Raw genomic sequence first — 144179 nt, 5'->3', positions numbered from 1 at the left:
CTTCTGAATTTGTGGGTCGAAGGGGCCACGGAGTGGGACTGTAATGGTGGTTACGGAGGGAAGTGGATCTCAGAGGTCTTTGAGCTCGCACATCTTTGAAGGTTATTGGAGCAGATGAGGAAGAAAAGGTGTCATCATCTGCAGAGCTTACAGATGGTGTGCTGCCTTTGCCTTTCTGTTTTTGTTTTGCTGAAAGCCTCCTTTTTAACGTACCCATTAAACTTTCACTTTTTGATCTATTTTTGCCTCCTTTTTCATCTTCACTATTGACTTCACAACTAGCCAAATCTTTGCCATAGCAGCTGCCAAACAAGGAGTCATCTTTTCCAAATTCACTTAACGATGGCTGCTGAACCACTACAAAGTCGCTTTCATCTTTACTTTTATTTAAGTTAAAGGACTTGCGAATTGTTTTGAGACTAATTTTCTTCATTATGACAAGTTACCAAGTCTGGCTGATGAGCAGTGCTTGCGGTGATATAGCCCTAACACATGCAGAGCAGCTTCTGCTTCATTTATGTGTTTTATCCAGCTTCATTTAACTTCAAGAGCCATTTTCTGGAAACAAATAAAAAACCAATTAATTTTACAAAATAAGTATTTTTTAAATTTCCCCCTCCCTAAAGAAAACAGAAGTTACAGTACTTAGGTAGTGGGCATCAAATAAAAGTAAATATAAAGAGATGATCTGGAAACCAATCAGGCACAAAAAATGAACTTCTCTGAAAGAAAAGTGATTTCCAGACTTTGTTTTAGGTATAGAGGAGGTCACACCACAGGCCCTCTTTACCTAATACTATCAAAGCTTTTCGTCCTCCACTACTTCTGCCTAGACTGAATGGACACATCTGCCCAATTCCTACACAACTCCCACTTGGCATCTTCCAGAGTCATGTACTCAGCCCCTCCATAAAATTTACTTCTATTTTGTTTAAGATTTGGTTTTTTGGGTTTGTTTTTGGTTTCTTTTATTGTTGTTGTTGCTGTGGATTTTAACGTCAGACCTTCCAAAGCAAACAGCTCTGCAGAAAGAGGAAGAACAAGAATGGAAAGATGAGAGGGAAATTGCTGCTGACACAGAAGTAGGTGCTACAGTCAGTAACACCCATTTTTCCATGTACCTCCAAAGGCATGTTATGTTAGCAGCACTAAACACAGCCACAAGCCTGGCTCCAGGCTTAGCATGGCAAGCTGGAGGAGTCTAAGAATCTTTCAAGGAATCTTCCAAGTTTACGGGACTGAGGGGAAAGTAATACAGCCCTTATGTATGCACTTCTCACTTTTCTTCCATGGCATCACAATACAAGCAACTGAGAAAAACAGTAAGATGAACTGAACTAAGTTTTATCAACTGAACAATAACATTTTCTTAAACAACAATTCAAAAAATGCATAAAAGCCTAGAAGGAGAGTGATTAACATAATGAAACAGCAATCCATTGACTATTACTCTTGTCCAGACCAACTTTTGTGGTTCTCAAGTACACAAAGGCTAAAGGATCTTACCCAAAGCAAACTAGAAGACAATGCAAGGCATCTAAGTATTTTGAACTTCAAAATACCTTGAATAATACCTTGTTGCTGGGGTTTGAACACCACTGTCATAATCAGGAGAAGCACTAAAGCTTGATTTACTTGGATTTGTACCCTAGTCGTATCTTCAAATTCTGTACACTATCTGCATTTTTAGCTCATATTTAATATGAGCTCCATATGTCTGCAATAGTTGAGAAATATGGAAGTACCGAAAACCAACCATGAGTAGAATATATTTAGTTGGTTTTATATGCCTGAAATCTGGCATATCAGAATAACTGACAAAGTACAGTAATTAAAAGCTAGATACAGATAGAGGAACTTGCATGTTAATTAAACGCAGATTCAAAATGCCGTGTTGACTTTCTATTCCTAAACTACTTGGATCTCGCCATCTTGACAATTTACATCTCTCTCTTCATTGTACCTGACCAAATGAACCTACAGCACAAGTGAAAAATACAGCTTCAGAATTCTACACTGCTCCTGAACTGACAGGGAGTGTTTGCTCATTTGATGCATTTAGCTGTGCCTTTGTGCATGTAGTGCCAAAAGCCTGGGAACCCTCACCTTAGACCGTCCCTCTTGTGAGATTTCCAATATTCTCCCAACTGCTTCTGACATCCACAAACTGACACTATTTCCACTTTACCTGATACATATCCCCATCCTTGTGGGAAGTACCTCATACTGTTTGCAATTCCTGACTCTAAAAAAGCAGGCATGAAATAAAACATGCCTTCTAAGCTAGGCAGAAATAACATTGCTGACTGAGGAGAGAATGCTGTATAGAGCCCCAAACTGTCTGGTTCACCAATTATTTTTTCCTTGGTGCATTTCAAAATAATTAGTTACCTAAAATTGGAATGAAGGAAGGAACTGTTTCTTCAGCTTCTTTCAAGTAACAAGCTTAGCCTTATGGAGCACAGGTTTTTATCACGTACTAGTCTTTCAGTATCAAATCTGGGGTTTCTTACAAATGAAAATGCAATATCTAAAAATAATCTCAGCAGCTAAATCTCTATGGCAGCATATAGAGAAGTCAAAATTTTGTGCTTTCAGAGCAATTACTAAGTCTGCTTGAGCAAAAAAAGTGGTTTGCATCTACCAGCCTACCGTAGACGACAATATCTTTATCAAGCTAAATGCATGACTGTCCAAATGCATGACTCATTACTTCTATCACTGCAACATTTCACTTAAAGAAAAAAGTGTGAAGTTCAAATATTAACCACATAAAGAATATGTACATATCCAGAAGCCCAGCTCATTCATCCAAAAGACGACAATAAAACCTAGTGAATGACAGTCCAGGTCAAAGCTCCCTGAATTAAACTGAACACACCTACAGATGAAAGCAAGCCTCTAAAAAAACACCCCATGACATCTCTTACACGTATTTCAAGCAAGACAGGAGAAAGCAAACGCACCTTGAAGCCAAATACCCTAATTGATCCAGATACTCATCCTTCTTTGCAAATACTTCAAAAATACCAGCAACTCTTAAACACATTAATGTGCAATGCAAAGCACTGTATAAATAGCCCTCAATATAAGATATACTCATACATTGGCAAGTGTAGAATTTTCCAGTGTCTATATCTAGGAGAGCTGAAACAGAAGAGCCCAGCATGCACGTCTTCTTGGAATACATTCAAATGAGCTACTCACAACCCTCAGCACTGCAACAGCTTCACTAGTATTTTGTACTAATTACGGCATCACCGAAGACTCCCACTGATGTGCTCTTCCAGTGCCATCTGCTGTACAGTGAATTTAGACAGCTTAACTAGAGACACCTCCAGAAATTCTGCTGGCAGGTATTTGCGACTATAAACAGGCTCTGAACTATGCCAGTGTACTCCCAAAGCCTGGTGGATATATATAGAGAAATACCTGGAACACACAGATCAAAAATGGGAAGTTATTCAGACCCAGAAAGAGAACAAGATGTTGACAGAATGAAGAATCAGAGTGAAATTCTGACTTAGGAATTTTCCTCACGAATTCTGTATCCTGGTATCTTTTCATGCAGGTTGACAAAACACAGGACTCCTGACAAAAATTACCTGGACTAGCAGATTACTACTAAGCGAACACTGTGGTCCCATTGGCATTTATATAAAAAAAATTAAATCAAAACTAAAGTTGCAGATCTCATTCTGAAAAACATGTGTTAATCTCACACAAATGTGAAATTATTAGTGAAAGGATTTAAAGCTAAAACACTGAAGGCTGCTTCTCAGAAATCTGAACAGCAGATCATGCAATCATGTATTATTTGTTATTACAGTGGGCAGCACTGACTCAAGAAAAACTACAAAAGCTTAAAAATGTTTGTGCAAATTCAGTTTGAATATTCAACACGTCAGAGTAGTTTCAGTTTGACTCAGCAAAACTGTTTGGGTTGACTGTAATCACCCAGCTATCTCCATGCAGGGTTCACAAAAGTACACCCGCAAGAAGTTTTATTGCATATGCGACCTTTACTTGTTTCTCTTTTTCACACCTTAGGTTAGGTGTAATCATTTCCAGAGACAATTTCTATAAACAATATTGCCAGAATACCTCACTCCAGAAATAAAACAGCATTAACTTCTGAGAGTGAAGCCAGAAACCATCAATACCGGAAACAGAGCAAAACATAACTCTTAGTCAAACGAAGACCTTTTTAAATTTTTTTATTTAAAATGTGATCATAAAAAGGGCTTGAAAATATTAATTAGTGCTGCTTCAAGTAACTTAGATTTTCCTAAAATATATGTTAACCTGTTCATTTATTTCTGTAAAGTTAAACCATGGAGAATTAAACTTTTTAACCCACAGCTGCATTATTCCTGAGAAGTCTGGTTATTATGAATTAGAATTATATCATCTTTTTTCTTACTGTGAATCATAGTAAGGTTTAAATCATGTCCTACTTCAAATTAAGCAGATATTCCTTCAGAACATTTGACACAACTGTGTATGGAACTAAACTGCAAAGTGTTGCCAGTTGAGGAACAATCATGAAAAATATGTTCTGGAGATTTAGAAGTTCCAATTTTGACAAAAGTTTTTTCACCATGAGGACAGCTGGGCAGAAGACAATGTTCCTCAAAAAAGTTGCAGAATCTCCAGGTTTGTAGGTTTCTAAGATCCAACTATGTAATACTTGGAGAAACCTTGTCTGATCTCAGGGCCAAAAGAAGGTTGGACTTGAGACAATTCTGAGGTCCTTTTCAAACTCAATTATTCTGTAACTCTAGGACTTTAAAATATTGAGCAGTCTTAAATTTAGTTAAGCTTCATATTTTAGATTTTTATTTCTAATAAAAATTCATGTCTGAATAATATCTAGGAATTTAATTTCCAACTTCAATGCAGGAAACTATTTATACTGTAGAGCAGAAGATCATTCAGTTTATAAACAAAATGTAAAAGCTAGAATTAGCTGCAAGTGTTGCACTAAAGAGTATTTTTCTTCCATGGAATCACAACACACATTTCAAATGTGTCATATTTTTAACATAATTCTTAATATAAAGAAAATAACTAAAAATACATTAAAATTAAAAAATGTTTCTGCATTCCCGGGGCACAGCAAGCACAGGTCAGATAATTAAGTCTAGCCTAATTACCTGCAGAAGTATGAAGTATTACTCCCCTGCTGCCCCCAAACTCTCACTGAAATATATATTCATGCATTACTTGGAAGAGTGCTTCAACAACAACATCTTAAGATACCAGAGCTTTCAAGTGTTGTATTTAGGAAATTCCAAAATATCTACATTTATTCCAGAATTCCTAAATCTAGATATAAATTAGTAAGAAGCTGTTCTTCATACTTGCTTCCATTAATTTTACTTTAATAATGAAGACTATCACTATAATCTATTTCTTCAGACCAGTAACAGCAAGTATCAACTCAAGATATTTCTTTCTATGTACTTACAGTTCCAGTCTACCTGAGCACTAAAAATGCACATAAAATTAAGCAAGGAGAGATTAAATGCCTATTTCAAAACCTATCAGTTTCTGATAGAACATACACACTACATGGAAACTTCCAGCTTTCTCACTACGGATGCCATTAGCATACTACAGGTACTGAGTTTTTTTCTATCACTGAACTTTAGGTAAATTCCTACATTGTATTATACTGTAATATGAAGAATCTTTAAATGACATAATCTGAATTCCTTTGCATACTCTTATTGAAAAGAACAAAAAACCAGATGACTTTACTAATGGCTTAATTGGTAATGGATGAACACTAATTTATATATATGACTGCAAATTTTCTAAAAGCCCATCCTTTCTGCATACCTGCTTGTTTAGTGAGTGCAGAGAAATTCGTATGCATGCCTTCATACAAAGTTGGGACAAGGTGGTAAAAAAAAATTAAAAATACTGTAGAGAAGCCTATCTGAAAGTACTTTCTACTCTTAACAGTTCAAGAGTAATTAAAGCCTCCTATTTTTAAGCAAGCTAATCAAAGACCTGGCCACCGATTAGATGTTATGCACCACAAATGTAAACTTCCACCCTCTAAGATTTGAGCAGCTGAGAAAAGTGCTGTCTAGAGACCAATATAATTTAATAGGTATTGCACAAACTACAATTTAAAACAAAAAATCCCAGCAGTACATCATGTAATGTCTCCTATATTTTTTCCCTCCTTTTACAAAGCTTGAAGGGAAAACAGTGAAGCGAGGACTCATGATCTAACACCATACAGAGTTATCCTAACCACTATTAGCAACCTTTAGCAAAGGTAGCCCTTTGGAAATAAGCGGAGAAGTAGGATAAGATAGTAATGAAAACTTGAGATGAAGGGGTTTTTCTTCACTATCATTAGTGGAATTAACTGTATGCAAAGCCAGGAAATAAACCATTGAAGAAGTCAGAATACCATGCCTGCTCATCCGTGCCCTGCTGCTGAAAAAGGATGTCCCTAAATGTCTGGATTTCCCTGACTTTTTTTTTTTTTCCCCTCCTTTAAATACTACTTAATCCATGGCAGCTTGCAAGTCCTGTTCTTCTTTCCCATATTTGGTTGCAGGACAGAATATTTCTATCTGATTGGTAGTTTTCCTCTGGAGAGTAACTGAAGAGTGTTAAATGGCATCTTTGTATTACAGTTCATCTGTGTATATACAGCCTGGTAACTACAATAATCTCACCACTGCAATAGCCAAACACAGCAACTAACAGTCCTCACCCCAGATCACATCTCCCTTACACAGGGATGGCTGGTTGGGATGCATGCCTGCTCCTGAGCTACCACAGACACACTAACCTGGTGCATTAAACTGAACCCAGCGCTAGTTGGTATTAGCTGGTATCAACTCAGGAACATGCACAGCATCACAAGACCAGGATTGCTGCTGGAACAGGAAGCTCTGGGGGAGCTGGGTAGATGATGGCCAGAACAGTAACCACTCGAGCCACTCCTGATACATCTCTCACCAACTGGGAATCAACACCCAAAAGGGGGGAACAAAGCAGACCATACTTTTGATACACTTACTAAAGGACTGGCACAAGTACCACCTCTCATCACTTCCTTTTAAGCAGACATCTGATAAAGTATACTACTAAAAATATTTTTCAAGCATGCTAAAAGCTATGGGGAAACAGAAAGCTACAACTTGGCTCTGAGACCCCAGTGAACTCACAGTGAAGGGAAAATGAGTTAGCAAAAACAACCCGGTAGATCAATGTATGCCAAATCACTGAAAAAGAGAAAAGTGAAACATTTTTGCTGAATAAAATGAGAGAAGTCACTAAAGTAGCCTGATGCCCATGTGCATGCATTTCACTGCAGGAAATCATACTGAGTGCAAAATTTTCTTTTTCTCATAGTTGTGCAGAGGCAGACTAAGATTTAGAATAATGGTCAGGCTCAGTTTTCATTTTTTACTATTTTACAAGACTGCAGCAGCCAGCCTTGCAGCAGGCTGTCAGCAAAAATTACGTTTAACTTCATAAGCCAAGGTTAGATTTCCTGGGAGATGATATATGAGAATTCCTTTCCAAGTAAGGGTTCACCATGCTTCTCCATCCTGACAAGAGGGTGGATACACCAAAGTGTTTCTCCTCCATTGTAAAGCACAGTAGTACCCTCAGCTTGATAACAAGGAGGACTTTATTATCTAACCTATTTATGCAATCTTCTTAAACCTTAATACAGTTATGTTAGGAGTCTAAACATTTGTAAGACTACAATTCTCTACAAACCAGCTTCTCATTTAGCAATAAAGATCAACATCACATTCTGTATAAAAGAATTTTTTAAGTTTTGCTACAAGCTTTTTGTAAAGTTACCTGTAGAAGCCAGTATACAATTTAAAATAATAAACTGCCTTTGGCAAGGAACTGATTCTGTGACTACTTATTTAAGAACATAAGCATTTGAATTTAATAAAATGAAAACAAAAGAAAGAAGTGTAGAGATAGTCGGGGGGATGATTGCATTTCTGTGCTTGTTTTTATGAAGAAGTATGCACAAATGCTTAAATCCTTGAACACATGTTGAAAAGAATAAGCCATCTAATTGTATGGATGGAGGCACCAAAGTCCAATTCTAGATGCACCTTGCTTCTGAATCCCGATGCATTCTGAAATGTAATTTAGAAGTGCTATCCATCCATTTATAGCATACAGCAGAAAAATGCAAATAAGCCAGACCATTCTCTCAAAGTGATTTTTGTGGTCAGCAATAATCTGACTGTACTTCTTATATTAGTGACTAAACAACTTAAATGTGAGAAACAGCTTTGCAGCCCTTCCAAAAAAGGGAAGAAAACATTTAGTAGACATGCTGCAGCTGAATATTACCACTTCATGCTGAATTGCACTGATGTTGGTTTCGCTTTCAAAGTTTATACCAGGCTACTCAAGCCTTGTATTTCTACAGCTAGCAGAGAAACACCAGCACTGCGTACAACTTCCAACACACAAATGAAGCCAGCAGAAGAGGGTCTCCTGCCAACAGGTATGTTGATGGGAAGACATAAAACAGGTACCGCAAGTGATCTTTCCTACAGCACTATCAAAACAGACACTAAGCTCCTGAGGCCAAACCTCTGCCCACAATGAACCCACCCCGCAGTACATGGGGGCATGTACCAATCAGCCAGTTCGGAAATAGACCACTCGCTTTGCATGCGTACGTGCTTGCCTGCATCCAGGAAAACAAGGCTAGAAGAGAAAGGAAGACAGTCTGAGGGGAAGGATGAAAATACTGGAAAACTAACAGAAAGAAAAACCTTGTACCATATTTCTGCTGAAAATTATAAAAAAATCTTACATGTGATCACCACCTATTTCACTACACCACTTGCTGGCATAAATACTTTTGGTTTTTTTAAATGTTGCCATTCTCCCTGAATCAGGAGCTTTTAATCTTTACCATCATCATGTTTGCTTCTGCCTGTCCAATTAACCTGTAGCAACAACCAAGTATGACTGATAATGATAATTATGCTTTTCTTAAGGTACAACACATGAAATTCTGTTCTTGAGGATAAGAAATGAAAAACCTAAGCAACACATCAGGAGAGCAATAAAGTCACATTCACAGGAGAAAAAGCAGCCAAAAAAAAACAACCCACCAAAAACGCAACCAAAACCAAACCAAAAAAACACCACAATGCTAGCCCTAACTTATCTGCAACACTTCACTAGCCAACAGGTAGCTTCACAGCACATATCTGTAAAACTGGTATATGACCAGCAAGTTGTAAACTGTTCACCTTCCCACTTCCATTTATGGTTATGTACAGACAGCCATAAACACGCAACTGTCCTTTGTTCCTACACGTAACGTTCACCTGGCATCAAAGACACACAAAACCAGAAAAAAGGTATGCACAAATTATTTCAGGGTAGTATAATTTTCAAAATATCCAGAAAAAAAAGTCTTTGTAAAAATACCCCCAAAGCCTAGTGATCAAATTAATGTTTTTCATTAAGTAATAATTCAAACTTATCTACTCTATTCCACTAGTAACGAAATACTGTTAAACTCTAAGAGACATTCATTCCACACAGATTTGTCTAACATGTAGATTAGATGGGGGGAAAAAAAGCAGCTGCAATAGGTTTTTTAATAGACTAGTCTGAAAATTCACTACACAGAAAGACAGGATTCTGCTTTTCCACCATATCAAGTACAGTCATGTTCTGCACGTGGAGGACCTGTGCTTGAAGCAAGATTCATTTTCCCATTTTTCAGCTCCTCTAGACAGTCTGAACGCTTGGCAATCCACTGCAGCCCTACACTGCTCTTGTGCCTACCACTGTGCCTCCGAACTCTCGACTAAGGATGGCTGCACAGCTGGGTGAGCTCCTGACTGAGGTACTCCTGACTTCAAACTCCTGTGAGCAGGTAGGGCATCCGGGTTCTTTGCAGCTATTGCCCCCACCACTTCTTACCATGCCATTTTCAATAACAATAAAGGCTTTCCTTCATTAGGAGATAACACTATTCCCTCAATTTAAGCTAAGATGCACTAATTATTTATAATGCCATTCACCCTCTACGCAGACGGAAGGATTATGTGGACCCGTTTATGGTCTGAAGGGAAAGAGAGCACAGTGCCTTGATTAAGGAGCAATAAAAGCAGAACGATGTTTCCCACAGCATCTGTACAGCATTCACACATGGAGAAAAATCTCCAAACACGCCAAGGAGGAAGAGGCAGTTAATAAGGAAACTCCTCAGAAGCACGAAGAAGGGACTGGACTCTGGTTTGGGACTTTATTCCCTAAATTATCAAAGGGATAGAAATATAATGTACTTGCTACATGAACACCACAAAGACCCCACCACTCTCCTCCAGACCATACAAAAAGGTTCAACGTCGATACTGCATAATAACTGCAATATATCAAGGCGTTTGATTGCCAAACAACTCAAAGATTTAGTATCAAACCTGCAGAGACTCCTACTTCCACAGCTTTGCTTTTTTATGCACATTAAAGCACTTCTAACAGTGGAAAATTCCAACAGAATACGAACAGAGACAACTGATACTATTCCCCAGGTGCACAACGTGAAAGAAATCTAATTTTTCTGAAATTCACATAGATTTCATTCTTTTAAGACAGTGATATTTTTCCAAAGTACTAACCAACTGCTTTAATACAAACGTACATCATATAACACGAAAGTATATTCTTTCATATAGCCCCCATGAAGTATAATACATTGAAAGAGAAATAGACATTCAAAGAAACCTGGAATGAAAAGGCACTGGCTGCATTTAAATAGCAACTGCTTTAAATCAATCAGGGACTTTCCCATCGTTGAAATAATTACAGCTGGATAAAATACAGTAACGTATTATCTCAGTACAGGCCACTGCTCCAGAAGCAGAGTTCTCTACTCCCTTCTTCTCTAAAGGGCAGTTAAACCCATATTGAGCTTATAGTTAGTTTCAGCATTACTTCCCACAGAAACAAAAATTGACCAAGCAAGGTTCCTTCTGTCTGTGCATCTTGCTGTCCCTTCAGGGCTGCCCAACAAAGTTTGGCAGATCTGTTTCAACTGAGGGAGCAGCCACAGCAGAAAAATCACACATTGTTACATATTATAAAAAAATAAATAAATAAAATCCAAGGCACAGACATTCCTAAATACAGAAAAATTTTATCTGGAGCTCAAAAATATCTCAAAAACCAAGGAGGAAAGTGGCATGAAATAAATGCATTCCTCACAGACACACCTTTCACAAAACTGTTTCATTGTAACAGGAAAAAAAATATTTTATCTCTAGTTGTCAAGATGTCACCTACGTTCATCAGAAGCAAAATTACTTTGTAACTGTGACTTTATTTTTTTTTAATTTCTGACCAGCAGGTATAAAAAGTATCACCTAAGCCTTTGTTTTTTTACCACTGTGGTAAAAAATCACTAGTGAAAAATTATATAAAATAATTTTCTATACATAGCAATTTAAAAATATGAGTTTTTATTCCCAAAGTGATCAGCAAGTTCCAGTAGCAATTTTACTTCCTTGAAAAATTAAATTATGATCATTAAAATACCATAACAAACATCATAGACAACTTCTATAGGTAAAACCTTTGGTTTCCCTCTTGAGCAGCAACATATGGAGAAAAATTATTTTTACATACTTTAGCTGAACTATTTACATAGGAAACATAGTAGATCATTTCATTAAGGTTCAAAGTTCAAGAACTCAAAAGTTTAAGAAAGCCAGAAGAGTTGCCCGAGGAGTGGTTTTCTCTTTCTTGCCTCACACACGGACAAAAACTCTACTCTCCACCACCCTTTAAAATGCATGGTCCCACATTTACTGAGGGCATACTAATTAAATTCCAAATTCTTGAGCTCACACACAGAATTACTGGCCTCCTTATGGTGTTGGGTTTGTTTTGCTGTCTCTACATCTGACACTTAAATGTTAAGGTACAGACATTCAATGCTGCATTCAACACAGAGATCAACTTCCCCTTTTTTAGGCAGATTTTTTAGGCAGATTAAATGACCTTTATTTGGCCATTAGGCCATTTAATTCTGACACCTGACTTCTCTACCCATTGTGATGGGTAGAGGTGGTAAGGGGGGTGTATTTGGTTGGGTTTTGTGTAAATACCAACTGAAATCTGAAATCTGTCCCATCTCTCCGTGCAAGTATAAGATGGCAACTGAACCAAATTAGTGTGACTCCAGCAGCAGACACACTACTGGACTCAACAGCAAGTTGTTGCCCACTGAAGGGGATCCATTAGAGCTGGTGGTCCCTTTCACCCACTTGCTGACAATGTTAAGAACGAGCAAAACACAAGACCTAGGGTTTAATCATCCTGTGGAGACACACCCAACCTTTCAGGATACCTTCTACCACCGTCCTCTATTTAGTCATGATTCAACTTCCTGACTTTCTTTACAACTTTACAATTCAGCAGATATTTTACAAAGTCTTTTCATCCCAACTGATTCGTTTATCAAAGCAGTAAGCAAGCAAATTACACAACTTACAGTACAAAGTAGGATGCTGGATGATAAGCAGAAAATCCATCAGTGGTATATACCTAATGGAGTATGCGGGGAGGGGGAAGGGGGGAAGAGAGGTAACCACACCAAAGAGAAACGTACTAAAGTACTAAAGACACAGAGGAGGTGAATAAAAAAAACCCACAACCCAAAAAAAACCTCAAACAAAACTAATATCCCTACAAAAAACCCCCACCTTTCAAGGTTAGTGTACAACCTGCAAAGAAAGTAAGTTCAGACTAACAAACAGACCAGGAATATTTAAGTCTAGAGTTTAATCTTTGTACAATACAAACTTGGAGTCTGCTAAACTGGTGTCTCCAGCGAGACAGAGTATTCTCACAAGCCCTACCACATTCTGCTTGCAACACAACAGATCTGAGGCTGATGGCCTGCTTTCCAAAAATACAATTCAAAGCAAAGTACATTTTGACAAACTGCAGAGGTCAGAACCACAACCAGTCTTACCTAAAATAGAGATAAAACATCTGATTTTTGTCCGAGATTTTTTTTTCCAGTACCTAAGCATAAGCAAGTCCTCCAAAAATGAACAGGAGTTCCAAGTACTCAGAACATACTAGGAGAATAAGGTTCCTTAAAATTACACAGATATGATGACCTTGTACCCAAAATCTTGTTCACCAAAACCCTTCTCCCCTTTACAAACAGAGAGCTGCTTAATCTAGGAAATGGAAATTTTCAGTGGTTTTGTTTTGTTGGTTTTTTTTAAATTAAAATAGTCCTTTGCCTCACTTCTGCATAAAAGAGAAGTACTTAGTGTTAACAGAACTCTATCAATGCTTACCTCATGGTTATGTTTTTACCTACCTCCTTAGGCATGTTCTAAAATTGTCCATCATTACCTCACAGAATCATGCTGAAAAATATACTGTGGCATTCACTTCATTTTCCAGACATCAAGAAAAGCGGATGACCACAGTATTCCCCTGCATCAGGCCAGGAACGTGCACTGAGGGAAATCAAACTACAAATTCTAGCAGCTTGGATAGTGGTCCTAGCCATTGTGGATGGGAAATTCTCACTTATTCTTGATTAAGATACCTTAATCAAGGCATCAGGCCCAGGTTTTCCCTCTCCAAGGCAGTTTTACTCCACTAGGATGAGAAAACCTACCCTCCTTTCTTTTTCAGCTCCATTAATCTTTTGTAGAACACCTTTAAAAGAAAGAACAGAAAGTGTTCTGCACTATAGAGCAGCCAAAAGGCTGGTGTTCAGGGTAGTCCTCATACAGAAAGCATAACACTGGAGAATTACCTTGGCTATCTTGCATTCTGAACAAGGTCTTAGCTACTGGGCTGTTTCATCCTGCATTTTATGTCACTGGGAATCACAGCCTGTGCTGCTTGCACTCTGTGAAGCCTGACAAGGGTATTTTCAGCTATATACTTCTGTATTTAATTACATATTTCATTGCAGGTAAATTTTGTCCATCATATGGGTGTTAGGCCCAATGTCCACCTATTATATGGTCCCAAATAAATCTCAGTGACAATATACTTCACTCATACATGCTATTTTAAATCGATTTTAAAGGCGAAACAGTATTTAATACAACCAAGTGTAAGGAACCTACCCTTAACACAGTTCTTTTTTGTATCTCGTTTCTATTCTGTAACGCCTATGCTATTTGAGAAGCTGAAACTCAACTGTGGATCATATTGGTTTGGTCTAGCTTCTGAGACTACTGAAAATGAAAAACTCGATCCAAAACAAAAAGTTTGCGTAGATAATGTTATCAGAAAAAAAAAACCCAACTTAACTTCTTTCCAAGTGAATATATACTTTTCTCTCTCTGTGACTGTCAGCAGAAACACTTTATCCATACATAATAATAATAAATCAGATTCCTAAGTCCCTGCTCATAATGCCTTTAAGCACCTGTAGTTTAGGTCTCAAAGAACCACCTCACCCAGAAATATAAATGCCTTCTGCACTGCTTAAATGAGGTTTGAATAACATTTATTGGGGGTCTTTTTTAAACCAAAGTCCAATATTGTTTGTGAAATAAAATGACTTAGTACCTCATGCTGATGAGGACAGCATAACAATTTCATTTTTAAAGAGAAAAAAGCAATAAACACTTCTTTCAAACAGTAGCAGTCAAAAGTTGGTACAACACAGAAGCAACTTGATCTCCAAAATTAAATAAAAAAATCATTTTAATCCAATTTTCTGAACAACTAATAGCACATAGCACATTAGGGTGGATTTATTCAGTATATTCGGAAGGGAGAAAAAAAATCAGTTCTGAAAGATGCAAGAAAGAATTTAAACTGCTTTTCAACAATTAATCTGAGAATAAATCCAAGTATCCCTTTAATCTGAAAAGTCTATTTCCCCAGTATCTGTACTTAAATAAAGTACTTATCAAATATCATCAGACTTATTATATACCTCTTAAGTACACAAGTTCTCTACCACCTGCATCTTGATTCTGTAAGTAGTATGATAATTATTTTAAGCTTCTCTAAATACAATCAAACTTGGAGGGGCTGGCAGGGGAAGGTACACACAGGTATAAGCCTTTTCCAAAATTGTAAGCACTGAAAGACAGGTTATTTTAACAGAGCTACTCACATGTTCACCTTGATGAACCGATACCCAAGACAGACAATAATACAATATTTAAAACTTCACTGAAATCATTTTCTTCAGAATCAGGAAATGTTTCGTACAAAATGGCTACAGAAGGGTCATGTACTATCAGGTTTCTGAGGAGCACAGCACACAAACAAGATTGAATTCTGAGCCTGCTTCAGTTCTCTTTTCCACTATTATGGCCCCAAATTATTTTTATTGCAATCCTTATTTCGACATACTCTATTTTCAGTATCTCCAGCATTTTATTTCCTCCCTGAGACTATATGATTCATAAGCTAGCCTGTCAACTGCTAAACAAATTTAAGACAGTTTTAAAACTTTCTGAGGGCATATAACCTTAAGAATGAGACATGTGAAAACTGCTTCTAAACTGTCTTGATGCTTTTAAGCGAACATTCTTCACTTAAAAAAAAAGTTGGTACCTGTATCAAACTACACAGAGGAAGATTAGTTAGGATCACTGTCAACCTCAAATCCAACCAATTGTATACATGGAATGTCAAACGCTGTTGGCTACTGAAGATCAGTCTTTCACAGCCAGTAAAGCAGATCCAAACAGTGCAACAGAAAGCAGGGTTTCCTAGACAAGCCAATGTAACACAACCAACCATAAGGGAAAAGAATATATATATTTAAAAACCAACAACAAACAAACAAACAAAAAAAGACTACTTCTTTCTGTTTAAAAATTCTGGGATCTTCAGTCAGGTGAGGGCCCAAGTGGTAAGTTTCTTTCTCACAGCGTACCTACCTTTTGCAATTAAGAGTTGACCCTGGAACACACTCGGGCAGCAAAAGAACCTGGATGAAGAGCAGGAGTCACACCGGGTGCCTACCTGCTGGCCCCTACGCCACATGGACAACCTAGCTACACCTCCAAGCTTTTAGGACCCATTGCAGCATAATCCAAGCTCTGCATTTGGGGAAGTGAGACCATAAAACACAACTTATTTATATTATTTCCCCTTCTACATTTAGTGGCAGGAAGCCACATAAGAAGAGAGTAAACTAATTATCTTCTTTATGCTTAGAGCATATCCATATATGGGAAACGTGCTTGAAGTAGTGTCAAATACTCCCTGTACAGGTGTGCTTACCTTGTGTATTATCTACATCCCATCCCAAAGTAGTACTTTAACATTCTGTTTCCCTTAAAACAGAAGGTGTAAAACTAAATAGATTTTCTAAATTGACAATTCTTTTACATCCAAGCAGTGCTTTTAAGATGGCACATACATTAAAGCCACACAGACAGTGCACTGACCAAAAAAGGAACAGACATCTTTTTTATGAAGTCCTAATTTGTCAGAATAAAACCCTTTTCCAGAACTATACTAGTTCTGACAAAGCTTACCCTACATGTAAATTTTCTAATTTTGGGTCAAAACTGGAGACTCTTAATTATTAATGATTAAGATCATGAAGTTCTTTTTTTCCTCCTACACCTACACCCTAATCACCTGCAGACAGAAACGTCCCACTACCCCAACCAGCAAATCCGATGGAAAATATTTTAATTAAAGTTTTTAGACACACACTATGTTGTCCTGATGCACACTGGAAGAGTTCTGGGTTTGTTGTTTTGGTTTTTTTTTAATTTTGGTGGTGGTGGTAGTTTTGGGGTTTTATTTCATTTTTTTAGATGTTCCACAGAAGCAGAAAATAGTTTTCCACACAGCCCTAAAAGATTCTTTTCAATCCCAATCCAGAAAAGATTAATTAACTGCAGGCACACATTCCAATCAACAGGACTGCACAATGTACATTATGTTTCGGTTGCACATTAAGAATTTGGGTCTTAGACTGAGCAGCTTCACGCTGAGGTATAAATTATTGTTTGCAGGATCAAAGACAACTTTTTCACTGTCTACATGAAGTAATATGCTCTATGAGGTTTACACAAACTCAAAAGCCATTAAGACAGCTATCTCTAGAGCAAGGTCAAATTTCTGCAGAGCCAGGAATATAGAAGCCTGTCTGCAAAAGCTAGCTAAGCTTGAAAGTTCAAGCATGGGAAAAAAATAAGAGTCACGTACATGCCCACATACTGTTTTTTAATTCTGTTCTGACATACATTTAAACTTACACTATAAATAAAAAGAAAAAAATGTATTAGCCCAACTAAAAACTCATGCTTTTCAATGCTGATAAACAGAATTTCTGTTCCTATTTCCATGTCAAACAACATTTAAAACACTACAGATTCCAAACCCACTTCTTTTTGTAATATGCAGGACATCGAAGTCAAATCTGATGTAACAAGTTCCCTTCACTTCCTTTGACCATCACTGGATTAGAGAGCAAATAAGACTAGTGTATCAGTCAGCACAGCCTCTTTTATGCCTTCAGTAAAGGCCTGCAAAATATTTATATTTACATGTAAGCATTTTCCCAAGTAACTTTTTTTTCCCTACAAAATCATGCCAAAGACCTGTGACTAATCCTTTATTACTTCTCAACATTACTCACTACTACCTAAAAGCTCTTTCTTTCAAAAGCCAAGAGGACAAAACTCGGTGTTTCAGAGACCAAAGGATCATGATTGGTTCTGCTTCTGTTTTTCACTGAAGAGATAAGGGAAATAAAGCCATCAGGCACCTAACTTACACAGACCCAGACCTACCATCTCACACATGACCTGGCAACTCATACCTCTAAATGCACAAGCCAACTATTCTGGAGTCAGTCTCCTTGGGCTGGCCAAAATTCCAGCCTGGAAAACTTGCCCAGTGTGGGTTTCACCCAAACCAGTATGCCTGTACAAACAGCTTCTGTTCAGTGAACCCTGCGAGAATTCCTCACTTGCCCAGTTCCCACCAGCTCCTGAAGAGACCTAACCTGAAAAGCAGTCTACCCTGTTTTTGGAGTACAGCTTCCACAAATCTTACCCTAGAGGGCACACCTTCTGTAATCCAAAAAAAAAAAAAAAAAGCAACCCACCTTTGCCCTGATGCCACTTGCCTTCATTTCTCTATTTCAACTATTAAACCTCCTAATCTGATACCCAATTACCAACCAAAAGGGGATTCCTGTTAAACCCCAACATTAACACCAAAACCACAGACAACATTACAGCTTGCAGCTGCATGGACTTTAGTGCTTAACAAGGCAAAGTCTGGGGAGGTGGGACTCCCCAAGTCAGAAGGAACAAAACAAGTGAGCTCGACCACAGTATGAGAGATATCTTGGGATCAAACAAACATGCTTCGGAAGCGTTTGGAGTAGCCTACTAATTTGTTCTCAGCCTATTTGAAGAATGCAGACTGCTTTGGAGAAGGAAAAACAATCACCTACTCAAGACTCCTACAAACTGCTGTTTTAGCACATTTACCAGAGAACGTCAAGATTAATTAAGAATAAAACTACTCAAGAAAAACAGAGATCACACGCTGTAAAACTGAGCCTTACTGGAATCTCATTACCAACAATTTTGTCATTAAGAGTAACACTATGTATTAAGTATTACAGAATATCCTTGAGGAACAATACCAAAGCTATTAAGTCTGCAATTTCAAAATCCTAAAATTAATCAATTTATCTGCTAGCTGCATTCACTGTATTAACTCGAGAACATCAAAACCTTACCCAAGACCTCTTACAGATCAGTATTATACACCACCCAAGTATAATACAAATACAGTTGCTGACTATACACTGCACTGGGAAATAAAAATACCATGTATCCATATGATTTACCTAACAACACACATAGGTTCGTTTTCATTGTTTAAATTTTTTACCTAGAGACTACTACTTAAACTCTGAAAAAAAACCCAAAAAACATCTACTATTTATACCTTCATTGCCAGAGAAAATGGCTCTCATCCAAAACTGTTTTAACAGCAGTTTACAGCAAAATTATTTTGTGTTTATAACAAAAAACCCACGTACTTCACAAACCAGAGATTTTTTTTTTTTAATCTGCCAACTTACTGCACTTGGCAGGCTACAAAAGAAAAGAATGTTTCAGGGAAGACAGGAAGCATCCCGTGCTCTATGAGCCCTATATATACACAATAGGAAACAATGTTTGGAGAGCAGCACCTGGAGAGAAATACACATTTATATATCTCCTTAGTTTGAGGTTACCTGCAAACAAGGAGATTTTTTTTTTTCATATTCCTTCAACACAGTTTTAAAGTTGGAGGCTGAACAAGTCAGCCAGTGTATCTTCATCCATGCTAAATAGAGTTGCATTTACCTTGCATCATAGTTCTTTCTCTTGGTAAGGTAGCACAACCAAAGAATTTTTTTTGAGGTAACAAGTAGCTTACCTTCTTGTCATAAACAAAGTCAACAGAGTTCCTCAGAGTCCAAAGTGTTAGGTGAATAGTTAAGGACACAGAAAAAGGACAATAATTTCCAGAGTATTTTATCTCAGTATTTTCCAGAAAGAAGTTTCATGACAGATAATAGTTTAAGTCTTTTTTTTTTATTTTTATAATAATAAAGATGGGTCCTTAAATCCACATTACAGACTCTAATGAACACCATTCAGATTTGCAAAGTCATACACCTCAAAACTTGTTGGAGTTTTGAGCATCTGGAGTTGCAGATGCTTATTGTTTGCATGCCTGTACATGACAAAACCAGGAGTCAGGAGACCATGAAAATTGGTAGTAGAAAAAGTTTAAAGCAACTTTTACTTAAGTGAACATGGAAGTTTGGCTCTCCAATTTCTTAACTTTGATATGAAAATTTAAATTCTCACAATAAATAGACTAAGGCAGATTCTGCATCATGTTGCCTTTTCAGCTTCAGTCTGTATAGACTCGAGCACTTTTTTTTACATACTTGATGTATTGGACAACACTTTATAGTCAGCTTTCCATTTTCATTCAAGGTCAGTTTTGGTTTTAACCACCAAGAGAGGCTGAAGTAGGTGACATGTTTTTGTTTCAATAGCTTAAGATCACCCTGCTACACTGGGGAAAAAAACCTACTGCAACAAAAAGATACAAAGTTATAAGTTTTTAAAACGTTTGTTTCAAAGCTGATGTTATTTTTAACACATAAATGTATCTAACTTACATAGTACAGAGCTTTAATTCAGAAATAAATTATTCCTAGACTAAAACCCAAAAATAACAATAAAAGGAGTTCACTGTGTGCCATGAATTTTTATCCTCTGCTGTATCAGAAGCATATTTGAGTGGTATGAAGCTGCTTTTTAAACATGGACAATATATATTCCGTTGCAAGCACCATCTTCACATTTTGGGAGAGAAAAAATGGGAAAAAAAAAAACCTCCACAGCATACTGCTGTGAGAAACTTGCTATCTGAAATTGTAAAAAAAAAAAAAAAAAAAAAAAAAAAAAAAAAAAAAAACCAAAACAAAACAAAGACCCCCAAACCCACAACCCAAAAACAAGCCACAAAAACACAAAACAGAGAAACTATTCTGAAAGTTTTGCCTGTAAAGGATGCTTTCTTGTCTACTACTACTACAAATTTATTGGGAGGCACTGGGACAGAAGCTGTAAGAACTTGTGAGCTTTTCATCAAGTACATCTATTGTCTTCTGAAGACTGATATGTATTTCCAGAAAATAAGCATACACTAAAATGGAGCAGAATTAGATTTTGGCACAAACATATGCATAAGGATTATTACTACATTTTGTTATTTCTCTTTTTTAAAAAGTTAAAATAAACCCAAGAGTTCTGTATTTCTCTTCAGCTTAATACTTTAGAAAATATACAGCTAAGTCCTATAGCAAATCTTTATTCTGCTTTTCAATCTAAATCCTATCTAATTCCTACTTGATACATTTCAGCATTTGCATTCCTAAATTAGATTACACTTACTTTTACACTACTTGTATCTTGTTTTCCTCCCTGGAGCATCACAACCACTAAAGCTACCCCCTCTAATTTGGTAACAGACACTACAGCACTCTCAACAAAATGCTGAGACACACATCAGCAGAGAAAAGCCTCCTTTCTATCTACCTTGTGTTGTAGGGAGGTGAGTGATAACATATTGTACTACCAAAATAGTGCTGTGTAGGCCCAGGAGGGCAGTAAAAAGCAATCGCAAATAAGGCACTTGAGTACGGGATTACCCTGGACTGTGGCCTCAGTTTTGCCAACAACAGCATAGCAAATACGTAGGGAACTCAAGGAAACGCTACTAGATTATGTCTTTCAAATGTTTATGTTTATGTTCAAATTACTGTTTGATTGCAGAATATTTCATTAGAACAGAAAAAATTAACTGGCTTCCAAATAAGTCCTAATTAGACTTCACTCTCTAACACTTCACTGCACTAAAGAGACTTGGGTTGTGTAAACTACTTGCAAAACAGTGAGAACCAGTTATCATGTCTTCAAACTATCCCACTCAGAGTAACCTAAGGTGTTTGACTGACCTACTTCAGTATCTAGGATCAAACAAGTTAACAGCACAGAATAAACTAATATACATTTTATTTAGATTTCGTATGTCAAGTTCTCAAAAAGTTTAGGATTATCCAATGTGTCTCCTGAATCCACAGAAACACTTCAATGATGCACATAACACAATGCAACAAAGTGACTCTCACAAAAGCTCTGGAAACAAGAGAGTGCTTCACTCCTAGAAGACCATATAGCCTTGCAACTTCCACTCATAGTTTTAAGGCCTCATGTAGTTGAGCTTTAACTTTAAAAAAAATCCACTTAAATTTTACAACTCAGAATACAGGGAGCATGTGCCCAATTTAGCATACAACAGGTGAACCTGTTTTAAGTAAAAATCTCAATTCCAAACACTGTGCAATGCCACAAAACCAAGAAATATGTAATAGGAAATCAAGACTCTGTTCAAGTATTGCTTAACACATCATGAAAATAAGCATTCTGAAAAAGGGGAAATTTGCCTTTCATTACATTACACATAAAACTGTGAGCTACAATTACTGCCTTACTGCAGAAGACTCCAAAAATACCTACGCATTCTCCAGTGGTTTAAAGTCTTCCAGCCAAGCTAAGTGATTTATTTCATAACTATAGAGAAGCTTCCATATTTTCTACAATCTAAGGATGTGTTTATTAACATGAAAAAATAGCACTGTTTTTTTCCACCCTGAGCAGAAACACAGACTGATTATTCCTCAAGCCCTTGCAGACTTAAGGGAACAGCTCTCTAAGACAGAAGGCCTGCAGCTGGTATTTCTGAAGTACAGGTGTATTCAGAGGCTGGACACAGCGTAAGGGTTCCTGGCACGTAGGAAAGAGGTGTTGGGCCCTATCGATGAAGTTCATAAATGAAAGAGAACCTCTTCCTGGCTGAAGTGTATTCTTCAACCAACTCTCTTTAACAGAATAACCCACCCCATGGGAAAAAAAAATAACAAAAACTTCACAAAAGCCCAAAAGAATAAAGAGACACTTCAAGCACCTCAAATCACAGAAGTATCTTCTGCACGTCCTAAAACCTCAAGTGTTTCAAAAGGTTTTTTGTTAAGCAAACAGGTAGGCACGGACCAGACAAAACCAGTTGTTTTCTGAGAGAAGTGGCACCATTATGGAAAAAGAATAAGAAGCAGCTTGAAGAACAATGGAAGCCAGTAAAGTTTGGGGGGGGGGGGGGGGGGGCGGAGGTTGGTGTTTTGTTAAAGTCAAGTTTCGAAGTGCTGCCTGTCACAGAAGGCAGCCTTTCCCTCGCTCGCCCCTTCGGGAGCCCTTGGCGAACCCTCGCCTCACAACAACGCGATACCCTCCGCCCCAGGGCTCCTCCGCCGCACCAGCCCTCGCAGCGGCTGCCCAGACCACCACCTCCAGACACTCGTCCAGCTGGGGACGCGGACACCCACTCCCCCTACCCACCTTCAGTTTGGGGGGGAGGGGGGGAGGACAACAGCTTAATTCAGTCGCCCTCGATAATGGTGCCGGTAGGAGCGGGGTGCGCTTGGGCAACGGCCCAGGTGAGGAGGAGGGAAAGCCGGCGGGCCCTACCACCGCGGTTGGCGGGTGCTAGAGGCCGGCCCCGGTCTTCTCCTGTCACAGCGGGGGCTGGGCAGCGCCTCGGCGGCCGGGGCCCAGCGCTGTTCCCCCCCTGCCCGCTCGCTTTGCAGGCCGCGCCGCGGCCCCGGTGCCTCCGCAGGGCCTGGCGCCGCCGCAGGCTCGGGGAGCCGAGCAAACAAAGGGAGAGGAGGCCAGGGCCGGGGCTGCGGCTCGGGAGGAGGGCGGTGGGCAAGCCGCGAACCGCGCCGTCCCCATCCCCCGGCTCTTCCTCCGCCCCACCAGCCCTCTGCGGCCGCCGGGGGAAGGGAGGTGGAGAGACGGGCCGCTGCGCGCCCGTTGCCCCGGGGACGCTCACCCAGCGGAGGCCGCGGTGTCCCGCTCCCGGTGCGGGCCTCTCTCTCCAGGCACCTCGGCGGCGCGGCCCGGCCTGCGCCGGCATCCGGGCTCGGCGGCGAGCAGCCTCCCGGGGCGGCGGAGCGGGACTCACCGAGGAGGAGGAGGAGCTGGCTCTGCTATTGCTCTTGCGGGGCCCGGCCCGGCTCCCTCCCTCGCCGCTCCGCCGCCTCCCTGTTCCTGGCGCCGCCGCCGCTTCCTCCGCCTCCCTCTGCCCCCACCCCTCCGTCCTCGGAGGGGCGCACGGGGGCGACGAGCCCACGATGGCCGCCGCCTGCTGCAGGCACAGCTCCGGCTGCGGCGCCCGCGCACAGCCCGGCGGGGGCAGCAGGGCCCGGGACACCCCCGCTCCGTCCCCTTCGTCTTCCTGCTTGCCCCCCGGCGTCCGCCACCAGCCCTCCTGCCCCGTAGTGCCCGGACCCCTTCACTTCCTCGGGTCTGGGCGCCTTTGCTCAAGCTCGTCTCCGGTTGGTGGCGACGGCGGGGGACGGCCGGGATCCGCGCTGCGAGGGTGAAACGGGCTAACAAAGCGGCCGCTCCGCTTTTTGTCCGTTCCCCTAGGCTAGGGAAGCTCTATTAAAAAGTTCACAGGAAGGTACTTCCCCCGCCCCCTCCGCCTTCTTTTGGTGAAGGGCATAGCCTTGCCGAGTCCCGTACCGCCGGAGTCACCCCCAGCCGCTCCCTGCCCCGAGCAGGGGGGGAGGGCGGATCAGGCCTGCCGCTACCCCGGCGGGAGGCGCCGGCGATGGGCGCTGCAGGCCCGCGCCGCGCTGGGGAGGGAGGTGGTCTGGACCTGACTCCCCTCCCCTCTCCTCCCCTTCATCTTCGCTTACGGTCTCCTGGCAGGAGCCCGGTGCGTGAGGGAAAGGCGTTATTCCTGCGTTCTACCTCGCTCCGCCGGGCGCCACGAGAAAAGTGCCGCCGAACTTCAGCCGCCTCAGCCGTGCTGCGGCAGCTTCAGCCGAGCACGGTGTGCGCTTGTTTGCCGCTCCATTCTTTTTAAAAATAAAATAAAATAAAGTGCTAAATCAAGAGCAACAAAACGATTCTTAATGTAGGACCTGTGGGGCTAACGGGAGTGACTAGCGGGGGGGGCGAAGAATTAAAATCTGTGGACAATATGGGTCTTGCAAGTTGTCACAAGTCATATTTGCTGACTGACGTGGAGCTAGTGAAATGCAGGCTTAGTTTCCTGCTTGTGGTGTGCAACTGATGCAAATCACGATACCTGATTTGCAAAGATACGCGTAATTTGCTTACCTATATAATCTCACGGGAGTCGCTGAGACTACTGGGATGAGTTGTTATGCAACTACTTAACTGATTTTAAGGTTAGAAAGGAATTGGCAAAGCTGGCAGGCTTTGGGGAATGTTCCTGTACATTGTGCCTGAATTATTCTGCTGAGATCAAAGGTATTTGAGTGTCGGAGTCAGTGAATTGTTTAATTCCTGAAGTTTTTTGAGGTCAGGGTGTGTCCTGATTGTGTTTACATTTTATATCTTGGGCATTTATTAAGAGTTAAGGGCTATTCTTGAGTCTCACGCAGAAACCATACACTTATTTATGTCTCAGATAGGCCTCAGTTGCTGGCAGGCCAGCACCATTTCAGAAGGCGATGACTCTAATAAAGAGTTGCAAAAGGAAATTATCTTTTTCAAATACAAAGTTTGGCTTTTTCCACGTCTAACATATCTAGAATGATGTATGTTTTTGTTACGTGTTTTGTATTAAAACTGTTTGTTCTACAATTATGATTACGTGTTATCAGTGGTATAACAAACAAAGCTAAGAATAGCTCCAAGTAGATCATTTCAGAAACCTTATGGAGTGTAGCTCTTGCTTGTAAAACCAATACTGCTGGTTTGAAAAAATCCAAGTGATTTTCCAGGTTGGGAATGGTGTTCAAAGAAAGAAAAAAGCAACAAACTTACTTTTTTTTCAACACAGTAGTTCCTCCTTTCCTAGTTAAACCCTTGGGAGGTTAGCAACCTAGTTTGAATGGTGACTGAAAGAGCCGTGGAAGAAAGGAAGGCCCTGACTGGGAAAGTTTCAGTTAAATTCTCTTACAGTTCTGTTAGTTTCTCAAATAAGTTTTGGGGCTTTTTTTGTGGTGTTTTTCTTAGGCCTCCTTTTCTTTTGGGTACAAGTACTTGAACACATGATTATTTTCAGGATCCAGCTAATACTCTTGCCGATACGTGTACATAGTAACAACTTAAGCATGTCTTCAGCAGCTGCAGGATAACAGCAGCCATATGTGATGAAATGAACTGGGCTAAAAATGGTTTTCTACCTTCAGCCAGTTTTCACCATAAAAGATAAAATAAAATAATTTTTTAAAAGGCCTTAGGAATCTTGTATTTTACAGCTTCCTACACTACAAAAAAAAACCCCTACTGTTTCTGGTTGATGTTTTCCAGCCTGTGTGTAAACCAAAGGTTTTCAGGTGTCTGAAACTGCCCCCTTGTCACTCTGTTATGAATCAAAATCTTTTTGCAGAGTTGGCAATGATAGACAACCCTACAGAGTTGAAAGAAAATAATCCAAAAAACTTGCAAGCTTTGCCCCTTCCTCAATTTGTGTTCCATACCTTACCTTTCTTCTCACTAGGACTGTCACTAACTAAATATGGCTTAAATTAGTATCACTACTAAAAGCAGTGACTTTAGTTGCTACTACAAGATGTACTCGTGTTGCCTCTGTGTCTCCTTCTCTCCTGCCTATAGACTCCTTTTATTTTCTTCTAGTGGTTCCAGTACTTACTGGACCTCTCTAAGACAGCTCGGGTAGCTAAATCTCAAAATTCATTTGCCTAACAATAAATTGTGACATAAAGTAAACTAAGCACTTAATTTCTCACTCCCATCATTTAGAAACTGCTGTCTGTTGCTGTAGGAGTTCACAAGAACAGCACTTTCAGACTGTGAGCATTAAGCAGTTTATGGAAGCTCAGGGCCTTTCAAGGCAGGCAGACAAACCAAATGAGCAAAATCAAACAATACTTTCCAGCTGGATTAGTATCTGATGTAGTTCAACCTGTTATCAGGTGAGTGTTGCAGATTGCACAAATAAAAGAGGTAGTTTGTACATTTGGAGTGGAGGTAGACAGAAAGGGGGAGGAAGACTGGGAACTGCAGTCATCTTTGTAGACCACAGGTGTGTCTCAGCCTTGACATACAGCTTCATGTTCTGGACAGGCTTTTTTTTCCATCCAAACGTGTCAGCAAACAGTTGTATCCCAGTAAAGGCAACAGTTTATCATCAAGGGTGAACTTGCCAAAGTGTGCTACTGTCATTGCAACTTGCATGGGAGGTGAGGAGGATGTTAGCAGGATCTCCCAGGTGAATTTGTTCTTGGCTTAAACCCATGCATCAAACTAAATAAGGCACTTCATACATTCAGACACCTTTAGTGTTCTCTGCATGTATCACCTATTAGACTTGTTTCACAGTTGCTATCTTTTGTTCAAACTTATGAGGGCTAGAAATTCTGTTTTAGTAATACAAAATTAAGATCTTTCATATCCATTGTCCTTATAGGTGTGAGCTACAATCAGAAGCTCCAGATCCAGTTCTAATTACTTTGACTGAGGCCTGCATGTTGATGAGTTCTGCATTTTGATATGCTTATGTCATTTTTTTTCCCTCCTTTTTTATACTCAGAAGCATGATTGTAAATTATTTCATAACTTTTAAAGTCTGATCTGTGTATATACAAATCTGAGATACAGGTCAGAAACCTCAGTTATGCAATAAAAGTGATGTTATACCCACCATATCAACTTCTTATCTTACCATTGCCTACCTCTCTGGTGTAGGTTGCCATGGTCTTTAACAAGTGTTCTCCTCTTGGGCCTTTGGCCTGAATTGTGGTGGAGGTTAATGCCTTCATCATCTCACTGCTCTTTGTAGGCATATAACTCCATGTGATTGTATTTTAAAGCCACAAATGCCTGGTTTTTCAATTCTGCTAAGTATAATTCAGTAAGTGTGTTTGTTGCCATTTTAGTGAAATTTTCAGGTTTTTTTCTGGAGCCTGAACTTTTAGATGGTAAATGTTCAGATGGCCTTGAAAAATCATAAACTCTTAAGGAAAGCAGTATACACAGAATCATTGTAGAAAGCTGGTTCTTTTTGATACCTGTAGCCAAATCTTCTCATCTTCTACTTCTTTTTGTCCTTTTAATTATATGCATTTTATTGATTTATGTATCTTTAGGTAGTATTGTATATTTACATTTCTATTTTATAATACATCACATTATATGTTATTTTATATATTATTATATATCATATTATATATATTATTTTATAATATATAGAGTGTTTGTATATCACATATAGTTTTTAGACACTGCAGAATGATTGTTCCTCTTTATTTTCTCATAGATCCCTGCATCACTAATATTTTCTGTCAGTAAATTGCATTTCCATTACAGCAATTAATTTATGGGGGGTTTATTTTATTTTGGGTTGTTTTTTTTTATTTTATTTTGGTTGGGTTTTTCAGTTGATTGGTTGGGTTTGGGTTTGGGTAGGGTGGTGGGGTTGGTTTGTTGTTGGTTTTTTTTTTTTTTTTTTTTTTTTTTTTTTAGGGCCTTCCTTCCACTCAGTTTAATAAAAAAACCCAGAGTAAAAAATAAAACAAAACCATCAAAACACTGTGAAGTATGCAGGAAGTTCTTTCACACCCACTTTTGTCTCAGATTGGTGTTAAATTTGCATTGTCTACTAGGACTGCTAAAACCAGACTAAGGTATAAATGGTGTTAAGGCCTCATAGCTACCAAGGATAAACTATGTAACACATACACATGAATCATGTGTCACTTTTTAATTGAGTAGTGCTAATGCTTCTGCATACTGTGTTTATATTGTGATATTCTGTATTCTGTTATGCCTAAAAAAAGCCCAGTTTACTCTTTTTTTCCCCCCCTAATTTACACCTGGATTTGTGCCACTCTCACCTGTTTAATTTCATTTCAAGAGGAAACATCCTTAAAAATGATTGATGAGTACTTCTAAAATTAAGATTTTAACCTCCATTACAAAGTTTTCTGTTGACAATGGGGGTGTTCATTTTTTAGCAAGAACACAGCTCAGTGTTCTCCTAGATCAAAGTTCTCTAACGATTATATTATGATAGACAACAGAGTATAGAGAAATGACATTTCTAATAACAGCACAAGAAGAGTAACTTCTAATCTGCTGAGTAATGGGGAAGGGGAGAAGTCATTTTAATTGTCTATGGTCCAAAAGCTGAATAAAGTCAGGGTAAATTGGGCCTCACGAATGGATTTCTGTTGAAGTCAGGGAAATAATATATCACTTTTCCTGTTGTCAAAGACACACAATAAATCATGGCAATAGTTGCTGTGAGTAGCTCTATGCTGTTAGGTTAGCTTATGCATCTTATTCATCGATTGTCCATATTGCCTGTACATTCACTTGTAAAGCAGCTCAGGTCTGAAGTGAGCCATGGAGATTTGGAGATGCAGAAAGGTAGGCAAGGTGGAGTACTCATTCCAGCTCAGATCTCATCTGTACTAGCACTGTTGACACAAGCAGTCTGAATTTCTCAACACAGTGGATTTTAACGCAAAGGTTACAGACACAATAACATATAAAGTCTGTACTCTCAAAGCCAATGCACTAGAGTACATATAGGATTCTTTCATCTGGTTCTCCACACTAGCTCATGAAAATATTATCTATATATAATAGAAGGTGATTGTCATGTGTTTTTCTGTAACAGAAAAGCAGAAACCTCAGACTCTTCCTTCTTAAATGTGTGAAGTGTATGCCCTTAGAAGATAGAAATACATGTCCAGTAAGAATTTTTATGGGTACCTGTGTCAAACCCTTTTAAAAAAAAACCCAAAACATATATATTTATTTGGAGCATTATATTCCTCACTGCAGCCAAATTAATTTTATTTAAATTCTTTGTTTTCTTTTACAGTGCAACTCATGGGTTTGGCTTTGTAGCCCTTCGGTGTTCACAACTGGCTCAAGGAGTATAGAGTTCATTGTGAGGCAATCATTTTGAAGAGCAAGTGCCAAAGATAAACTAAAACAACTCCAGATGACACTTTACAATATTTAAATATTATTAAAATTTAGTTAGGTCTTTGCAATAGGTCTGGAGGATCAAATGAGACTTGGGTGATTTGACTGAGACTGTGGCAAGGGCATGGGTTGCCCAGTGTTTGTTTCCTGGTTTCCCTGTCTGGAGGGTGAAACTGGTCAAGAAAAGATGAACTGTTTGTTCAGGGTAGAGTTCATGACAAAAGTAACCCCCAAACATTTCAAATATTAACTGAAAACAGTAGTAGCAGGTGTGCCTAGAAATGAATGTAGTTCTGCTTTCTGTGTAACGACTGACTTGGCTTTGTGTGTTGCAGCCATTTCCTTACTTATGAAAAAGAAGGTCAAGTGGATTCTTTTCAGTCGTTTTCTTAAGTATATGCTTTTAAGAACATGGATAAAAGCATTTTTAAAAGTACTCATTTACAGGCAGTTGTGTATTATAAACAAAACAAACAAAAAAAACCCCTGCCTCATAAAACGGGTGTCTGGTTGCAGGCAGCCAGAAGATTTCACAGCACCAGCTGAGCAGTTCTTGTCCAGCCTGGATTGTCCTTTCCTTCTAGTTCACAGAAAAGGCCCAATTTTACTTCCACATTGTACAGCTGTGCCTGTAATGCCACAAGCAATTTCTCCTAGTTCCATAGCTCCCACTGACTTCAGGTAGATCCAGGACTGCTTCAGCATTCTCATTTCTCAGGGGCTTGTTGTTACACAATGTACTTTGAGTTAGATCAAGTGTTGCCCCAATAGTCTTGTTTCTCAAGAGCTTATCATTACAGACTGAACCTGCAGCTGCTGGTTTTAATTGAACAGTATTTGTAAATAATTTAAAGTCCTATTTATTATACTTAGAAAGCTCAAATTAAAAGAAAAAAAAAAAAACAAACAAAACCACACCAAACCTTCAGGTTATATCAGTCAAGCAATACAGTTCACAGCCTTCTGGGATAAAATTCCCTATTGTTGAAGAAACAGTATTTAAGTCTGGATGGCTCATGGAGGTACATACGGAACTTTCTGCATTTAGGTCACCAGGTGAAACATGGCCTTCATTACCCGCACATTAAAACTATCAATAACTGACATCTGTTAAATAGCCAGTATAAAATGAGCTGCTTTCTAAAGTGGATAGCACAGAAGACATAATCAGTTAATTTGTTTCTAAATGTACTCTAAATATGCATGTTTAAGTGTGCTGCTTCTCAAAAATGAAAAGTCCATCAAAAAGAAGTCAACAGGACCAACTTCTACAATTTCGCAAAACACCCTTTTATTACTGTGATCCCAGCAAGCAGCACAATACTGACATTAAAAGCTCTGTTGTACCTGGAAGCTGCTTTCTCGTTGAAGTTGGAGCTTTCAAGTGGTTCTTTACATATGTGCTGATCTCTCAGAAGAAATGAAGTTGACTGGAAGGCAGGGTGGAAAAGCCCCTGTTGCCCACACCTACACATTTTCGGTAGACCTCAGTTGCAAGTCATGTCACTCGAAGATCCTGAAATGGCACTGCAGTCATTAGGAAGTAGCCTACATGTCATTTGCAAAAACATTCTGAAAACATTTATTAAGACATCTATGCAAGTGTAGAGCCATTGTGAAATACAGTCCACATTTAAATGTGAGGAAGCTTTACAATCAGTTCATTAAATTTGGGCTGTTCTTCAGAAATAAGCTTTCCAAATTCATCCCAGAATGTACCCTGAACATTTGAAAATACAATGTAAGAGGGAAAGACAGTGTTATACAGCTTCAGAAGTGAAAAAGGTGAGAAGTCTTCAGATTGTAGTTGGGCTTGTAGGTTGTTTTCGGTTTGCAAAACCGCCAGCAGCCAGCAAATATTCTGTCAGCTTCTCTCTCTCTGCTATTTGATGACCAAAGGCAGAGTTGTAGTAGTAAGTGAGTGATCTTTCATGTAAGCCGCCTTCTTCCGCAAAATGCTTTGCAGATCCCTTAGACATTGCTCTGCTTTTTATTTATGAAACAGTGAATTTTGTCGCCGTGATTATAACACAGCAAGACTCTTTTTTTAATCATTCTACTCTGCTCTGGATAGAAGTAGCTGCAGGTATCCTTTGAAAGAAAATTGACAGACTCGATGACTACAACCTGGACACACTGAAGGTCATTACAGCTCTCATTCAGTTCACCCAGGTTCTTATCAAAGTGAAGAGCAGTGCTGAACATGTAATTTATTATTCCAAACCTGGGAATTCTCACTGATGTGAAATGACTTTGCAGCATCTTCTTCCCACTGCAAATGCAGTGTTTTTCAACGCGCTCCCCAATATACCACTAAAATCTACAACTATAAAGTCAACGCTAAGAATGGTATGATTTTTAAACCCCAGAACTTTCAGGTCAAACTGATAAATAAGGCTATTCTTTTTGAAGAAGGAGGTTGGTGTGTTTCGAAATGTGCTCACATAGTGAACACATAGCCACAGTCTCTTTTGTGGGTAAAAAACAGTCTTTAGCTGCATTAAAAACTTTCCTCCAGAAAAGAAAATACTTCCTTTGATGGAAAGCGATGTCATTCTACTAAGTAGCACGCATTCAGGGCAGATTTTCAAAGACATGAAGGGCACTCAGATACATCAGTTAGGTGCCTCGTGGTGCTTTCTCTGTTAGGATTTTCTTAACAGAATTCTTTTATGACTCATTTTTATCACATCTTTGCTGTAAATAAAACATTCTCTTGGTTTTATAAATATGTTGATAGGCAGCATGGAAAATATTAATCAGTAAGGCTGAAGGATACTTAGCAAAAGTGAAGAGCATGAGTTGAGGAATGTGGATTTAAATAGTATTCAACAGCTACAAAAAAAACTATGCAATCTCATCATGAGCACACCAGAAAGGCTGTTTTATCATACATGAAAAAAATTGTCTATTTGTCTAATGCAGAAAAAAATCTAGTGAAAAAAGGTTATTAAAAACATATAATGTAACACTAATATTAAGTAGTTATAAAACACATTGACATTAATATAGAACATTACTTTTTTCTTCATAATGATAGCCATGTTTCATAATAAGAAGAAAATACTTTAAAAACTCAAGTATATACCCAGTGGAAGTAATTTCTATATGTGGACAAATAAAGGTAGATGTTTAATTATCAATGAACATTTAATTTTGTATAATGGGCAGTTCGAGTCAAAGTCTTTATTCCAACTGTGGGTTCCTCACTCTTGCTTAAATACTAACTAAAATGACTGGTATTATGTATACTTCTGAATATTAACCCCTTCCTGTAATAATCTAAAGATAAAACTAATGGAATATAAATTTAAAGCATTGCTGCTTCAGATTAAGAGGAAGTCATACTTTTTTTTTTAATTAAAAGCATAAGTTAGTTAAATGGGACATTGAAAGTAAATTAATGTAAACAGGAGCGGCTATTTTTTGTGCTAAAGAGGTAATGGGTCTTGTAAAAATGCTGTATTTAATTAATGCTCTTTTTTTTTTTAGAACTGTCTCACTATTATTGATCATTACATCAAATTATTGCTGGCTGTTGTCTATTCTTAGTTGAATTAACCTCAACAAATACTGATTCTTGTACAGGTCAGCTCCTTTGTGCAGCACATTCAGGTTTTTAAGAAACCTTGCATTCCTCTGTGTTCTTGTAAAACACATAAATGTGCTGAACTACACTGTAAGTGAAATACTGTCTTTAAATATGTCATTTCAACAAGATTTAATTTACTCACTATCACAACATTTTTATTTATCTGTATTAAATCTTAATTCAATACTAAGGTGTCAGCCTATTACATTAACACTATTTCACTTATCAGACAAGTTTTAGTCTCATAAGAAGTTTGGAATTTTGACCAGACCCATTTCTCATAAACTTATGATTGGAAATGAATTATATATCTCTCTTTTAAGTCTTCTCTATCAAAGACCATATCAGGCTAGGAATTTGCTCAAGGAGCAAACTTTGGACTTTAGTTGATGACGAAGGCAGCATTTTAGGACTGTCTGTTGCAGTAAACCCAAACATATCTTTTTATACTTAGCGAAGATTTTGCCTGGATGGTTTCTGTGATGTGGGGTCTGCAGCTCCTCACTGTCAGGCTGTGAGGAGGGCACCCCGCCCTTCAGAAGATGCGGTTAATTTGACTTCCTGCCAATTTGTACTTTCTGTAATACAAAACCAACACCCATCAGCAGGACTGTGATTTTGAAACCAGTTACAAAGCTATGTGTGATCTGATGTGTCATATTACATTTAAACTGGTCTAATCTGCAAACATCTCTTCACTACACTCTCCCCTCAAAGCGTCCCTGATGCTTCCGTGAACTGAGCCTGGAGATTGTGCTGCTGCAGGGAAGAATTCACTCAATCGACTCAACCTGTACCTAGGGTCTACCAGGGAAGGTGATGGGGTAGTTTCCTGACAGATAAAATGCTGATCCCACTCCCATCAGATGTGTGACTGCTAGATCTGATACAAGGTCAGGCAAGAAAGGCGAAGAGCGGGATCACCCTGTTATCAGCAACCCACAATCATGCCAGATGAGGTGTGAGGTAAAACCTCATCTTTAATCTGAGGTTTCTCAGTTGGCAGCCCTGCTGCTGCCCAGCTAAGCAGCCCCACACCTTCTCCTGGGCTTGCTCTCTCCCAGCCCTGCACAACCTCGCAGCTCTTCTGGCAGCTGCACAGGGAACAGGTCAAGGAAATAATCTAGGTGGAAAAATAAAACTAAGAAACACTTCATTTTTTTTCAGAAGTCCTGTCCTCTGCAGATCATTTTGTCAGCCTGTGCAGCTGTACTGCTCGAGGTGCAAGAGGTGACACGGGGTGCACATGAGCAGAGACAGCTGCTCCTCAAAGCACAACCCTAACATGTGCTACTGGTGGGCACACCTCTGCAAGTGTAAGAACTGGGGTGTTAGGACTTCCCAGCCTGCTAAGCCACAGCCTCTTACCACTTTCATTCTCACTTAGCAGCAGTGGGAAGACCAGTTATTCATCTTGGACTCAGGCTGCAATTTATCCCAATTCTGTGGGCAAATGTCTGCTCTGCCTGTTCTCTGCCAGACCCAGAAGGCCATATTGCAGTGGTAGAAGGTGGAAGAAGAGTAGGACAGAAACGGGCTAAGTCAAGATGGAACAGTCAGAGACTATTGCTGCTGTTAGGGGTGCTGCTGGTGCTGGGGAGAATGGGGAGAGGGAGCAGCACCTCCTGTTTGGGACAATGAAATTCAGCTTATGAGCTGCAAACTGCACAATGTCTCTTCAGATCATGGTTGTGGGATTTTTTTCACCATGAAAGCTAGAGCTGGTCAAACATCTTAAAATGGGATTTCAAAACTGACTATTTTATTTTGTTTTTAAAGAATTAATTGTAAACATTTTTTTTTTTAATCTATAGAATGTCACTTTATTCAAAAAAAAGAAGGGCAGCATTTCTAAATGCTGTCACTTTTTAATCACTTTGCAAATAATCTAATAAATCGCCTAATAAAGCATCACTTTATATGGTGGGGGAAAAAAACCCAGCTGTTCTGCAAGTCTGTAAAGGAGGTTTTCCTCTGCAAAAAGAAAGCCCATAAATATAAATGGGAAAAATATTTTTAATGAAGCACACTGATGAAAACTGAGCAAAGTAACTCTACCTATATTTTCCACAAAGCAGAGTGACATTTTTGACTGTGCCAGAAATTCTTCTAGATATTTGTGGAGAATTACATTGTTATGGTATGGGCAGTATAAATGAGTCACAAGTGCTTCATACCTGTGTGGGGTGACTCAGACGAGTGACGCCATCAGATCAGAGTATTTCTACCTTTGTACCTGTGCTCTGTCATTCCTGGTAAGGAGTGGACTCCCAGAAGCTCTACGTGAGACTAATATCTCGGCCTCTTGAGCCTTGAGTGCAAGAAATCTCTGATTTACAGGTATTACAATGTGGATGAGTGGAAGGCGTGTTTTGGCCAAGTGCAACTGCACTTCAGCAGCAGACACACAGCTTTTTGGAGTATTTTTTTCAGCTGACTACCACTGCTTTGATTCCTGAATTTATTTTCCCTACCAGGTGAAAGCTCTAAAGCATTTATAGGAAAAATCCTATCTAGGATTCTAGAAGTAACCTCATTTATAAACATCAAAATAACTTTAACTTCTCATTTTATGCCAGGGGAGGACTCTTCTGGAAACACTCAGTGATTTCAGATTTTCCAGTCTGCTTGTGGAGGTATGCTAAGTAGCTGATGTTTGCTGAAAATCAATCCATTTCAGTGAAATTACACTAATTGATGCAAGTGGAGGGTCTGTTTCTAGCCAATCAGTCACTGCTGCAATAGAAAGTGAATGTAAGTCTCACCATGAATACTCTGACATTGCTGGCACAGGAGCTAATCTTTATGGTGACTTTATTTCTCTGTCATAATTTATACTGATTTACTGATGACTACTCCGTTAGTCACTAGATTCCTCTGTACCATATTGTGACTATTTGTATTCAGGTAGTTCTCACCAGTTCTTGAAGACCCCCTTCATATCAAAGTTTAATTTGTATATGATAATTTAACTGTTACATTTCTTAGCAGTATTGCCCTAAGCAAACAGTCATCACATCTGAAGAGGGTCATTTTTCTCTAAGAGTGAAATTTAATAGAGCATTACTTAACACTTTAACATTCATCTAATAATCAAAACATATTTAATTCTTGTTATTTTTAACTATCATTAATTCATGGGGGAAACTTAGATGTTTCCCCAGTCTGTGCCTCTCTTATGCAGATTCAAAAGACAAAAGCTGTATTGTCTGCTTCTAAGGAAAAACTGCTGGAGGCACTTCTTTTGTTTCTCTAATGAACGCCATATGAAAACAGCATAGAACAACTATTTGCTTACATGCAGGGGTCTACTAGGGTCTCATACATGGGCTGCTTCCTTTGCCATGACACTGAACATATTACATTGGTCAGCCTGTTCGCAAGATGTTTCTCCTTTTCTCTGTTGGTTTTTTTCTCCTTTTTTGCAATGCAATATTTTTTATATTATCTTGGTCTGAATTTTTAATGGTGGTCCTCTGTGTAACTGTCCATACTGTTACGTATATTTTGCCAAACTTAAAGATCAAAGAGTAAAATATTTAGTAGTTTTAAACTTTATGAAGTCAGTCTTGCTCATTTCCTTATTTCAAAGTTCAGTTTCACTGTTCAATAATACCACAACTTTTATTGCTGCCGGTGCTGGCAGTTTCTCATTTGCCTGGTTAAGTATGATTTGACGAGCATGTTGGAAGAGGAATGGATGTTTTTATAGATCTTCCTGGGTTAAGCATCTATGCTTAGATGTGGTTTTGGTGATTGGGTACGTTGATTTACTGACTTGCTTTCCAGTTTAACATTTGCCACTGCACTGGATCCATACCAGGTAGTCTATATTTTCCCAAGTCCACTGGTATAATGGCTCTAGCCACATGTGAAACATGTCAGACCATAGCATCCACCTTTCTGCTGCAAAACAGAGTACTGCAGTGTACAGTTAAATGGGCTTTTATCCCTTTACATATCTATGCAGGTGCATGCAATGAGTTCAATACAGCACTATAAAGAACGGCAATTTTTTTTTTTGCAAAATAATACTGGTACATATATATATTCTTCCACATATACAAATTTCTTTTTACAAGTTATTTTCATCTTTCTGCATCACTGTTTTTTTTAATAGAAAATTATTCTACTTGTTTTTATAGGAATAACTTTTTTTATATGAGAGTAACTTCTAGAAAACTTTGAGCAGGTAAAATAGTTCACTGTAGTAAGCCTGATTTGAGAAATAAGAACACACAGTCCAGGAGGGACAGGCTGAACCAAAGCAAAAGTGTAGAAAATGACTTACCATTTTCCAGTTTTTTCTGGAAGTTTCAGAGCAACTAACCACCATCAGCTTGACATTAACAAGCTTGCTACTAAAGATATATAGTTTTCATTCAGTGAAGAATGACCTGTAGAAAACTTGCATCAAAAGCCAATGAAGTGAGGCAATGATTTATTTATGTGCATTCCAGTATGAGAAAGTGACTTTCAAAGGTAAGAGAGGTGTTTTGAAAAAATATTACCTCTGCTTGGAAAAAAAAGCCTCTATGCTTTCTATTGAGCACTATATATTAAAGTGAAATGGATAACAAATATGTCTGAAAGTGATTGCACAAATGTTCAGTTCAAAGAAATCATAGGTCACTGGTAGGATATGATGTGTTCAAAGGCTTTTTTTTTCCTAAGAAAAGCTTGATAATTAAAAACACAGTTTGTACAAGATAAATAGCTACAGTTAATTCCACCTAATTATAATGTGAGTTAAATATTTAGCTTCTGTTAGATAAAAATACTGAAATACACCTAATGCTATGAAATAAGAAATAGTGCTCACATTGTTAGAAGAGCATTGGCAGGGAAAACATTACATGAAGAGTTATTTTAAGTCTTGCTTCTCCCTACTTACACCTATTCTGTCTAAGATTGTAACTAATGGTGTGACATCTGGCAACCATACTACCTCAGGCTGTGACCTTGTCAGTTCTTGTAAAAGTGTGGGAAAAGTTTGACAGTGTAAGCATCAAGTTTGGATTTTTTTAAACTGTCTAGAAGCACAGAATCAAATATAGATACAAGCTACTCAGCTCTTTTGTCTCTAAATAGCTAAATCTGCTTTCCTCAGATTCTTTCAAGAGTTGAAGTTAGGTCTTATGCAAGCAAAGAGACTAAGTGGTTGGGGGCTTTTTGGTGGGGATCAGTTCTTAAAGCCTACAGGAAGTCTACTTCATGCTCCAAATTAATTTATATCATCCATCTTGAAGAAAAGTATAGCAAAAAAAAGCTGATTCTGCAAAATTGTGAAGTATATTACTGCAAAATATTGAAGCCAGGAAACTTTTTGCAAAATTGTGCATTTTTGCTATCCATTCGAAACGGTTATGTATTTAATTGCTAAAGTGTAAAGAATTGAGTGTGTTGCTCTCTGACCAGGTTCAAGATGGTATTTGTAGCTCTAATCATAAATATCCTTTCTTCCACCTCTGTCAAGACAGTAATAAAAGGAAGAGAAACCAATGTCCTCAGACTTGCTTTCTGACACTGTTAAATGATACTGTCTTCTAGAGCAAGTTGTTTTGTCTCAGGGGAGTTAGTTGGAGTATTTTATGATTGCATGGCAATGATCAACACAGAGCAGTCCTTTTTTTTTTTATTTCAGAGGTGATCATTTTGCATTGAGCATCATGTGGAGTGGTAGCTGGAGAAGGCACATCAGTGTCAAAGGAAAGTCAGGAGGAACTTTAGCCACAGCAATAGGCATGAGTATGAATGTGGCGGTATCACAGAACAGGAAAGAAATCTTGGCTGAGTTGCCAATCTCCAGTTACCCAGAGACCATCTGCATTCTTTTCTCATCAGCAGACCATTTCATAGCAGGTTTTTTTTTTTTTTTTTTTTTTTATAACAAAACTTCTCATGGCTTCTTCAAATTAGCAGAGAAAATTATTCTTCTACTGAAGAGACATATTTTCTGGCCATCCAGTATTAAAGAACTTAATAAATTTCTTTGGATATCAAAGCTTTTGTTAGATTTAGGAAATGTTTGCTCTTCTTCCATATTGGAGGGGAGGGAGGGGGTATGGGTGGAATAAGCATGAATTGTTGAGTAATTTTGCTTGCCATATCACCAATATCCAACCTTATCCAGATATTCACAAATAAAAGTACATAAAATTTTAATGGTAATGAGAATAACAACAGAAATAGCAGTCAGAATTGCAACTAAAATGCATAACAGTGTCCTGTGGTCAAGTGTCCCTGCCTGGGAAGATGTCACTGCACTGGTTAGATCCTCAGCTAGCCCTGCTCTAAAGTCAGCTGTTACAGAATTGCTTTACACACGCGCAGTTACTTTGTGACTTACGATCTGAAAGCAGCCCACAATGGAAGAAAATGATGGAATTTCTTACTTGTGTCACAAGATCAAGAAATATAACTTCAGCATGCTTTGCCAACAAGTTAAAAAATATTTGGAAATCCAAATGTTGATTAGATTTGTCCTGAGCTTTAAGTGACTCTCAGTCTACTTTGGTGTGAATGAGCTTAAAGTTAGCTATGTAAAACTTGTCATATTTGTCTTTTCCACAGTACAAATACAGTTTGATAGTTAGAGTTAACTCACTGACTGTCTGATGTCAAAATCCACAATTCTATAATCTGCTACTAATTGGCTAAAATTTCAGTTTCAGGATTCCAGTTAATTCAAACTAAAAAGTATTTTCACAAAGCCTGTCTATAGACACTGGACAATCCTGTGCAGATGTACTGTTAATGCATTTGTCAATTCTTAAACAAAAGGGCAATCTTATCTTTTCTCCAATAATGAAAACAATAAAAGTATACTCAAACAGTATTTAATAATCTTCAAAGAAAACAAAAATAACACATTAATACCTTTTGTAAAGCTTTAATGTTCGTTTTACATTAGAGCAATGAAATTTTGCATCCTTGACTACTTTTATCTTCTGAAAAAATAATTGGAATTTCCTATAACGATTTGGTCTTTTTATTTTTTTTTAATCTCAGCAGAAACAGAGCTTCCAAGTTGCAAGAGCAGATCTTGGTTTCAATTTGCACCAATGTAACCAAGTTTTGAGAAAACGGCTTACAGAATAAACAAAGAAATAAAGAATCAAGTGTTCCCCATGCAACAGCGGTTTAACAATAGTTTCACTTTATGTGTAGAGCTTTTGTTTCTCGATCTGGGAACAGCATATGGGCAATTCCTCTTACCCTCAAAGGTCAGATTCCATTATATCTGACCTCCACATTACAAATTAGCAAACAAAGCCATTTGTGAGCTTTCACTGCTTGTCATTGTTATTCATGCAAATCTGGTCCAATGTGCATTTAGGACCTCGTTGTTGTAACCCAACTACATGACAATGTATGCAAATAACCAATGGACTGGGATACAAAGAAAGAAACAAAACATCATCATCGATTTCCCCCAGGTGTCCACATCTCTTGACATTAATAGCATGAATATCTAAAGAAAAAAAAAAAAAAGAGCCAGTTGTCAGCGGAGGAATGAGGGGTTTGCACCCAAGAAACCATCCAGAGAAAGGTGCAGAGGAAAAGAAAGAACCCAGTTTGTCAGAGGGTTCAGAGCTGTTACAACCCCATGGGAAAAAAGAAAAAAAAAGTTAGTTTACATTGAGAAACAGATTTATTTCAAAACGTAAGTGTTCTTAGATGATTATTAACGTTTTATTTTCTCACAAGCAATATCTAAAGGGCATTAAATATGATTAAATTAACAGCATTGATTAATTTCAGTGTAGTGTATTCTGTAGAGAATTGTTAGTGCAGGCAGTTGCTGTCAAATGTCAGGATTCTGAGAAAGCGTATGTGTTATCCCCTGAAGATGCCCCTTCAAGCTATATTAAATTGGAGAAGCACGGAGGAGGACACCAATCACTTTGGAGTTGACATAAAATAGCAAAATATTTAGGCATGACAGTTAGATCCACTTACATGCAAAATCTGTAGTAGGGGGAATTCAGATTACATTAACTGCACTTTTTGATGATAATGAAATGGACTGTATTGGGGAGTGTAAAGAACAGTCCTATAGCAGCCAAGAGATGGGTTGTTTGATCTCATAAATTTGTTCTGTATAAAATTTGCATAATTTTTTGTGAGTCAGTTGTTTATAAAATAGGTTTGCATTATATAAAACTTAATGAACTCTGAGCCAAACATCTTTGTAGCATTTGTCCCCTGGAGTTTGACTTTCAATTACAGACATTTCCATGTAAAAGAAAAAAATTAATCTGTTTTATGTTGTTAATCATAAAGGAAAAAGCCCCAAAATTTTATGGAACATTGATGTATGTATGTGGGACATGCAGCGCTTTGGCATAACAAGTTACATGATCTGTAAGGTATTGAATGAAGATAACTTCCTCTGTATTCCTGGTTCTTCCAGTTCTCATGTTTTATTGCATTTTTACTACATGTGTATGGCAATTGTTGCATAGTTGAGGACAGGCAATAAGTCTCCACTAAAGGGCAAATAACCAGTTGGCTTACTACCACTGTTTCTATGTCCCCTTTTCTTTGGCTTGAAAAGTTTAATTTGAAAATCACCAGGAACCTTTTCCTATGTCAGTTATATAAATGTAGTTAAATATAGTCATTAGGATTTTCTATTTAGGGCCTTTCCATATGTTTAGGACTTCCTGCAGAGATTTTATAAACCATGAAATCACATGGAACGCCGTAGAGTGGAGTATTAATTTCTATTAAGGAAATAGAAAAAGGAACCACAAATACTGTGATGTTATGTTTGGGTCTTTTTGTTTGTTTCTTTGCCTTGTTTGGTTGGTTGGGTTTGGGATTTTTAATAATATATATCCAATAATATAAAGAAGTGTATCATTCTTAGAATGACTGACCATACTATTCATCACATTTTCCTGTTTCTTAGGTTTAATGGCCAGGCCAAGCCTGGCCTTCTGGTGTTTTCAGTCATAGTCCTATTGATTTCAGTACAGTATTGGGATAAATCCCTCACACAACTGTAAACCTGCCTCAGTGCTTTGGTAACATAAAAATCTATTAAAATGCTGTATTGTTTTGCTTTTGTTGATGGTCTCAACCCCAACCAAGAGTCAGACCATCTTTAAAGATATGACCTGCCTCTGTATGCAAATTTTAAGTGTACAAATTCCTGGGTATATAGAAATCTAAGCGTAGACTTTTTCTATCTATTTTAGTTGTGATTAGATAGCTTGCGATTCCTTAAGAGGGTATTTTATTTTTGCTTTCTTTGTCATAATGTTCTAGCCAAGGTAAAAGTCATAATCCATAAAGATCGCATATCTGGATATCCAGAGTACCTTATTTGTATCTTCTCACATTTTGCAAGAATTGTTTCCATGCCATTTACCAGGAATAAGCACTAAAGTGCACTTCAGCATCCCGAAGTGCTGCACTGTTCACTGCAGCTGTTGTGACACGCTGCTGCGCTGAATTAGCTCTAATATCAATACCTTTTCTTTCCAAAACTTGTCATATCCGGGCACTTAAGAGTGTTTACTTCAACTGGGCCAGAATCTCTTTTTGAAGTTATGAACAATTTTCTCAAACAAGGAAGTTCTATAAATATAAGTTTACAGGCAAGAAGCCCATGTCTATGTTCTTCTCTGACTCATCTGTTATCAAAAGAAGAGCGTCGTCGTTAGAAGACTCTATTCTACAACTGCAGCCTGAAACTTGAAAATTGTTTAGAGCCTTTCAAAGTAAAAAAATGGCAATGTTAACATCTCAGATTAAACAGAGAGTAATGGAGAGAGAAAAACACTAGCTTTATTTGTGTCACAGCAAGATACAGAGACGGGATTTGTCATACCTGGCCAACATCTGAGTTAATATCCCATCTAAACCCAGTAATCTATTTAAAGCTTCGTCCAGTGTGCAATGCTTCATTTAAAGAGGAAGTCTCACTACTCCCTCAAATGCCAAGATAATTGTGTAATGCTGTTGAGAGCTTAGGAGATGCAACTACTTCTTAAATTGTCCAAATATTAAGCTGAGCCCCTGGACTTCCTCAATGCGCCGGGCTCTGCGAGACCATAGCCAGCATGTGACCACCAGCTCCCTGGCATACCCTGCTGTATTTCCTCCCTGTCAAAAACATGCCTCTCTTGACAGCTGTATTTCACTCTTCTCAACCAACTTACAGCAATGAGAACTATGAAAATAATTCCTTAAAAAAGTGGAAACCAGAGACAGGCAGTTTGATGAAAAGCAAGACTTAAGGCTGCAAGAGAAATGCAGGGTTGCTACGAAAAAACGCCGGTGACTGTGTGTCCGTGTGCACCCTCATGCCTGCATGTTTTACTGAAGAATCCTTCGCATGTAAGGGCAGGATGTGTTCTAGAAAAGGGTGTTTTAGTGCTGCTGGATGAGATGGCTTGCTGTGCTAACTATGAAAACTGTCACATTAAGAACAAATAACTTGTGATGAAATATTTAAGTAACAGGATCTCCTTGGATTTCTAGTGGCATTCCTTCACGGAGCACTCACAACTTCACAGCTTATGAAGCCAGTGGAATTTCTTTAGTAGTGAATTACTGATCATTTTCTCAGAAAGAATTTTAAATGTAACTGTAAAATTTTACTGTAATATATAATTTTATCTTAGAAGCAGCAGAATTGTTGGGGTTATCTCAGTGTCACCGTATTAAGCTCTGTTTATTTGAAGCTGGCAATTGTCAAACAATTTCGGCATGAACATTTATCATGTAAGGCCTGAGATCTGGAAAACATTTTAAAAATTAGTCGTAAAACATTGCTTAAATCATCTCTGACTTGATCTGAACAAAATATAAACCAGAAATATTTTGGGACTGAGTAGTGTTGAGGCTTCTTAAAGGACATTTCCCTCTCTCTGTTCTGAGTCCTAATATTTTGATATTAGGATTTGCATGGTGATTGGGTTTTGTTGGGTTTTTGTTTTGTTTTGTTTTGGGGTTTTTTAGGTTTTTTGGGTGGTTTTTTTTTTTTTTTCCTGAATGGCCAGCAACATATATACCTCTTAGGCTGGTTATTTGCCAACAAATTAAAATGGCCCTTTGAATTGACTACATTCTAAGTCAGTTAAAAAACACCTATGACATAACCAGTCCATAGCTGCAAATTTTGTGTGCAATTTGTAATGGTGTCAATGGGTTTGCATTGTTGTGTACTACAGCTTGTGAATTCCACTGATTAATTCTGAATTACTTTAGAGAAGGAAAAGCTTGTGGAAACTGATTTATTAAGAAAATGAGAAAAAAATGAATATGTATAGAAATTGCATGGGGGAAGAAGGTTTGAGACAAACAACATGCTACTCGTGGATAAATATATAAAGGGTGTTAGAATCAGAGGGGTATAAATAGTCCGTTGTCTGTCAGGAATGAAAACGGAAGCATGCAAAACTGAATGTAGAAAAACAAGATTAATCTTTAGTCAAAGTATATAAAGTAATAAGAAGAGTTCAGAATAATGACATGAGTCAAAAGTAAGATATTGCCAGAAAAATTCAAAATAAGGTAAATGATAGGCTAAAGAGAGCATTCATAAATGTTAGATAGGACATTCTTCCCTGTAATGCAAAATTGAGCCAGAAGACTTTCTAGACTTCCTTTCATTTGTAATTTCTAGATGTGGATGTTGCAAACTGCCTAGCAACACTGAGTGCCCAGTTTCCTTATTGCTAACAGGAATGTTCTTCTAGCTGTTTATGAAAAGTCTGAGCCCTAACCCATCATTTCATGAGTAAAAAGGTATTTTATAAAAAAATCTACATCCTTTGAGGAGCTAAAGGATAGTTCTGTCACTTCTTTTGTTAGTGTTACAGGTCATGCACTGCTTTCTTTAGTACTTTGCCTTAAAACAGTGAAGTAATTTACTTCATTACATTTTCCCTTAATATTTCTCAAGGGGACATATAGGAAACCAGTTTCCCTTCTGACTGTGAGTAAATTTTACTCTGCTCTTTACCAGGTATTCCAGGCTTTGCTGCTTGTATCAGTGGTGACTAGGTGTAGAAAGAGAAGGAGGAATCCGTCAAGTTCCAGAGTATTCAGTGGGTATTTTTAAATGCTATTTTGAAAGGTTGCAGGATGAATTCATAAGTGCTTCTACGTATTTTCTGGTGTCAGAACTAAACCATGCTTCTATCTGTAGCTTATCTCAGAGAGTTTCCCATTTTCCCAGGTAGTGCTTCTGCTGCTCCTCAGTCCTTGAGGCAAAGAAAAGCATCCTTATCAGCATTACCAATCCTCTGCCCAGTGGCTAGGGTTGCTCAGAGGGGTGCTCTACATCTCCCCATTTTTAGAGTATTTCCTTTAATGAAAAAAACCCAAAACAAACCAAACAAAAAACCCCACCAAAAACCAACCAACCAACCAACCAAACAAAAGATTTAATTAAACCCTTTTCATTAGTTGTCATGCAGTGTAAGCAGTGTGTCAGGCAGTGGGTGTCTATAAACACAGAGCAGTGAGGCTGCAGCTGTCTTCAGACAGAAATACGCTGCAGCTGAAGCAGAGCAGGATCATGTCATTTTACAGAGCATAACCTATCGAGCAGTAATTTGGGGCTAGGCTGCAGTTCCAACTCCATGCTAGCAGTGAGGAAGATGAGCTGTACACTAATAACAGTTCCCAGCAATGCTCCCTGTTGTGCTGGGAGTGCACACACAGCAGCTGCTGCTGCCTGTGTAGTCCAGCTCTGATGACATCTGTGTACAAACAGCATCACTGCTTGAACAGTGTCAGGGCTACCGCCTACCACTAATAAGGTTTCTGTTACCACTTCTGACAGTTCCTGATGAAATATATGAGGTTCTGAGAAGATCAAAATAAGGAAACAGAAGAATATGGTATTCTTTATCCTCATTCCTATGCATACACTTATGGAGAAATGCTAGTCAACAGCTTGTCATTTCACTAAGAGATGTCTACATAGTGGTACAGCTTTCAGACAGTTAAATGGGTGGCTTGGAGCTAAAAGAGAAGCGTGGGGAGGCACAATCTGGGACCAAACCTCTCACTTAGAAGCATCACTAGCTAAATGCTCTTTAATCCATACATAGTGAGGTGATACGAACCCACAGTCATCTTCCTACTAAACTGTGAGCCAGTAATAGACCCCAGACTTGAGAGAATGTCAAGAGTGAGATCTAACAAAGTGATTCGTGCTTCGTATTGGACAAATGATTATCTAGCACTAGTGACACAGAATTGCCACGTTGCTTTCTGAAAGGGTCACACAGCTCAAACGGATTCTTAATGAAATGAGTTATTTCTAGTCATAGAGCTAATTAAATTGTAAAGATTGGCACCAGAAACAGCCTTCGCATTCTTCAGCTACAGCCTTCCTATCAAAAGAGCCGTTGAACTACTTTATGCTTGCTGGACCTCTGCTGTAGCTTTCTGATCCAGGTTTCTTTCAGTAGCTGTGAAGAAAATTTGCTTAGTGCAAGCAGAGACAATTTCAAGGAATGTTTTCATAATAAATGTCCTTTTTAGAGATAGGTATGGAACTGCTTCCTTCAGGCAGTGAACAAAGCAAGAGATACATAAGAGATCACTAATGTCCTCTGCCCTGACACATTAGCAACTGCAAGGTCTACCTGTCTAGGTGGCCCTTTTGCTAGGGCTTACATTCAATAGATAGAATTTTATTAACTTCAAAAAAAAAAGTAAAATACGGCAAAAATATCATTATGTTGGGAAACACAGATTTCTATCCTGAGAACTGCAGAATAGAAACATTGTCCAATGACACAGCCATAGCTCTCCTCATGGCCACTATTATATTAGTCATTAAAAAAAGACCTCAGTGAGTTTTCCTTCACTAAATACAGGGTTTAAAATGTTTAGATGCTGCCTGTAAACAGTGAGTCTTCTACAAAACAGTACAGGAATGGCTGAGGGAGCTGGGGCTGTTCAGCCTGGAGAAAAGAAGGCTGAAGGGAAACCTTATTACTCTCTACAGCTACCTGAAAGGAGGTTGTAGCCAGGTGGCTGTCAGTCACTACTCCCAAGTCACAAGCAATGGGACTAGAGGAATGGCCTCAAGTTGCCCCTGCGAAGGTTGAGATTGGATATTAGGAAAATGCCTTCATTAGAAGTGTTGTCAGGCATTGGAACAGGCTGCCCAAGGAAGTAGTGGAATCACCATCCCTGGAGGTATTTAAAAGATGTGTAGATGTGGCGCTTCAGGACATGGTTTCATGGTGGATTTGGCAGTGCTAGGTTAACAGTTGGAGTAGATCTTAAAGTTTTTTTTTTTCAACCAAAACAATTCTATGAGTCTACGAAATGAAAATCCAAACATGCGTACTTTGTACGAGATATGCTTCAAGTTGGATTAAGATGAATGTGAGAACCAAGATGGTAAAGAATTCAGTACTGAATAAAAGTATTTTTAGCCCAGAATGTGTCAGATATCTCCTATCTTTAGGATGCTATTTATAAAGCTTTCCTATATGAAACCAGAAAAAGGCATTACCAGGGATTGTAAAAATGTATTTTTTTGTCATTTACACTTTGATAACCAATTAAAACTGACTCACTGGTAAGAGCAGAAAGCTTTCAATATTGTAATGCTTACAAATACTGTGGATTATTAACATCCCTTTAAAGTGTCTGCACTTGAAAATAAATCCTCAGATAATGGATGCCATCATATTATTCAAGTAAATTATAGGCAGCCTTGGCAAAATCAGAGGCAAAAGAAGGTAGAAATCAGAGACAAGTGGAGACTTAGAAGTCTTCTCCTTGTATAACTTACACATACATTTATATAAATAAATAAACAAACATATAAATGTATATAAACCTTTTGTGTTGGCGAAACATTGGTGTTGGGTTCATTTTGCCTTTTTAAGCAGTGCTGGCACCTGAGCTTCCGTGTTTTAACATACGACCTCTCCTTCCCTGAGTGTGACTGAAACTTTTGTGCTTTATATTTAGCATGCTAACCAAATGATATTATGATCAGAAAAAAATGTAGAAAATGACAAGTTGGCAGCTCTGCTGTGTGTCTGTCAATGTCTCATTTATTCTCTGAGGCTGCACATGCCAGTCCACGAACAGCGCTGCATTCAGCTACCTGCAAATGACCCGTGTCCCCTCTCCTCTGCCTATCATTCACTGCCTGCTGCCACTGAAGGCTGGAGAGACTCAGTCTTGCTAATAATCAGCCCCATGGTTAATTCTGGAGACAGAATATGGTCCATCTCGATGGCTGCTTGGCAGCTACTCTGACTGTAGGGTGACATTAACTAAGACTTATTTTTGTCAGTTGACTAAGAAACTATGACTAGGTGAAGGCATACATATGGTTACATTTTCAAACCGACTGCCAAAAAATGCTCGCAGGGTATTTGGAAAAACTCCTGTTTTTAAAGACAGAACCTAAGTTTTGTACAGAAAATAGGTTTCCTGCATGCACTGAATCTCTTGCAAGTGATTCAGGTGAATTTGAGTATGATGCTTTTGAAAAAGTGCTTACGGGGTCCAAAAACAAAAAAAAGAGAAAAAGAAAATGTTAGAGTTGCCATTCAAAACATGCCAGCTGACAGACTGACTTCAATTTTTAGCACTTCAGAGGAAGATACAAGGCTGAGAAGGAAAACACAGTAAGGAATACAACTGAATGACAATTATACACAATATATCAATTTACAGATAAAACTATCAGAAACAAACACCTCGTCTTTCAGATCTGCAGTCATAAAAAAATATACGTATTATTCAAGACTGTTCAATAGTCTTAACAAGCTCGGAAAGCTTGCCAGAAATTGAGAGTCTTGCATTGTTCATGTTACTGTCCAAGAACATTCAGGCAATTACAGTTCTTGCAGATGTCATGATGTCAGATTTGCGGGCAATGACAAGCCACGTGACTTTCTGCTGCCTTCACAAACAGCAACTGAGAAATAGGCGGTACTAGAGTCTCTAAGAATTACTGTGCCCACAGAAAAGCATGCAGTACCAAGTGCAGTAGCAATATTGAGAGGACAAGGTATCTCAAGATACCAATATTCAGTTTCAAATTCTAGGAAAGTCACATGAGACATCAATAAATGAGATCTGTGTTAGGAAAAAATCCATATAAAAATTAAGTCTAAATCTGTAATTCACACATATACTGCTTTGAAATTGTGTTCAAGATAGAAATACTATTATAAGGATTTTGACAACAGAAAATTTCCCCAATATCTTACTTTAACTTGAACATGAGATGAAGCTTCCAGCTCCATTGTCAAGTATTTCAGTGTATTTTCAGCATTTGTCCAAATGATAGTTGAGAAACATGAAATACACGATTCAATTTTCATCTCAAGTCAAATCACTGCTGTAAGAGTATATCTTTATTTTTAGAAATTGTGCCCTACTCAATCCAGGATGCAATTTGCACAACGATACTTGCCTCAGTAATTTTCTCCCTCTTGTTCTTTCTGCCTGATGTGAATTCACAGTTTTTGGAGGATGCAAGCCCTGTGCATGAACAGCAGGTCACCTCATAGTCATGTGATGAAACCATAATTTTGAGGAACTTGGAGGATTCTTAAAAAGGCAGAATGGAAACAGAATTAATTTCCTCTTTCTTTGGCACCATTTTTTGTTATTTGCTAATAACCAAAAGGAAAGGTCACAGTGAGGAAAAGCATCAAATGGGAGATGCTCAACACTGGATTCGGTCACTTAGAGACTCCGAAGTAAGTGTGATGGTTAATTAATGGCCAAACTGGTGGGTATGTCTACGTGGCTGAGATGCATGGGGGCAATGGCACAAGTTTTGAACACTCGCTTTCTGCAACAAATAAAGAGCATGGCACAGCTCATAGATGCTATTATAACAAATCAACAGTAACAATATTAAAAATTATATTCAGCTCTATTAACGTCACCTGAAGTTTTTACAAGTTCATAAATGAATATGATACAAAAAGACTACTCCATTAGTATTTTAAGAATTATTTCCTCTTTTGGCCTAGACTTGGTAATTTAATTACAGTTACATCAGAATGAAAACAAAAAAGTCATAATGCTGGCTAAAACTGGAATATCTTCCAAATCGAAGAACTGATTACTTAAATGTTTTTATCTTTGCAATGATGTACAGCATTAGTACTAGCAGAAAAGAGTAACTCCTGTAAGAATATCACAGCTCTCAAGAATATAGTTTTCTAACGTCTTAGACCATCTAGAGATGCTTAACATCGTGTAAGCAATAAATTATAGAAGGTTCCTTTAGAATAAACTGCCTTAATGAAGTAAGCACACTAAATAATGCGCTAAACTATCTAAAAGAAGTAAGGAAGTGCCTTGATACAAACTAAAATGCTCAATATTGTAGTAACATCAAAGGTTTGATCAGAGTGGTTTATTAATTTTAAATTGTGCTACTAGAATTTGTATATAAAAGGGAAAATATATGTGGTAAATATATACATATATATATATGATATATGTGGTAAAATATATGATTTCTGAGCCAGAAATCACGTGTAATGCACTCTGCCCTTAAATAAAGAAAACTAGTTACTTACGTTAGGCGTTGCCTTGCCAGCTCTTTCTGTGAAGTGAATGCAGATACCATTTATGGCAGGTTAATCCAGCCTTTTCATTTTGGAAAAATAACCCTAAACTTGTCAACATTCAGTTTGATTTGGCTTTACATTTCTGAGGGAAGAAGATGCCTACTGCCTGTGAAAAGGTCATTAAAAATCTGTGGGCTGCATCTCTCTTTTGAAGGTTTTGGAATGTGAGAAATGCTAAAAGCAGGAGGTTTTCTTCAGAGTTGTAAAGGCTAATAATCTCACTCATCTGCATACCCCAAGTTGTACTCCCTTCCTGTTCCTGGCAGGGGATACCGGTGTAGATGTCCTCACATGATGACCCAGGACACTCCTGGGGTAGAGCTACCATCCCCTGTCTGTCTTCCCCATCCTCCCCAGAGCCCAGGACCGCTGCCTGGGGTGGTCCCTGGGCACATTGCTGCCCTTGCCTCTAGTGTCTACAGGCTCACACTCTGTTAATTTGCCTAATGGTTTTTTAGGGCTTACTACCTGCATTGACAACCTCCTGGGCCAACAAATTCCACTAGTTTGTTACCCGTGGTGTAAAAGTGTGCTTTTATATGTTTTAAAAAACATCACAAATAAGGATTTTCTCACTTAGGTTGGTATAAACCCTTTTGTTTTGCAGTTTCACGTTAGACATTGATACCGACTGACTCACCAAATACAATAATCTGTATGAAATTAAATTGTCTAACAATTATATTCAAGTGTTTTTTCTGCACCACCCTGTAAGACAGTTACATTATCGCATATTCGATTTAGTATAGAAGATAGATCCAGTTAAGTGGAAAATAAAAAAGGAAACCAGAGAAATTAGGAAGTCTCACTAGGGAAGAAAATATAAACAATAAATTCATAATATCATAATCGAGCTTCCAAGTTTGAGTCTGCATTGCTGCAAACACACACATTTGTATCATGTACTTAGCCTGGGTATTACATACCAGATTTAGAAATAGCAAAATGCAGGAATTTACCTTAAAACACCTCTTGAGATCTTGTCACAAGCTTTAAGATAATGCAGTAATAAAATTCTGTTCCTGGCTGCAAAAAGCACAAAGAAAAAGTTTTGGGTTTTTTTACATGCAGCTCCACTGATGTTTACAGAAAACCTTTACAAGTCTGCTATCATCCTACTGAGTTTGAATACTAATTTCAGGAACCTGGTAGTCAGAGCAGTAAACACACAGCCACTGCATCCTCCCAGGTTGACTTTACCATTCACATGCTGTAGGTCCTGTACAGACTGTGTATATAGGTAACTAACAGTTTTGGGTTTGTTTGGGTTCTTTGCTTTTTAATTTAGATACTGGTGTGCTTTTTTACCAATAGCAGCTAATGAACAGAGAAGGGTGAGAAAGCTGGGGGGTGACAGCAAGCAAGGAAGGCCTTTCAGGGCAGGAAAGGATATTTTAAAGCAGACTCTGAAATGAATCGAGATGCAGACTGAGAGCATGGCTAACACATAGAGATAATTTTTTCAGCTGGCCAATACCTTATCTAGACTCCCTTGGCCATTTCTGCTTCCTTCTGTTCCAACATTCTTATTCTCTTTGCTTCCTCTCCTCCCTTTTCCCAACCTTCTTTGAGCTGGCAAGGCATAAGGTCCATTTTAACTAGAGCAGTCAGTGTCGTTTGGACATCCCAGTCTTTATGTGGCATTCCCTTCAGAGAAGCATCTGGAATTCATGGGGGTTTTGCACTGGTATTTCTCTGTGAGGTTGCTCCTCTTGGACATATGTGAAGAGCCAGACAGCAGGAAATCCATGGAGAATTAGAAGTTGCAACAGTTAAGCTCAGAAGTACAGTAAGAGTAGTATCAAAAGTTGTATAAAGACCCTGTCAGACAAAGTCTTTAATATGCTGATCTTCAGAGAACTCTAGGAATGTAAAAGGACAGAACTCAAAAGTGGTAACAAAAGGAAAAAAATGTTGTGAGTAGACAGCTTTGAAAAAAAGAATATGAAGAGATAAGAAGACTTCATCCTGCGATGAATGAATCGCAGAAATGATAAATAAGCAGAGACCAAAACCTTTTTATAAAAAAGACTCGAACTCACCTCTCTCTGACATTTAACTGGAGGGAAATTTAAAAGTTATCTATCACCCTGTAGTAACAGTGCTCAAAGATGGCTTTAGTCAAAAAATCTTCAAACACATGGGCAGATTACATGGCCATCTTCCCTTGTGAGACTGCAGTTACATGCAAAAACTTCATGAGCATAGACACACAGCAACATTCACCACTTGTCCTCCAATCATCGACTTGTTGGGGTAGAACCCCATTGACGCAGAGATTTTTTTTTTTAAAGTTATTTGAGTTAAGAGAAACCAGGCCTGTGTGGAGACAGGAGCAGGCAGCTCTTTAAAGTTTGTACACACAGTGCAATACGGAAGCAGCAAGGGACAGTGGAAATGAGATTCAGTGACTTAATTTCCCCAGCAGTGGAACTCCCACATTCTTTGACTGCTGATCAGTTAAGGACATATATGGTTGAAATGACACTCTGGTTAAATAAAGCCAGGGGAGAGGAGAGTGAAACTGGCTTCTGAAGAAGTTAACCAGAATCTGCAAGCTAATGGGAACAAGCAGGTAGAAGACAAAGTGGAGGCACTAGTGGGACCCCAAAACAGGAGATGCAGGCACAGAGAGCATCAGCACTCCCAGCAGTGAGAGACTGATCTTCCATTTACACTGTCTCACAATGCCAACAGTAATTATTGAACCTGTCCACCTGTGGGTTTTTTTGTTTTTTCATTTTTAATATCCAGTAAATGCTCGCTTTTTTTTTTTTTTTTGAGGGGGTGTGTTTTTTGGTTGGGTTTTATTTTTTTCATTTTTATTGAGATATACAGTTTGCCTTCAAAATATCACTCCTCTGTTTGGAACAAATAACATTTAATTACTGGTGATCATCTTTAGCAGCAGCCTTGAGCCATAAAAGCATAAAAGGGATTGCAGCAATACAGCATGCTCCTGGATCACTGCTTTGGGTACACCACCACCCCTTTTCCGGTCTAAAGCAAGAGCAGCAAAATTGAAACTGCTGTTCAAGGTTAAGAGCATCTTTTTGAGTTGAAGTTAATTAGGCTTTTTGTTAAAAGCATCTGAATTAAATGCCCACGCTCACAGTGCAGGGGAGTGTAGTAGCAATGGAGAGTGCACGTGTCACCTTTGTGTTAACAACTCTATTTATTATTGCCACTAATTTGAATATTGAACACAGTGCAAGGACCTGGCTAGAACACTCCTATAGATGTGAATGACGTATCTCTTCTTCCTAAGGAAATGTTTCTATTTAATCTGATTTGGGAAGTGACTGCTTCAGCAATTCCTTCTCCTTGCAGGACAAATGAGATACAAATCCATTTCATTATTATCCTGAGTCTCATATAGGGGTCTCATAAAGTTTCCCACCAGTCTATTTGGGGAAATGTGAGCAGCCCTGTGCATATCTGATTAGACCTCTTCATATTTCATTACATGAACATATCGTGTACAGCTAAAAGGAATTTTTACTCAGTGATGCTTCTTCTGTAATTGCTCTTGAAAAACACTGATAGATCCATGTGAGTTCAGCCCCTGGTGGAAAAAAAACCTCATTGCAGCAAACATGGTACTTCTCTAATTAGCTTAATAAAATCACTCTGTTTTATTGCTCCACAGATAGAAATACCGCCCTGCAAAACGATGAACAGTACTGAGTTGCAATTAAGAATTCAGTACAACCTTGACACAGCAGGTGGGTGACATGAATTTAAGTTTACAGTGAAAGAATTCCACAGTTATGTTGTCCTGGTTCTGGCCAGGCCAGAATTAACCTCCCCAAGCAGCCAGCACAGGCGAGCTGAGTCAGCACAGGTGAGCTGAGTCAGCCTGGGCTGTTTCCACACCACCTGACATCACTCCCCCATAAAAGGGGCTGGTTGGGCAAGGGTGCTCCTGGGCAGTCTGGGTGTGGCTGGGGCACTGGGTTGGTCTTCCAGACAGGAAGCAGTTATCCTTGGGTTGCTAAGGTGCTCTGTGTTATCACTGGGTATGAGTGTAATTTGCTATTGGCTGTTACTGTTCCCTTTTCACAGTGCTTTTGTTAGTAAACTGTCCTTATCCCAACCCACCCTCTGAACGACAGGCTGTCTGTTTCTTCTGCATAAACAGTGTGTGGTGCTCAGCCGCTGTTTGGGGCTGAACCACCACAGATGGGGACCGAGGTGGAAAAGCAATTAGACGTAAACTGAGATGGCAGTCACATACATGCTTTTTGAGATAACTGCATATATTGTGTTGCATTTTTCATATTTTTGTTGGGTGCTGATAAAAGTGTACTTTATCATGCAGTACATGATATAAAACCAAAGCCATGACTATTACAAGGCCATCTTTTGTGCCCCTGCAATTACATGCAAAGACTTCATGAGTGTATAGGCACAACAGTGTCCACCACCATAATTTTTTTTCCCAACTATGATGGCAAGCATGATCTTTGAAAAATGAGCCCTCGGGTCAGATAACCTATGATGTAGTAGGCATCTTTAATACACATTTCAGAAACTGCTTTGTGAAATTTCATTGCACTATAAACAAAGCAATGTAATTCCTGAGTCTGTTACATAAAAGAGAAAACCCAAGTGCCCTCATGATTCAGCTCCCACTTCACCCCCTCATTTGCTTTGCACGAGTCAGTGAGAGCTATTTCCAGGGTGCTGCCAAACACATCGAAGAGACATGAGCAAATACTATTATTACTATAATCATAAATCATTCCCTGGCGTCTGAATTGGGGGGTATGTGGGTGCCAAAAGGTGAAGAAACACACCCTTCCCTTTTTAATTTCGGTTCTGGACTCAGACAACAACAAAAATCTGATTTTCGCATGTCTGTCACAAACATGCACTGAAGCCTCATGGCAGAACTTAAGGCAGGAAAAGCCATCGCATCCTACAGGTCCGCGCAAGCTTACAAGCACAGCGGCAAGGTGACAGCTCCTGTCTGGGCCGGGAACAGCAGTGCCTACTGACACGCTTGCAGCGCCCAACGCCGCCGGGCAGGCACCCGTTGGGTTCCAGCAGGCTCATCAATCCTCAGGACCGGCGCGGCACTACCCAGCCGTGCGGCTGGCGCTGCGCAGACTGCGCGGCTGCGGCGCGGGGTGCCGAGGGACCGCGCTCGCCCTTCCACGGCACAGCCGGCGCCAAGCTGGAAAAGGCACAGCCCAGATCGCCGTGTCTCCGCCCGAAGCTGCTCCGCTTGCTCTGAAGGTGAAGCCGCGTGCCTGTCTCCGCTGCTCTGGGTGGGTGTGTGTGTGTTTGGGGGGGTTGGGGGGGGGCTGTAGGTCTCTCGGTCGCGGCTGTTGACACGCCAACGCGGGCGCCACCGCTCCTGTTCCTGCTGCCTGAGGAGCGCGGCTCTGAACCTCCCGAGTTCGAGCTCCTCGTTCCGCTCATGAAGCTCTGCCCCCGCCCCGGAATCGCTTGAGAAGCCCGAGGCAGAAATGATAATAAATAAACGCCGAGGAGATGTTTATTTCTGAAATAAAACCTGACTAAAACCCGACAGCGCTTCTTCCCACCAGGGCTTTCCCCCCCCGTCCCCCGCGGCGCCGCGCTCTCCCCGCGGGAGGCAGGGCGCGCCAACCGCTTCACCACGGCCTAGCAGACGACCGCCGGGCTGCGCCAGGCTCCGGGCCTCCCCGAGTGCTCACACCGGGAAGCGGCCTCAGTCCGTGACCCTCCGTGAAGACGACGGCAACAGACCGACACGAGAACCCCGGCCGCCTTAGCGCTGTCTCTCCGTGCCGGCGTCGCTCCCAGGCAAAGTCCCTCTGTAGCCGCCGGGCTCCGGCGGCTCCCGTAGCGGAGCGATAAGGCCCAGCGCGGGGCTGCATGGGAGTTGTGGTACGGCCGCGCTCGGGGGGTTCCGCCGGGGGATGAAAGCTCCCAGCGTGCTTCGCGTGTAGCAAAGGGCGGCCAGGGAAGCGGGAGGGGAGGGAAGGGAAGCGGACTACGTTTCCCGAGGCGCACCGCGCCGCCCTTGACCCGGCGAGGCGGGCTGGCAGCGGAACCGGCGCGGCGGTTGAATGCCGGCGGGGAAAGGGGCGCGATGGAGTTGTCGTCGCTCGTCAGGAAGCTGGGTAACGGTTCCCCCTCTCTCTCCCGAGGCACCGGCCCTGGCTGCCGGGGGGCGCCGCGGCTGTCCCGATCCCGCCACGGGGCTGTGTGTGCTGCGGGGCGCGGCCAGGGGCCTGCCTCCCGCCCGCGTACAGCGCTGCGGGGGCTTCACCTGCGAAACGGGACCCTGGGTTGCGTGTGGGACGCCGGACAGGGAGGCGGGGGGGGATCTCCTCCTCTGGCATGCGGGGAGTGTGTCTGCCCCCCTCCGGCCTCCGCTCCCACACGGCTGTCGCCTTCCATCCCCCCGCCCCCCAACCCCGACCCCTCGGCAGTGTGCCGCCGTCTGCTGTTCTCCCCCTCGGGCGGGGACGGGCCGATGGAACGCGGCGATGCCGGAGACTTTCCCCTTCGCGTACCGTGCCTTTCGATTCGGCGCGCTCCTGTAGGTTTCTGAACGGTTTCTGAGTCAGGTCTCGGTACCCACAGCGTATTCTGGCAGAGGCGTTCAGGGTTTAGTTGTGTGTTTCGTGAACAAGGCCCTCCTCTTGTGTCACATTTGGCACCAGATTATTCCACAGTGTGTTTCAATATGTCACACGTCTACACGGTGCAGACACAGGTGATTAGCTTACTGCTGGGCAGTGGGATCATACCTGTCTTCCCAGTAAGCATAATACTGACAAACATAAACCCCAGCTTTTTTTCACAGATCTTTGGCAGCATTCTGCTTGCCCAGAAAACAGAATTATGTCCAATAATATTATGGTTTGCTTTTTTTTTTTTTACTGTATCTTTTTGGGCAGGTCATGAACTGGCAGAGATAAGAGAACGTTCTCTGAAGACTCTTCTGTTAAAATTAGACCATAACTTGATTTCATACTTGGATCTGGTCCATGAAAAAGCGCTTTTCTATAACCTTCTGGAGTGGTTCAATTTTCCAGTTGTGCCAATGAAAGAGGAAGTACTAAACTTTCTGAGCAATTTGATCAAGGTATGGCATACTAACGTTTATTGATATATAAATTATATGCCATAGAATGTTAAAGCTGAATAGAAGTGGGCATTGTTTGGTTTTGTAGCTCCATGTAATGAAATTCTAAAGTTTTACAAAGACATGAATAATAAAGCCACTGTGTACAGGCCAAAATAAAAGCTGAGAAACTTGCAACTGCTTATGGGTCTAGCAGAGTAAAAGAATTCTTTTCTGAGTTTCTACTCTCAGTTCCGCTACTTCTTCAGTTTCTCATTGAGTATTTAATTTCTTCTTTGGGACATGATTTGCAGCTGAACACTTGCATTGTTCCTGAAAAGTGAAGATGTGAACAGTGATTATTTTTAAAAAGTTGAGAAAACATTGCAGAAATTTCATCTCATAATATGTTCTTACGTATTAATCACTGTACAGCAGCTGTGCAGAAGAAAGAAAAAAATCCCATCCTTGAAACTGGTGTTCCTTCTCCTCCGTCGAGGTCAAGAGGTGATGAGACTCTTTGTTGTCATCAGAGTTCTGTTCTAACTTTGTCAGTTATTTGTCCTGTTGTAGCATCCACCAGCTGCCCAGAAACTGATTGGAATTGGTGCAGTGGAATTCTTCTCTCAGCTTCGTCCCAATGTGGAGCCAAACTTGCAAGCTATAATTGATGGGATTGTGGATGGGTTGTTCTACCTTCCTTCTGGGCTTCCTTCTAGTTCTTTGTCAGTACGTTATCAAACTCGATCTCAGTCTTCAGTGTGTCAGCCAGGTAAATTACGTAGTTGTAAATGTGATTTATTTAAAATTAAAGTAAATGAAAAGCTTCTAGGCTGTGAAAAGTTGAGGTTTTCATGCATAATAGACAAATTATTCCTGAGAGATCAGTGAAGCCTGTGGCAAGCAGATTTAGCCAGAGAAAATGTGATTTTATTGAAATCAGATTCCATTTGTGTAATGGAATTATCTACACAAGAACAATAATCTTCTCTGGCCTTTTCTTCAGTGTGTAGTAAACTTTGAACAAATCTGTAATTAAGCCAGTATGCTTTGCTACATTTTTTTTTTTTAGAGTAGACTTTAACTTTGACAGTAATTGAAATCTTAAAAAAAAATCACCAAAAAACCCAAACCAGTAAGTTATTGTAGTAGATGTACATCAAGTGTTATATGCACTATCTGTCCAGTTTTGGATAAGTATTTGTCATTAAAAATTATGTCAATTTTTTTTTAAATTTCTTACTTTGTGTGCAGTGTTTCACATGTGTTAAAATGGTATCAGTTGCTTTTCTTACCTTGCTTGTTATCTAGCTGTTACAATGATTTGCAGTGCCTCTTAGGTGTAGTTAAGTAAACCCATGCGGTTCTCCTTTTCTGCCTTAAAAATTGTAAGACAACATACAGAGGAGAAAATTATGTACTGACTTTTGCTTTTGATTGGGTTGGGTTTTTTTACTGTAAATTTTTAAAATTTAACCTTTGTTTGTTTTAGTTCTACCTCAAGAGGAAATATTCACTGGATATTTTTGTCAAGGTAGAAGTCATCCATCGCAGTTAGAAATACCTCCCAAAAGAACAGTTGGTATGTGTAGTTATAAAATAAGACTATGTTAATTATTGAAAGTACTTAGAATTGTAATTTAGATTGTATACCATTACAAATATTATTATTGGTTATTCTTTTTTTTTTTTACTGTTCTGTTATTCTCTGGTATCACAGAAACTACAATTACAATGCTTAAAAAATAATGTTCATCTTAACAGATTTCTTGTTTTAGTAAATAATATAACTCTTTGGAAGATGTAAAGTATGTTAAAATATTCTGTAATATTTTAAATTATATAAATTGCTAATGCTTTCCAGAAGATGTGTTCCATAATAAAAAGTTGCTGTTTAATTACCTTTTTTGTTATTTCAACAAAGCTTAGTACAAAGCACCTTTCTACTTTTCAGAAAACTATTTAAGTGCTTTAGAAATCTTGAGCTTGCATCTAAATGAAAAAGTGTTATGCTTTTTTTTTTTTTTTTTTTTTTTGGTCAGGAAAATTATGTTCAATGTTTCAGTGACAAATATGGACTAACATTGTTTTGGCCATTTTTTTGGCCTGTACCAATGTACTAGTATCAGTTCACAAGAGTGTCATATTTAGCACACAATACAGTGCCGAGAACTAGATATTTTAAAATATGACTGAAAACACGTTAGGAGCACCCAAGTTAGTGCAAGTCTATAGTAAAAGGTATTTCTGTTTCAGGTAGTATATAGTTCCTAAGTTTTTTGACTTTGTTGTGGAAATGCACAATGGGAAATATACTCCAAAATATCTGCTTTTTCTTTTATTTGCAGTGAAATGCTTGAAATTTTCTACGTTTCCTTGGCTAACTCTGACTTCTACAGATAGACATGTTCTTTCATCAAATGAAAGGTATAGTAATAAAAACATTAAAGTTTTCTTGGGTAAAAGTGGGTTTTCCTTGGGTAAGAGTGGTTCTTAATTTTTGTAAATAACCTAATGAGTTAATTTTTGATAAATGTTCAGTAAAGCTGGGCTGAAATTGGGCAGAGCAGATAAACAGTGAGTTGTGATAAAATACATTAACACAGAGCTGTGACAGAATTCTAGCATAGCCAGCAACGTGGTATCTTGGACTGGACTATTTAATGTCTAACTGTAAGCTTTCTTGTAATAGGGTGTTTATGTTGTTGGCTTTTTTGAAAGATCTTGGAAGTTGGAAACCTACTTAATATTTAATTTCCTTTATGCCTCAGTCTAGAAAAAGAACACGGATCCCTAAAACTGGATGTGTTTTGGTTTTGTGGGGTGTTTTTATTTTGTGTGGTGTTCCTGCCCCCAGAGGTTTCTGAAACAATAAAATCAGGGTGAAAAAAAGTGAAGTACAATACCCTTAAAGTTCTTATTATTTTATAATATACATGTTAGAGGATAGCTAATAAATTTCTCCCCTTATGTAACTTCCCACATATGTAATTCAAGTGCTTTTAATTTATACATGAGCCTTGGTAATGAAAAAAATCCTTTCTTCATGATAAAAGTCAGATTATTTGCTGTATATCACTGAGATTATCACTAGCTTCACAGGGAATTTCCAGTCTTTCTTAATTTCAAATTCAGAATTAATAACTTTTATTTATCTTCTGGGAACTTAATTTTACATGTGGTTTGGTAACAGCTCTTCATTGTATACGGAGTTGGCACAGCTAAGGAATAATTCATGTTTAAAATGGTATGACAGTAGTTATAACCATAACTTTCTTGTAAAGACTTGTTCAAGCTAGTGATGCCTAGTTGTTTATTTGTTGTTGTTGTTTCTGCTTAATGCATATTTAAATATGAACTGCATTTTTAGCTCTTTGAGAAGTAACAACCAAAGTTTAATTTGGAGTACGTGTGAACTTCTTCAGGATGTGATTATGCAAGATTTTCCTGCTGAGATCTTTCTTCAAAGGCCAAAGATTGTACAGGCAAGAAGTCACATAAAGTTTAAGATTTTTATTGTGCTGTGGCGGTGTAAGTTGTGCCAAGTAAGAAGGGACATAATTTATACAATTTGTTTCTAAACAAAATACCAAAACAAAAAATCCTTTCTGTAAACTAGATGCATAGGAAAGGGGACACTAGCTATATATCATGGTTACAAAGTTAATTGGTTATAATGAAGTCTGTTGTGAAGTAATCCCTGTTGTGAAGTAATCCTTTGTTTCTTCTGGATAAGGTAAAATCATTGCTGTCATGTGCACACCATCTCATCTCATGAAAGTAGTGACTTTATTTGAAACATAATGTGGAACTTGGCTTTTCCTTAGGACTCATAATCTTGCATTCACTAAGAAAACAGCAGTCAAACCTATTCATTCTTTGTGGTGATTTTTAAACACGTAGAAATGTTTGTGAACTATACTTAGTTCAAGACTCTTGCTGGCAGGGTTTGGTGTTCATAAAGGTGCATTAATGTTCAGTTACCAGTGTTGATGGCTTTGTATTTGCAGAGCCTTTTGTCTCTGCTAAACCTGGCCTTTGGAGGAGACGGGAGGCAGCGGTTAGCTCTGCAGGCTGTGTCCTGCCTGAGACAGTTGTGCATCTTCATGAGAAGCAGACTTAATTTTCACAGAGATCCAAGTTTTTCTTCCACAGAGCAAGGTAGGTATTTTGAAATATTTGAGATACTGTTGTCTTTTTACCAAAGGTAAGATTTTCTAATTTTTCTTTTTAAAAAAGCAACCCACAGCTTTATATCAAATGTAATCTTGTGAAATTGTTTTGCTGAATGATGGTGTTTAGGACTATTCATGTTAGTAAATATTTTAGGACTCCTTGCATTATTTTATAATACTTACTTTTGCCCTTTCCTGTAATTCGCAATTCATCAATTTTTCCTAGTTTTCCCAACTGTTTCTCTGTCATCAGGAGAGGGATTCTTAATTAAAACTAATGAAATCTGTAAAAATAAGTGCTCAGAGATTCAGAAAAGTTGTCAAGCTATTAGTGCTTAACAATTTAGTTAGTCATTTAATGAGCTATGTTAATTTTTTTTTTAAATTCTGATGGCTGAAAATAGTTTAATCGTTGTTTTGGATTTTATAGTCATTAGGGTGATTTTACAATGTTCTTAATGCTTACATTTTGTAGATGTAAAACTATAGATTAGTTATAACGATCTTCCTGTTTCCCTTTTTCCATTAAATTCCATTTGAATGTAATCAACTTTGTTTCTGCAAATTGGTAGTCTGGTTCTCTTCATAAGATTGTCACTATATTTGGTGTCTTAATAAATTATATTGGCTGTTTCTTTGCTAATTCAGTTGTAATATCAACAAATCCAATAGCCTTAGTCAGACACTATGTTTGTATTTTAAAAGCATAAGCAAAATTTATGTTTCATCTGTAATTTTCAGTGGTTTTGCCTTGGAATTGAGTTTCTGAACTCAGCTACTTGCCAGCGATAGGTAGCCCTAACTCTCCATTATTCGCTTTCTGGTTTCCATATCTTACTTCAGTAACTTTTACTATTACTTCAGTATGTAGGATCTTTCAGAATCATGGATTCCAGTAATAGAAAACATATGGTTTGTGTTGCATAAAGGCACAGCTTCCCAGAATTCATCTATGTCTTACTGTCAAGAAACAAGGGGTCCTGTTCGTTCTCAGAATCCATCACCTGGAAGCAGCAGCCCTCGGCCGTCTGTGATTGGACGGACAGTTCAGCGTCCGAGAGGAGATGGTCAAGATTGGGATGCGGTATCTTCCAGGTGAATGAAATAAGAAATAACTTAAACTTTATATAAAAAAATAATTAATACAGGATTATATCATTAGGCCCCTGTCAGTGTGGGGGATGATGTGAGAGTTTTGTTAACCTATGAAAATTCAAACCAAATGACCCCTGAAGTTCTTGTAAGCTGAATGGCCATCCCATAGGTAACAGCACACAGTCTTGTCAAAAAAGCTATAATCTTTGAAGGTTTTTCATTAAAGTCTTTAAACTTTGTTGTTCAACCTGACAACGTATTTCAGTTGTGTGTCATCTAAAATTCTACTCCAGTCTGTATACCCTCAAAATGTCCAAGAGGTTGTTCATGTATGGTTTTATTACTTACCTTGACACAATAGAGTTAAAGCTGCTGTTCAAGAACCAGTGTCTTTTAATATGTTCTTATGAGTCCTTACTGTGTGCTTGTTGATAGTATTTGAGTCTCTGGTATATTGACTTACTAGTTGAGTAACTCCTAGGTGTTCAAATAGGCCATGGTGTTACAGATGAGAATAGGTCACGTAGTTAATTGTAAATGCAACTTGAGAGTCATTGTACTAAAAGGTTATTTTTACTCATCTTAACACTAATATATTTATTTTTTTATTATGTAACTAGCATGGCACTATAAATGAGTTCCTGCTTTATGCATTATAGGACCTGACTGTTTTCTCCAGTTGAACAGTTAACAGTTTAATAATAGCTGGCATATATTGCCTAAGAGATAGGGATGGCCTGGCTTATCAGTTTCCAGTGTATTCAGGAAATCTACATAAGAGTAAGCACCAGTTAAGGCCATGATGAAACATCTACAGACCAGGGCTGTATTATGAGTTGTTCATGACTGCATGTTTTTATCTTCTTGCATCCTGTGTGCTGCGGTAGAGTTGCTTACTGCCCACGAATCCCATTTCTTGCAAAGATACAATTTAGCCCAGAAACAATATACAGAAAACCGTGAAGAATAGAAAATATGATAGAGGGAAATGACTGTAGTGTTGCTGACATTGCTGATTTTGCTATGCAACAGCTTTAGTGAATCTTGTCTTTTTTGACATAATTGTAATATATTTTTCTTTTTTTAATCGCTGTTCTATATTTAACTTTTTTCTTTTTCCTTGTTCTTAAATCTTGAGACTCTCCAATCTATCTGTTTGTCTGTTTCAAATTCTGCCTGGAATCTTAACCTTTCCTCCTCTGAATTGTTTTTATGATTGATACCTCTCCTTCCTTACCCTCTGGTAAGTGAGAATATTGGTGAACTTGTCTGTTTTACTTGCAGTCTTCTCTTGACCTCTTAAAATAAGTTGGCGTTAAAATTCTTAATTGCTATTCTTTATACATGTCTTAGATTATATTGTCGAAATGTAACACAGTCATACCACAATTCATTTTTTCAGCTTGTTTAATACAAAAAAAAGCAGCTAAACAAAAAAGAACTATAAAAGTCGTACAGCCTTTTAAAACAATTCAGGATTGCTAAATGTAGTTTGGGATAAGAAAAAAACATTTTAAAAACATATGATCTGACTTGTATTAATTATATTGCTATCAGTAATATTAGATTATTTTTTGAAAGCAATTGGAAAATACTATGAACTGTATATAGAGCTCATAATTTTAAGTTATATTAATGCTAATTAATTATACTGCAATAATTATATTTATATTATAGCAACTAGATGCATGTTTTATAATATATGCTGAGTTGAATTTAAGGCCTTCATGGACAAGGGAATATTTTTCCAGTTTACGGTGGACAAAGAAGTCCTGCAGGCTTAAACATAGGGCATGCTTCATTAATTTTCCTTCTCAGAATTCTTTTGGCTAGCCACATAGAATGATTTTAATGTAGTAGGCATGGTTCAAGCTGAGATACGATTTTTTAAGTGGCTTTGATAGACTGTTCATCAAAAATAACATTTCAAATCAGCCGTTTTTTCTCTTGCAATATCATTTTCATTGCATCTGTATTTCTTCCGGTATGCATTTCTAAGTGCATTTGAAGATGACTGCCAAGACAGTAGGCATTTACTTGTGATGCTGCCAGTTCTGACACTTAAAAAAAACCAACCAAACAAAAGCCCTCTTTTCCTGCAACATTGGTAGGTAGCAGAGGAAAATTGTGTTGGAAGGAAGGATCCATTAAATAAGTAGGACGTTAAAATACCTGATGATATTTTTTAACATCTATACATATGTGGGTTTTCGTTTTACAAGTTAACTATGTCTCTTGTTTATTTTGTTTTGTTTGTTGTTTTAAGTGGAAACAGTACTCAAGCAAATGCAACCTCCAGAATATCTCTACATTCCCCACTTGATGTGGGACATATTGACCTATCGGATATTGAAAATGAGGACACTTTGGAATTGCAGATGAAGCAGCTTAGCCTTCCTCAGTTCTGTGTTTCTGTCTTGGAAAATGCAATCCCTCTTCTAAGAACAGGTGAGAAAAGACTTTGAATTAAGTATTTCACTTATTTATCCTTCTCATCTGTAGTACAAACCTGTGGTGGTTTAGCCTGGGCAAGAGGCCAAATGTCTACCAAAGCCATTCCATCACTCTTTTTTTCAGCTGGACAGGGAAGAAAATATGTATTGGGAGGCTTAGGATTTGTGATAAGGACAGAGAGGGATCACTCTGCGATCAGTGTCATGGGCAAAACAGACTCAACATACAAGAAAGGAAAGAAAACTAATTTATTACACTGCACCCCACACTCAGTGACACTAGAGTCGGGTAATGAGAAGTGCAACCAGATCTTAAAGCACCTTCCCCCCACCCTTCCCTTCTTAGCGGACTTGATTTTAGTCATAATTTTTCTCCCTTCTTCATCCTGTATCGCAGCACAGGGAGGGGCAGGGACTGGGGAACTGGGGGGGTTCAGTCAGTTCCTCCCGAGCTGTTTTCCTTCTTAGTGTGAGGGGCATTCCACACACCCTTCCCTTGCTGCACTGTGGGGTCCCACCCACGTGGGACAGCCCTCCATGAACTTCTCCAACATAAGTCCTTTCTATCAGGGCATCATCTCCTCACCAGTTGCCTCAGTGTGGCTCCCTTCCATGGGGTGCTGACCTTCAGGCACAGACTCCTCCAACCTGGTCCCCTACAGAGTCAGAAGTCCCCTGGCAAACCTGCTGTGGTGTGGGTTGGTCTCTCCACAGGCTGTTAATGGTCTCTGCTCCCCATCCTTATCCATGGGCTGTGAGGGGACAGCCTGCTTCACCATTGTCTTGTCCACAGGCTGCAGTGGAATCTCTGTCTGGCACCTGGAGCACCTCATTTCGCTTCTGCCCCTTCCTTCTTCCCTGGCTTTGGTATCTGCACAGTTTCTTACATCTTCTCACTCCTTTCTCTGGTGACAAAATGCAGCTGCCTGCAGGTTTTTTTGTTGGTTTTTTGTTTTTTTTTCTCCTAAATGTGATTCCCAGAGGTGCTGTGACCATGGCTGATGGGCTTGGCTCTGGCCTTGAATTGGATGATATTTTACTCTCTGGGGCCTGCAGACAGCTTCTAGAAGCTTCTTGCAGAAGCCACCTCTTCATCCCCGCCTTCTCCAGTAGAACCCAGCCATGCAAAACTGTGACGAAACCTCTTAAGTAGTTGTTATTAGGAGTACCTTAAATAAGTAAGTTATACATAATTACTGATACACTGTAGCTAGTTATAACAGGTCTTTTCTAGGGACTTTGTTCAGGTCATAAAGATTGAATCTTCTAGTTGATTTCCAGAATTGCTGCAGAAGTTTCAAGTGATTTTTACAAATGGGGAATAGTGGCAGGAAAAACTGGATGTAGAAAATAGTGTGGCTGAATAAAAATGTTATTCAAATGTTATTCAAAAAGATGAAATAATAACTACACTTAATAAAACGTGTGTTCAGATGTCTTTGAGTATATAGTTTTCCTCCTGTTCAGGAAATAGGAAATAACAATCATGGAAAAAGGTTTGATTTTGTTCTTATAATGTTTTAAGAAAAATTCTAAGTAATGATAGTCTAATTGTAAGGTTTTTTTTAAAAAAAAAGTTACGAAGGTTCTAAATTGCAAAGCCTTTTTGAAAGCAAAATCCTTTTGCTCGTAGGTTGTCTAAAACAGTATCTGGTTGCAAAACAATGTGATTGGTAAACGTGGTAAGGTTTTCAAATCTAGGAGCTGGAATTTTGTATCTGTTTATGACTAGAATACAAAAAGTTGTATTTGTTTATGACAATAAACAGTCATAAATAAATAAGTCATAAACATCTGTTTACAACTAGCATACAAAAAGTTTTGTAATATACCTGTCAACATTTCCTGAGCTGGATAGAGGCAATAACTTATAAAACTTACATGAAATATATATGCAACTTGTACTTTTTATTGTTTTCGTGATTGTTTATAACGTTCTATGACTTTCTGTTCTGTCACAAAATAGTGATTTACTAGTGCATTTCATAGAAATGTCAGCATTAATCTGTGTTTGAAGGAAAATTTTTTTATTACCAAAAAAAAATAAGGATTGAATAAACCTAAAATGAATAAAAGTTTTGTTTCCCCCTTACAGAACAGTGATATTTAAGTACTAATTCTTCACAATCACATGTATCACTTCTGGAATCTTTTATTTAGAATGTGAAACTGCAGGAAATTTATTTTTTTATGTTTTCTGTTTCTGGCAGATGTCACTTCAAATCTGCTGAGCTAAAATACAGTGAATTTTTCCATCTTCCAAGATACTTTGCACCTTATCATAGAATTAAGAGCTTCATTTTCAGATGAAGTTGATCTGTCTTTGTTTCTCTTGCCCTTGGGGTTTTATTACGCTTTTTAACCTGCTAGATAATATTTCTTCTTTTTTCCACAGTGCTGTAATGAGACATAGATTGTAAGCAAGCTAATATTTTTGTCCTGTTCCCATTGATCTGAAATCCTCTGATCTGAAGGCACACTCTAATACTGTGAGACAGTGGCACACAGTAACACACTGTTTCTTGTGTGGTTATATATTTGGAGTTGCTTTCCTCAGTAAAAGCAGCAGACACATTTACTGATATTGTTATCACTGTATGTGGTGGATATGGTATAGTATAGATTTTCTTCTGTAAAACTACTGGGTAAACGAAAACCAGTAAGCTTACTGTAAAAATTGCTTGCTTGTATTTTACAGTATAACATGTATTTCAGTTGAGCTCAGATTCTGTTCCTTGTGGATTTTTTTTTTTCTTCCTTTGTGCTGGACTGTGTTGTGAGTGAAGGTATTTCAGGAATCAATAGTGGTGTGGGTCGTGTTTGGTTTTTTGTTGTGGGTTTTTTTTGTGATGAGTTTTAAGCTACCATACTTGTCTGAAGTTCAGTGTTAATACTGCATGCCTTAAAGACAGTTATTGAAATCTGAACAGCAAAAGACTTATATTGCAGTCATTGTTATCTGTCTTGCTATGTGTTTAGTAATAAAGAATTCTTAGCACGTACTAATTGCCACAGGTGTTAGGAAATGAGTATTTTCCTGATATATTCAGGTAAGAGTATGGTGAAATCAATTTACATGTCTATAGATCATGATAGCTACAGTAAAGCATAGTGGCAGATGTGTATAGTTATTAGCTTAAAAATATTTCTGAATTTGTAACTCAAAACCAGCAGTTTGTAATTTTTGCATTATAGTGGAGAAATTTATGAAGTCATATTTCAAATGTTTAATTGCAGAAACTTGATTAGGATTTTGCAAAATAATTACGGAGAAGTGCTTTTGGGAATTTTCAGCATGTACTCTTCAAACTGGCAACATTTTGCCTCAAATAAGGGGAAAACAGCATTTCTGTATGGTATGAAAAAGCAAGCTTTCATAAAGGCCCTGTGCCATTCTCTGCCATATGCTCACTCAGAACAGATCCCTTAGACTGCAAATTGCATGAGCTGTGGTCGTTGTCATTACATACACAGTCACACTCACACAGAGATACATTTTTCCTCAAGTGTATCAACAAGGCTTCTACAGTGTATAAAATCTACAAAAAATCGAAAAAGTGACAAAAAATTGATGTTTAATCATAATATGCTTGCTTTTTTTTTTCTTAAAGGGATTTGAAGGATGCAAAATTTTTATGGTAGTTAAAAAATGAATTGGAAATTCAAGGGTGTTCTGTGAAATCTATATGTGGTTTTAAATAAAAAAATACCATCAACAAGTAACTAAGCCAACAGTTGCACTAAATTGAGTATTTGGGGGAAACTGTCACCGTATGGTTCCCTAGGATGCCAGACAGTTTTGGCATCCTTTGGTGCATGAGGTTGGAAATACTTGGTCTGGCTCCAGCTATTCTGTCTTGTTCTTCGTGAAGCCTTCTAGCCTTTGACCTCTTCTTCCCTATTGTCTCATTGTCCGGGGGCTTTAGAGGGGAGGCTTATTTTTGTAGTAAAAATATTTAAGCTTGGGTCAGGTTTCTTTGCAGCCCTGTGTTCCAGCATAAAGCTGCAGGAAGCATAGAAGTCACTAGCAGACAGACCAGATTAACAGCCTTGTTCTTAAGAGATACTGAATCAGAAGGAGCAATGAACACGAATAAATATTAACCTAAAAGCAAGGGGGAAAATTCTTATGGCAAAAAGTACAAATGGATTAAATGGGTATTCATCTCCTTACCTTTCAAAAGATCTCAGACAAAATTATCTAGGAAGAAAGTCACTCCTGATATACCAAAAATACAGATGAGGGGGGAATATGTAATATATACAGAAGATCTGTAACCAGCTGTCTGTACAGGGGAAATTAAGTGACTTTATTCTGAACTTACAAGAAGTCTAGTAATTTAATTTACAGCTGTAATAAAGTTTTCTGTAGTACTATAAGATTTAAGGAAATGCGGTCTTTTTTCATGTATATGATTGCTTTAATCTCTGCTGTTGTGATTTTCGTGTAGTTGCTGTCTTCAATGATTCAAATCTATTGGTGGATGAGGGCAATAAGCATTACTTTAGAAGTCTATAGGAAAATTAAAATACTAGAATGTTGGATTTGGAATAATCCCTTGTTCAAAATGGTGTTTGCTGAATATCAAAGCATAATATCTTGTATTTTAATTTATCCTCTCTCTTGTACTTGTAGGCAGTAGGAGAGTGACGATGGAAGTTCTTGAATTGCTTGTTGAAGACATGTTCCTTATTGGTGATGCTATTTCTGAGAACGTTTGGGAAGATGATAGTCTCTTTGCATTGGAATTGGTAAGATTCTTTAGACTTTGATCAGATGTGTTTAACAATCTGCTTTTATAAGCCTCCGACACTTTCTGCAGTGATTCATATACATATATAATCTTCTGCTGAGCTACCTTTTTGAAAATCTTAGTTTATTACTAGGTTCTATCACTGCCCACTTTTTATTTTAAATATAAGTTCCTTTACTATGTGATAGTTGAGGTTACACCTGAAGAAAATAAGTACCGAATTTTGTCTTGTAGTGAAAGTCTGTTAAGCAACCATTGAGAGAAACACGTGTAGGGAAAAAGATCTGAAGGATGTGTTGGAGAACAATTTGATGTAAACAACATCTTTCAAATTCTTTGCTTGTTAGAAACTGTCTATGGGGGGTTAACTATTTAGATCCAAGGCTGAAGTTGTAAGATACATGCTATCCAATTCCTACACAGGACTAAAGACCCTTAATTCTGTTGCTCGGTTGGGAAAGAAAGGAAGAAGCTTTATTGGCCCAGGCGAGATTCAAAGCATCAAGGTGCTGTTGCCTGAACAATTAAAATTGCAGGAAATGCATACCTGAGCACTGTTGAGAATTGTTATATACATTAGTTATCAAATTAGTGAATAAGATATGAAATAACAATGGTGACTTGCGTTTTCAAAGACAACTGAAAGCTGAAACAAGCCAATATGACTTCTGCACATAACAAACATACCAGAGTTGCAGACTGAAACTTGTCTGAAGACTTAAGTGTAGTCTTAAATGCACATGATGTAAGTTAGAATTTTTGAAAGTACCACTCAATATGAAACAGTGGCATTGCAGTAATTACTAATTAAAAGACTACTGTAGGATTTCCTATTCTCTGTTTTAAAAAAATTAATATTTATATTATTCATAGGACCTAGCAGTGAATGAGAACTTTTCTTTGAATTTAGGGTACTCATCTGTCATAACCTATTATAAATGATGTACATCAAGTCAATACTGAAGGTTCTTTGCAGAACATTTAAGTAAAGCTTAATATAACCTTTCATCTTGCATGACCAAAAGCAATATATTCCATTGCCTTTAAATATGTCAAACTATAGTAGAAACTCTGAACATCATCCCATGTGCATCATACTTACTGATTGTTGTTAGTAGGAGAATGTTTGTTTCCAGGCTATACTAATGAGCAAAACTCTGCAAATAATACAATGTGTACAATTATATTGATTTTAAAAAAAGGAAAAGGAAAAAAAAAAGCTTTGCTGGTATAACATTATTCCATTGGTAGAACTTTGGCATTTATTAGTAAAATACTTTTCAGATATAAAATTGACTTCCTATTGAAAGTTAAGAATTTGCATCAATTTGTGATGCAGAACTGGACTGTGCAGTGCAATTCAATAAATGTAATTCTAACAAAGAAATTGCAAAAAAGGAGATAAAAAACCCCAGCTCTTCATCTTTCGTAGTGTTTCAGTAAATAAAAAAACCTGGACAATTTTAGAAAAAAAAACAAACATTAAACTCACTTTTATATTAGTTAGTATTACATTAAATAAAATGTCTTTTATCAGAAGTAGGCTGTGTTTTTAAAGTTGCTAGGTTTCATTGCTTAGAAAACGTGCTTCCACTCTGTATTTTGTATTAATTCCAAGTGAAAGAGGTCACACATCTCCTTTCTAGGAAACTAGAAAGCAATTCTTGAGTAACTTTATTGCTTTATGTTTCTTTGTTAATCTATTTTTAAAATTCTTCACTGGAACATCTCTGTGAAAAAAAGGTATTTTGGAGATCACATTGGCAAATACTGAAGTTTGTAACTGTATGTGTTTTACCTGTGTTTTTATGCTTCCTTTCTCCCAAGTAAAATTTTACTGTTTTCTAGTTTTGTCCTGTGCATCAAGTGTAGTTGGTTCTGCTGTGTCAAAAAGTTAGGTAGTGCAGGTTGCCGTAGCCCCCCAGCCCTTTTGGATCACTAGCTCAGAGACAGTCATCCCTCTCTCAGGGAGGAATAAGCTTTCTAATCTACTCGTGATTCGAGACTCCGTGGTCTTGAAGCAGAGGCTCTTCCTGCCTCTGCAAAATAGAGCAGGGCAGAGAGAAACTTTATTTTTTGAAGTCCTTAAAATGAATACAAATCCTTTCATCTTACTGTGTGATAATGTGTAGTGATAATTACTTTGAGACTGATTTGATTTAGTCAATTGCTTCACGTCATTTTCTTTAAGCTTGTTGAGTTATATAAGTAGTTCCTAATTGCTTAACAGTGATTATTGATTTCTGGAATGAAAAAGCTAAAGGTCTTTGTTACTATTTGGCATTACAAAACTGGCAACTGAAATTAATGTTACCTTTATTCTAGTGCCCCTTAGCACAAACCTGGCTTCTTCAGATGACCAAAATTCTAGATAATAATTTTGTTTTCTCCAGTGTCAATGAGCTGGCTTTTTCCAAATGATAGTAGGATTTTACATAACATGAGAAATGTGTTGCTGTTTCCTTTGAGAATGAAAAGCCATAAAACCAATTCAATGTTCTCAAAGCATGGATCATGTTTTTGTTCTTTGGGTTTTTTTAAATTATTTTTTAAGGTAAAGCTTTATTAGCTGGTTCAAACCAGCTTCTGGGGTTTTTTTCATATTAAAAGTGAATTTCAAAATAGTTAAAATGCAGAACCTCAAAAATTTAGTGAGCAGGAATTGGATTGGGTTGAGGAGTAGGGACAGTAACCACTAATGGGTAATTACTGACCACAGAGTGAAGGTAGAGTGAGATCTAGAACTAATGGTCAGATGACAGACAAAACACTGTACTTTGTACCATTTCTGCATTTTTAAATTATGTGGTATGATTGTGTTAATGCTGCTATGTGTGCTGTATAAACACTAAAGACAGAGTAATGCTTCAATTATTTCTAATGATTGTATTTTTGATCTTGTTTTCAGAAAGACAAATTGCTTCTGATCTTGGGTTTGCTTGGAGAAACTATATTATATCACAAAACCAATATAAGTGCAGAGCAGCCCGAGGTGATGTTGGTGCATCACAGAATGGCTTTTATTAGCATTTCACTCTTTACTGTCAGACTGCTGCAAATACTTCTCCCTGTAGAAAAGGTATGCTAATACTAATTTTAAGTGATTGTCTTTTGGTTTTGGATTTTAAGAGGGGGGAAAAGAAGTGATACCTTTCTCAGTTATTAGTACTGGGTAAATAGTCACTGGACAGAGAAATTTAATGATGTATGATCACAGAAGGCAACTTTGTTCTTCAGTTATCAGTGCATTCACACAGAATTGCAGGATGCTAGGGGTTGGAAGGGACCTGGAAAGATCATTTAGTCCAACCCCTCTGCCAGAGGAGGATCACCTAGGTCACACAGGAATGCATCCTGCGAAATCTTCTGCAGATTTCAAGTCTTCCAAAATATTTTTTATGTCTTTTTAATGAGTTTTTAAATTCAGTGATCTTTTTCCTCCTGTAATGCTTTTCTCTTTTCTGGTGTAATGTGTGGTTTGCAAAGCTATGCTGCCCCCTGCTCGTTTATAGTATGCTTGCAAGCAAGACTAAGATTAGAACTACATAATAGTCATAATCTTCATTTTTCATTTGATGGAAGATAGTAAGCAATTATGTTTCAGACATCAATAGTGTTTTTAATTAGTCTCTGCTTCCAATGTTCTTTAGAAGAAATTCTGTTGTAGCACTTTGATTTTTATTCCCTCCCCCCCCCCCCTTTTTTTTCCTGTTCATTAGAGATGGGAGGCTGATGTTTGGAAGTTTGTGGGATGGAAAGTGTTAGGTGTTTAAGTCTGTGTGGGTTTACATTTTTGGATACATTTTTACTGCACTGTAGCTGTTTTAGACATTCTTCTATCTGAGTAGGAGAGATATTTTGAGTTACAGGATTTTTTTGTCACAATAAGTCTGTTGCTATTAATATAAGTAGTCTATTGTACCTGAACATAAATGTATACAAACTAATTTAATTACTGTATATATTTTTTGTCCTTATGCTCTTCTGTACAAAGTTTCAATTCTGTGTATGACAAGAGTTGGAAAAAAGTTAGAAGTTAAAATTTGAGTTGAAGGGATGTTGAACATTTGCAGTAAAACCACCAAAACAAAGACAACAGAAATCCCAGTCCTGAATATGTGGTATTACTATGGAGAAACGTAGACAGCTTTTTATTAAATACAGAAATAATTATGGTCTGTGTGTTCTCTGCCATCTAGTGGTTAGACAGTAAATTGATCCTGGCCGGTGGTGCGTGTGGTTGTTAGCACTGTGGCTGGGGCATACACGACTTTTGTGACTAGTTGCAAGTCTGACGTTAGGACTGACATCTAATAAGCTCTCCCTTTTTAATTAAAAGAAAAATCTTCATGAAGAACTCATTTGATAAGTGCTTCTTTCTTTTCTTTTTAAGTTGCAGCAGTAGTGAATGTAGTTGTTGAATGCCTGCAAATGCTGTTGTTGGTTTAACTCTATTTTCAGGCTGCTATTCTGATATTTGTTTTCTTTTTCAAAGGCAAATAAAGTTTCACAAAAGGGTTTGCTGAACGCTTTATTTCTTCTCTCCCTGGATGTGCCCTTCTCTTTGGAATACCCAAGCATTCATGAATCCATTGCAGCCTATCTGGAGCAGATGAGTACTGAGAACTACAACATTTATAAACAAGCTTCAGAAGTGGCATATTCGATCGAATGCACTTGCAGCTTTATGAATGAAGTTCATAAGAAGGTTTGGAACTTGATATAATAAAATATTTCTTGTAGGCAATTCCTTTCATCCACTTATATTTCTCTGTGATAAAAACTATATTCTAGCATAGCCAAAGAAAATCCATAAGTATGAGTATTCCATACTACACAAGATGTAGTTAATTTATGTTTGTTTTCACTAATACTATTCATGATGTTCTTAAAAATCTTATCTGAAGTAAAACCAAATAAATAAATAAATACTTGGAGAGTAGAAGTAGGCACAAGCTCTTTTATAGGCAAAGAAGTAAAAAAAGAAGTAAATATTCTATTTAAATATACAGTGTGAGTGTGTGTCTACATTGTCCAATATTGAAACCAGAAAATTTTAATTCCCACCTGCTTGGCAATTGTAGCTGTAATAAACAGCTGCTTCCAGGTGTATGTTTCACTTTGCTATGAAGCCAGCTAATATACTCTGCATTATTAGTTAAAAGATTCTGACACAGCATTGAAATATTCTCCATTACCCAGACTATTGCACAAAATACTTATTCCGTTGATACTAAAACAAAGTAATAAAATACAGCAATAGAAACATAGTGCTGACTTAAATCTGAGTTAATATATCCTATTGTATAGGCAGGTTTTGAACTTAAAAGCAATACCTAACTTCATCGTAAGCATTATTTTATAAACTGACTTCATCAAATTTAAGTGGCTCATGTTTAATGTATTTGGTAACCAAAAGTGAGAAGATATATTTACTAAAATTAAAAAAATAAACAACCCAAACTTACTCTTCAATAGTGAATTTTTAGAAGACTAATAGTTAAATCTTTCATTATACTCTTCTCACATAAAATGCATCCTGATTTAAAAATCAATAATTTGATTAAAGTCATAAAGTATTCAAGGATGAGTCTGTTCTTGGGCATTTTAGAAAATGTTTTCAGTAGAGTTATAGTGTTTATGCTGTGAAATTTTAGACATACATTATTCCCATTGGTTTAATAGCAGTTTATTTGGATTTAGCAGCTGAAGGGTTTTCAGCTCCGAGGAGTAGGTTCTAAAATCTGCTTGTTTGAAATCTATTTCATTTGTTAATCAGGTTAGTTATAAACTCTGTGAAATATTGAACCAAACCCTAGTTAGCAGATGCATTAACTTACAATAACTTCTGGAAGTTTTATGTGGTATACTGTAATATTATTAATTCTGTTTATTTCTCTTCATTTTGCTTTTCAGGGGGACAAGAATCTTTCTGAATTAGTGGAATTGGCAGATCAGGCCTTGCGCAGTCTACCCTACCATCAACACTTTCCCTTGCTTCAGGAATGCATTCACATATGCTCAGATATGTGAGTACATTAAAACTCTGACTTGAGAAAATATAATTTTTTGTATGGATACACTATCGCAAGTAGAAGCTCGACTTTTTTATTCCCTGTATTTGAACAATTGTTTTCTTTTAGCCATTCAAAGGTCACTTCTGTAGTGGATTTAGTGAAAATTTAATTTCAGATACTAAAAAAATTATGTTTTATGTGTAAGCTTTTCAACATTTTTATATAATAATTTCCTATGTTATTTTGACTCTTAAAACACTTTGACCTGTCTTTCAAACTTTCTGAATTCCCTTTTCCCCAAGTGTATTTGTGTAACTTATTTTACTTTCACAAATTGTGAAGGACTTACTTTATTGTAGGTTCTGATTTATTCAACAGCATGATCTTATTGCTTTTTAGATTTTCCACATCTCTAGTTAAAAATAATTTAAATTACCGTGTGGTGCCTGGAAAGGTTCTGTATTGAACACTTAATTAGAAATACAAGATCGTAATTTCATACTGACTCAGAATTTAAGGGACTTGTTTCAGTGGAAACTATATTTAAAAGCTAAGGACTTTTAAATTATGAAATGTCAAAACATTTTTTAGTGTTTCAGTGGTTTTAGAATTAATTATTTGACTGCTTTTTAAGCCAACAAGAAATTCTGGTTTTAATGAACATACATGTACTTTGTGATAGTGAGATGGACTTGACCTCTACAAGGAAAACATTCTGAAAGCATAGTATTAATTTTTTTTTTTTTTGGCAATCATATGCCACGATATAAGGAGCATATTGAATCTCAACAGACTTTTATGCTTTGAGATGAACATAAACATTTGTCAGGTTCCTAATTTTGATGAATGAAATTTTGAAAAACTGTTCTTTGGTTACCTACATATATCGGTAAAAAAATTAAATATACAAATGTGAAGATTGATACTAGGCTTTTTGGTAAATATACTGTGATCTCTGAACTTTTGTTAAGTCATTTTTCAAGAAGTATTTTTCCTGAAATTTAGCAGGAAAAATTTTGTAGATATCTATGGGTACTGTAAAATAAATAATAGTTACATTATTTCTTTTTCATTTTTAGTTGGAAGCCTGCCGAGGGTAGCTCATTGCTCCAGGCTGAAGGTCAGAAGGTGCTTCTCCATCTATTGTCTCATCCTTTGCTGAAGATAAAAACTGAAGCCTATCAGTGCTGTTTGGAAGTGGTTAAGGTTAGAACTGATCATTAATCCTTTCACTATTATACTAAATTATGTGTATTATGTTATTTTCTCATTAAAAGCATTTTTAATGCAAATTCTGTTTGCCATGTTATATGCTGTGAAATATGTATAGGCCTGGGCTTGCACTTTGCTGTTATGTTTTTGGTATTAACTCTCCTTGGTTGGGTTACTTCAGGTACTACACTTCAGAATGATAGGATCTCTGGAGGAGGAAAAACAGTGACTGAATTTTATTTTTTTTATTGAAGGGATTCTTAATGCTGATCACTTAGTTTTTTTGCTGTTATAAAGAAATATTTCTATTTAATTTAGCTTTTGAAAATAATTCAAATGTTCTGTTTTGCTTGTCTGTTGAAATGAAATGAGGTTCATTAAATCACAGACTTGTTCATGTTGGCACTTATAAAGATCATCTAGGCCAACTCCTCCTTTGACTAGATCAAGGTTGCTCAGAGCCCTGTCCAACCTGACAGTGTTTGCAGGGATGGAGCATCTACAGCCTCTCTAGAAAACCTGTTCCAGTGTTTCACCACACACATCATAAAAATTTTGTTCCTTATATCTAACCAGAATCTACCCCCATGGGTTTAAAACCATTGTCTCTTGTCCTATTGCAACCAGCCCTACTAAAATTTTTGTCCCTATCTTTCTTATAAGCTCCCTTTAAGTATTGAAAGGCTGTAATGAAGTCCTCCTGGAGCCGTCTGTTCTCCAGGCTGAACAAGCCCCACGGTCTCAGCCTGCCTTCATAGGAGAGCCGCCGATCATCTCCGTGGTCCTGCCCTGGACTTGCTCCAACAGCTCCATGTCTTCTAATGGAGTTCCCCGAGCTGGACGCAGTACTCCAGATGGGATCTAACCAGAACGGAGTAGAGGGGCAGAATCACCACCCTTGATCTACTGATCATGATTGATTTGATGCAGTCCAGGATACAGTTGGCTTTTTGGGCTGTGAACATGTTGAGCTTGTCATCCACCAGCACCCCCAAGTGCTCTGCAGGGCTGCTCTCACTCCATCTCCCAGCCTGTATTGCTCCTGGGCCTGCCATGACCCATCAGCTGAACCTTGCACTTGGCCATGTTGAACCTGATGAAGTTCACATGTACTCACTCTGCAAGGGCAGATTCTATTCCCTTTGTAGCGATTTTTCACTTCCCTTTTGGTTTTCTTATGTTTTGGGGGTTTTTCTTTTGTTTTTTTGTTTGGGAGGTGGGGGTGTGTTTGTGGGTTTTTTTGTACCCAAGCAAAAATAATTTTGAGTTGATCTCTCTTCTGATTTTTGCAAGGATACTTACAAAAGGAAACCTCTTTCAGAATAAATATTTGCCTAGATTACACTTTAATTAGTTAGGTCTTAAAAAATGTGAAAGAAAACTGTATATTTTTCCCTATGTATGAAAGCTTGGGTTGTGTTTAAGAACATGTAAGTACTTTTGTGTACTCATTGTTTTAGAACTTTAATTAGTTGTTGTTTTAGTTTGGATTTTGTTTTGTGTGAGTATTTTGATGCTCCCAAAATTTTTAATAAAGATAGCCCAAGGTATAAAGAGCATGAACTTCCTAAAAGTATGGTTGTGTTCCACATTAAGAATGGAAATATCATATACATCAGGTCATTTTAGGTGTTCACTAATATTAGCTTACAAAATAAAAATCACTTTTCTAATTTGATATTAAACTTTGTCATAATTCTTATTTTCTGTAATGGACATCACCTAAATTTACTGTGCTTTATCCCAATTAACTAATGTACGAAGATGATGTAGCTAGTCTTTCACAAAAAGCCCCCACTCTTATCCCCACTGAATGGCACTTGTGTCTTTCAGTGAGATTTTTACCTTCCTGTTTTAGTTTTGCTTACTTTAACAGCATAGAAAGCTTGTATAATTTATTTCACTATTATTCAAAATAAAACTGAAACTACTTTATATTTCTTAGGCCTGTGTAGCAGCAGGAGTTTTCAATCTCTGATCTATAAAGATGGAGTTTCTTCCAGGTCTGTAATGTTTAGCTTTCAGAAATATAGCCTTCCAAACTGTGCAGAGAAAGCCTTTCACAGGATGGCAATTTCAGGCAGTCTATAAAACAACATGTAGTAGTGGAGACTATCTTGAATTTTAAAACTAACCCACTTTTATTTTTACTGAAGGACTGTTTAGGTATTCATAATGTTGCTAAGCCTGTGTCTTCGATCTGCCATGGAGTGCATTTCCTTCTTCATCCAAAAGTTTTATATGAAGTCTGTACGTTTGGCCTTCAGGAAGATAAGAATGAGGTACTGGGTTTAGTAGCTGTATTTGTAAGTTGATGTGCATGCACAATAAGTGTTTGTATATTTTCCATACTTCTTGAAGTTTTAACTACATACAGTTTGCTGTATGTAGAAAAGCCAGGCAAACAGTGAAGTTGTGGTAAATAGAAAGGGTTGTGTGTTTTGTTTGGGTTTTCTTTGATGATGAATTTAGATGAAAGAACATTCTATGCATGGGGTGCTATTAGATGTAATAAAGACCAATTAAAAAAATGAAATAAGCTATGTTTTTTAATATTTTCCTGTAATAAGCTATGTTTTTTAAAAAAATCTCTTCCTGTAACACATTCAGCCCTAATAAAACATGCATATGATGAAATAGTATTTATGATGGAAATCAGGAAGTCTGAAGTCTTTGTAGAGGTGTATTGACTTCTGAAATGTGTGCATTAGAGGAGCAAAAAGGCATTTTAAATCTGCGGTGTCTTTGCTGTAAAAAACACATCTGCAATTACCTCAGTATTATAGAGTTGTTTTATTAGTATTATAGAATAGGTCTGAATTTCTATTGGGTTTGTTTATATGCAGGAATGTTTAACATACATCCACTACTTCCTAGCTTACATTTAAGCTGAATAAGGAATTTTGAGAGGGGCAAAAATTACCTTGGCTATTTGTAACTACTTTATAGCTGATCTAGAAGGACCCTACAGTCAGAGGGGAAAGAACATTGACTAACAACTCTATTTTTTTTTTCCAGCTTGTCTCCTGAAACATTTTTTTTAAACACACTATTGGGCACAATTCTATTTAGAAGAGGTTTTTTTTAAATGCTAGCATATCAAAAAGAGAAGTAAAATATCTTTGATAATGTGCTATGTATTTGTACTTTGTATGTAATTTATCTTTTCCAAGGAAAGCATTTATTTTGTTTGACTGCACCCTTGGATTCCTTATTAAAAAGGCTGACAGTTTTTTTAGTAATTGGTCAAGCAGAACAAATAAGACTTCAACTGATAGTGAGTTTAAAAGGTCATTGAGGCAGAGAATGCATTTTTACAAAATGCTCTCATTTTGTTCTCCTTACCTTACAATGCATTCTTCCTGCACTTCTAACAAACTGTATAATGAAGATCGTACCCAAGCACACTGTTTTGCTGCTTGGATGTATATCTGCTCCTTAAGTTTTCATAAAGCATCAGTTTCATCTTTTGTGATAATGAAAAGAATTTGAGAAAAACCTTATATTCCAAGGTTGGGCTTAAGATTTGCCTTGTGATTTTAGAAATCCAGTCCCTTAAAAATAGGCCAGAGTGATATTATTATTCTTGTTTCCTGGGGTGAGAAGAATTTTAACTCTGGCATAAAATGCAGGGTTTTAACTGCTAAAGGTAGGTGTTCTTACACTATGTAAAGGAGAAGGAACTCTGAGAAGCTGCTTCTCCCCCACCCCATTCCCATTGTAGTAATAATATTAGCTTGTAAATGGTTTAATATTCCATATAGTATATGTTACATACTGTAATATAGCATACATTAATATAGAATAAGTGCTGTATCATAAGGTATTTTCCTTTTTGATAAAGAACTTCAGATGAATTAATGTACAGTTTGAAATATTTGACAGCCTTCTTAGTATGTCTGTTTGTCTCAAGAAAGTGAAGAGACTTTAGGTCTCTTTCCCCCCACCCCCGTCTTCAGAAGCATGTCACGAAAGTCTGGGAGTGAAATGCCCCAGAAACTTCAGGTCAGGAAAGAAAAGAAACAGAATTTATTTCCCTGTAGGATTGAGGGACCAATAGATGTATGAGTTAAAGTATTGATTTATTTTGTTTCAGAAAAGACAACATGGAGCTGTAAGGGAAAAATGATTGTGTGCTATTTAGGCAGAACTATTTGTGTTCTATCTGAGAGGATTTTCTAGCAACTTAATGTTTAGTGTGATTGACAATTTAAAAGTAGCATTCTGCAATGACAATATTTTGTCTCTAGATTCTTTCTCTTTGAGATGTTTAAGTATAACATTTCCATTTACAGCATTGAAAAACTGACCTAGATACATGAGTGATTGGGTTTTTTGTTGTTGTTGAGCAGGTGAACTCTACAGCCAAGGCCATTCTGCTGTATCTATTGCAGGGACGATTAGTCATGGCAGTATCAACTTGGAATAAGTTTATGGAGGCCCTCTGTCCTGTCCTTCCTGTGTTACAGGTACTTCTAAGTGCTAGAATCTGAATTTGATGTGTGAAATAATGTAAACAGATAGATACACTGTCAGGTTAAGCATCAAACAGAATATTCAGCTAAGTGAGAGGTGAGAATAGATTAATGCACCTACAGAATTGTTACGTCAGATGTCAAATGGAGAAATATTTTATCGGGTTCCTAATGCCAGTCAAAGTTACTGCTTTGAATTTGTTGATAAATTTTAGTCTGGTATTGCTAGAATGTAAAACTTAGAAATGTAGTAGAAATTGGCAAGTGTTCACTAGGATTTAAATGGTTTGAAGATTTGAGTAGATGATCCAAGTACAGATGAAAACACTGCATGCTTGTAGAAGTTAATTTAAATGTCCCTCCGTATCTTAAATTTGAAAATTCTAAGTCCTTTGTAACGCTTACATGTAGTTCTCTGATCTTGTATGCACTCAATAAATAGATGCAGGCTGTATTTTTTGGTATGTTTTGATGTTTGTTTTTTTTGTTTGTTTCCAATATTACAGAAGCAGTGTTAGACTTAAACCTTATCTTCATGTCTGTAATAACGTGTAAATTTCTTTCCATTATCTTTACTCTTGCCTTGATGGAATGGGAAATTTTGCCTTTATTAGTCTGATTTTCAGCCTAATTGCTCTATCCAATTTCTTACTGTTTTTTTTTTCTAATGCTAGAAATGTCTCTTCTATGATCTGCTACAGTCTTCCACAGTAGATATTTTACTGCACTTATCTGATAATTGTTTCTCCTGTCGTCTGTATTTTGCCTTATTTCTGACTCTTCTTTAACTTAACTAATAAATCCAATGCTTTTTGTCTTTTTTTCTACAAAAATATCACTCTTGATAATTATCCCCACACACTACTATATACTAATTTGTTGCCTGCACCTCTGTTTACTATAAACTGAAAAAACTGTTTGTGCAACTTAAGCCCTTACATAAACTGCCCAAAAATCAAGGCATAACTGGGGATAAATTGCAGACAAGATGGGCTGTGAAATAGAAAGTTCAGAGAGAAAAATATGCAGAGGAAATACAATGAAAACTTAAAAGTGGTGGGAGAAAAAGGTTATCTCAGAGCTTTCTCATCCATGTCAGTTTCTTTGTGTAACCCACATATGTAACTTCCGTTGATATTCAAGATTAAATAGATGGGAGTTTAATACAAGCTGTAGGCTAAACATGTGACAGAACTTATCCCTGCTCACAGTTTTGAGAGTAGAATTTTCCTCTGTAGCCTGAAGTGGCTGCGTACAATAGACACTTGAGCAGAGCATACCAGAGGCCTCCATTTGCCCAGTGCCTGTTAAACACCTTGTATTTTACTCTACTGTTTAAATGTTTGCAGTGTCATTACTTGATGTAACTGGTTCTGATTCATCTTGATTGTGGGTGAAAATGCTTTCAACTACATATCTGAAAATAGATAAAAGATAATGCTTTTAAGTCATTTTCTTGTAGGGACTGAATTTTTATTTCTTGAAAGCAGAGACTGGCCTTACAGAGACTCTTCATGTTAACAAGTTGAAGGGTAAAGCCTCAGGCCAAACTACCTCTGGGCCATGTAAAAACCTTTATTTTGATTTATATACAAGATCATTTATTATTTTTTAAAACTGTTTTTATGGGGGAATATTAATGTCCAGAAATAAAATGCTTTCTTAAAAGGCATTGTTTTTTGGGGGGGTTGGGATGTGTGAGTTGCTCTTTCCCCACCCTCTGTTCTTCCCTAAAAGCAGAATTACCTTGTTTCATTTGCTAAGTCAGTAAGTAGACTTTTTGAACTTTAAAATATTTTGTTTGCTTGGTTTAGGGTTATGCTGACACAAAAGATAAGCTGGGTAACTGTATCATCACTTTAAGTGAAACCACTTCTGAAAAGGGAGAGGGTGTTCTCCCTAGAACTGCTAGACTACGGGCTGCTCTGCGTCTTCTCTTTTCAAAAAGGCAGTTGTAAGTAATGTAGCATTCACCACATTTTCTAATGTTTACTCTAAAAAACCTGATTTATTACTATGCCATGGGTTGATTTGAAAGGTAGATCAATCAATACTGTGTTGAGTACATCCTCTCCCACTGTATTAATTTTCTAAATGCATTCATTTTAACTCTACAGCTAAAGTCTTCCAGTATGATGAATTTATTTATTTATTTAAATTGTTTGCCACTCCAGGGTTCGTTCTGTAGCACTTAAACATTTAACATTCCATCTTTTGAATGAAGAAGGGGCAAACCTGAAGCGCCCACATCTGCATGGTAGCACACTTTCCAGCATTTCAAACTCATTTATTATAGAAAGAGCTATTGAGCTAAAATTGGATGATAAAACAGAGTCAATATTTAAGGTGAGTAAATTCTCTCTAATGTTGTGTCATTGATCAGCTCTTCTACCTTTCTACCTGCCTAGTCACCGAAGTTAATCCCTTTCTGAAAGTGGCAGCGTTTCATAAATTGCCTTGCTTCATATAAAGAAATCTGTTGATATATACTTTCCATGTGAACTTAAACAGTAGTTTTTATGATGCCATATGCAACAATAAGAAAAGTACTCTTTTTTTTTTCACCTCTCTCTGTGCAGATAAGTTAACAGCAAGACTTAACTTGAGTACAAAGAGCACAGGCTTGCTCTGTTTAGAAGAATTTTACTGCTCAGGGGTAGAGTCTGCTTTTTTTTCACCTAGAGCTTCCCCTCCCCCAATGAATTTTTACTGAAACAAGCACAAATAATTTGTGATATGAAATATTTATAATATGAAATATTTTTAAACATACTACAAATTTATGTCTGTTTTCTTAATATTGCTGCTTCTGCTATGTAAAAAAACAAATTGCAAGTATTTGATCTATAGGAAAATTGGTATTGGTATTGCTTTTGGGTTTTGTGTTGGTTTATATTTTTTACCATCTCCATTCCATTCTCCTTTCTTTTATCCTCATTGCTTTCAGATGAACAATGTTAATCAAATGCTGAGATGCTTGCCTTATGAAAAATCTTATTCTGACCATTCACACTACTTTTGATTTATGTGCTTTCCCTACATCATTCAGAAAGTTAGGACCTGAAATTTGTGTGGATATGTAGGATTACTTCAGTTTCTCTAACCCTATTGCTATTAAAAAGTCAGTCCTCTTTGCAGGCTTAGAAGTATATTCTGGCATTTCTGTGTGGTGGTGAGCTTTCTGTAGTCCTGTACAAATTAAGCACTATTTGTTGGAAGTCTGCCTCTGTTGTGCACTAGAAACTATTGTCGTTACATTCCATAGGTAATATTGCAAGAATATAACCTAATCCTTTCTTATTACATACATGTGGAATCTAATCAACTGCATCCTAATAAGCAAGCAATTTAGATATTTTTATTTTCTACTTTCATATAGGAAATTTGGCTGGTTACCTTGTTTCATAATAGTGTACTGGATGTAAATCTAATAAAGTTTTACTTTTAGGTAGAAACTGTTGAAAAGCTCTATGACATCTTGACTTCTGATGCTGTTGACCTAGTTTTACGGAAGTCTGCAGCTGAGCAGCTGGCTATCATTATGGAAGGTAACATTATTCAGGAAATTCGTATTTGTGTACTGATCGTTGTGTGAGCTGGCAGTTTCGCTCAGTTTTCTCTGTTTCTGCTCCTCTTCAATTTTTATCTATATTTTTACACCAGAAATTTAACAATGTTGTGCATAATCTACCAATTCAAATTAAAAAAAAAAAGCTATTTATTCTTTTTGCACTCAAGTATAAGAAATAGTGGACTTACTATTTAATGGTTCCCTTGGACAATAGAAGAATAAGCTGAAATCTATAAGCCCTGCAAGAGCTTTTTATCTGCTTTTTTTTATTTTTTAAATGTTTGTCAATTTTTTGACCTGTCTCAGAACTGATGGAGCTTCAGATTTTTTCTATAGCTAATTCTGGTACTCAGTCTTGAGTGAGGGACATGATAGTCAATATAAATATATATATATATATATATATATATTTGTTTTTTTCTTGGCAGTGTTGTACGTTAATTCGAAAAACTTATTTTTAGATTGCATAGGCTACCTAAAGGCTTTTAATACTTAGTGAAGGATTTTTTCTATCATCCTGAATTTTTTCCTTAATTTTGAGTTAACTGCAGTTACTAATTGGGCTAAAATGGATTGAAATGTCATTTGAATGAGAGTTCAGTAAATTGAAGCAACGCTTCCATGACTATACCCTCTTTCAATATCAAGAGTTAGACTCCCTGTGGTATTTCATCTAATGCATTTGCAGGGAAAATGTTCCTTCTTTTCTCTTTATGATCGGTCACTTAAATCATAACTTTATATCATAGGTGGTTTTTATTTTTATAATGTGTTGCTCCCATGGGGAAAAATTATGAATTGTGATAAAGAGGATCTGATCGAATTAAGATGCAAGTAAGAAATCTTGCATGGAGCATTATTTGACTTGGTGCAGGATCATAACTAGAGTTTTAAAACCTGGATGTTTTTATTCTACCTACTCAAACTCTGATTCAAGTATGTTTTCTTTAAAGAACTCAAATCCTAATGATAGAACATAAGTTTTTCACCATGGGAAGGTGAGGTACAAGATAATATCAACATTTTCTTCTTGTCAGAAAAATTGTCACAGAAATGAGGAAATGTCTACTTTGTCTTCTAAAATACATTTAGTTATCGCTGCTGTAGTTTTCAGATGTCAGAAGATAATGTGAGGAAAAAATGTTGCCATATCAGGGCAAATTGCAGATGAATGACCAATTTATAATTACTTACAAAAAACCCCAACAAACCCTTCAAAACACCAGACCCAACCAACCCAAATGACATGGCTTTTCTTGTTGTTGAATATTCTTAAACCAGATGCCCTGAAGGATGAGATCAGTGGAAAGCACTCTCATGGTGATTGAGCTTTTGTAGACACCAGTATTGGTTCTGTATTAAGCTGTTGAATACTTTTAAAATACAAGTGAAATCCTCATTTGGCTGAGATTGAGTTGCACATTGCAAATGTGGAACAAAGTTCTTATGGAATGTTATGTAAGATGTTTAAGTTTCTACTGTTCAAGAGGCTGCTGTAGTTAGATAACAGGACTTGTGGTGTCTTGCCTTAGTACACCTAGAGTTGTACTTGTTGATTGGCAGTTTTGGAAACTTGTTCTCAACAGCAAATATTTGTCATCCTGCAGAGATAAGTTGAATATTAAATTGGTGCAGAACCAGTGATTCTTGCTATGTTTTGTTTTTACTACAGATATCAAAATGCATGGCATTGTGAAAAAGTTGGGTGTAATAGAAAAGATTTTGGCTTACCTTAATGAATGTGTACATGTGGATGGCAAGGTAAAACTATTGTTACAAGTTCTGCAAGAACAGCATGATAGTAGTGGAGTTAGCTTTTTTCTGCACTTAGTAATCTTTATGGATTAATTCTGCACAGAATATAAATGTTTGCTAACAACTGTAATTACAATATGTATTTTATTCCATTTTTTATAATGATAAGATCCTGTCAGTGAGAGAAGATTGGGGTAGCTACCTCTGAGAATAGTGTGTGATGTAGTTCAGAAATACATCAGAACTTCCTTGAAGCTTTCTCAGTAGAGGCAAAAGAAGATTTGTAAAAAGAAGAAAAAGTATTGTATTGTAGTACTTAATCTCTAAACTTTAGTCCTTAAGCAAATTCTAATTAAAAATGAGGTGTTATTGTAAACAGGAATGTACATTTCAGATTTAGTTACAAATACAAGTAATTTTCTGACCAGTGGAAGAATACCTTACTAGGGAGAATCTCAGGAGGTAACGTAATGTTCATAGTTGAGTTTATATTTGGTGTAGATGGCCGAGCTTCCTGGTGTTGTCTGAACACCAGTTCTGGGCTTCCTGGTATAAAAAAGACAGGGATCTCCTGGAGAGAGTCCAGAGAAGGGCTACGAAGATGGTTAAGGTCCTGGAGCATCTCCCCTATGAGGAAAGGCTGAGTGAGCTGGGACTGTTCAGCCTTGAGAAAAGAAGACTAAGGGGGGACCTTAGTAATGTTTAGAAATATCTTAAGTATGGGATGCAGGGGGAAATGGCCAGACCCTTTTCAGTGGACTGTGGAGACAGGACAAGTTCTGCGCCAACATGTGGAAGAACTTTTTCACAGTGAGGGTGACAGAGCCCTGGCACAGGCTGCCCAGGGGGGTTGTGGAGTCTCCTTCGCTGCAGATATTCAAGACCCGTCTGGATGCCGACCTGTGCAATATGAGCTAGGGAGCTGCTTTGGCAGGGGGGTTGGACCTGATGATCTCTTGAGGTCCCTTCCAACCCCTGTGATTCTGTGAAACTGATGCTTGATTTTTTTTTTTTTTTTTAAATTAATTGTTTGAAATCATTTTGTGAGATATTATTTAGGCTTTAAGTTACTCAGTATCACTTCACTGGATAACTATTTGCATATTTTTGTCCATCTGCTTATACATGAACTTTTAGCAAGCTGTTTTCCCTTTTTAGGTTTCCTGATTTGAAAGATTGGGACCAGAAAATGAATGGGATACAATAAGTTATTTGCATTAAAATAAAAAAAAATATAAAATGTGTAAGCTCATATGGTTGTAAATATTTGGGGATTTTTTTTTTAAATCCTTCAGGTCACATATGTTTCTTAAAAATACATATTTTGGATGTTATAATATTATAATTGTGTTGTGATTATAGAGACTAATAAAATGACCATCAGTTACAATAAACTCAACGATGAATAAATATTTTCTAGTGAATATGCAGTTATCGTCTTGGTGAAACATGCTTGTCTAAATGTTCTAAGCTTCTCTACTCTAATGATAGGATATATCACTTCATAGCATGACAGTTTGTATTAAGCATCTCATAGTACATTATCCTAATTGTTGTCTGTATTTCATTTTCTTTCTCTGTTCTGCAGCTTATGGAATCCATGTTGTTACCATGTCTGACGCTCTTACGCAAACTTGTCTATGCTGATCCAGCTGTTCGTGTGTCCCTAGCTCAACAATCATCCTTGCTGCTTTTGCTCTTCAGAGGTAAGGATTCTGTTTTGACTTTAATATGTGTATGGAAAGACAGTGTGTGAAATAGGGTCAGATGTTTATCTAAAAGCCTTCTTAAGAACCCTGGATAGCTTCAGACTTTTTAATATTTAAAAGAGAAATGGTCGTGTGTTAGTGTTACCTGTGGTGTTGAAGATATTGGCAAAAATTACTGTGAAAATCAGTTGGTTTTTAACTAGTATCCTTCTGTGTATTGCTAAATGTCAATATTTTCTTAACACAGTTTTAAATATCTTTATTTTATTCAGTTTCCCTGATATTCCACAATGATCGTGCTGTTTTAACTGAAACTACAGTATTGCTTTGTCTTCTGTTGTTTGATGAAGTAGCAAGAACAGAAACGTGGTATGAAAAAACAGTTATTTAATGGCATACTCTCTAGTCAAAGTTTAAGGTTTTAATGAAAATAAGGTTTCTTTTGTTAGTTTTTTTTTTTTCTGATATATGTACACACAAAATTATGCCCCAGACTTTTATATAGCTGAAGTTACATGCCTGTAGGCCAAAGAAATTTATTTCAATATTTGGGTTGCATACTATATAGGTCTACAAAGCATATTTTTTCAGTATAAATACTTTGTACCTCAGTGTTAATTTAAAGTTTACTGTAATATTAAAAAGCCCTGATTGATCTGCAATCTTATCTTTTCCATAAATGGAAACTACACAAATCAAATAGCTATCTGTACGCATGGGGTTTTAACTCAGAATTCCTCTATTTACTCTGGCTTTTAATTATAGCAGTTGTCCTTAAAACAAGAGATGTCAGCTTATGATATTTATTACTTGAAATTTACATATACTCCACTGAAACACACTGAAAAGAAGTATAATGCTTGTTTTTTTCTCTAATAGAGAAAAGGAAACAGGCAAGGTCTTTAGGATATTTTCTTTAATGTAATTTTTACCTGCAGTACATCTTCAACAAGTATTCAGTACGTGTGTTATCTAAGAACTATCTTAATATTGCATAATCATGAAGAAACATTTATTAATACAAATTATTCATCAGTGGGTTACTAAAAAGTTAGAAAAAATACAGTTATAACTGAATAATAAAGTAATAAGTGTAGCATTAGTAGAAAACTGAAGTCTACAATAGGGATTTATTACTTAATCTTTTGCAGGGCTGATGGCATAACCATTAATGATACTGGCCTACCTGCCTTCAGTTTACCTGTTGCTGTTGTTAGAAGGTACGTGTGGGTTGTTTGAGGGTTTTTGTTTTGCTTGTTTTTACAGTTAACTTTGCTTCTTTCCATTTGTTGTCCTTCCTGAAGTATGGTTGGTTGGAGAATGAAGGGACATGTTAAATCTCAAGTTGTCTGTGTCTTTAAGCATGGTATTTTTTTCAAAGCTTTAATTTAAAAAACGAAGCAAGATTTTTTTTCTTTCTTCTTTGTTTCTTCTTAGATATCATCTCCCAGTCAAGATCACTGGTCATCATGTGGTTAGCCCTAATACTGTTGTGGTGCCACTGTCATCTGAGTGCTTGACTATGAAACCTGTCTCAGATATGCTTAAGATGGCTTGGAATCTGTCATGGTACCATGGGACTGAAAACGTATTGCAGCTGATAAATTATGAGAAGGAAGCAGAAACGTGAGCCATATTATCTTGATTTCAAATCCCAATATATTCCAGTTAAATGAGTGTTCCATCAAGTTAAAATAGGTTTTCAACTTTAAACAGCGGTTCAACTTTATACTGTCTTGAGAGTGCTGTCTTCATCCCAAGAGGTTGTAGATACGTTGTCACAGTTAATCTTTTACCTAAATTGCATTTATATGTGAAGACTAGAGCTTGAACCAGCTTTTATTGATTTTAAGACTCTTTTCACACAATTTTAAATGGGTTCTGTGACTTTTGTTCTTGTTGTCTGTGTGGGTTTTTTTAGGGAGCTGCCTTTTGTCCCTTTTATAATTGTGTTACTGTTCTCCTTCCTTAGAAATTTAAACTTTTAATAATAATTATTCTTTTTAATGGCAATGCTAAGACTTATGGTAGATAATGAAAAAAATTCCCTTTTCATCCTTTGGTTTAGCTCTTGATGAAGCATCGTTTCTCTCTGAGACTTTTGCATACAGAACTCGCTATCTCCTTGATTTAACAGGACTAAAATGCTTGTACCTATGTCCTATTGTCTTGACAATTTTTCAATTTTTGCTTGTGTCCTTTAAGGGTCATACAAGTTTTATTAATAAACAATGTGGTTCTGAGCCATTGGAAACATTGCAGTTATTGACTTGATAAATCATTTTATTTTAAGTTCCCTAAGGCAAAACCAAAGCAAGTACCTTAAAAAATAATAGGAAGATAGTATAGTCCCAATGGCCAACATTTACAGGGGTGTAAAGGAAAAGTTAATTACAAAAATTGTAAATAGCCCCTTTCAAGTAGCTTTCTGAGAGATGCCATTTTTTTGCAAGAACCCAAACAGCTCAGGATTTGGATGTGATAGGGTAGTTTGTTATTGTTTGGTTTCTTTTAAGGAGGGAGTGGGGGCGGAGGAGAAATGCTTCGTTAACAAAAGTAAATTTTCAGGTCAGTTTATGTTTTGTCTTCTCATTTGAACTGGGAAGTGAATGAGTCAACACTCACTGAAATATTTTGTAAAGATACTGGTTGTTAATAATTTTTTCTTATACCTTTTCAGATTTTTAGACTCGCTAAAGCTGTCCTCAGAAGACATTCTTATACTCAAAATAACTCACACAAACCGTGGACTTCGGGATTGTCTTAATTCAGTCATTCAGGCAGTATCTCACAGGGATGTTAGGAACGCTCTCACTAGGCTTAGTTTTTACATTCTGAATGACAGAATTGCATTAAAATCTAGTTCTGGGTTTTGTGGAACCACTTTGAAGAGCTTTGTTTGGCAAAAAGCAATAAACAGGTAAGCATATTGACTACAGAAATCCATTAAAGATTATGATGCTTAAATTTAAAATTTCCAAGTTTTCATATTTTCAAATTTATGAAATCGATTGTCCTTGCATCTCTGATTCTGATAGATATATAGATATGTTGCTCAAAAAGATGTGAGCCTTTCTCCCCACTTGGTATTGGTGAGGCTACGCCTGGATTGCTGTGTCCAGTTCTGGACCTTTCACTACAAGAGATGTGTGGGCATACTAGAGAGAGTCAAAGAAAGTACCATAATGGTAATGAAAGACTAGAGCATCTTCTCTGTGAGAAAAGGGTTAGGGCTGGTTAGTTTGGAGAAGAGAAGGGTCAGACAGGTCATCTTATCAAAGAAGATGGGAACCAAGCTGTTTCCAGTGTTGCCCAGTAACTGGACCAATGGCAGTGAGCACACACTGGAACACAGGAGGTTCCCTCTGAACATCAGAAACACTTCTTTATTGTGAAGGCTTCTAAGCAGTGACACAGATTGCCCCAAAAGGTTGCAGTGCCTCCATCCTTCGAAATACTCAAAAGCTGCCTGGACATGGTCGTGAGCAGCTGGCTGCAGGTGTCTCTCTCTGCGTGAGCAGGGTGGGTTAGACCAGGTGACTGCCAGAGACTTCCAGCCTCGATGATGTGATTCTGTAATTTACATACACAAAACCAGCAAAAATTAAGAGTGCTGTTATTTAAAATAAGGATTGTTTAAAATCTATAGGCAGGCTTTGCTATTATTAATTGCAAGTATTTAATAGCTAATTAGCTTTTTCCTTTCCTATTTGTGGCCTTCAGAATTTTCTACCTTTTTCTGTATACAATTCCATGTTTACTATATGTAAATACACTTTTTAATATACATAAAAATTTAATGTTTTAATAACACACCATAAATCTAGAATAGTATATAAATATAATAATCTTATACAGACTATTTAAATAGGATATCTGTAGCATAATTCCATATTCATTATATGTAAATATATTTAATATACCTATTTAATTTATATAGTTCCATGTTTGCAGGTGACTTGAGTCTTGTTAGGCTGAGATCTTAAACTCTCTTCTGATGTGTGACAAGTTTGAAAGTAAATATTTTTGTTTTCTTTGCAGATTTCTGCAAGTGCTTCCAGCTTCTGTGGAGGATGAGAAGCTTTTAGTAGATGTCTTAAGATTTTTAAACAAATTGCTTAGGGAGCAGAGATCAAGTTTAGAGTCAGACCATTTGAAATGGATCCTGAAATCATTGCTTAAAAATGTAAGAATATACCTAAGAAGTTAGCTGTAGACTGTAAGAAAAGATGTAACTCTAAACTGGTTGTCTGGGGTTTTTTTTGTTTATTTTTGTGTTTTGTTTTTTTTTTCTGGTGAGTTCCTCAAGGAAAATGACTTCTCAACAAAAGCAAGAACTAGCAGATGTTGTGGTGTTAATGTCTGCTGCGTTGTGGTCAGTGCTATTTTTTTAAAGTGTTTAGGGAATTTAAATTTAAACGAGTAAATTTTTCCTCCTTGTCATGAATTGTTTCTCTGAACTCAAATATTGTATTTGCCAAAAGCAAACATTCTACCTGTGTGTGCCTTGTGGTGATGTAGCTAGCTATGGTAATGTGGTTGCATGGAGTCATAACTATAGTTACCTGTCAGTAGCTCTATGCAGAGTTCTAGATGTACGTGTATGGTTATGTACGTATATGGTTAACTGTGTAACTGTATGCACATATGTGTGTGTATACATACACAGCTGTTGAAGCTGTGCTTAGCTGTGTAATGGGATATATATTATCTATATATCTGCTATCCTTTAACCCCAGGGGTATGCTTTGCACCACATACCTCCCTGTTCACTCTCCCTATGGCAGAATAGGGAAAAGAATTGGAAGAGTAAAAGTGAGAAAACTCGTGGGTTGAGATAAAGGCAGTTTAATAGGTAAGGCAAAAGCTGAGCCAAACCATAGCCTTATACTAGCTACTGTGAAGAAAACCAACTATGCCAGCTAAAAACAGCACAGTAACTTAAAGGATGACGTTCCAAACAGGTGTGAGGGAGCCTTCTGTTTGGCAAAGCAAAGTAAATGAACATTGTCTGTCTTGCATTAAGAACAAAAATTGAAAATTTGGACAGTAGTTTTTGCTTCTTTCAGTGTGTCTGTCACTATTTTTTGTTTGAAATGGTTATAATATGTCTAAGTAATGTTTTCATAAGCATGAAGAAGGCACTATATGAGTGTACAGTTCAGCTGCTGTAGTTAAAATGCATGTAAAATATTGAAATAATGTAATTTTTTTCTTTCCAGTTTCTCTAGACTCGTGCTTTTTTTTTTTGAGAATCATTCTATTCAGTACTCATCATTTAAGATGAATAAAATTGAAAAGTATAAAAGCAAATAGGAAATTAACATCATCAAGTAGCATAAAAACTCTTTTATTACATTTCTCTGAATATAATAATTCATCTTGCTGTCTAAAACCAACAGTTAACTGTCAAATATAAAACTGATGGCTGCCCTTTTAGAAGTTTGCAAAGTACTGTTCTGCACAAAGCAAGGGCATACTGCCTGCACACAAGATCACTCATGATCTTACAACAGCTACTGTATCTTCAGTGCAGCCTGTCTGCACTTGAAATTTCCCATGTTAAAATACAATCTAAACATTTAGGAAAAAAATGCAAGTAAGACTTCAATTAGTTATAGAGCTCAGGTACTTCAACTTATATGCCTGAGAATCCTGTAAAATTTTATAAGTATAGCCCATTCAATATATTAATATAAATTCTTTGTATAAAATGTCTTTCAAGCAATTGAGACATAGAAAATACATCTTGAACTAATATTTCTACAATCTGTTTCCTAGGTTTTGTGATCCAACTTTTTATTGCAGGTTATTGCTCTATATAACTTTGACTTTTCATGTATCACAGTATGCTGAATCAGGGCTTGATGCCAGGAGATTTTCAAAGCCTTAACAGTAGATTCTTTTATGCTATTTAGTAGATTCAAGTCATTGGTAAATACTGGAAATTTTTACCCTGCTTTTTCCAGAAATGCTTCTTAATAAAACAATCGTGGAATTTGTGATATGTAGTGTATGTATGTGATTTGCAAGCTCTCACCAGAAAAATGATGCTAGTGTGGGTATTAAAATAGGATTTAAACAATGCATTATAAGACTGTATTTTTATTCTTTTCTTTTAGAAGCCAAAATCCCTTTTGGACCTCCTGGTGCGACCAGAATCCCAAGTGCGGGGTGAAATAGATGAAGTACAGTCTGCTGTCAGGCAGCACCTGGATAAAGAGCTCATTTGTCTCTGTAACACGCTGTTGGTTTGCTCCATGTCGACGACTGACAGGTAGAGTGAAAATGGACCTGGCTGTGTCATTCTGATAGGGGATCATAATACCTGCTGCTGCTGTAGCTCAGTCACAAGTTGAATGGAATTACATCATGAGTCTATCATATTAAGATGTAAAAGTGAGTGTATTCCATTTGAAGTAAAGATCAACATTAGATAGGTCTCTTCACAGTAAAATAAGGAAAGTAACCTGGGAACTTGGAAGAGTATGTACTAGTGGTCATATTTTTTCAGCAAACATTGGAGGAAGAAGAAGATGGACTGTTTCTTTTCACTGCTGGAAATTTGCACAAGCCAAATATAGCTTGGTTGATATTGTAACTTTAATTTATAGCAAAATAAAGCATTGAAATATTTTAAATACCGACAAATGCTTATTTTCATAGAACTCCTTTTTGGCCTAATGCTGTGTATCAGTGCACATTGGTGGTTATTTAACACAGCTACTTCCAGCATGAAGTTCCAACCTTTTTTCTGTTAATCGAACACAATTGGGTATTTTTCCCAAGTTTTTAATATAGCATCTTCCCATACTAAATCTTTGTATTCAAAAAGATGCTAAAATTGCAGCTGAAGGTATTTGTTTCTTTAAGTGCCACAACATAATTGTTTGTAAATTTACTTTCAAAATGTACCTTCTTCATTCTTCCCACACAGTTATTAATTTTCTAAAAATGTTGACAGTTGGAAAAGGGAGGATTATAGAAATCCCTGTTCATTACAGCTTACATCCCTGTATTTTCTGTCTACTGAATTCTAGACTGACAGTATTTTGTAGGAAATATTTTAAAACTTGTGTGTGTCTTAAACCAGAACAAACATAAGCATAGTTACTAAGCTTCACTTGTTATGTTATCCATCTTCAATCTCTTGCTCTTTATTTAACATGCTCCTTTAATTATTAGAGTTACATCTCACTCATCCTTTTTGGGGGGGAGTAAGCAACCCTGTTACAACCAGATGCAATATTATGCTTTCAGAACCTGGGTGAAGCTAGGATTGTCAAATTCAATTCCATGTTACTTTTCTCATAAGGCAATAGAATCATAGAATCATAGAATGGCATGGGTTGGAAGGGACCCCAAGAATCATAGAGTTCCAACCCCACTGCCACAGGCAGGGACAGCAACCTCCAGGCCTGGATCTACACAAGGTTGCCCAGGGCCCCATCCAACCTGGCCTTGAACACTTCCAGGGATGGGGCATCCACCACCTCTCTGGGCAGCCTGTTCCAGCACCTCACCACTCTCTCTGTAAAAAACTTCCCCCTAATATCTAATCTAAACCTTCCCTCCTTTAGTTCTAATCCATTCCCCCTTGTCCTGCCATTATATACCCTTTTAAAAAGTTGAATTCCCTCCTGCTTATAAGCTCCCTTCAGGTACTGGAAGGCTGTAATGAGGTCCCCCTGCAGCCTTCTCTTCTCCAGGCTGAACAAGCCCAGCTCCCCCAGCCTCTCTTTGTAGGGGAGGTGCTACTAATTGAGATACTGCTCATCTATGAGTCTCAGTAAGAAGAACAAGGCATTCTCATAGCTTCAGTTTGACTTTTTTTTTTTCCTTTTTACAATTAAACCAGAGGGAGCTTGGAACTTGCTGGCTCTTTCAGAACTGAGCTGGCTCTGAAGCTGCTACAGTGCCTAAAGCTAACAGATGCACCACATTTTTATGGGCTTCCTTCACTGGAGAGAACATTACGAGGAATGGTTCATGTTACTGCACTTCCAGACTGGAGTACCTATTCTGCTGCAGTTGAACCTGTTACACTTTGTAAGAAATATTTAACAGGTCTCCTTGAGGTAGGTAGCTTATGACATAATTTAGCTTTGGGTTGCATGCTTGCGAAGAATGGTGTAACTAACAGCACTGTCATTTTCAGGATGTATGTCATCATTAGGAGTAAGTGTGGGAAAGATGCTTTTCTCTGCTAAGTAAATAGCAAAAATGTAGAGACTAGTTTAGTGATGTTGTAGTTTTACCTGTTAGGCAGCTAAAACAGCAATACATCTGTTTGCTCATTCCTTGTCCTCCCCACTGGGATTGGGGAGAAAGGTGGGTGGGGAGCAGGGAAGAAAAAACGTGGATTGAGATAAAAATAGTTTAATATGAAAAGAAGATAATAAAAAAATACAAGTGATGCTCAGCTAGCTTTCAAGCTGGACTGCCTCCCAGCCGACCTCCTAGTTATATGCAGAGCATAATGTCACATGGTGTTGAATATCCCTTTGGCTATTTGGGACCAGCTGTCCTGGCTGTGTTCCCTCACAGCTTCCTGGGTGTCCTTCACCTTCTTGTTGGCAGGGCAGTTTGAGAAGCTGAGAAGTCCTTGACTGCTTGGCAACACCTAACACCATCAGTGTGTTATCAACAGTGTTCTTATCCTAAATCCCAAATACATCACTATATCAGCTGCTAGAATGAGAATTAACTATCCCTCCCAAAACCAGGACTGTGTATCAGTTCTTGCGATGGTTGATTGTATTATGTGTGCCTTCATCCCTTATTTAAGAAGCAATATGAAGTGATGATTGTTTAAGTAAGATGAAAAACAGATTTTACTTTATTCTTAATAACTGAAACACTAAAGTAGAATCCAAGATACTCTCCCACAGGCAAAATCCATATGTCAAAAGGTGGTCAGGGGAACAATAACTAATTAGGCAGGTTATTAATGCAGGGAGAACAGAAAGAGATAATTCAAGATGCTGCAATTGTTGGGAAGCCAAAATTTCATTCTTGTTTTCAGTATTCTTATTTGTTTTCTAAGTCCATGGATGTGATAGTGTTCTAGATTTATGTGGATAGTTCGGGTGGAGAAGGGGGAGCTGCAGAGGTGGCTTCTGCAAGAAGCAGCCAGAAGCAACCTGCATGCTTGAGAGAGCAAACACCAGCCAGCTCAAGGCTGGCGTCGTTGCTGACCAAGGCCGAGCCCATCAGTGGTGGGCACAGCACCTCTGGGAATCATGTTTAAGAAGAAAAAAAAATGCACACAGATGCTTTCTGCAACCAGAGAAGGGAGTGAGAAGATGTAAGAAAGTGTGCAGACACCAAGGCCAGGGAAGGCGGGGAGGAAATCATGACTGAAGTGAAGTCTGCTATGAAAGAGGGGGTAGGGAGCGGTGCTTTAAGATCTGGTCGCACTTCTCATTATCCGACTCTGGTCTCACTGGGTGTGCAGTGCAGGGTCATAAATTCGTTTTCTTTCCTTTATTCTGTGTTGAGTCTATTTTGCCTGTGATGCTGATTGCGGGATGATCTCTCCCTGTCCTTATATCGACTCCTAAGCCTCTGAATATATATTTTCTCCCCTGTCCAGCTGAAAAGGGGAGTGATAGAGTGGCTTTGGTGGGCATCTGGCCTCCTGCCAGGGTCAAGCCACCACAGACAGCAATTACTTTTTACTCCTATAATAATATCATTTGAAAGCTCCAGTATTCTTAAAACTGTAGGAAAAGTATAGATCTGGATTTCTGAGTGTTGTATGTTTTTTTAGTAAGGTAGGTACATTTAGAAGTTCTTTTTTAGTTTCAAATACTAAAATTTGTTGCATTGGTAGAGGTTTGAAAAAGTTTTAAAGTAGTTTTAATTAATTTGTGATCCTGAATTACATAAATAACAACTAGATAAGTGTCAAGAAAGTTTGTAGATAGATGATAATTGTATTTGTGCTTGTAAAAAAAATATAGTCTTTTAGGGAAAACTGTAACTTGTCAAGATTTCTCAAGTAGAAGTAAATAAGTGAGAGCTATTTGATTAAGCGAGTTCTGCAGTTTGAAATCTAGACTAAAAATTATACCAAGGTTATAGATGTTGTCATGTGAAAGAAAGATGATTACTGGAATAAATTATAATAAACTATCAAATTAGCTGGTAATATGGAAGAAAAGACACTATATTTTTAATTCCATACGAAGCATAAAAAACTGAGTACATGTCCTGGTTTGGGCTAGGACAGAGTTAATTTTCACAAGGAGCCAGCACAGGTGAGCCAAGCTGGCCAAAGCTGTACCATGACAGTACAATAAATGAACTATTTCTATCAAAATCAAACTTTTAGGCTTCTATTCAATATCATGCTTATTATTAAGCACCACTGAAGTTTTCATTTGAAGAAGTAAATAAAAAGCACTGAACTCGAGATGGTTTCCTGTGTGGTTAAACCTCTGATGACCAAATTGATTAATAAATAAGTTTTAAAAATTCAGCTAAAAATCTTCCATCTTTTCATGAGCTTAAATTGTGAGTTTGTACAGTTATAAACCAGTTGGTTCTCTACCTGTAGACTGCTTAACTAAAGTGACCATGAACTTGTACCATGAACTCCTAGGTCATCTCATCATTTTATGTTGAATGGGGAGGAAACGCCATGTCTTTCATGGGAAAAGGTGTTACAAAAAGCACAGTTCTTTGCTTGCTTCATTTATCTCATGAGATGATAGCTCAAGCCAAGGATATGGTGAGTGAATTACAGTTGTCCTTATCTTGCCATTTGAGGGCTATGAGAGCTATATTTTTTACAGTTAAATAATGTATTTTGTATAATGTATAAATTGAATAATGAATTTTCATATGTGGTGGGGGAAGATATTTTAATTTAAAAAATCTAGTAATCACATTTGGTATATAATGTTAGATAAATGAATAGTGTATAATATACAAGAAAGCTAAAGACTCATTACTGAAGTAATTCTGCAAATATTTTTATGCATTTTGAAAGGCCTTCTTTTAGAATAAGGTGTAATTTTCTTTTTATATAAAAGGGAGATATCGGGATTTTATGTAGAAGTAAGGAATTTAAGGATCTGTAACAGTATTATTTCTTCAGTCTTGTATAGATAGCAGGCTTTCTAGCATGTATTTACTCAGGCATACATGTTCGCCTTTGTCCTGAAGCACTTAAAGCAAATTCAACAATTTAGTATAACCATTTTGGAGAATGAAAATCCACTCTCGTTAATGTCTGTTAATATCTTGATCATATCAATATGATCAAGTACAGGTGTGACTAGAAATAGCAGTATAGCTGTTTCTCCAAATTCCAGATGTCTGTTTCTTCAGTCTGGTACTCTTCCTTCGAGGTGTTCAGTGCTGACAAAGTTTATTAAAATTGCAATTGAGTTCATACAGATGGTCAGAAGTTACTTAGCAGTGTTCATAGGAGTGCAGGAGAAATAGAACATATAGTGGACTAGAAATGCTGCATTGTTTTGTTTGTGATGCTATAATTTCATTGGTCTTGCTTCTCTGAACTCTGTTTCATATTTCATTTTGTATTTTAATGCTCTCCCTCCCCAAATTCAAAGATTGTAAAACACTGTGCTTTTAAATTATGAATTAATGAATTATATAGCGTGTATTAATATTGTGTGTATTGAGAAGATCCATGCAAAATACACTACTCCAAATAAAACATCAATCACTTACTGTGTAGAAAAATACACAGGACTAAGATGGTCAGCAGGCACATACCTGAAATTTAGGTATCATGATTCATTATAAGCTTAATGCACTGTTCATACAGTGCCATGGTTAAACAGACCACCTTGCAGGTTTGGGGTTTCCTTAACTTGAACTAAAGAAATTAGAAGTTGAATATGATTTCATGCAATCTGCAGCTAAATAGAATGTGGTGGTCGGCAGGACCAACCTTAATCATGTGGTAGGTGCAGGAAGAAAAAGAATTGATTCTGATCAAAGAAATAATTGTATGTTCTTATTTGCTAATTTTCTGCACATGTATAATAGAGAAGACAGATAATGTTAATAGTAAGGAAAAATAAAAACTGTAAGGACTAAATTTTGAATGGAAATAACTACCTTAGTATTTCAAGTAAAATATGTAGTCTCTCTTCTAATTCTGTGAAGATGAGACAAATTTAATTTTACTCAGTTGAAGTCAGCAGGTTAAATACATGTTTATAGCGACAGAATCAAAATCTTTTTTTCTGGAACATCTGTGTTGTGTGCATTTAAAATGTTTTACTATGTAATTGGTAGCTCAGGCTGTTGGTAGACTGGCATGGTGTTGAAAGATTTATAAAATAATTTCTTAAGTTATTTTCTGTTTTCTAATCAGGACTGGATATCTCTTTGGTCTTTGCCTTATGATAACAGTGAAGAACAAGTTCTTTCTCATCTAGGTCTGGCGTGGCTTGTTCCTTTATGGGTAGATAGAGACCCTGAGGTTAGTTAATGCAATCCGATATCTTATTTTCACCCTTAAGTATTTACAGAAGATGTCGCATTAATTTATTTAGTACTGAAACTACCTCTTTCTACTATTTAAAACATTATATCCTAAGTAAAAGTAATGATAAAGTAGGGAGAATGTTTTCTTATAACCATCTTCTGAGAAATCTTTCTCTACATCTTCAGTCTTCTTTGCTTTCATTTGTTACTCATGACAATATTTTATAGGCAGTTACTTGCTGTTACTCAGGTACAAAGCAGAAATACTTAAATGAACTAGAAATTTAGAGCAAATGTATGTGATACAAATATGTTGAATTACATGAGTTTGCTAAATGGAATAATTTTTAAGTGGTAAAATGTGAAGAATATTTAAATTATCATAGTATTTTTAAGTTTTTAAAAATCTGCGTTGTTACTTCTGTCATTTCTACATACACAGTTGTGATTATGAATATAGAGCCAGAGAAATATAAGAAGTTGTCACTTTTTAAATTATTCCATTACACTCCAGATTCAGTTGTTTCAACTTAATCATTGAAAAAAAATGTGTTGCTCATTACTGTAAGAAACATCACAGTGTATTGTGCTTATGTATACTAGGTCAGATTTACAGCTCTTGGAATAGGATCAGCTCTTACATCTCTGGAAGTAGGATGTATTGCTTTAGCAGAAAGTTGCCAGAACATTTCAGGAGGTCTGTGGGGAACGGTGATAAACATCCTTCTGGACCAGTCTGAATGTAGCATGGTACGCAGGGAGGTATGTTTCTTATGTCATTCTGCTGTAACAGATTGTCAAGGCTTTTTTCATTAAGGTGTTTTTAATTTTTATTCTATCTATCTGTTCTCTGATGCTGCGAAAGACCTGCTGCTTTGTTAGTTAAATACTACCTAACTAAAATAAATGTTTAGCTTTTTATTTTGAATTGCTCAAGAAGCAACAAATATAGATGATTAATGTAAAAGTAGAAATCATATAAATGGTGCAGGTGAACACACAAAAACTCCTAAGGCTTATGAGGCAGACAAATAGCTTACTAAAGCATAACAAATTAGCTCAGATTTTAATGGCTCCTGTGTTCCATTTATGAAAACTTTGGTGCAAACTCATCACTCCATTTGTAGTAAATATCTCTTCATTGCAGATATGAAGTCCTTTTGAAGTAATCTAAATTGCCTAGGCACTACGGTTTATTAGTGAGAACCAAAAGTTTGCTGTATAATACTGTATTTAATCTTTGTGCGTGTTTTTGCAACCTTTTATCAATTCTAGTTCTACGATTTTTTTTTCTTGTTTTCCTATGACTGAGAAAGAACAACTGTGACAAATAGTGGGTTAGTTACTTCCCAACTATGTTGCTACAACTAATTACATATTCCAAAGTTACAGTTTAGATTTTTTGTGCAAATTGGTTCTGAGAATGTGTGCTTCATGGTTCTAACTTCAAAATAATTTTATTAGTTTCTTTAGAGTCAAATTACTGACAAAAGATTGACAAAATATAAAAAAAGTTTCATTCCACCCACATGTACATGTATAATAAATTTGAAAAACACATGCCATCTATTTAGAAGGGAAAATATGGAACATATATGTCTGTGTCCAAATTATTTTATAATAATTAAAAAAAAGAAGTACATGAGGACAATTGAATGAAAGGTCATGAACAGTTACCTAGGTTTTCATAGAATCGTAGAATCACAGAATGGTTTAGGTTGGAAAAGTCCTTAAAGCCCATCCAGTTTCAACCCCGCAGCCATGGGCAGGGGCACCTTCCATTAGACCAGGCTGTCCAAAGCCCCATCCAAACTGGCCGTGAACACTGCCAGGGAGGGGGCAGCCACAGCTTCTCTGGGCAGCGTGTGCCAGTGCTGCACCACTCTCATAGGAAGGCCTTTTTTCCTCTTACCTGATCTAAATGTACCCTCTCTTAGTTTAAACCCACTGTGCCTTGTCCTGTCAATAATTGCCCTCATAAACAATCCCTCTCCAGTTTTCCCGTACTTCAGGTATTAGAATTGCTGTAAGGTTTCCCTGGAGCCTTCTGTTCTCCAGGCTGAACAAATCCAACTCTCTAAGCCTGTCTGCAGGAGAAAGAGATTCTCCTGTCCTCTGATCAACTTCGTTTCCCTCCTCTGCACTTAGAGAGCTTGCCTGCTCAGGGATTTTATTTCCAAAGCTCCCTGTTATGGAAGGGTCATTCAGCAGCATTGTTTGTGCTGGAACAGTGATGAAAGTATTTTATATAAAAATAAATTTGTTTCCTAGTGGTTTCTATCCCATCTCTTTTTTTCTTACCAGTCTTCTCTTGTGCCATGCCCTAATGGCATCTGTTGGAGGTGAGGGGTTATCCTATCATTCCAATTTTTATTTTCCCAACATGAAGTTGAAAATTCTTTGTGTTTCAACGTATGTCTCAAGCAATGGAATAATGTGTAGACTGTGCTATTCAATCTGATGTGGGTTTTTTGAACTGTGAATGGCTAGATGGCAATACTGATGCTTTCATTTATTTTCAGGCTGCTTTTATTCTACAAAATCTCCTTGTGATTCCAATTCCTACAGAAGACGTGAAAGATGGTGCTTGGCGAGTGAGTTACATTTGATGGGAAAGGTCATGGTGTCACAGAGAGACGTTATTTGGTATAAAAACATGTCACTGCACATATAAAATGCAGCCTTAAAAAGTTACATGTCTGAGGTGTCATTTTGGAAAGAGAAATCTATGAATAGACAAATGTCTTTCAAACTTCCATCTGGCACAAGAAAAAGAACCAAAGTTAGTTGGTGTATATGTCGTATGTCATGAATATAGTATCTTTGGGCTTCTAGGAAACTTGCTTACATACTTACTTGCATAGTGTCATTAATGTTTTAGAATAGAAATTTATTTTACCCACTCTTGGAATGCAACATGATTCAAGAGGTAGGAGGAAAAAGAAATTCTGGGGATATGATCATTATGAATTTTTTTTGAAGGAAATATGTACATGATGAGAAATAATTCTTTCAAAGGAAGATGAAATCGTTAAGTAAGTTTGTTAAAAACATAAGCCCTTGCTCAAAGCAGGGTGAACTCAAGCAGGTTGCTTAGGGCTGTGTCCAAGAACGGAGACCCACAGCCTCGCTAGGCAACTTGTTCTAATGTTTGACTGCCCTCTCAAAGAAAGCTTGTTTTTTCATCAGCTTGAATGGAATTTTCTGTATTTCAGTTTTGGTCATTGCCTACTGTCCTGTCACTGGATTCCAATAGAAGAGCATGTCTCCCTTTACTTTCTTTTATCAGATATTTTTACAAACTGGTGGCCTTGATACCTGTTCTTTCTGTCCATCTTGCTTTTTCCAGTATGTCAGCTCATACCTATACGTTAGAAATTGCAGTTACGACCATATCCATTTCCATCAGTTCTTTTCTGTAAAAGATCAAGTTAGTGCTGAAAGGCATTCCTCCTGTTTTACTAGGATAAGTTATCTAAGATTCAGCAGCACACAAAATCAATCATGCTATTTCTTGCAGAGTTGCATTTTACAGTGTTTTGCCTTTACATCTGATCGTAGAGGAAGATGTTCAAGTAATTCTATGAATCTGGCCCTTGTTTCAGTCTTATTGCTTATAATTTATATTTTATCAGTATAAATAGTAATTCTTTAAATTCACAATATTAGGGGACTTGTAATGTAACAAGCTGACCCTTGTGACTTGATATAAATTCTATTAAAAGCTGCAGTTAATGAAAGCTTTGAATCAATGTGATCCTTCTTATGAAATGCAATTCGATGGAAATTGCTTATCACTTACAAAATGGTCATACTGACAGATACTCTCACAGATTCACAGATTTGTAGGGTTTGGAAGGGACCTCTGGAAATCACCTAGTCCAGCAACACTTCATGATAAATGGTAAATGAAACATGCTGAAAATACAAATAATGAAAATTGCATGATACCACCAGGATCAAATTCTGTATTTTACAGTTAGTTTTTTCCCTTGCGCTGGATAAGACGGTTTGTTGATTGATTTAATGCAAGCAAGTTCAAATGAGAGCTATTAAGTGGATCTGGGTGAATAGTAGGAATAATGTACCGTAGCCAAAGCAGAATATTATCAGTTTATCCCTTAGGCAAATAGGGCTGGAAAAGGAAAGACACTAAGTAGATTTTGTAGGCCAGTATCTTCATGAAAATGTCAATGGTGTTGCTATAGTTGATCTGCTTTATAAAAATTAGTTTTGCTGTATTACTTTAAAGAGTGGCACAGGAAATTTTTTGTCATGAGTAGAGTCAACTTGGGTAAAGCACTCTAAGACTGCAACATACTGTTTTGTATGAGGGCTGCTGAAGTTAGAACTCTTTCAGGGCCCTTGCATAATAAAATATCTGGCATACCTTTTTAAATTATCAAAGATGGTTCTGGATAGTAAAATTTTGCCTAAATTTAATAATTTTTCCAAAGTATGCATTTGTCATAATTGATACAATCTAAGTATATTGCTGACAGTGTGTGAGCACAGTTTTATAATTCATAAAGAGTTTAGATGAAAGACTACATTTTTCTTCAAACTGTTTCATATCTGGTTTTTCATTATTTGACATAAAAGGCAAATAGTGAAAATCAGCTGTTTATATATTGCTGAAACCAAACAGAGTGAGCAGTAGCCATCTAAAACTCTGGCTGTAACTTCTCCTGTAGAACAAAATAATTTTACTGCTTGCACTTGATCTATTTTTTTGTTGTTTTCTTGGAAAATAATCTTTTATTCCCTTTAAATGAAGGGGTTGAGGAAGATCTAAAGCATCTTGGGGACACATAGTGGGTTTTGATTTACTTGTTTGCAGGTGATCTGTCTCTACTGTCTCCTGACTGCCAAAGAAAATTTCTAATTAGCACTGATGAATTTTCTTTTTTGTAGTTTTAACTGTTTTCCTTTTGAAGTGCTGCAAGATGCCTCCTAAAACTTCCTTGCAGAATATAATTGATTTGAATTTCTTTCAGTGTGGGTTCTTCAGTCACTTAATTTTTGTGGTCAGTCTAAACCAGAAAATGTTGTAGCTTAATAAACTTGTTTTCTTTTGTTACTATGGAAAGCACTGGAGAAATACTATAACAAAAGTAGTCAAATCAAACTGTTTCTTTGAAATAAGACTATAAAGTCTTTCTTTTCAGGTCTAAATCCACTGCTCAAGAAAGTCTTCCCTGAAGTCAGTATTTAAAAAGAAATGACTGAAAACCATTCTTAAAAGAGACTTTATTTCCTTTTATGTCTTGTTTTCTAAATAAATCTTTTATCATAGTAGATTGATATGGCTAGATGTAGTACAGTAGCAGTATACTTTAGAACAGGATGACCTTTTCAGAATATTTAGTCTTATTATGAGTGTGCTCTTTTTCTAAAGAAAACTTTACATTACTTGTTATTTTTAAGTAGAATTAAATGAGAAATTAAATTTCTAAAGTCTGTTACATATACTGTCTCCAAACCACCCATTTACAGCTTTCCATGGCTTTTGTCTTAGCTGTTTTAATTTCTCAGGACCCTAAATAGCTACTTCTGTTTCCTAAATCGTTACATTTTTTGTAAAATATATATATTTAGCTCAGCTTTAATGAAATCTACATTTGATTTTTGGAATCTTAGTTACAGCCTGTAAATGAGCTATGTATACACACACACAGTGTATTAGGCTTGATTTTGGTTTTTTTGACAGTTTATTTTATGTAAAACATTCTTTTAAAGAAATGGTATTTGTGAATTTCATGTCTTCAGGGTCCCTGTGTGCACGATGAGGAATCTGGCCTCTCTCAGACAGGAAAACCTGCACTTAATGCTCTTTTGTATCACTGCCAATTCTATGAACATGTGAATCAGATGGTGAAACACTGTTACCTTGGGTGTTATATGTTTGATTTAAATTCTTCCAAGGAAGACAACCTCATCATAGAAAAAGGTGACATGAGTGGTAAGTGATGTTAATGTGATCTCCTACTATTATAAACCTACTTAAATAACTTCCTTTTTTGAGTGACTGTATTGGGTCTGGCTGGGATGGAGTTAATTTCCCCTACAGTGCTGTGCACTGGTAGCTCGCAAGGTGCTGTGGACACACCAGTGTTTTGGCTGCTGCTGAGCAGTGCTGGCACAGCACCAGGGATGTCTCTCTCCAGCATCGCCCCTCAGCAGTAGGCAGGGGGTGGGCAAGATACAGCCAGGACAGCTGACCCAACCTGACCAAGGAGATACTCCATATTGTGCGATGTCTGCTCAGCAATAAAAGTTAAGAGAAAGGAGGAGGAAGTGTATCAGCATTGGGCATTTGTTGTTTACATTTGTTTTCTGGTGTAATGGGTATGTATACTGAAGCCCTACTTCCCAGGAAGTGGGTGGACATCATCAGCTGATGGGAAGTAGAGAATAAAACTTGTGCTTTCCTGTGCTTCTGTACACCATTTTTCTCCTTTGTTTTATTAAACTGCCTTTATTTTCACCCCTGAGGGTTTTGTTCCATCTTATTTTCTCCCACCACCTCCTGCTGAAGAGCGGAGTAATAGAGCAGCTTGGTGGGCACCTGGGGTCCAGCTAAGGTCAACCCACCACAGTAGTTTACCTCAAATAACTCTTACTAAAAAGAAAACTGAAAATGTTTATACAAACCATGAACGTAATTATGTTGTTGAGTCAAAATATCGCTCTGAGGATTTAAGTAGTAATAAGTTGCTACTTTAACGTATCTCAGAAAAAGCTCTGAGTTGTTTACATTTTTGACATGTTAGAAATGGCAGAGATATAATTGGTTCTGTGGTACATTTTCTTGCAAAAAATTGGGACTAAAATTCCTTTTACGGTTGTGACCAGTACAATGAAAGTTTAGGGGAAAAAAAAAAAAGTAGCCTGTTTCTTCATGTGTTCAGCTTCAAAGATACATGAGTAGGAGTGGACTCTCATATGCTGGAGTTAACTGCTTTAAGACCTTCAGGAATAATTTAATTCATAGACTGATCAAATTTAATATTCAAGTTGGCTTGATTTATTTTTTTTAACCTGTCTACCCTTGGAGTATCTCAGATCCAATTTTTATGTTGACTAATCATTCTCTGAACCATATTTCTAAGTCTTACTACGATGCATTCTGGGAACCCACGTTCTTGTCCAAATATATATTGTGATCTTAAGTTTAGAAAGCTAGGAAATTCTTCAGAGAGCTCAAGTAGTCAAAGCTGTTCAAGGGAGGGAAGATCAGCAAGTTTCTTCTTCTTCATTGCCTCCTTTTGTGTGCCTAGGTTTCTGTGTTTCTGTCTTTTAAGACTACAGATTTAAACAGTTGTTGTAGGCCTGCTTCTTTTAAGCTTCTGTTAATTTCTGTTACAGCAGCATGAGCAGAAGAAGAATGCTATTTCCTATACCAAGTTAGATCATAGAATCATAGAATTGTCTTGGTTGGAAGGGACCCTTCCAACCATTAAGCTCAACCATCGCCCTAACCTGCCATCCACTACTAAACCACGTCCATCAGCACCATATCTAACTCTTTCATATACCTCTAGGGATGGAGACTCCAGCACAGAAGCCTGTTCCAATGCCTAACAACCCTCTCTGGGAAGAAGTTTTTCCTAATGTCCAATCTAAACGTCCCCTGGCGTAACTTGATGCCATTTCCACTTGTCCTATCCCATGATACTAAGGAGAAAAGGTCAGCCCCCAGCTCTCCTCAACCTCCTTTCAGGTAGTTGTAGTGAGCAATTTGGTCTTCCCTCAACCTCCTTTTGTCCAGACTAAACAACCCCAGTTCCCTCAGCCACTCCTCATAACATTTATTCTATTTATTCTCCAGTCCCCTCACCAGCCTCGTTGCCCTTCTCTGGACACACTTCAGCACGTCAATGTCTTTTCTGTAGTGAGGGGACCAAAAATGGGTGCAGTACTCAAAGTGGGGTCTCACCACCACTATCTCCCCTTTTCTACTTTTAAAACTATTGCCCCTCATCCTATTGCTACATGCCCTCATGAACAGTTCTTCCCCAGCTTCTTATAGGCACCTTTCAGGCACTGGAAGGCTGCTATAAGGTCTCCACAGAGCCTTCTCTTCTCCAAGCTAAACAAGCCCAACTCTCTCATAGGAGAGGTGCTCCAGCTCTTTGATCATTCTTGTGGCACTCCTCTGGACGAGTTCCAACAGGTCCATGTCCTTCTTGTGTTGGGGGGCCCCAAAGCTGGACGCAGTACTCCAGGTGAGATCTCACCAGAGCAGAGTAGAGGGGCAGAATCACCTCTCTCCATCTGCTGGCCACGCTTTTTTTTTGATGTTGGCCTTCTGGGCTGCAGATGCACATTAGTGGCTCATGTCCAGCTTTTCATCCACAAGTACTCACAAGCTCCTTGGAGCTTCTTTCCAGCACATCATCTCCAAACATGTATCAGTGTTGGGCATTGTCCTGACCCAGGTGCAGGACTCTGCACTTTGCTTTGTTGAATCTCATGACATTCACCTGCTCCCACTTCTTCAGCCTGTCCAGGTCCCTCAGGATATTCTTGGTTAACTAACTGACTTTTCAGAGAAGTACTTCAGCAGCATACAAAATTTCAGCACTAAAAAAATCCTCAAGGTCTTCTGTGGCAGTTTTATTTAAGTGTAATTTTTTCAATCCAACACTTTTTACTCTTCCCATGGTAATTCTGTTAGATGATGCAATATCATATCTGAGAGCAATTCAGTAAGAAGTTGAGATACATTTTATCTGGTCATTGAAGTCACTGAAGAGTAAAGCCAAAAATGTTTTTTCTTGGTTCTTTGAAATAATGGGGAAAGAGTCATTTACAATATTTCAGGAATCAGAAACAATTTTTTTTTTTTTTAAAAAAAAGGGAGGACAGGAAAATGTTTACTCCATTTCTAAAACTATAGTGCTTGAAATACTTTTAAATCATGTGTTCACAAGTTCAGAATTGCCTTGTTTATCTATAATCATCTTGACCAGTTTCTGGTTTTTAGTGGGTCCCTTGTCATCCCTTAATAGAAGATCTTGCTTTCATTTATCTTCCTGAAACTGTTTTTTTTCCCCACTGTATTTTCCTCACATTTTTCAGGAATATAAAAAACTCTTATCCACAAAGTTATATTAAAAATAATATTAGTTAGCACAGTTTAGCAATTAGCCAAGTTATGCATAGGACTTGTGGGCTTTGCATTCAGAATCTATGTAATCTAGTGCATTATTCTTCTTTTCTAAATATATGAATGAAAGCCTCAAAACTTGCTATTGACAGTTCTTTTCCTATAAAATTTTGGGCATTTTATATTCTGAAACAGATCTATGAAGTAATTCTGCCTTCATTATATTTATGAATATGGGTTGTCTTCAAACTGCTTCTTGTAAAATGCGAATTTGAAGTTTTTTGAAGAACAGAACATCTGTTCATTATGTTTGTGGTGGACCCCAGTATCTTCAAAAATGTTCTACTATTAAATTTTAAATAAAACTTAAATGTGAACTATTTTAAATTATTAAAGGCTACGCAATTGCAATTTGATCTAAGTGTTGCTCTCCCCAGACTATTTGACGTTTCAGCTGAAAATTATATTTTTTTTAGTTTCTGTTTATTCAAGGGGTTTGCTGGATAAGTCTGAATTCATAGGAACAATGTTGTGAAAACTTTATATTCTGAGATCTTCAGAAGGATAACTGTGGTTGGCTACTTTTCTGTTTTGCTGAAAAAATTTGAAAAACTTGTCATGGCCTCTACTGTTCTTGTAATAATGAAAAAGAAAGCTGGTTCTGATAACTTTTTTTTTTTTTCTACAGATTTTGATGATTCTCTTAATCTTTGGAAGGCTCCATCCAGTCAAAGTTCACATTCTCAGTCAACATCTGAAACTATGGTAACATGCAGAGTAATATACTTATTTAAAATATAAAGTTGTTCATTAAATGCTTTGAAGAAAAATAGCATTCTTACAAATGCTAAAACCCTCCCAACAAAAAAACCCCACAAAACCTGAAGTTAAGCTGAAAATCAAAAAACTGAAACTAAATGGAAATTTACTCTAAAGTAGCTTTATTATGGTTAAAGAAAACTTTGATGGTTATTTACCAAGCAAAAATACTTACCTTACTTTGACTATTTAAATGTATAAGGGCTGGATTCTGCAGCTTCCCCTAGCAGGTCATATTCTCTAGAGACTCCTTTGTAATTGGCTTTATTGACAAAATGTAGACCTCTCCATCTGTAGTTGTCACTTGTGCTGCTTTTATCCAAACCGTCCTTTCTGAGCGAACCTCTGTTTACACTATGCAGCTACTGAACAGGATCAATCAAAACCACAGAAGTACATTGGGTTAAAATTATATTCTGTGTCATAATAAACTCTGGGTACTGAAAATGCTTTTCTATAACATAAAAGTAGCACAAGTGTTTGCAAGACCCAAAATAGACATGAAAAACATAAGAAAGCAGGTGGCTGCTTGAAAGATTTTTTTTCTCTGGCTAGGATGATTACTGCAATGAAAAGCTGCAAACATATGCTGTCTTTCAAGATGGCAAATGCAAAGGAAAAGAAATTGAAGTATGTTTTTCCAGTTTCAGAACACATTTGTGATATCAGATCAGGCTGTGGAAGAAAAATTTATAATATTCATTAGTTACCTAATAAAAACCATACATTTTCAAAGAATGTAGCATAACTCCAAGAAAGCTTGGACGTTTCACTTTTATAATTCTATTTTGTCTTCAAAAAGTTTTCATTTATGAATAACCATCTAATGTAATATGGAAGCCATGATATCATGCTTCAGAGTTTCTTTTTTGATAAACAGATGTGCTGATATAACAAAGGCTGTTAAAGCACAAGACCCTGTCTTATTTTGTTGACTAAAATTGCTATGCCCAGTTTTGCTCTGGATCATGACAATTAAAAAAGCCAATATTGAAATTTTGTCTTAAAATATTACACAGTTATAATTTCTCCTTATTGTCTTGACTTTCTATTATACATGTATGGCTGTCCAGTACTGTTGCTTTTGTCTGACGTGTTTTTAATAACTGAGAAAAAAAAGTGTACTCTAGTTTGAAGTGGAAGTTTATCTTTTCAGAAATTTTATTAATGAATTTTATATATCTAAAATACCCCAATCTAATAAGGCCCTTAGGCTTATTTTAAATACTTGAATTTCAATATTTGTGTTTGAAACTAAAAAATAAGTGCGTGTAAATCAGAAAGTTGATGACAACATGAATGTGACTTAAACACATTTACATATGAATCTCAACTTGTTTAAAAGCAGTTGTTTCCGAATTGCAATTTACTGAATAAATTGAGTGCTGCTTTCTTACAGAAATAGAAGTTGAACAAATTTAATCTTTTTTTTTTTTTGCTCATGTTACTTGAGGAAGAAGCTGGATTTCAGCAAATCTTGTCAGGATTGAATGTTTAATCTGCCTAAAATTGTGCTTGAGTTCTTGTAGAGTTGAAGAGTTCAGTACATGTAAATGCTTCAGTAGCTTAAAAAGGGAGAAGATAATTTGGAATTTACTATATAAAATTATTGTCTTTTTATTTATATGAGTTAAGTATCATAATTTAACATAAAGGCATAGCTCTGCAGTTCCATTTAAAAAGTGAACAACTAATTCTTTAAAGTGGAAAACAGAGGGTAGTACTAAGATACAGTCCTCCAGGTGTTGTAAGCTTTATATTGGCTAAGATTTTGGTCTTGTAGCTAATATAAAAGTTTTGTAGAAGTTTGGGTTTTGTTTTCTTTATTCCTGTGATAGAAAGATTTCACAGAAAAAGTTTTTCATTTATATAAGTTAATTGAAGTTCCATTTGTCTTTTATTGACATGTTTAGCAAGGTAATCTCATGTTTTTATTGACTGTTTATTATTACCCTTAAAAAATACCAGTACCGACAAGGCAAATGGTTAATTTCCAAGCTGGAAGGCAGGATGCAGAGGTCTGAGGTTCCAATGCCAGTACTAATTAGGTGAAGAAAGGTAGAGGAAGGGAACTGAAGCTGAATACAAACTGTATTTCAGAGACCAGTTAATGACTTTTCAGTGTCTACCTAGCAAAGTTTGGTACTTCTAAAAACTCAAACTTGCTCTGAAATTAAGAATTTTCAATTTATTCCTATATAGCTTCACGTTTTAGGTTCTTAGGTGTTGGCCCATAGCTTTCCCATTTTGATGTATGCAAAAAAATGTATTTATGAAGTCATGTAGAAGTTTGTCTCTAAATTTTGTATATATGGACGGTACCAGGAAGATGTAGTTATTCTAAGGCCACTAGATGGCATGCTTTCACCATCACAGATGGGCCTTACTGAAGGGGATTTAATTTTTTTACAATTTTTTTACAAGATTTGATGACAACAGCCAGAAATAATTTGGAGCTACTAGCTACAAAACCAATTAGATATTTTCTATTGGAAGGTCTTCTCTGATATTCTGATAAATAGTTAAAAAAGAAAAAGTTGTTCTAAATATGTCTATTTCCATTCATTTTATGAATGACGGTCTAGGAAGCTGAAACTGCTTTTTGGTTCAGTAAGCAACATCCTGAAGATCTTTGCAGAAGCAAAAGTGATAGCTTTGTAGAGAATCATGTGAACTACTTTTCTGTGATGAAAAAAGGTCTGCTGGATTATTATATATATATATTTGAAGGCAGTTTTGACCAAAAAAAAAAAAAAGACAGTACTGATTTTCTCTGGTTTTGTATTTCATGTAATTGGTACTATAATTGAGCTAACTGCTACCAAAGGCTGATTTCACATAGGGTTCACCTAACTTTAAGTGAAAACATTATTTAAGTTAATTTTTGGCTTATTTTTTTCCTCATACACAATTTTTCCCTCAAATTTGCAGAAAGCAAAATTCAGCAAATTAAAAAGCAAGTACATTAATAAGAGAAGGGTTTTTTTTTAATTTCAGTATATAACACAATCTGTTAGAGAACGTTCAGAGGCCTTATGTACAATTTTGTCCACTTTATAGGGTAAAGAACAGCAATGTGGTGATCAAGTCAGTGATTCAAGGTCATGTAAAAGACAGCAGCAGAGCTGGTTTGTCTATACTACGTTAACTCCCATGCACTGTATTTAGTGTCTCTAAGATCTCAGTGGATTATGGGGTTTTGTCAAATTTGTCTTTATTGTTCTTTAAACTCAAATGTGGAAAAAATTCTGAGAAGATTAAAAATCTTTGTGTTTTGTAGTTTAAGCATTTTCATAGTTTAAGCATTAATTCAGGTTACCATTACAGAGAACACATTCTCATTTTAACTAACATGTTTTGTTTTGTGTTTATTACGTCTGATTGAAAACACCCATCAGCTACCAACTGGTTCCACACTACATAAATACGCTGGAGCTGTTCTGTGCTTAGCAAAATGAGCAGTTATTTAAAAACTTGATCTAAAAATGGTGCAGGTTAAAGATCCACAGACATTTATTTCCCAGATACCTTTAAGTCACGACCGCTCTTTCCTATGAAATCTTCTTGCTATTTTATAAAAAAAAGTGTGCTTTATTTTCTGGAACCATGGTTACCAAAGTGCTATACAGTTAAGTGATTTAAACCTTTCAAAAGAGAACTGAATAGAATTAATCACTGCAAGCCTATTAAAGCAATGCCAGAGGGATTTTTATACTAGAGGTTAAGAAAAGACCTTTTATTCATATCTAGTAGATAAACGGCAAAACCCTCCTGTTTCTCCTGCATTTCCACTCAGACAATTTTTGTATTCTTTTGTATTAGTTCTAATCTGGAATCATCATCTCCCCTCTGCCAACCCTTTCTTGTCCCCAATTAAACCCCCCTTTTTCTAAACAAAAGTCTGTTGTTTCGCTCTGAAGAAACAGGATGCTTCATTGTTCCCAGCAAGAATATGGTGGCAGTACTAAGTGTCCTAGATGACTAAATGACTAGATACAATGTCTCCGAACCCCAGTTCATTGTTATCAAAGGTGATTTATAAAACAGTATTATCTTTTCTTTCCTGGAAGGCAGAGCATTGTGGAAAGAACTTCATTGTGTTACTACTGTGTGTTTTCTGTTAAGATAGCAGAAAATTTCTGGTTTTAACCTGTGTCCCACTGTGAGGCAATTACCAATAAATGTTCCATCAGTGCAGGAAACTGATATTTTTCTAACCAGATACAGCTTTTATTGATTTTTTTTTTCTTTTAACATATCTAAGACCTTATTTTTATTTCTTTACCCAAAATGTTTAGACAGTTTTAGAAGATGGAGAAAGAATTGTTGTGCGACGTTGAAGATGTTATTTACAAATATGTGAAAGCTTGTGTAAATTCTTAACAACATCTTTAAGATTACTGTCAAAATAGTAATAATTCCTTTTAGGGCTTTACTTGTTACAGAACCATATGAACTGTAATGGGTTGCATTTTGGGTTTGTACTTTGTAAGAAAGAGAGGTAGGGTTTTTTTGTGATTTATTTATCAGGCTTAAAGTTGAAGTAAAGTGCTGAACAAACGCAGAATTTACCACGTGCCGAGATGTATTGATTTACTCTAATATAAATAATAGATTTTAATAATTCTTTCAATCAGCATGGATGAAACTTTAAATAATTTATTTCAGTTGGCAAATAAGGGTTTTATTTGTATAATCTAAGCAGAATTTTATTTTTGATTGGTCAGTACAATTTGGTACTACATTTTGTTAACAAGAAAATTACTTAGCCAAGCATCTCCTAGTATTTATATGACCCAAGCTATGTGTGAATCCTGGGTTTCAGAAACCCTGAATCTTTCTGTAGATTGTCTTTTGTGTGACAACCTTCTTCTGGCTTTTTTGAGGAGCAACTGAGCATGCTTGAGGAGAAAGATGCAGGACTGTAGGATGGACATTATTTGAAGACCAGAGGAAAATAGGAGGGGAGAAGCGAATTATAAGATGGAGGTGGCAAACTTTAGCCCATTCAGGGACTCTGATCTCAAGTAAAGATGTGCTGATAGAAATACTTGCAAGAGGTGGGGAGTGGGAGGTGGGATTGATCCTCCAAGGTGAGAGAAAAGATTAAGTAGAGGGTTTCTGTAGCTCAAAATGCTACTGAGTAAAAGCCAAACCTGGAAAGCAGTGGCCTAACTGCAAGTATAAGATAGGTAGGAAGGGTGTAAACTGTGATTTCCTTCCCTCCAACCCTTTTGTCAATTAAGTGGCTTTTGGCTGTTCCTTAGGTTAAAAAATATTGCAAATTGTATACTAATAAAGCTTTCAAAATAAAACCTTTGAAATATTTCAATCGTCCTTGGATCACTGTGAGGAAAAGTCTAATAATGTCCTTCAAGCTGTGACAGTTTTGGGATTTCATTGGATTACCCAATGTTCTGTATTCTATACATTGTATAGTAACACTTGAAGAAATTTCTGATGTGAGTTCTCCAGCTAGAAACAAAAAAACAGAAGTGAACAGGTGATCTGACATAGGAGGTGCTTATCCCATACTCTGAAATAGGTCACTGAAGTATATTATTAAGATGGAGACTCTGGGTCTTCTGATCTCAAGTTTGTACTTTTGAACAGAGTAGCAAGAACTTGTGAAAGCATGCAAAATTAATTATATGGTAGGTAATGTGGAACTGGTAGAAGGAACATGGCAGTATGTCAGTAAAATTATTTGCTGTCATATAAGTATCACATATCTTCACCGTGATATGAATATGTGTCAGGATCACAGCACTAAGGTTAAGAAAAGTACTTAGAGTTGGAAAGACTCTAGAACTTCAACTCTGGCTGATAAGTTATGAGATTGTGATATTTTTATCTGACCGTGTCCTGGTATAAATGGACAAGTGATGATGTTCTCTGTAGAGCAAATAGTCCATGAAAAATCTGAGTTTAAATGCTTCAGTAATGCCTTTCTATCTTAGTCTAAACATAGACTGAGTCAATTATATGGTTGAAAAAGAAGGATGAAAAGGAGAAATTTCCAGTAACATGGGCATTGATCAATTTTTAACTGAAATGTTTCAGACTGTTCATATTGCATGGCTTTCAATAGTTTCAGTTATTGGATATTTATAATTTTATATATATAAAAAGATACAGCGAGCAAAATTTACTCAAATTTGGTTTTGAACAGTAATTTCCACATTGGTTTGGGGTTGTTGGTTTTGGTGGGTTAATTTTTTTTTGTTGTCCGTGTCCCATTCCCCCCCAGTATAAATAGAAATCTGCTCTGTAAAAAAGGAAACTAGTTGATTCCTGCTTTGTGCCTTTCTAGATTCAGTCTGCATCACCGACACTGGGGAGCTTTACTGAGCTTCAGCCAGTGGTCCCAACAAATTCAAGTGGTTTTATTCCTGAAACTGTGGTTGATCGTCTTACGGCACAAGGTAAGTCAGACTTCCAAGTTTGTGGACAGTTTGATAAATACAATATATAAGCCTGTCTATATTCCAGTATTTCTACATGAGTATGAAGTTTGTGTATTGCTGGAACAACCACCATCGATTCTGGTTGTTTGAGAAACATAAACCACTTCCTTTAACACTTCCCATTTGACAGCAATAAGTGAAGATGGTTGATACTGCTTGAAACGTAGACTTAGAATCAAGACTTAGGTTCTGTTCCTATCACCCTTTCAAAATACTCAGTTTTGGTAAAGCTGTTGCATGCATGCACCCACATGGATGTGCACACATGCAGAGGTGTGAACATAATTCTCTTTCTACATAATAAGTTAAAAATAAAGTGTGAAAAAAATTATAAAATTATGTATAGAGATCTGTGGTGGTTCAGCCTCAAACAGTTGCTGACCACCACACAGGCCACTCTCTCACTCCCAGAGGAGAAAGGGACAGAGCCTCTGTGGGTTGGGATAAGGACAGTTTACTGGCAAAAGCACCAACACAAGGCTTGACCCAACACCCCAGCCTTGCTCAGACTGCCCTGTAGGCCCCCAGGAACACTCTTCCCCAACCAGCCCCTTTTATGGGGGAGTGATATCAGGTGGTCTGGAAACAGCCCGGGCTAACTCAGCTCACCTGTGATGACTGCCTGGGGAGGTTGACTCTGGACTGGCCAGAACAAGAACAAAAAGAAAAAGTAGACCCCACTTTTCTGTTAAAGAAAGAAGTAAAAACTCGTATCTTTCCATGTTTATTGGTTAATGATTATTGGTGTCTTGTAGAAGGAATATTTTATTTCAGCACTCCTTTAAAAACCACTTTTCCTGTATCTGCTTTCTTGGTTGTTGTTGTTGGGGTTTTTTTTGGGGGGTGGGGGGGTGTTCTTTTTTTTTTCCCCTTTCATTCCAGAGTATGATTTTTAAATGTAGAGGGAACTTGGATATTCTATAAAAAAGAGGAAGAAACTGGTTTTATGTAACTGCTCTAATTAATCTTTTGGGTTTGGTTTTTTTTTTCCTTTTCTTCTTTTTATTAAACACATTTGAGGTCAAAGTGATACAACCACAACAGAATCTCCAAGTCGACATGATTCTCCCATATCTGCTACTCTGTCTAAGCAGCATGCTGTAGTCACACCTGCCCTTTTGTCAGCTGTTTGCAGCCTTCTGCACAATCTGCTGGTTGTCACACCAAAAGATACTGGAATTGCTCTTCAGCAAGCACATTTGCTAACAGCTCTCAGCAGGTATGAGATCAATAACTGCTGAACTACAAACAAGGTGTAGCAGTAGAGCTTGAAAGTTTGAAATTAAATACACTAGTGTTTCTTATCAAAACTGTTAAATATATTGATCACTCTGTGCTTCTTATGTGTTCAAAGATGCCTTAAAAAAATGAAAAGAATTTGTTTTTTTTTTTTTCCCCACATAAAATGTAGTCATATTGCTGATTCCATTTTTGGTGTCTGTCTTCTACAGGACTACTGAGTAATGTTTTAGGTTTTTGTCTAGATGGGCATTTAGCCATCCTTTTTGGAGGGGTAATTTTTATTTTTTGTTTTTATTTACTAGAACAGTAGCTCTATAGTCAGATATTCAGAATTGCACATAACTTCAGCTAATTTTATGATCTTCATGGAATTGTATGCAATATTTTGAGGATGAGAAAAGGGCTAAAAGTGTAAATAATGCTTATCAAATTTCAGAAAGTATTAGATGATAGACTCTAGCTAATGTTTTGTCAGAATGGTCTTCTGCTTGTACTCCCATGTTTCAACTTGCATTGTAACGAATTCTTTCATCTGTAGAAAGTGTTTGGATGTCGTGAAGTGAAGCATGAAAATTAGTTCAGGTTTTTTTTAATTTTGAAGAGCTTTCATAGTTCCTCCTCATGCAGCAATTAATGAAAAACAACCCAACCTTTGTTTGAATACAGTTTATATTACTAAAGAGCTGTTTATTTTTCTACAGGGATGAAAATAAGCAATCAGATATAAACAAACAGTTTTTCCTAGTGCAATAACAGCCATTGGAATTTATTTTAGTCTAACTATTTTGAAACAATTTACTGCTACTGTAGTTGCCCTTACACTAAACTTACAGCTAAACCTCACTATTTTAAGAGAGTTCTTCATAATTTATTTTTACTGTTTATTCAAAATGTTCTCTCCTATGTAATGTTAAGTCAGTACACTGTTTAGGTATTTAAATATATTTCTAACCAACTTTATTTTCTTTTTTTTAGTCTTGTAAGTGCTAATCTGATTGAGAGATGTATCTTGGAATTGAAAGCTCCATTGGGTCATCCCTGTCATATAGAACATGTAAAAGCTCAGGTTAGAGAAACATTTGTTATTTTATACTTTTTAAAAATTATTAAATTAATCATGTTTGCCTAATCTGTATTGATTACCACATTCCAGACACGATGCTCTAGGCTACAATCATGTGAATCTGTGCTGTTGATAAGGCTTAAGAGAAAATAAGCCATGTTATATTCAATGCAGAACAATTAATTTCTATGTTAGAACTCTGCCTAGAACCATCAAACTGAAAAACAGTTGTGTTCTAAAAATGCAGCTAGTTTAGCAGCAGTTACAGAAATCATCTGATAGAATTTCTTTGTACAGTATTAAGTATGAGCCAGTTACAGTTACTGACACATTTCATATTTATTTTCCACAACAAACCTGGCTGCTTTGCTTTTGTTTCCAGTTCTGCAGACGCTTACGTACTACTCAACTAATTTTGCTGTATGCAAAGCATGCTGCCAATGGAACTACTTTTGTATCAAATCGAATTCTGCATATGTAACTTCTAGAACATGTTATATTCATGGCACAGCACTGTTTTACAGCTACTGCTGCTCTGCATTTAGAATTACTTTGAAGAAAGGTACCCAGGTTTTTAAGAAAGTGTGGTTCTGTAGAAATTTTGTGAGAATAAATACATAACTAGGAACATATTTTTTTTTCCTAAAGCTTCAAATTGAGCTTCTGTTTTCAGGAAATACAGATGTATTTATCAATATTAATGACCATTTTTATGTTTTTCTTTATGGGCTTCCACAAAATACAATACTGTACATGTAATGAGAATCACAACTTTCTCACAAGGGACCTTATTCTTTGTCAATAGAAAATTGATTTCACATACATGTTTCCAGACGAGGAATTCTGTTTCATGTTCTACAGTAAAACTGAGAACATATTTTTATTTGTATATTATTATTTAAGTGTTGTATATTAATTAAAAATGTTATGAATCAGTTGAGGTAAAGTGAAAATATATGGCTTTATTTCATATCTTTAAAAAAAATATTTAACAGGTATTATTGCTACTTCAGTACTTGTCATCTGTGGCCAGGCTTCTGAAATCATGTTTGTTGGTGGATTCTCAGCTTGTAATCAAAGATGAACTCTTGAAACCTGTCTTGGGAAATGCCTTCCTGATTCTCACCATTCGTTCCAAAGATGGGTTAGGTAAGGAAGTTCTTTGTTTCCAGTATAGTCGGAGGCAGATCTTCATTTATGTACCACCTTAATTTTACCTGACAGTTGTTGTCAGGCTGAATGCTTCAGGTTTGTGCACAATGGTGTGATGATTTATTTTTTTTTTCTGTATTATCTTTGCAGATGCTGATTTAACATCTGTACTTCATGAAACATGGGTAGATTTTTACAGCCTTCTAACTACATTATTGTGGAAGAGTGGCCAAATATCTTTTCCATCTGTGGCAGCAGCCCTTGCAAATCACTGTACAGCAATAATTGGTAATGACTGTTCCTGGATGGGTTTTAATCTAGCAACTAATAAAGTAAATAAACAAATAGTAAAAAGGGTCATTCCTGTTTAGATGCTATTAAGTAATAAGCAATGTCATATCCAGAGTGAAAATCAAATTTTTCTAGAGCTTGACTGACTTTCACTTATTTTTATAACTCTTACCAGACTGACTTTTGAACTTGTTTGCATATGTAGATTAGTGATTGTAGCTGTAAATTGTAACCAAATATGGCACCTTAAAGTAGAGCTTGAACTGATCCCTTAGCACTTTTGTTTTTAAATATAAAACTTGCATGAGAGGAAACAAAGTTTTGGGGGGAATAAGAGATATCACAGAATGTTAGGGAATGGAAGGCACCTCTGAAGATCATTTAGCTCAACGCTCCCTGCTAAAGCAGGATCACCTAGAGCAGGTTGCACAGGATCACATCCAGGCAGGAGATTCCACAACTTCTCTGGGCAGCCTGTCCCAGTGATCATTCACCCTCAAAGTGAAGGTTTTTTCCTCATATTCACATGGAACTTCCTGTGTTCAGTTTTTACCCCTTACCTTTTGTCCTGTCACTGGGCACCACTGAGAATAGTCTGACCCAATCCTCTTGGCATCCACTCTTTAGATTTTTATAAGTATTAGTGAGATCCTCTCTCACTTTTTTCCATGCTAAATAAACCCAACTGTCTCAGCTTTTCCCTATGAGAGAGATGCTCTGATCATGTCTGTAGCCCTCCACTGGACTCTATCCAGTAGTTCTCTGTCTTTCTGAAACTGGTGAGCCCAGAACTGGACATGTTACTCTAGATGTGGCCTCACTAGGACAGAGTAGATGGGGAGGGTAACCTCCCTTGTCCTGTTGGCCACAGTGTTCTTAATGCACCCCAGGGTACCATTGACTTTCCTGGCCATGAGGGCACACTGCTGGCTCATGCTTAACTTGTCCAAAAGGACTCACAGGTCCTTTGCAGTGCAGCTTCCCAGCAATTCTACCGTGTACTGGTGCTTGGGGTTATTCCTGTCTAGGTGCAGGACCCTAAACTTGCCATTGTTGGACTTCATTAGGTTCCTCTCTGCCCTACTCTTGAGTCTCCAGATCTTGCTGAATGGCAGTACAGCCTTCTGGTGTGTTAGCCACTCCTCTCAGTTTTGTATCATCAACATAGTCTGTCCCCTCATCCCCAGGCCATTGGGGGATTGAATAAGACCAGGCCAAGCGCTGACCCTTGGGGCACTCCACTGGCTACAGGCCTCCAGCTAAACTCTGCACCACTTACCAGAACCCTCTGGGCTCTGCCGTTCAGCCAGTTCTCAAACCACCTAACTGTCCACTCATCCAACCCACACTTCCTAAGCTTGCTTATGAGGATATTATGGAAGACAGTGTCAAAAGCCTTGCTGAAATCAAAGCAGGCAACATCCACTGCTCTCCCTTCACTCATCCAGCTGGTTATGCCACCATAGAAGGCTATCAGATTGGTCAGACATGGTTTCCTCCTGGTCAATCCATGTTGATTGCTCCTGATAACCTTCTCCTTTTCCACATGCTTCTTGTTGACCCCCAGAATAAGCAGTTCCATCACCTGTCCAGGGATGGAGCTGAGGCTGACTGGCCGTTAGTTTCCTGTGTCCTCCTTGCTCTTTTTGAAAACTGGAGTGACACTGGTTTTCCTCCAGTCCTCAAGGTTATTTTGCAGGGTTATGTTTGTGTGGTTTTTAATTGTCCCTTCATTAGCCAGAGTTCTCAGTCACCAAGACTCTCTGAGATGTTTCAGTAAATGTAGTATGAACACAGTCTATTCAAGCTTGTGATTTCAGTCAGGTGCGTGCTGAGTGATCTGGTGAATTCAAATCCAGTTGTACATAAAGCAGCTGATGGGTACTGTTGGTATTATAATGTAAGTGGTTGAATAAAGTGAGGACAGTTCAGAAAATTGTCGAGTGAATGAGTGATTTAGCAAATGGAAATCGCTTTGTTTTATAGTAAAATTAATGCAGAGCATTTAATTTATTCAAGCCTATAAAACTCAAACCCTTCTTAGATTTTTAAAGACTTTTTAAACTGGCTTCATGCCTTTTTTGGTAAGTCTTTCTGATCCAAAGTATTGAAGCTTTGCTCAGAATGAAATATAAAAGCTTTTTATTTTTCTATTTAACCTTTCAGATACCATTTGTGACTGTATTCATCTGTCAACCACATACCCTGCTTTATATGTGGCTAGTTTACAGTTCCTCTCTGTCCTTTTGAACGAGGAAGGAAGACAACAGCTCCAAGAGAAAGAGAGTGTATGTCAGAATCCTACTATTAGCTTTCTTCTGGATCATGTTGAAAGTTGCCAGGCATCTGTGACTCAACTTACTGCATTAATTATTCAGGTATTTAAAATTGGATGTTATGATTGTTGGATATATTTTTGTATTTTTATTTTGTTGAAAAGGAATGTAGTTACCTCATAAAAAATCTATTTACAGTTATGAACCAAGACATCTTTAATATGGGACATCTATTACACTCATTTTTGATACTCATTTAATAAGCTGGAACAATTGCAAAGAAGCGACTTCTAGGAAGTGCCTTGCAAGGCAATTATGTTGCAGCGATGTGGTATGAAATCTTACATAGTAGGAAGATGATATATAGCTAGAGTATGTTTGGACATACTGATACGCGCATTTTTCCTGCTTCTCCATGCATTTAATGAGATTTTTAAGGTTTGAGATGTAGTTATCTCCACTGTAGAGGACAGCATTGTTGTTAATAACAGCTGCCTTTGTAAAAATTGTGAACCAAAATGAATCACTAAGTCTTCCAGTTTGTTCTGGGAAGATGTAAGAACAGTGTTGCACTTCCTTTCCAACCTAGTTTTAAATTGGCCAGGTAGTGTGTTTTTCACTAATCTTTTTAGATCTTGTTGCCCTACGTAATACACATTGACAAGATGGTTTTTTTCTAGATACTTATCCTGAATGTTCTGTCTTAATGTAATGAATTATTATTGTATATACTTGTATATATTATCCTAAATAATTCTTTTATCCCATTTATATTTACAACATTTACTTACTTACAGGCGGTTCCATTACTTGGTAATAAGAAAAGTTATATGAGGCATTTGTGTCTAATTTATTTTCCCTCACAAATTCATTCTTTTATCTATATGTTCACTCTCCTTTAATTCTGTGCAGTTTGTTGCTGGAACTGTAATAGTGATCCATGATTAGAAGCGTAGTGTTAGTCTGGGTTGAACTTTTCATATAATATAATGTATCTTATGATTTCTCATGTGCTGGAATCATAGAATGATGGCGTCAGCATCTTGTAATTACTTTTTTATAAGAGTCATATTTAGTACTATTTTAGTATGTAAAACATTATATTTTTCAACATGTGTTAGTGCAGACTGGATAGTGTGACCAAAATAATGTTTAGTATCATTTCCTCTCCTCTCTTCCTATGGTTGGTGAATTCCTGTAGAATAACCTTGCTCCTGCCAAGACTTGTCCTGATCCAGACAATATCTGTCATGTAACTGGTGTCCCTTTTGCTGCTGTGTTGCACCACAGTGACTTTAGCATTTACTGGGGCATAGTACTCTGTCCACTGAGAACCTAGTGTTCTTTAGGGAGGAGAAGTTTCCTTAGAGGATATTCCTTGGCATCACTAAAACTGGCATACCGTATCCCTTTGGCAGGTAATTCCAGATAATTCGAGAGAATAAAGTTTTCATGGATTTCAGAGACAAAACAGGGGTGCTTCTCTGAAATCACAATATTTGCAAAATACTGCGTTAATTTTTTTGTATTTAATGCTTAACTATGTGCCTAAAACTGAACCCCTTGGCTCTGGCACAAAAAATGCAGTTACAGGGAAGTATGTCAGACAAAGATGTGTGTTCTGTTGTAAGTGAAGTTTCATGCAAGTATGCATGGCTGATGACCAGTTTTTAGCAAAACATGAGGATTCTTATGGTGACAGCAGAAAAATCCTATAATAAGGAATTAATTGTAGCCAGGTCAATGAAAGTACATCATACACTGTGACATAGTTTGAATATCATAATAGATACTGTCTTTTTTAGCATGCACTTTAACTGTCCAGAGATGTAGATGGACACTGCATTTTATTCATAAAAGAGCTCAGAAGAGAACTTATGCTCTCTGGAGCTTTATAATACATGAAAGGGATATAGCTGCTTTGATCCCCAAAAAGGATAACAAAATAAGGAAAGAAACAGCTGCAATTTTTTTAGAGCAAAGTAGATGCATTTATTAGTTTCCTCCTTTCCCTTGCCCTGTCCCTCCTGCAGTAGTCATTGAGAGGCAGTTTGAAAGAGGAGCCCACAGGACGTTAAGTAAGCTATTTAGAAGAAAAATAAATTCTAAAAAATCAACAACCCAAAGGGATTAAATATGATCTTTCTTCAAGAGAATCTCTCAAGCGAATAATTGAGTAACAGAGAAGGCTGTGAGAGAGAATTTTCAGTCAGTCATCTCCATTAATCGTCCTAACAACACGAAATCTACAGTGAGGTGATATGCAGAGGCGAATGCTAACTTAGGACCCAGCCTGCAGGTGTGGATATCAGCATACCCAGTCCTAAATTAGTATGTGCTATTGCACACAACCAATTTGATAAATACAGGTGGTGACTTTAAAAAGGTTCTGGTGCTTTTGTGTAAATTTAACCTTTGTATACATGTTGTCAAGATCAGAAGTAAAAGCAATAAGGAAACTGTAGTCCATATATAAAGTCTCAAATTTTGGCCCTGCTATTTTTTTTCTAGGTATAAAACTTAACATTTTTAGAAAGGTTGTGGTCTCCTCTTCAACTAACAGTTATATGCAGAATAACATTGCTAGATCATAACATTGCTCTGGGTTTATGGGACACCTTAAATTTATTATACATTATAATGAAAAAGAAAAGAATTAAGAGTGTACATTCTCATTGTAGTACTTTAATACTAATAGTTTTAAACTACAGAATATGCTCGTGGAATGCATTATAAATATACATATATTTCCATTCCATTAGTAGTGAGTAATCAATTATTAATTATGTAAGTGCTCCCTATAATTGACATTAATTTTATTTTTATTAGAAATGGCAATTCTTTATTGCAAAGTAAGGAAAAAATCTTCAATAAAGAATGGAATTCTGCTCAGTCTTAAGATAAAATTTAGAAAATAGTGAGATGAAATTGGAATCTTAAAAAAAGATAAAAATACAGGACATCTCACCTTATTTAATAATTTCTAATCAGCCACATAATTGAAGGAAAATGCCCAAGAGATTGACAAGGAAATATGTTTTTTATTAGCTAAAATATTCCTAAATACTAATAAAAAATAAACCCAACTAGTTAACTTTAGAGGGCAAAAGCCTGTGAATGGATAAATGACAAAACAAACATTTTCAGTTTATGCAAGATTGAAGGAACTTGACGATTTGATTTTCCTGGCATGTTTAAAATTATGTCTAGTTTAAGATATTTATATTTTTAGCTACTCAAGCATCTAAACTCTTTAATTTGAAAGGACATGGCAACATATCGGTACAGAAAAATCATTTACTTAGCTTTAAGTGCAGAAACCAAAACATGTTTTGCTGCTTTAATTTTATGTCAGTTGTCCTTACCAATGTGGGGTCTTGGTTTGGGGTTTTTTATTTGGGCTTGTGCGTTTTGGTTTTTTTTTTGGGGGGGGGGGTGATTTGGGACTTTTTAGGTGGGTTGTTTGGGTGGTTTTTATGTGGATTTTCATGGGGATTTGTGGGGGTTTTTTGGTGTTTGTTTGGTTTTAGTTATTAACTTACTAGTCTTCATCTCTTGACCTATTCAGTCCTGGTTACACTGAGCACTTCAGTAAGTGATAATCCTAAAGGATACATTGGTATTTTACAGCATTAAAATTTGGAAAATTTTTTAGTCAATTACTAGCTAGAGGATTAAAGCAAATAAAAAGTGTTGTATGTGGAGGTGTAATCTATGATGTCCTATGGATACGTACTCAAGAGATTTCTGTCTGAAGTATAAGGTTTTCTTAAGATGCTGGGGGTTTTTGCTAACTCTAAAATATGCTTTTCTTTCTGCTGTGATCCAGCAACAGTTCCTGTTTTGTTATATTCTTCTGACTACAGTGCATACTATTTTCCATTGCATTGGATGCCAGTATTGGAATGATATTTTAGGGAAAATTGCTGGATGGCCAAAATTCCCTAATGGGTAATATATAAAGCACAGGCAGCTCCTTGTCTTTCAGCTATTTTGTTACATGACTCCAAATAAATACTCCTTTGAAAGCACAGAGATTATATTTATGTTAGAATTACAGTGATGCTCACAAGGGACTCAGAGAAATAAGACAAACTAACATTTTTCTTTAATCTAAAAAAAATTATCCATGTGTCAAGTGATAATTTCATTCTAAAGAACTTCCTGATATTTAATGTCTCCTCTTCATCATTGTGTTAAGTGAGATTGCACTGAACAGGTCAGTGAATTGTCTGTTATAGCAAGCTTGAACTGGGAAGGTAGGCTTTAGGGAGGTAGACTGTTAAAAGAAGAGTAGGAGGAGTGGTTTAGGAGAATTATTTTTTTTATATATAATTATAATTGCAAAAAATAATTAAATACTTCAAGGCAGGCAGAATGTAAAGATTAGTATAGAGAGGGAGAACTCTGGATCAGTATATAGTGATGAAACATCCAAGTGAAAATATTTACTATGACAACATATTTATATATATGTATACTATGTTTAATATGGTAACTTTTTCATTTTGATAATGAAATTGTATTATATGTAGGTCTGTGAAAGAAAATCTTCAAAGGATGTGCTGAAAGAAATTGCTACAAATGCATTGCTGTCTCTGTTAGCTGTCAGTAAAATTGCCCAGAAATGTGCTTTGGAAGGTGAGCATTTCAAAATATATGTTAAATGCTTTATAAATCAAATACTTGCAGGTGTGTTATGTGGGGTGTTTTTTTAAAACATAATGGGTTTTCATCAAAAGAAAATAATTTTCAGTGGCACGTTTTAAGATTTTTACACAGAAACCTTACTAATAGTTAAAGTTTTCAGCTATAGATTAAATCATACGCTGTTGTCGGTGTAAAATTTGTGGTGAAATCACAGCTCTGTTTTCGAACGAGGAGGCAGCTCCGGGCCTTTACTGCTGGTGTCATGTTCATCCACTTGAAACTGCATGTTTTGCACTGGCGTTCTCTTCCACTTCTTGTTTCCTCCAATGCCAGTGCAGGTTTGTCGGTGAAAGTCTGTCCTGTGTTCTCAGCTCTGGCTGTACAGGTGATGCTGTAGAGAAAATGAGACTTCTTTTTCTTAGCTTTGTTCTTCTCTGTTTCTTTGTCTCTTTCATCCCATTTTACAGTTTAAGTAGGACATTCTCCTCTTGCATTGCAAAATCTTTCATGCCTAAGTTTTTTTACAGCACTAAAACAAAAGTAAAAAACTTTTTGTGTCCACTAGAATACAGGGGAGACTGGTTAATTTGCATTTCTCAGGTATGATGCGTTTCATACCTGCAGATCAGCCCAAGTGCACGTTTTCTTGGGTGCTTTTTTGTTGCTCATGTGTCTCTATTGGTTTGTAGAGTTCTTTTAAACCTACACTACACTGAAATCGATATCCTAGACATACCTGCTCAATGTCAAATTCTGATAATGGCAGAAAGCTCCAAACTTCAAATCCTATGATATATACTTAAATTCTGCTCTTTCCCAGTGTGTTGATGGTCTGCTCAGCCCTTGCTTCAATCAGGGTTCTTCTGTTGATAACCCACTAGATCATTTAAGACCTGACTTCCTGTGAAGGTGCTACCATTGCGTGTAGTGCCTCATGTTCAGTACAAGAGCAGTCTTCCAGTCAGCCTTGCTGTGATGCATACCAGATCTTAGAGAATAAGAGGTCTGGGGTTCAAATCAATGTTTTGAAGATATCTGCAGCTTTAACATCACCTGTGCAGCTGTTAAGGACTACTTTGTAAGATATAAATGCCAAGTCCTGCACCTGGAAAGGAGCAGCCCTTTACAACAGTACAGGCTGACTGGTGAGCTGCAAAAGGACCTTGAGGTCTTAGTAGGCAGTAAGCTGAATGAGAGAAGACTAGCAGTATCCTGAGCTATATTAACAGGAACGCAGTCAGTAGATCAAGGGGAACAGGTTATCTTACCTCCACTTAGCACTTGTTAAACCAAATCTAGAATACTGCATCCAGTTTTTGCCCAGTACAAGAAAGACATGGAGCAAGTTCAGCAGAGGGCTAGCAAGGTACTTGTATCCATCAGTCCCTAGAAGGGTGGCAAAGGGAACTGGCCTTGTTCACCCTAGAGGAAAAGAGATTTTGGTAGAACCTATTAGTAGTAGTCTTCTACCTATGAGGTTTTGAAGAAGACAGAGCCAGGTTTTTCACAGCAGTACATGGTGTAGGAGGATGAGAGAGAATGGATATAAATTGAAACATGATAGACTGACTGTAAAAACCAGTTTCCCCTCTGAAGGCAGTCATGCAGTGGATCAGATTGGCTAGATGTACTGGTAGTCTGAGCATTTTCAGGACCCAACTGGATACAGCCACAAGTAAATCTTCCCTGATTGGCTTTGAGCAGGAAGTTGGTTGAAGATACCCTGAAGAGTTATGAGTTGCTATCTTCCTCACAAATCATCCTCCTTTCTCCATCTTACCAGCCCTTCCTTTGTGCATTCCTCTCACAGGACTTTTTCACAATATGATTCAAATCTGTTCTTGCTTCTTGAGATTGTTAGTTACTTTCTGATATCAAGAAGATAACATACTATGAACTCACAGAATTTGGATATCTGACTCCTTAAATCTTGGTTCAGTAGGATAATAGTAATTGTTACTCAATATATGTTTCATAAAGTATTTTTGGTTCTGAATGAACTTCTGTTAGTATTTTTTGTCTTCCAGATGGACTAATGGACAGCTGTATAGAAAACATGAAACATATCCATGCACAGCTGAATTTGGATTCTCTAAAGCCTGGGAAAACACAGAAAAAAAAGGTAACTATAAAACCCAAAAGACTGATATGATAAGGGACTTCCAAGGTCTTTTTGTTTGCTATTGCTTGTTCTGGATGTCTTGGTTTCTTGTAATCAGGCTTTGACTTCTCGTCAGAGGATTTTTACCTCATACTTGGGTCTCCTTCCACTGTCTTTACTCCCAGTTTCTTCACTCCATTCATAATTTCTTTTTTAGCCTTTTTTTTTGACCGTCTTTCCAGTTGTTCCAGACTCTCATATCACCCAGCTCTTCCTTACCACATCCTGACATAAATTGTATCTTTACCGTAATACAACAGTTTCATAAGATTTTTTTTTTACAATCTGCTTGTTTTCTAGCATTTTCATCAAGAGAATTATTAAAATACAGACATAACCTCTTCTGTCAAATTTGATATCTTGTCTGCTCCCACGCAAAGCAGAAACTGCAGAAAACATCTTCCTCCAGGTTATTTCTGCATAGTTTGAGCCCAATAGTATTTTTCTCTGAGGCATTAGCACAAACAGACATTAGTCTTGATTTGTGAGTGTGAAACTCTCTTTTATAACAGTGAGCTCTTAAAAAAATTTGAGTTTGACCTTGACATTTGAAGGCTACAGTATTTTTTCTTGAGATCGCCTAAACAGGTTTATTGTCCCTTCTGCAGGGGGTGGAGGCTGAAAGGTCTCCCGCCCTGCCTATGTTCAGTGAGGTTAAAGGCAGCTGCTGCTTTATATTTCTTGGGTTGAGAAGGGAGAAGGTGGGTATGTTTGCTATTCTGCTAAATGTAGAAGGAATTAAAAACTTGAAAATATTTATATATATACACACTTATATATATAAAGTACCTATCAGTGTATTGATAAATACTCTTTGGAAGCACTCTGATGGCAGAGGTAAGAATAGGAGTCACCCTGTCAGTACAGAAAGTGCACTTTCTGAGAATGGTCAGGAGGACTATATGTTTAATTAAGAATTCTTTAAAAGAGATTTGCCAAAGACTTGGTAGTTTACCTGGCTGAGCTGGGACTTCTACATCATGCAAACATACTGTGTGTCATATGTGGTACGTGATGACAAGCAATCTAGTTTCATGTGAGGGGAAACTGGTACGTTGCTTTCGCAGCCAGATTTAGCTCATCACTTGCAGAACTGCCCTTCAGCCTACTTTGAGGCACAGCTCTGAAAGGGAAATTATCAGAGGTTCTTTTCTTTTTCTATTTCTTTTAACTGTTGGGGAAAAATGCATTTGACCTAGCTTCATTCTTAGGGCAACTGAAGTACTTTACCTGAGATTACTTGTAAATACTTTTAATGCCCTTGGTTAGCATGACTGTAATTACTGTGAAAGAAAAGTAGCCAAGCTTTTAAAAAACCCTCAAACAACCCAACTCAAAAAGGACCATAATAAAAATAAAAATATCCTAAAATACAAACAGTGCCATCAACACAATCTATAACATTTCTAACCTTTGAGGAGTTTGCACATTAAGTATAAGTTGTGGTATATTATGGTACTTAGTACTATTTATCTTTATTAAATACATTAATGCATATATAAATTATTGAAGGAACTTCTTAGATTTAGTATTTTATTTAATTAAAAATTTGACAAACCACTCATAAAATGCATTTGCAATGATGACTTGCATGTTTCTTTCATCTACCACACTCGACTTTCATGAACTTTTTTGAGATAGACTTAATTTGTGTCATCAACTGTATGTGATATGATCTATAAGCAAGCATTGTTGCTTCACATTTTCTAAGATTAAATATGAATCCTATTTCACATTTTTGTTCCTTTATCCTTGATAAAACAGAAATAGTCTCCTGTGGTGAGCAAACTTACTGGAATTTGATCATCTTTCAGAAGTGGTTTAGTATACCAACCTTATCGAAGTTAGGTCAGCCATCATTAGCCTTTTAATGTCACTTCACTACCATAAAGATGGGTATTTTGTTTACCTATTTTATAGTACCTTACTGTCCAAAGATCTGTATTTATCTTTGTAATATTCTTATCAAATTGGAAACTATTTCTGTTATTAAGGATAGGGAGCTAAGACACTGGGAATATAAGGATGAATTGGTCTGACCAGATGTAGAGATCTGAAAGACATAGCTAGTTAATCCTTGTTTTTATCCAGGAAAGAAAAATAGGTCCTTCTAGGTAGTGAGTCATTTGACTTGTTTTATATGTCTGCTTTAGGGTGGAACAAATACCCAGAAAGTGTTCCCACCCATTCTTCATTAGTTGTAAGAGAAATGGACCTCGACATTACAGATCTCTGCATTTGGCCAGATTAGTGCTCCTAGAAAATGGTATCTGTGGGTTATAAAGAGAGATGAGAATGACTCCAAGTGATTTGTTATAAATGTCTGTAGTATATACGTTTAAAGCCAGCTGAGATTAATCCTACCTGAGATCAGAGGGAAACTCTGCTGAAGAGATGTGACCTGAATGTTGATGCCTTAGATTTGTACCTGTCCTTCGAAATCTCTTTCCTCCTTGTACAAAATTAATTCTGGTCTTATACTGATGATCTTCAAATATTTTTCTCTGGATAGGAGGACACCCTTATCAAGCAATTAAGGTGTTCTATGCAGCTCCTCAGAAACTGCCTCTTTCAAAATGAGGAATGCAAAGTAAGTATTTTTATATTGAAATAATGTGAGCACATTCAGGTTCTGAATGAAGATAATGTGGGTTTTTTCTACTTTGAAATTATTTCCATGCTGGCTAAATTTAGGCTTGATACTAATGGCAAGAAATACAGCAAATTTCATTATTATTCCCACCTCCTAAGAATATTTCATATGTGCACTAAGAACTCAGTGTTCACATTGAAACATCATCTTCGAAGGTTTCAGATGACTGTCATTCTTTATACCCACTTCTGCTTTGCTTAAATCAATAATTCCAATTTTCAAAGCATATAATGTGAAAAATGGATGTGGAGAAGAGCGTGGGGCCACAAGAAAGGTGCATAAGAGATACAATAAACATCTTGGAAAGCAGTTTCCTTTTTTCCTTTCCCTTTCTGAAAGAAGAAAACCAAAACCAAAACAAACCATATGATAATAATTTACCATTTACATTTAAATGCCAATAATCCTGCAAGGCGCAATTCTGTTTTAATCTTTGGGGGTTCTTTTAGTATTTTTTTCTTGCTGAGAATCTTGTTTTGATTTTTTTTTCTTCTTTTCACATTGATTGTCTTTTTCTTTATGCTTTTCAATTCCTCTTCTACTTTATTTCTTCTGCATGTGTCTTTTTTTCCATGGAGAAAATAATACTTTTAATTTTTTCCCATGTTCTTTTCCTTTCTTATCAATACTCTACCTCTTTCTTATTGCTAATACTCCTTTCACACACTTCTTTCCATTTTTTATTTTCACAGTTTAGTTTGCATTGGCATTGTGATACAATTTGTGCTACTTTTTAACAAATGGTTTGCTAGAAGCACAAGACTTCCAGACTTTCTAGAAGTACCAATACTGTGTTAGCATCCTTTTTGTATAGAATCATAGAATATCCTGAGTTGGGAAGGGATCTATAAGGATCATTAAGTCCAACTCCTGGCTCCACACAGAGCCAGCCAAGTCAGAGCATGGGACTGAGTGCAGCATCCAGATGCTTCTTGAACTCAGTCAAGCTCAGTGCTGTGACCACTTCCCTAGGGATCCTGTTCCAGTGCCTGGACCACCCTCTCAGTGAAGAGCCTCTTCCTAATATCTCAGCCTAAACCTCCCCTGTCGCAGCTTCATGCCATTCCCTCAGGATCTATCACTGGTCGGGAAAGAGAGTAGACCAGTGCCTGCCCCTTTGCTCCCCCTCATCAAGAAGCATAGATGGTGATGAGGTCTCCCCATATCCTCCTTTTCTCCAGGGACTTTAGCTTCTCATAAGACTTCCCTTCCAGACCCTTCACTGTCCTCATGCCCTCCTCTGGACATTCTCCAATAGTTTTGTAACCCTCTTGTACTGTGGTGCCCAAAACTGCACACAGTACTCACAGTATACATACGACCCCATAAATATGGGCTGAGTAAGCCATTTGGTGGTGTAATTTTGCATGACTTGGTTCTGGTGGAGGAGAGAGGGCAGCAGGGGTGGCTTCTGCAAGAAGTAGCCAGAAGCTCTCTGCAGGCCCCAGACAGCAAACACCAGCAGGCTTAAGGCCGGAGCCATTGTTGACCAAGGCCGAGCCCACCAACGATGGGCACAGTGCCTCTGGGAATCACATTTAGGAGAAAAAAAAATGCAATCAGCTGCTTTCTGCCACCAGAAAAGGGAGTGAGAAGATGTAAGGAGCTGTGCAGACACCAAGGCCAGTGAAGCAGGGTGGTTGATCAGGATGAGGTGCTCCAGGTGCCATAGAGAAAGATTCCCCTGGAGCCCATGGAGAAGACCATGGTGAAGCAGGCTGTTCCCCTGCAGCCCATGGATGATGATGGGGAGCAGAGATCCCATCTACAGCCTGTGGAGGACCCCACACCAGAGTGGGTGGGGACACCTAAGCCTCTCAATATATATTTTTCTCCCCTGTCCAGCAGAAAAGGGGAGTGACAGAGCGACTTCGATGGGCATCTGGCCTCAAGCCTTGGTCAAACCACCACAGATGGTTATCCCTAAGGTCCCCATAACTTGCTTGTGCCATAAACTCAGATAATTGTGGAATATTTTTCTTGTTTTGATCAGGGATCTGCAGAGACAAATGCTTGGAGGAAAGAAGGAGGTTGTTATTGATAACTCAAGTTTCCTATTATTTGCTCTGCAGAACGGCTGTCTTTTATTTCCATGCTTTTGAGGCCAAATAATTATTTTAGTTGGTGTAAAATGAAACTAGAAGAGGGAACTCATGAACAATCAGAGTTGGGATGAATAGATCTTTACTTTTGTTTGCATATCTCTTGGTAATTAAAATGTGTGCTGGTTTTGAGTGGGGTGGAGTTGATTTCATTAGAGTTGAAATGAGGGTGTCAGTTTTCTCCTTACAGTCTTTTGCAGCAAACTAATTGGGCACATTAAGGTAAAAATGTGTTTTTTTCACTGTATTTAATTTTCAAAGTATTTCATAGTATAATAGTTTAACTTCTTCTTCATATTCTTGCAGGTGGCAGCACTCAAAAGTCATCTTGTTCCTGTCCTGCATTCACTGTGGCCATGGTTTTTAATAGACAATGACTCAATGCAAATAGCTCTGCATTTGCTTTGTGTCTACACTGCAAACTATCCTGCAGGTATGATAGTCAACTCTATGACAAAACACATCAAAATATTTAACCAGAATAATTAAGACCAGAAGAACATAATAAACGGAAAATAACACGTACTACTATAAGAAGAAAGTATAAAATCAGTGGACCATCAAAGTCTTATCAAGAGTTTTGATTTTAATGCATTCAAGACTTTTTTGTTCAGATTCTGTTTCAGTCTTGGATTTAGCAAGCATACGATTGTATTGAAAGCATTAGATAGCATTTAATTCCAAACATTATGTTTGAAGGTTACACTGAAAGTCCTGCCAAACTGAAAGGTGTGCTGGAGAAAGAATACTCTAGGAATTCTCTCAAAGCACACTGTGCCAGTACTTGATAAAATTCGTACTTCGGCCTTTATTGAGAACATTCTGATTTTGAAATAGTCAATAATCTAATTTAATTCTGTATTAAATTTCTTCCATTTATTTATGCATTAGGCTCAGTAGCTTTCATTTGTAAATTTTTCATAAGGATTTTCTCCTTCATTTGAGGAAACCCTTTATTTCCACTGATGATTAATTATGCCCACTACTGGAAGCCCATTCTTTTTTCTAGCATGGATTTGTCTCAGATAATGATTTGCTAGTCATTTGAAGAGACACATAAGTATCTGTTGATTTCTCTCTGTCAAGGTACCATAAAAGAGTTAGCATGATTAAAATACATTAACTGAACAGTCTGGTAGAGCTTTTTTACCCTCTTTAAATTAATGTCTCCAGACCTTAAATGAGCTTGTGATGCTTTTTTTCTTAAAGACATATTTTAATATGGACCGAAGAAAGGTCAAATATGTGTTAGTCAACAACAGGATATAAAATAAAAAGTGTTATGCCCCACGATGTACTGGAAATGAAACTAAAGTACTGGTGGTCTTTCATGTTCTTTCAGTCTGAATGGCTCTAGGTGGCTTTTTTATTTTCCTTGCTAGATAAGGGCAGGTGTTTTTAGATGAATCATGTTTTTTCTTTCTGGTCAGACCCACACTTCACTTACTCTGAACTGGTTGACCACTTTCCCTTAGCGTAGTCAGACAAATAAATGCATGTAGATGTTTGTAACAGTTAAAAACTCTCATTTTTATTTACTTCTGCCATCTAAGAAGTTAGTGTTGTTGCAGATGTCAAATGCTACTAAATCAAAACTCATATATGCATGTTTCTGCTCAAACTTAGTTCCTCCCTGCTGCTGTATTATCAAGTTTAGGATTTTGTAGCATAGGATTTTGCATGTTATTGTTGTAGAAGGTAATGACAGATGCAGACAGTGCTTTTACTTCACAGAATAGTATTTTAAGGAACTTACTAAACCTTTTGTGGAGACCTCTTTTTATGAACCAGTTTCAGAGGGTCCCTTCAGATTCTGATGACAAATAATTGTATAGTGCCTTAAATATACTGTTCTGGGTTTTTTTAGGGAGACTTGCTGAGATGGAGCAATTGCTTCTCTTCAAGGGCAGAATCGCCTCTTATATTCTAGAACAGTAGACGCCTATTTCTGTCAACTGCCACATTCAGGCACAGTCCTATTCAAAGCATGTCCTTTTGACTCCACTGTTCAACACAAAAAACCCCACAACCCTTTCAAAAGTCCCATCTCACTCTTTGAGATGGTAAACTGCTCTTTCTATACCTTTTTTTTTTTGGTGTTAATGTATATGTGCATTTATTGTATGATGAACTTCTTGTTTCTTTAAGGTTGTGCTTCGCTTTGTTGGGCCAGTGGTGGACAGTCATCACTTCCCTCTGCACGAAGTGCAGCTGGCAGTTCATTAATGCATCACGTCTTGAAACTGGCTTCCCAAGTGTCAAACGACAACAGCCCGATTCAGCAAGTGGTCTTTTGTCTTCTTTCTAACCTTGCTCTGTCTCATGACTGTAAAGGCATTATTCAGAAGGTAAGTAAATAATATTCTTGATATTAGCAACATGATGGATGTTTTCCTTTTTAATAAACCCTCAGGTTTCAATATGGAGTGTCTTATGATCATATAGAGATGCTTCTGTGAGAGTTAAAACCATTGTGTCTCCTCAGTTAGTTGTGCTACTGTTCCCTAAGTGCAGTGTGTAATTTGGTCAAATTCATAGTCTGGACGGAAACAGCAAGTGGAACTACACAATTTTTGCTAGAACTTTTTATAAACACTCAGTTAGAGCAGGGTGTAAATTTTTTTAATACCCATAGATATTGATAGCAATCACTACTGGATCATGAAAGTGAGTATACAGTAGAACAAACTGCATGTAAGTAAGCAAGAAATTAAGCATTGTATAAAACATTAGGTATATAGTGTGAAATACAATCCTTATAAAACTTGTAGTTTTAGCAAAGATGTCCTATGTGTCTGTAATTGGCTGTTAGGTAGAGATCTGTTCTTATTACATAAATGTAAGTACCTGTCTTTTCCCTTTTTAACTTGTATATATGATGATCCTTACTCTGTTTTATGAAATGTTCTTTGAAAAATCTGTTTCTTTTAAATCTTTCATCATTCAACACCTTGAGACAAAATGTCAGACCTTGTAGAGAACAGCTATGGTCATGACGTGATAAAACTAGGTAATGCAACAGAAATTGTGAAAAGTGCATTTGATTTTGGCATCTTTTGTAATAGTTTAATAATTAGAACAATATTAATTTACATTAATGGTATTCTGTGCTTGGACCTAACTACCTGCTAGAACAGACAGGGAGAAATGTGTCCTGGTTTCGGCTGGGATAGAGTTAATTTTCTTTCTAGCAGCCAGTGGGATGCTGTGTTTGGGATTCAGGCTGAGAGCAGTGCTGGTAACACACTGATCTCTTAGTTGTTGCCAAGTAGCCAGGGACTTCTCAGTATTGCCCTGCTAACAAGAAGGTAGGTGGCGCCCAGGAGGCTGCGAGGGGACGCAGCTGGGACAGGTGACCCAAACTGTCCAAAGAGGGTATTCCATGCCAGTTCATGCTCAGCATAAAAGGGAGCTGTAGGGGAGGAGGAGTGTGCAGTTCCAGGATTTGTGTTTTTTGGTGAGAAACTGCATTCTGTAGCACCAGTTTTGTGTATTTTGCTGTATTTTGTTCTATTATTGTTATTTCTCTCTCTCCCAGTAAACTATCCTTATCCCAACCTGTGAGGTTCACCTTTTGTTTTTCTTTTCCCCTTCCCTTCTCCCCACCCCCTTTCCAGAGAGAGCAGCTATGTGGTGCTCAGGGCCCAGCTAGGGGAAAAAAACACAATAAATGTGATTTTTATATGATACTAATTATGTAAAGTCTGGTCATACAGTTAAAAAATTGCTAATACTCAACTTTGTGATAGAAACTGAGAGTTGGAGATCTTTTCTATTGTATGTGTTCTGTTCTGTGAACTGTTTTGGCTTCAGCTGTCTGTTCAGAGTTTCAGTCTAATATGACAGCCTTCGCTCACCCTCCTGACCTCTGCTTTCATAATGTAAACTATGCTGAGTTACCGATTCCATCTATGAAAATCAAATTACCAATATTACAGTCATGTCAAGAAAACCACAATGAGTTTGTATGCTAGATTGTTTTCTTTGGACCAGATGCCTGTATGTAGTGTCCAGAGTCAGTAAGGTTGGGAATATTTAATCAAGGGCTTTTTTCATTGCAGAAACGTTATGTTAGAACATCTCCCTCTTGCAACAGGGGAATAGATTTTGATGTGCTCAGAATCTCCTTAAAGTGGAGGCAAACCCTGGGATTGGGAAGCAGGAGTGTATGCCATGTCAACACACAGATCTTATTCCTCAAAGCTTTGCAGAGGATATTGCTGGGACTGCCAGTGAGGAGGGTGGGGTTCTATATAGATCCTTATGGGTCCCTTCCAACTCGAGATACTGGGTGATTCTACGATACCTTTAGCATTTACTAATGAGGCAGACAGTAATAAATAAAGAATCCAGAATATGACAGGTGAGTAGTGTATTGATTCAGTTAAATGGCTTCTAGCTTATTTTGGAGCAGAAATGCTAAGAGCAAAGCAAGAAGCTTCTGTACTGATGGGAATTAGCCTTTAAAGAAATATATTGTGTTGGGTTAAATTTTATGTATCCGCAGGGCATAAATTTTAATGGAAGAAAATGTATTTCACCATATTAGCATGGATACGTTTTTGTATGCAATTCTTTCAAAAATCCTTGATTAATAATGGCTTCCCTAACATACATAAATGAAACATAAGTATTAGGTTTTGGTCAAGTATACAGATTGGAAGGTCAAACAGCAATGGACGAACCGTGGATCACTATAAATTCTAACATTCTTTTTCCTTCCTTTGACAGAGTAACTTCCTGCAGAACTTTTTGTTGCTTTCATTACCAAAAGGAAGTAATAAAAATCCTGGAAATATGTCTACTCTTTGGCTAAAGCTGATACTGAACATATCTTTTGGAGAAGATGGGCAGCAGATGATCATGAAAATAAATGGGTTTTTAGACCAGATTGTGGAAATGTGTAAATACAAACACAAGAGCAGCCAACATCTAGCACTTCTTATTCTACATAATGTATGTTTTAGTCCAACTAATAAACCAAAGATATTAGCTAATGGTGAGTATCTAAGGGCATACAAGCCATTTTACCTGAGAATATTGTCTTCCAGAATACGTTATTTTCATTGCAATTTGGGTTACTGACCAAGAACTCGATATTTTTATTTAGAAAAGCATTTTTATAAAAACTATTTTTGTAGAATTAATCATAGAAAATGTGTTTTGATTAAAAAAATAAAAATACATAGCAAAAAGAAAAAAAACAGGTAAATAGCTTAAAAACTAATCAAGATTTATTGTGAGACTAATAATTTGAATAAGGTAACACATTATGAATGAAAGGATTTTTGCAGTTTTCTCAAACAGCTAGTTTTTCTGGGGTGGCGGGCGTTTGGGGAGTGTGTGTTGCAGGATTCCTTGTGTCAGGAAATAATGTATTTTAGAGGTACTGTATTAAAATATTTCTACTGTGGAAGCTCCTGTCTTTCAATGGACAAAACCTTATTAGGTCCTGCATGTCATGGATATTGAGGCAGACTGTTGTGTGTTCTGTGCTATGTAGAAAGTGTGTATGATAATGATAAAGTTGTGACCATGGCATGTAAATTTAATTGCAGAGAAAATATTTCTGCCTTTGTTAAAAATTCTCAGCATGTTTTCCATAGTGTCTGTGCCTTTTTTCCCCCCAAGATGCTGGATTTGCTGCCTTAATGAAGCATGCGTTATCCAGTTACATAATGTGGGAATTTTTATTATGACGTGAACCAGCGGGCTTGAAGCCTGGCTTCAGAGCTAGGCTGGGAGATTAAGGCAGCAACAGTGGGCTGGCAAATATTTCTCATTGGTTACAAATTATCTACATAATGAGTCCTAAGGAAAAGAGAAACATCTTAATTTCCATCCTGATGTGGCTCTAATTGTGGCTACTGGGAGTTATAAAACAGTTTCATGGCTTCTTCAGTCGCTGTGCATAGCTGATGGCTGTATGTAACAGGCATTGTTTATTACTGATGGCTTAATTTTTTAGCATTGTCTAGTTTTGTTTTGCTATATTCTTTTTAAAACTTCTTTCAAAGTAGTCTGCCAGCTTTGTGAAGATATTTAAATTTAATTAATCTGAAAATAAAGTTTCTTTAATCCTTCAGCCATACTAATACTTGCCATAAAAATGAGTGCCCTCAAAGCATCCAAATACTGAGACATGTAAATATATTTGTGTGGTTTTGATATTTTCTAGATGACTGTTTTGTTTGTTTGGGTTTTTTTCTCATTAGATACAGCAATTGCAGTGCTTTCTGCCTGTTTGGAAAGTGATAGCTGTGCTGTTCAGAGAATAGGAGCAGCTTCACTTTGGGCTTTGCTTCACAACTATCAGAAGGTTTGTATTTGAGAAATACTTGAAGAAATTATAATGTTACTTTTATTGTGCTGTAAATCATGCAGTAACCTATAAACTTTAGTTTTATTTATTTAAAGCAGCAGTTCATTTATTATTTTAAATAATAAATAGCTGCTCAGGTTAGGAGGTTAAACAACATGGTAAGGAAGCAGCTTGTTCCCTGCTGTTAAAATGTGAACATGTGGAGAAGAAAGTCAAGTATTTGTATTTTGTATGTTTGTGTGTGCTACAGGCAAAAGTGACTTTGAAGAATCCATCAATAAAGAGGAGAATAGATGAGGCTTATTCCTTAGCAAAGAAAAGTAAGTCTTACTTGCAAGTAATGTCAATGTTGTGGTGCAAATTTTTGCAATGATACTTCTGTGTGAAATTGTGAGTAGTTTAACAGGTCTAATGGTGCTTGCAGCACAATGCCTTTTGCACAGTACATTTTGTGTCCTAATTCTTAAGTTCAGCAACAAGAAAAATGGTTCATTTAGCATTGACCTTGCATAACAGTGCTCAACCTCAGTGTGGCCAGCCACATGGATGAGGGATCAGAACAGATCACCATGCCAGTCTTAAAATTCTGTACCATGAGTTAGCTGACTTTCTGAAAGGTTTTTTTTTTTTCTCAAGTAACTGAACATAACTATTATTTGAAGAGTTATTGTATGATCAGCTCAAGAGCACTGATTTTGGAGGATATTCAAACACTGGTCCCTAGCTGGAGCTTCAAACATGCAAATGTTTTCATTTTAAGCCAGTGAGTTTTCCTACTGGTTTTAATTGCTCTATAGATGTACTCAAATAGGTTTCTCACTTGGCAGGCTTATAATACCAAATTCCAATAGTATTTTGCACAACAGAATAGCCAAAAATTTCTGCCTAGATTGAACACTGTCAGTATAAGACGTATTTTTGCTAGCATGTCTCATGATAATTCTTCCTGCATTGTCACCCTTTATCAAAGTACTGTAACCATTAAACATAACGTATTGCAGCATTTAAGGTACACAGTGTGTTAATAAATACTTAAGTTTATATTGTTCTTCATAGCAGCTTTCGCAGACAAGCACCTTGTAGCTTTGATCCCTATTAATTCATGTACAACTTTATATTCTAAAGTCCTAGACTGAAAAATTGGGGAGTTTTTCTAATTCAGTATTTTTTTTTAATTCAATGAACATTTAAATATAAAAATTTTGAGCAAGAAAGATTTTATGCAACTATAATGGTTTTAGTTTGAAGTCATGTGAAGGTGTTGTCTGTATTTTCCTACACTAAGTTTTTCGACTAACCTACCCTGTTAAAGCTTTGGTCATTTTATATTGGTATTTGGGTTAAAATGGTAGATGGTTCTTCTAAATACAAATGAGGGATTTTTTCAGCATGTTCACTGTTATTTTCCATCATGAGAAATTTTGTCACGAACAAAGCATGACATCATTGTAACGTAATCTAATCAAACCTCTGTTTTTTACAACTAAGCAGGGAATACTGCTGAAAAAATCTACCCTTTGAAAAGAAAACAAAAAACCTAGACTTTTCAGCATAAAGCAGTAGTACTTGTCTTGCTACTCAAAATGTAGAGGTTAAGATCATAAAATACCATGATCTCTAGCAAGTCATTTCATGTGATCTTTGAAAATATATTTTTTTGTTAAGAATGGAGTTCAAATAATGGGTTTTTTTTCTTCCTTTTAGCTACTCCACATCCAGAAGAAAATGAGCTACATGCCTACTATTTAAAATGCTTAGAGAATGTAGTGCAGCTTCTTGATTGTTAACGATCATCAGAAAACCTCTCGTGTTGAAACTGGACAGCTTAATCGATGGGAGCCTGAAATTTCAAGAAAACACTTCTGTGTCATGGATTCTTGACAGCAGCATGCATGCTATGGTGTAGATATTTATGGTGCTTTTGAGGAAGGAAGGAGTTCATTGCTTTGAACCAAAGAGATTGTACTAAACATGGTTCAAGCTATTTCTACTGTAATCCCAATGGGAAATTGTAATGATGCTACTATGTAAAGTATGTACAGAGAAGAAAGAATGTACAGGGGAAAGGGATGTGAAAAATCAGTAATTTTCTTAAATTATGCATTGTTACTGTAAAGTATTAGAATTGATGCTTTGGATTGGTCTTAATAAAGGGGTTTTTAATTGAGACCAGCGTTTGTTGTCAGTGAATTGCAATTAGTAATGTTGCAGAGGTGCACAGTGCATACTTAGATTCAAGAACTGGAAATGATGGCAGTCATAGCCATTAGGTGTAGAACAGCAAGTTCTTTAGTCTTAAAGGAGTTTTCAGTTCAAAATGTTGCGTTGTTTGTGTTTTGTTTTTAAATCCTAACAAT

At 37.2% G+C, this 144179-nt stretch overlaps 2 protein-coding genes across 2 annotated transcripts in view; one reads left to right on the top strand and one right to left on the bottom strand.

Annotated features, from left to right (window-relative positions):
- The window catches only part of SOCS6 (suppressor of cytokine signaling 6), a gene marked incomplete at both ends in the record, with an annotated part of 1605 nt that extends 1172 nt beyond the window's left edge, over positions 1-433 (bottom strand). The window contains one exon of the mRNA XM_084260910.1: positions 1-433. This exon is cut by the window's left edge and continues 1172 nt beyond it. Within this exon, the coding sequence (XP_084117036.1) occupies positions 1-433 (433 nt within the window).
- A 56414-nt stretch (positions 434-56847) lies between these two features.
- Positions 56848-143609, top strand: RTTN (rotatin; the record flags this gene model as incomplete). The annotated part of the gene is made up of 49 exons (XM_084279810.1): positions 56848-56878; positions 57662-57849; positions 58402-58600; positions 59333-59419; positions 60177-60255; positions 61199-61313; positions 61839-61989; positions 62933-63098; positions 65365-65546; positions 70188-70303; positions 73214-73384; positions 74801-75013; positions 76222-76334; positions 77402-77528; positions 79691-79816; positions 81887-82003; positions 83824-83963; positions 84184-84355; positions 85458-85557; positions 87253-87341; positions 88924-89041; positions 89317-89410; positions 90196-90264; positions 90482-90670; positions 91725-91964; positions 93086-93230; positions 95167-95321; positions 96903-97122; positions 99651-99779; positions 101400-101507; positions 102116-102274; positions 104035-104106; positions 107282-107474; positions 111313-111389; positions 117757-117868; positions 118931-119129; positions 120128-120218; positions 121211-121364; positions 121518-121655; positions 123825-124036; positions 128470-128575; positions 130612-130706; positions 133258-133335; positions 135807-135933; positions 137649-137848; positions 140232-140499; positions 141716-141819; positions 142073-142142; positions 143527-143609. 49 exons carry the CDS (start codon positions 56848-56850, stop codon positions 143607-143609), a joined length of 6687 nt encoding a protein of 2228 aa, XP_084135936.1.
- Between the last annotated feature and the right edge of the window lie 570 nt (positions 143610-144179).

The sequence above is a fragment of the Gallinula chloropus genome (assembly GCF_964237585.1).
Source record: "Gallinula chloropus genome assembly, chromosome: 2".
Taxonomy (NCBI): domain Eukaryota; kingdom Metazoa; phylum Chordata; class Aves; order Gruiformes; family Rallidae; genus Gallinula; species Gallinula chloropus.
Note: the sequence above shows the minus strand (reverse complement) of the source record. Positions and strands in the feature narration are given on the sequence as shown.